Genomic DNA, 106,797 nt, shown 5'->3' on the forward strand with positions numbered 1-106,797 from the left:
AAAAAAAAAAAAATCAGTTAACTTTTTTTTTTTTTTCCAGCGGCCCTAATCCTCTTCCGTAGCTGGGAGACAGAACTGACAAACTGCATTTTCATTATACAAAAAAATCTACATAGCATCTACAAAGAAAATAAACTGAAACAAAGATTAATTTAAAAAGTTTGAATGATTATATTTTGAATTCAGTTCAAAGTAATAAAAGTCTTTAAGGCTCTTGTATTGGTAGAGTGCTTTAAAGTAGACAAATAGGAAGATATACAGACAAAGAAAACACTAAATCTGGGTTTAAATTTGGAAAACGTAAAGCCAAAAAGTTCATTCAATTCAGTTTATTTATATATATTTATAATTCACAACACATGTCATCTCAAGGCGCTTTCCAGTTCACCAGATCATCCAGTCAAATTGATTCAAAGTTTTCTATCGAAGGAAAACCTGTCAGGAATCCAGTTTGTGTGGGTTGTGCTTTTGTTTGTCTTCCCTCCACCACCAGGCGGCGCCTGGTTCTCGTTGGCCTCCTCACACACCTGCGGATTGTTACCTCATTACCGGAGGACTTTTAAGCTGCTGACTGCCTCTACCTCGAGGCCAGAGTATCAGAGGCCAGTTTTGAAGACTCTAGCCAAGCTGAGTTTTGCTGAGTCAAACTGAGTTTTAACCTTGCTTTTTTTGTCTTTGCCTCTCGGCAGGAAGTCATCCTGCAAACTGGATGTTTTGGACCTTCTCCCCCCTGGAAGGATTCTCTGAGCAACAAACTGAGCTGAGGATTCAAGCTAGTGGTTTGGATCTACTTTCCCCCCAAGGATTGTTTGGGCTTCTCTCTGAGCAGGGGATTCATCTCCACAAGAAACCCTTTTAAGTACTGCAGGAAAAATAAGTTGCAGTCAGCTCCTCCGTTCCTCAAGGAAACGCAACCTGGGTAAACCCTGTCCGACCTCCAACAAGCAAGTCATTTACTGAAACAACCCAAACCGACTGGATTCAACAAGAGACACCTTGTCCTGGAAAGTCCCGGTTCGATAGTGTTCATAGCAGCACTGGACTCCTCTCAACCTACTCTCAATAAAACCCGTTAAACTTTTCCCTGGTCTCTCTGTTTGGTCTTCTGCATGTGGGTCAGATCTTTAGATAAAATCATGACAAAACCAGTTGACTGCATCGACTAATTGACTCTTCAGCAATCACTCGCACTAAACATGCTTGTAGCAACAGTGGAGAGGAAAAACTCCCTTTCAAAAGGAAGAAACATCCAGCTGAACCATGATAGTTTCTTGTTTGCGGTGTTCAAACAGAGCAAGAAAAAAAAGACTGACACAAATCGTTAGATTGTCAAACAGAGGAAATAATCTATTCTGGTGCTGCATGCAGTCATTGTAATTAACAACCTTTCTTTTGGCAGCATGCATCTTTATTTCAGTTGCTTTTAATTCATATTCAGATTTTTTTGTGTGAATCTGTGGCAAAAATCATGTCTGATCAAAAATAAATACATAAAACAAAAAACTAAAGGTTTTCAAACTTAAATCTGTTTTTTTTTCGAGGCCCAACAATAAAAAGCTTTGACCAAGACTGAGGCAGGGGTTTCACTATCATCTGTGACTCATCATAGAGGAGAGGCATGGACCAATGTCCACTGAGGGGTGACTGAAAATAAATTGGTACCAAAAACATTTTTCAGTCAATCTAAGCTGAAAGCGATAAACCAACAGAAAATAAAAAAAACCTGCACAACATCCATATTTTCCAAATATATCTCTGAGAACAGACCAGATTTTCATGAGGCCCTCGCTGATAAGGACATATTTATACATTAGTGTTGCTTAAATTAATTCATGGTTCGACATTAAGTTGGTTCAGTGGGTTTAATAAACATTAAAGACTGTAGACAGAAAGTTTACTCCATAAAACCAAAAACTTGTTTGTAAAAGAGCAAAAATTCTGTACTAGTCATTTTTATTTGTAGTATATTCTGAATATTTTGTTGCTGTACTGTCGTTTTTAGTTTTTGATTAAATATACTAATTTTAAAATGTCAAAGCAGGATATTCCAGATGATGGTATTACTGCTGCCACCTTCTGGTTTAGAGGAGAAATGCAGATCCCAGATGTGGTGAATTACACCCATAGGGGAATGTGGTGGATGATCCTCCCACCACCACATCGTGTTAGTATTTTCTTTTCTTGCTTTATATTATATTACAATTTGTGTTTAAGTTGGTTATTTTAGACAGGTATTTTCTAATGGGTGCACACTTTAGTTAATGTCTGTCTGAATGTTTATTTACACTTGGTCTTTTGTTTGAGGTGCTGCTGATACAAACCAGCTGGAGAAGGAAATGTGGAGCGTACCATCATTGAAAGACTGACGGGGGAGACTTGTTTCAAGAAGTTTGAAATTAGTTTGTCACTTAAATACTCATTTATTGTTTCTGTTAAGTAAGTTAGTTTTGCTTTATTTGTTTCATAGAATGGTTAATTTTGTATTTATTGGTTCTTTTGTTATGTTGTGCCTCCCTCATTTTGTCGACTTGGGTTACTCCATCCCTTTTTAAGCAGCCTTTAGTTCTTTGTTTGGAGGTCAGTTTTCTGTTTGAGTTGGATCCTCAGTTGACCTCAGTTAAGTTGGGCCCAGATTCTGTATTTAAGTTATTTTGTATTGCTTTTGAGCCTTTGTTAACTCTTTTTACACAATTAAATGGAAGAACTTTTTCAAATTTTGAACACCTTTTGTCCTTATTTAAGTTTGGTCCCTCACAGTTGGTGTCAGAAGTGGGATCCAATCAGTTAAGGACATTGGTGTATTTTTTTTTCTTCCCCTTACCTCTATACATTTTTGAATTGACAACTTTTTGTTGTTTTTTTTCTCTCTGTCCACCTTCTCTGAGAGGAACAGTTGCCAGAAATGCCTGGAAGGGGAAGAGGAAGAACAAGAGGACCAAGTTCTGAGCCAGATGAAAAAGAGACTGCTGAGGAAAATTGAGCTGTTGGTGGAGTATGTGACATAGAAGAGGGGAGTGAACCAACATTAACCGACTTGGCTAATCTTCTCAGAGCCCATATTGGACAACAAAAAGCCAAGGAGGACTACTGGATCAGAGAAGCTGCAAAACAAGACCAGAAATTTGAGGAACTGCAAAACAGTTCAGCTTGCTTAAAAGGGAGACTCAACAACAGACCCCTCCCCCACTGTGGCCTACACAGCAACCAGACCCTGGAATAGCAGCTTCACAGCAACATGGTGTATCAGGTGAACTTCTCTATGCACATTCTCAGGTTTCTAAGACACCTAAATTACAAAAACTTAGTGAAGATGATGACATTGAACATTTTCTCATCACTTTTGAAAGAATGGCTTCTGCCTGCCAATGGCCAAGAACTGACTGGGCCTTTCACTTAATACCTCTGCTAACAGGCAAAGCTAGAAGTGCTTTTTGTACATATGGATGTTGATTCATCAATGAATTATGACCAAGTCAAACTAGCTATTTTACAGAAGTATGATATCAACAGTGAAACCTACAGGCAAAGATTCCGTTCTCTTCAGGTGGAGCCTGAAGAAACCCCAAAAGAGCTCTATACAAGGTTAAAAGAGCTGTATGGAAAATGGGTGCAACCTAAGGGTAAAACAGTTGAACAAATCAATGAAATTATGATTCTTGAGCAGTATTTGAGAATGTTGTCACCAGAATTACAGGTGTGGATAAAAGAGCATAACCCGAAGACTGCAAAGGAGGCGGCTGAACTTGCTGATGTTTTTGTGGCTGCAAGGAGGAAGAACTCATCTTGGGCTTTACAAAGCTGGAAAAAGGATGACCACAGGCAGCCTTTAGCCCAACAGGTTTCAGCTGTGGGTAAGCTCCCTGTAAAAAGATTTGACTCAAAGTTTCAGAGGAAAAAGCCTGTCTGTTACTTATGTGGACAGGAGGGTCACACCAAACCAATGTGCCCTCAAAATGCTGTTAAACTGTCCCAGATGTGTTTTGTGCCCAGGGAAGAGACTCTAAAGCCTGGAGCAATGCAGCCATTTATGGAGACCTTTGTGGAACTCAACGGTCAGGTACTGAAGGCTCTGATTGATACAGGGAGCACACAGACCTTGGTCCAGCAAAGGTATGTTTCACCCCAATCTGTTTGCACCAGTGAAACAGTCCCAATTCATTGTGTCCATGGCGATGAAAGGAAGTATCCAACAGCAGATGTCTATGTGACTGTAAAAGGACAAACTTACCTTCTTAATGTTGGAGTAGCAGAAAACTTGCCATTTCCAATTATCCTTGGTAGGGACCTACCAGTGCTTATTGACCTGATACATTACCCTCAGTGTAATGTTGTTCTAACTCGGGCTCAAGCAAAGCAGTCTGAGGAAATGGTTTCTGACCTTAGTACATTGCCATTTTACAATGTGGAATTTTCAACAGAGAAAATCAAGGTCAGGAAGTCCAAAGCCTTGCGGAGGAGAGAAAAGTTTCAAGGGACGGTGGTAGTTCCCTCTGAATTGCCGCAGCCTGAGGTACTCCAAGATTTTAAAATTACTGGTAATATATTGGAGCTGCAGCACCAGGATCCAGATCTTGTTAAGTATTTTAAAGAGGCCAAAGTCAACAAAAATGGCTTTTGTATTCAAAATGATATTCTCTACAGAGGAAATGGGCCAAATAAACAGCTTGTGGTTCCAAAAACAGTTAGAGAAACTGTCCTGAAGTTGGGCCATTCTATTCCCTGGGCTGGCCACCTGGGGAAACATAAGACCTTAGCCCGCATAAAGTGCTGTTTTTATTGGCCTGGCCTACGTAAAGATGTTGTGCAGTTTTGTAGGAGCTGTCCAGAATGTCAAATTACATCAAACAGACTCCCCAACAAAGCTCCTCTCCAGCCTCTTCCAATCCTCAGTACACCATTTCAACGCCTGGGCATGGACATAGTGGGACCAGTGGAAAAGAGTAAAACAGGGAATCGATTTATGCTGGTGATTTTGGATTATGCAACTAAATATCCAGAAGTTTTTCCCCTGAAAGTTGTCAAAGCAAAGAATGTTGCATTCTGTTTGGTGCAATTCTTTGCCAGAGTAGTATTTCCTCAGGAAATACTTACTGACCAGGGCACAAATTTTATGTCGAAACTGCTTAAAGATGTGTATCAGTTGCTGGGAATTAAGGGATTGAGAACAACACCTTATCATCCCCAAACTGATGGACTTACTGAAAGGTTCAATCAAACCCTTAAACAAATGCTGAGGAAATTTGTCAATGAAACTGGCTCTGACTGGGACCAGTGGCTTCCATATATTCTGTTTGCATACAGAGAAGTCCCACAGGCCTCTACTGGGTTCTCTCCATTCGAGTTGGTTTATGGCCATGAAGTGAGGGGACCCGTGGCTGTTCTAAAAGAACTATGGGAGGGGAAGCAATTTAACAAAAATCCTCTAAATGTTGTATCTTATGTACTCCAGATGAGGGAGAAGCTGGAGAAGATGACGACGTTGGCCCATGAGCACATGAAGAAATCTCAGCATAAACAAAAGGCCTGGTATGACTCTGCCGCCCGGGAGAGGGGGTTCCAGCCTGGCCAAAAAGTGCTTGTTATGCTACCTTCAGAGGATAGCAAGCTGCTAGCCAAGTGGCAAGGGCCTTATGAGGTAACAGAGAAACTGGGACCAACAACCTACAAAGTCTCTGTTCCGGGTCAAAGCCGTTCTACTCGGATTCTTCATGTGAACCTCCTTAAAGAGTGGGTGTCCAGGGACCAAGAGAAATCTGCCTCTTTCTACATACGGAGTACAGAAGATGAGGAAACTGAGGAGCAATATTTCCCTGTTTCTTCACCCTCTCAGCCTAGTTTGGATCATCTGTCAGAGGAACAACAGTTGGAGGTCAGAGATGCCTGTTCATTTAATGTGTTTCAGAAAAATCCAGGTTATACTGATGTGATAATGCATGACATTGTTTTAAAGAAAAATGCAGCTCCAAAACGAATGAGCTATCGCATTCCTGAGAGTATTCTGGAACCACTCAAAAGTGAAATTGAGGTAATGCTGTCTCTAGGGATTATTGAGACATCACAGAGCGAGTGGTGTAACCCAATCGTCCTTGTTCCTAAAAAGGATGGCACAATTAGGTTTTGCATTGACTTTCGCTACCTCAATTCAGTCTCCAAGTTTGATGCCTATCCTACTCCTCGTATCGATGATTTGATTGAGAAACTTGGCAAAGCAAAATACCTCACCACCATTGACCTTTCCAAAGGATATTGGCAAGTACCACTCTCCCCTAGGTCCAAAGAGCTGACTGCTTTCAGAACAGCATGGGGTCTTTACCACTTTAAAGTGATGCCATTTGGACTTCATGGGGCTCCTGCCACATTCCAGCGTCTAATGGATAAGGTACTTAATGACCTTTCACATTTTGCTTCTTCATATCTGGATGACATCATTGTTTACAGCAAATGCTGGGATGAACACCTTCAACATCTAAAATTAGTTTTTGAGTGTCTCCAGAAAGCAGGTCTGACGGTGAATCCAGCAAAGTGTGCCATCGCCAACAGTGAAACAGAGTACCTGGGATTTGTCATTGGAGGAGGACTGGTGAAGCCACAAGTTAAAAAAATTGAAGCCATTCTGTCCTGTCCCATTCCACAGACAAGGAAACAACTTAAATCCTTTTTAGGTATGTGTGGTTGGTACCACAAATTTATTCCCAATTACTCTGCCAGAGCTGCTCTTCTCACAGATATGACCAGTCTTCGGGGCCCGAATGTACTATTATGGTCTGAAGAGGCTAAGGCAGCATTCAGAGATATTCAGCAGGCGCTGAGCAAAGATCCTGTGCTCCATTGTCCCGATTTTCAGCAAGAGTTTGTTTTAAAAACCGATGCCTCAGATAAAGGTCTTGGTGCTGTACTGCTCCAGGGACCACCAAATGATCGCCATCCAATTGCCTTCATCAGCCGAAAATTGTTTCCCAGAGAAACGCGGTATTCAACTATAGAGAAGGAATGCCTGGCTATAAAGTGGGCACTGGACTCACTTCGCTATTATCTTCTGGGAAGACATTTTGTTCTGGAAACTGACCACAAAGCTTTAAAATGGCTGAAGAAGATGAAGGACACAAATAGCCGAATAACTCGGTGGTACCTTGCCATGCAGCCCTACAAGTTTGAGGTGCATCACATCCCTGGCAGACAGAACATTACTGCTGACTACTTGTCCCGCTGTGCCAGCGAGCCTTCAGAGGAGGGGGAGTGTGTGGTGGATGATCCTCCCACCACCACATCGTGTTAGTATTTTCTTTTCTTGCTTTATATTATATTACAATTTGTGTTTAAGTTGGTTATTTTAGACAGGTATTTTCTAATGGGTGCACACTTTAGTTAATGTCTGTCTGAATGTTTATTTACACTTGGTCTTTTGTTTGAGGTGCTGCTGATACAAACCAGCTGGAGAAGGAAATGTGGAGCGTACCATCATTGAAAGACTGACGGGGGAGACTTGTTTCAAGAAGTTTTAAATTAGTTTGTCACTTAAATACTCATTTATTGTTTCTGTTAAGTAAGTTAGTTTTGCTTTATTTGTTTCATAGAATGGTTAATTTTGTATTTATTGGTTCTTTTGTTATGTTGTGCCTCCCTCATTTTGTCGACTTGGGTTACTCCATCCCTTTTTAAGCAGCCTTTAGTTCTTTGTTTGGAGGTCAGTTTTCTGTTTGAGTTGGATCCTCAGTTGACCTCAGTTAAGTTGGGCCCAGATTCTGTATTTAAGTTATTTTGTATTGCTTTTGAGCCTTTAACTCTTTTTACACAATTAAATGGAAGAACTTTTTCAAATTTTGAACACCTTTTGTCCTTATTTAAGTTTGGTCCCTCACAGGGAAGAACAAATCACCTGGTAGGGGGGCACGGTGGTGGGGGTGTAATGATTGGCCATGGTCCTCCTCTTCAGCTCTGCCTCTGACTGCTATCTACTAACTAATGTCACAGGATTCATAATAAAATCTAAAAAAGTCTGTGATAAAATGCTTGTAGCGCCACCTAGATTCACAATATCTGATGGGTCACACAAAACCTAGTGCTACCGACAGGGGCGGATTTAGGAAATTTGGGGCTCTAGGCAAAGACAGGCAGGGGGCCCTCTGAATTTAAGACGACAACACATCAAACAGACCCATTCTACAGATAGAGAAATGTTAATAGAATAGACATCCATTATCTGTTCTAGGTTGTGTCCCTCTCTTCTTGTCCCTTTTCTTCTTGTTTTCCTCTCTATGTTTTGTACTCAGCTGACTTTTCATGCTGTCTCTAAAGGAATGAAAGATTTTTTCCAAGCACTAAGCTCACTTAGCTGATTGCTCCTTCCTGTGTTTCCAAAAAGGCCAAAGTAAATAACCCAGTCCTTCTTTTCACTGTAGACAAGCCATGATCTGCTTATCTGTTCTCCATTTTTCATTTGGATGAAATAATAGCTGCATGAATCATGACAGCAGACAAGATAGAGGAAAGCAGGAGGCGGGGTTACCAATCTACTTGCTCTGGAGAGCAGAGTTCGCTGCTTTTTGATGTTGTCTCCAAAGTCTCCAGTAGCAGAAAAAAGTCTCTAGATTTGGCGCTAGGTGTTTTTTTTTTTTTTAAATCAGAGTGCTAGAGGGGTCTGAAAAGTCTGGGACAAACTTAATATTATAAGCGCTCTGATGGCATTTTAGTGAAAGGATTTTGATCAAAAACATGATTTGTACAAATAAGGAATAGTTGTATTAACCATACATGTAAACAGATTTTTGTGGCAACTGCTTAGTATTGAAGAAAAACAATCCAGCAATGAGACTCTGAAAAACTTAATTTAAAAAAGCGTTAGAAATTGTGGAGTTTGTGTTTGATTTTCTGTATCTATCTTTTTTTTCTTTTTAACTGATTTTATAGTTTTTCAATTTCCTAGGTAATACTAAATCACCCTCCGGCCACAAATAAGAACACTGAAGCTATCCTTCCCTCCATCCCTGAAGCCCGGAGGTGAAAATGTGCTGTAAGTGATTGAGGCGCTGACCTTGGTGCTGAAGTTCGGCGGTTTGACCCTGGATTAAATAAAGAAGGAGGAGTTAGATGATGCATTTAGATTTAGTCTGATTATTCCTATCCGAGTCCATGAATAGCTGCTGGTCTCTGTGTTTGTAGATATATGCATAATAGAGCACTGAAAGGCAGCAGCGACTTGAAGAGAAGAAACTAAAAGTTTTGTCTGATTTTTTTTTTTCCCTATAAGGAGCTGTGACGTGTTTGGTTTTGATATGAATCCCACTCTGGCTGCTGCAGTGGGACTCTTGGAAACCCGTCTCACCGCACGTCACTGGGCTGACATCAGCACGCGGCTTAAATACCCGCAACCTCGCGCTTAAGACAGTAAACAGAGAGCCTGCGCTGTGATGAGGGCATGATGAGAGCTGAAGTGTTCAGGCGGACCTGTCATGCATGCAGGCATGGATTAGTTTGAGCCACAATCTTTGTTTTTCTGGAGCAACTTTTTTTCTGAACTTTACAAAAAGTTTCCTTTTGTTTTTGTTTTATTTATTTTTTTAAGAATGATCAACGAGACCGCTGCGTTTGGAGATCTGGACCCAAATGTTTCTGAACCGCTGCTGTCTCACCTTCTTCCCAGCCATAACCGGACAACCTTCCCCGCGCTGCGACTGGAGTCCAAGTCTCTGGTCACTTCAGCCACGATGTTCGCCGTGGGAGTCCTGGGGAACCTCGTCGCCATCGTGGTGCTGTGCGTCTCCAAGAAGGAGCAGAAGGAAACCACCTTCTACACGCTGGTGTGCGGGATGGCCATCACTGACCTGCTGGGGACGTGCTTCACCAGCCCGGTGGTCATCGCCACCTACGTGGCCAGCAGGTGGCCCGGAGGAGCGCTGCTTTGCCACTTCTTCTCCTTCTCTATGCTGTTCTTCGGCGCGGCGGGCATGTCCATCCTCTGCGCCATGGCGGTGGAGCGATACCTGGCCATCAACCATGCGTATTTCTACTCCATGCACATAGACCGGACCATGGCGCGCTTTGCGCTCCTGGTCATCTACCTGGCTAACATAGTGCTGTGCATCATGCCGAGCTTTGGCTTCGGTCAGCACGTCCGGCACTTCCCCGGCACTTGGTGTTTCCTGGACTGGAGGTCGGTGGATCCAGTTGGAGCTTGTTACTCCTTCCTGTACGGAGGCGTCATGTTGCTGCTGATTGCCGTCACCGTCCTCTGCAACCTGGCGGTGTGCAGGGTCCTGGTGGGGATGAACCAGAGGACCGGGATCGTGCGGACGGAGCTGTGTGAGCACAGCGGCTCGCGGCGTTGCTTCCCGCGGCTGCCGTCCGTCACCTCCGCCGCGGAGATCCAGATGTTCTGGCTGCTGGTCTTCATGACCATCGTGTTCCTGGTCTGCTCTATTCCTCTAGTGGTACGTTTGCACGTTTCTATGGGGCGCTGCTTATAAAGTTAAGCAGTTAAAAATTAGGAGCAATATTTATGGTTATTTACCACGTTTTTAAAAGAAAAATATAAGTGGATATTTTCTTTACTATGTCATTCATTCATTTATCAAAATCTTTCTTGGTTAAATAAATATTTAGTTTGCAAATTAAATATTTAGTTTTTTTTATATATAGCTCCAAACTAAATGTTTATTTAACAAAGTAAGATTTTTATAAATGAATGAATGACTGAAAAAAAAATAATGCAACAGTTTTTGGCATTTACTTAATCATATTTAGTTACTTTAACACAATTGTTTTATGTTAGCAGGGTCGAAGATGAAAAAAATTGTGTTAAAGTAGCTAATAAATATTTTTAAGTAAATGCCAAACACGGTTGAATTATTTTTTTCAGTGTGAAAAAAAATAAACCCCTTATTTTTCTCTAGAATCTAAAAGATAAATCTTAAAGCTAAACATCTTCAATCCCAAATCCATGGGTGGTTCTAGAAAGGGGCCCACAGGGGCCAGTCCCCGGGAGAAAAGCTCCTGGCTCCTGTTACGGACCCTGAACTGACGGTAAAAATTAAAATATATTGAAGTCAATTTTATTTTCCCTTAACTACCGTAGGTGGTTAAGACAATTTGCAGACTGAATAAGATAACTTACATTTAAAATAAGAAAAATAAACAATGTTTTTGCTATAAAATATCAAATTATCTTATGTTATGAGTAGAACTCATTTCATTGGCAGATTAACTTGTTTTCTGTCCAAATTAAGGGCAAATACATTTTTGTTAAGACATTTTGTGTTTAGATCAGTTTTTGCTTTTACGATAATATGCGCTAACAAAAAATACTGTTGCCGGTTTGTTTCTTGGACCAATTCAAAAATGTTACAATTTACTTTTTAACGTATTCAGAATTTACAGTCAGCTTCAAGCTTCAGCCATATTGATCAGGGGTCTGCAGCCTCGGCTTTGTTCCTCGCTTAATAGACTAAACAAATCACACTTGTCATTATTTTATTTGTTTCCCCCACCCTGGTCAGTTTGGTCTAATTGATCCAAATCTGAAATCCATATCTTACACCTAAGTATCTTAAATATTAATGTAGAAATTAAATATGTTAATAAACCAAGCCCCTTTCATGGATAAACTTGTGGCCACGCCCCCAGAGTGTAAGAAAACCAGTCATATATAACCCATCACCTCTTCTCATTGGTTCCTATATGCCAGGGGCGTGGCTTCCAGTTGAGTGGTTAAAGGAACGTGGCTTATTAGCATAAATTACATTTTTGTCTATACGTGTGAGATTTCATAGATAGATAGATAGATAGATAGATAACATTTAATTTAGCCTAAATGTTACGGAAAAATAAACCCCCAACCCCCACCCCATTACAGGGGAACAGAAGACCTTGCCTATTCAGCCAGGCCAACAATTCCCTCTAATGCCTACCCTTTCAGAGACATTGCAGGCTAATAAAGAACCCAAACGACCCCCATTTCAAAGGGGGGGGACCCGCAAACAAAACATTGTTCTACTTACAGCAGCCATGAGCACAGAGACTTTTATTCTTGCAGAGATGGTTGGACTCTTTTACTGGCTTGTTTTTTTTTACTGGCTGAATCTGATCAAACACAAAAACATAAAGAAAAAATCATGTTGATATCTTAATTTAACTCTGAAACGGATGTGAACAGTTTTACTTTGTGGCTTTGAAAAGCGTCATCATAATTATGGAGTCAACTTTGCTTCGATATTGTAACGCCGGTGAGTGTTACAAATAATCAGGCTTAGTTGACTGATTTCAACAGTGTTTATTTATTCTTCAACCACTCCGCTAGGGGTGCAGCACAACACTTCAGTAAACCCAACAGCCTTATCACTCAGGGTGAAACTCACATGCCCTCAACACACACCCCCAAAACAGCATGAACTGAGGCAAATATGAACAATAAACAACATGAGCAACATTCAAACAAAATAACAAAGAAATAAACAAGCAAACAACCCAAAACAGTGCCCCATAATGCACCTCTTCGTCCAGCCGCTACATAGCCCCCTCCTAAGGGGTCAGACGTCCCCGGCGACCCCATCAGTCATAACAAAATCATTGAAACGAACAGGAAGTCGGCGCAACCGCGCCGGCCGCCCACTGTCCTCTGCGACGGTCTGGTGCTGTGTTGGCTCCTCAGAAACAGGATCAGTGTCTCTCTGAACAGTCGGTGGGGCAAGGGGGTGGTACGGTGCCAGCCGGTCACGATGCAGTACCACCGCTCGCCGGCGTCCAGGCAGACGCACCCGGTACACCACATCAGACAGCCCACCCACCACCTCTGCAGGTCCCTGCCAGTGGCTGCTCAGCTTGGGACAAACACCCTTCTTTCGAATAGGGCAATACACCCACACTCTGTCTCCATGCTTAAACACCTGTCCCGTGCAGCGTGTGTCGTAGGCCCTCTTTTGTTTTACACCGGCGCCAGCCTGCGCCTGTCGAGTGAACTCGTGGACCTCCTGAAGGCGGTCCCTCAGCCGGCGGTAGTAGTCCATCTCTGGTCCACCTACAATCTCGGGTTCTGGTGGGGCCCCAAACACCAAATCTACTGGTGTACGGAGCTCTCGCCCAAACATGAGGGCAGCAGGTGTGCACTGACTGGACTCCTGAACTGCAGTGCGGTAGGACCAAAGGACCAAGGGTAGGTGACGGTCCCAGTCTCGTTGGTGAGTGCTTGTTAGAATTGCCAGTTGCGTGGCCAGGGTACGGTTAAACCGCTCTACCAGTCCATCACTCTGAGGATGCAGTGGCGTCGTCCTAGTTTTGTGCACCCCCAGCCGCCGGCACACTTCACCAAACACCTGTGACTCGAAGTTTCGACCCTGGTCACTGTGGAGCTCTGCAGGAACTCCAAATCGGGTGAACATCTGTTCCACCAGCTTCTCCGCAGTGGTTGCTGCGCTTTGGTCCGGCACCGCGTACGCCTCAGGCCACTTTGTGAAATAATCCATGGCCACGAGGATGTAGCGATTACCGGACTCAGTCACTGGAAACGGCCCGAGGATGTCCACTCCCACCCGTTCCATTGGGGCTCCCACCAGGTACTGCTGCAGCGGTGCTCGGGAGCGTTGGGTTGGACCCTTCCGGGCGGTACAATTGTCACAGCAGTGGACGTATAACTCCACATCGGTGCGACAACCAGGCCAATAGAACCGCGCCCTGAGCCGGCGAAGGGTCTTCGTAATCCCGTAATGGCCCGAGGCTGCCGAACCGTGACTCAGTTGGAGGACTTGAGAGCGGAGCGCTTGGGGAATCAGCAGCTGAAGGATGTTGGATCCTCGGTCTGGAGCCTGCCACCGCCTGTACAGCAGACCGTCATGAAGCTCAATGTTGTTCCGTTGGGAGTAGTACGATTTCAGCTCTGGGCTGTGAGCTGACACTTCTGGCCACTCCGGTTGTCTGCTCGCTACCAACCAGCTTTTTACATAAGCCAGCGTCCTGTCGGCCTCTTGAAGCTGCTGTAGATCCATCGGGGACTGCGACTCCAGGCCCTCCACAGCAGAAGCAGCCGCCACAGCTGGCAGTTGGTCTCGTTCCTCCTGGCGGTCACAGTAGCTGCACGTCTTGCAGGGTCGTCGGGAGAGCGCATCAGCGTTGCCATGGTGATGCCCAGCTCGGTGTTGGAGGTCAAAGTCATAACTCTGTAAAGTCTCCAACCACCGCGCCACCTGGCCCTCCGGCTGCTTGAAACTTAACAGCCAGGTAAGGGAAGCATGGTCTGTGCGCAGGGTAAAGCGGCTGCCTTGGAGATATGGGCGGAAGTGTTGCACAGCCAAAACAACAGCCAGCAACTCCCTTCGTGTGACACAATAGTTTCGCTCAGCACGGCTGAGGGCACGGCTGAAGTAGGCTACCGCGCACTCCCCATCCTCTCCTCGCTGCGCCAGCACTGCACCTACCCCAGTGTTGCTGGCATCGGTGTCCACAATAAAGGGTCGGTGTGGATCCGGATAGGCCAGGACTGGAGCTTCGGTCAGGGCCGTTCGGAGTTGATCAAATGCAGCAGAGCAACTCTCGTCCCAGCAAAACTTGTGGCCCTTATCTGTCAAGCGGTGGAGCGGGCTAGCAATGGTTGCAAAGCCCCTGATGAAACGCCGATAATATGAGGCCAGCCCCAGGAAACTCCGCAGCTCACTTACGTTACTGGGAGTTGGCCAGTCCTTGACAGCAGCCACCTTGGCTGGGTTGGTGGCCACTCCTTTGGCGCTGACCACATGCCCCAGGAACTCGGTTTCTCTAGCCATGAGACGGCATTTGGCCGGGTTCAGCCTCAGTCCGGCTTGGCGGATGGCACCAAACACCTCCTTGAGGTTGGCTAGGGCCCTTTTAAACCCATCTGCATGCACCAGCAGGTCATCCAAATAAACGATGCAGCGGCTCCGGGGAACATCAGCTAGGACTCTCTCCATTAAACGCTCAAATGTGGCTGGGGCATTACAAAGTCCAAATGGCATCACCCGAAACTGCCAAAGCCCTTGGCCAATGGTGAAGGCAGTCTTGGGCTTTGCGTCGGGGGCCAGTTCCACCTGCCAATAGCCGCTCCGCAGATCGAGAGAGCTGAACCACTGAGATCCCGTAATCCAGTCTAAAGCATCATCAATACGGGGGAGGGGATAAGAGTCCTTCTTAGTAACACTGTTCAGGCGTCGATAGTCCACACAAAAGCGCCACTCTCCGCTTTTCTTCTTGACCAACACGGCTGGCGCTGCCCATGGACTGTCAGACGGCTCGATAACTCCTGCGGCGGCCATCTGGTTAATCATGTCCATTGCTGCTTGCCTTTTGGCAAAAGCCAGCCGGTGGGGGCGGAGGCGGATGGGTGGAGCTGAGCCAGTGTCGATCTGGTGCTGGACTAGTCCGGTCTGCGTACAGTCCTCATTTTTGGCTGCAAAAATGTCTTTAAAGTCACTAAGGAGGGCTATTAACTCACCCTGTTGCTCAGCGTTCAGACCGGTACAGCTGCGTTGTAACAGGTCCTGCACCGCTGTCTCAGTCTCTGTTGAACTGCTTTGGTTGGAGATGGACGGGCCCTCTGGTTCAGCATGATGTTCTGGGGCAGTGTGGCTGGTGGTATAGGTCCGCCCAAGCTCCTCCTGTCGCTCCCTCCCGCGCTGCAACATCAAGGTCTCGCCTCCTAGTGTAACTGTCGCCCGTGACGCGTCGATGCAGGCTTCCCAGCGTTGCATAAGGTCCAGGCCGATGATGCACGGTTCCTTAATGTCGGCAAGCCAGAACTCATGGACCACCTCCTGATTACCAGCCCGGACCCTCAGCAGCTTCTTGGCCATTAGTCCTGCCTTTTCTCCAGTCACAGTCATCAGCTGTGTGGTTGTGGGTGTCCACACAGTTGTCAATGTCCCCGTCGTGTCCGGAAGCGTTCCCGGCCGCACCAGAGAAATAGTAGCCCCTGTGTCCAGTAGTGCTAGACAGTGATTATGGTCAAGCTGGCAGTGCATATAAAGTCCCTTTGTACAGCCAAAACGTCCTACCAGCGTGCAGCGACCTTGGAGGGGTATTACAGGCTGGGATGACGGCCCCCTCCGCTGGCCATCCCATCGTCGTTTCCCTCCTGCCGGCGGGGCCGGGCTTTTGGTGTGGGGGCGGGGCAGTCACGTGCAAGGTGTCCCGGTTCTCCACACCTGTAGCAGCAGTCAGACAGTCAGAGCGACGTGGACGTCTCACCACAGGATGTTGTTGTGAGGCTGGATACTGGATTTGGCGTATCTCCTCCTGCTCCTCCCGGTTAACCACCTGAACGAGAGGTTGAGGTTCCACCCATGACGCCGAGAGGATGGTCTCTGCACGCTCTGCTTCCCTGAGTGCCTCCTCCAGGTATTGCGGCATTGCGAGGCGGACGTGCTGGCGGAGTTGCTCCGGGTTGAGCCCTTGCAGGAACGCGTGGAGTGCTAATTCTTCCTGCGCCCCCACAGGAAAACTCGGGTATCCTCGACGAGCAGCTGGATGTCAGCAGCGAAGGCCCCGAGGCTTTCTCCTTCCCGGCGGCGGCGGCTGACTAACTTTTCTCTTTCCGCTGTCTCAGCTGTACGCCGCCCGAATCGCCGCTCCAGCGCCGTGATGAGTGCGCACACATCATTTTCCTCCTCTGGCGCCAGGTCGAGTAGGACTTGTTGGGCTTCACCCTCCAGAGCGAGAGCCAGGTGTGTGGCGGTTTCCGGATCACTCCAGCCGTTGTGCGCCGCCGCAATTCGAACCTGCCTCAGGTAAAGCTCCAGCTGGTTCAGGTATAGCTCCAGCTGGTTCGTGCCATCATACTTGGGCAGCTTCACAGCGGTCTTCGTGGCAGTAGGCTGTGAATTGGACTTGGAGCTCTGTTCGCCACCATCTTCAGCCATTTTTGCTGTTTCACGATGAGGCATTCGCAGGCCGCTGGAACCATCTGGGCGACTCGGGGTTCTCCACTGCTCCGCTATCCACGCAGATCTGTGTTGCGCTGAGCTGCTGTGCTCCTCCGTGGATGTTGGCTGGATCCATCATCCCACTTCTGACACCAATGTAACGCCGGTGAGTGTTACAAATAATCAGGCTTAGTTGACTGATTTCAACAGTGTTTATTTATTCTTCAACCACTCCGCTAGGGGTGCAGCACAACACTTCAGTAAACCCAACAGCCTTATCACTCAGGGTGAAACTCACATGCCCTCAACACACACCCCCAAAACAGCATGAACTGAGGCAAATATGAACAATAAACAACATGAGCAACATTCAAACAAAATAACAAAGAAATAAACAAGCAAACAACCCAAAACAGTGCCCCATAATGCACCTCTTCGTCCAGCCGCTACAATATTATTGCAAACACAGAACCCATTTTGTTAATGGAAATTTGAAAAAAAAGAAAAGAAATCTAGGAAATAAAGTTAAAAACATCTACATCAAAATATTGTTTTGCTTTTTTCTCATATTTTGTTATTTCTTTACAAAAAAGTAAAAAAAAAAAAAACAGGTATGGGGCATTGCAGGCTAACAAAGAAGCCAAATGACCCCCATTCCAAAGGGGGGGACCCGTTCGTCTGTTTTTATTTGCATGTTTTATAAACCAAAACCAGGCTTTGTTGGGCTGCTGGATAAAACCTGGAACTAAACGCTATTTCTGCCATTTTGAATTGAAAAAGCTTCCTGGATGGAAGAGAAACGTCTTCAAACTCGGAAACAAAGTCCAGTGGATTGTTTTTTAACTTGTAATCCTAAATACCTGGATTTTTGTTGTTGGTAAATTTGTACATTTGCACACCATTCCTTCATTAATTTCATGTTTATGAATTTAATCCAAGTCTATGATGGGTTTTCTTTACCCTGCAGGTGCGAATCTTTGTGAACCAGCTCTATGACCCCTCCTACGTGTCTGCTGGGGGAAGACCCGACTACCGCAGCGACATGTTGGCCATCCGCTTCGCCTCATTCAACCCCATCCTGGACCCCTGGGTCTACATTTTATGCAGGAAGAACCTGCTGCTGAAAGGCTGTGGAAGGCTAAAGAACGCGATCACCAGGGTCAAGGACGGCCGTGGGGAGGAGAAGAGCTGGGTGGGGGGTCAAACCTCCCCTCCCTCCATACACAGCAACGACACCAGTTATGCGTCATTACGCACAGCCAGCTTCAGGAACGGCACAGGACACCAGATGTCCACCAAGAACACCTCTTTCACAGACTTCGCGATCCGGCAGGCGTGGGAGTACGATACGGCGCGTGTCAACTTCCACCCGTTCAGCGTGGAATCCACCGCGTTCGGCGGCGAGGAAGACGCGGCGACGCGCTCTGGACGGGAAGCCGTGGAGGAAGCTTCTCCTGGGCGTGGAGGCGTGGTGATCATCCGGAGAGGAGACATCGTTACCTGCACCTTCAGCACCCCGAGCTCCAGTCAGTCAGCTAAATGCTTCTGATGCACTCAGGTCGGGTTCCTGGACCCACGCGGGGAGATTTAACAGGACCGGGTTCCTGGACCCACGCAGGGACCATACCAATAGGCCTACACGTTCTTGAGGGTTTTCTAAATTTCCTCTCATTCTTCCCACAAATCTGTTTTTTTTTCTGTCAGACATCTTCTCTGAACAATCGCCTCCTTTCTTCCACCTGTGAAGCACTGAGTCAAACAAGTCTCAGTGAAGCCCTTCATAAATTTCCTTCTGTACTGACACAGCAGCAGTGGCGGTTCTAGATGGGGGCCAACAGGGGCGCTGTAGACTTGGTCCTGGCTCCTATTTTGGCCTCCATACTGAAGACTAAAGGAATTTTTCACATGCCAGACTTTTAACGGGATGCTTGAATCAGTTTCATTTTTTCACATTTACACCTAACAATGATTTGAAAATGAAGGTGTTGAACTTTTAGCTTCAGCCTAACTGACGTTAAATTATACGGCAAAGTATTAGGGCCAGGCTAGAGATTATTTTCATTTTTATTTCAAGAGTAAAGTCAAAAAATTATGAGAATAAAGTGATAAAATTACAAAAATAAAGTCCCAACATTTTGAAAATAAAGTCATAATATTACCAGAATAAAGTCGTAATATTATGAGTATAAAGTATTAATATTAAGAGAATAAAATCCTAATATTACGAGAATAAAGTTGTAATATTATGAGAATAAAGTCGTAATATTATGAGATTAAAGTCGTAATATTACCAGAATAAAGTCGTAATATTACCAGAATAAAGTCGTAATATTACCAGAATAAATTCGTAATATTACGAGATTAAAGTCGTAATATTACGAGAATAAAGTCGTAATATTACGAGAATAAAGTCGTAATATTACCAGAATAAAGTCGTAATATTACCAGAATAAAGTCGTAATATTACGAAAATAAAGTCGTAATATTACGAGAATAAAGTCGTAATATTACCAGAATAAAGTCGTAATATTACGAGAATAAAGTCGTAATATTACAAGAATAAAGTCGTAATATTATGAGTATAAAGTATTAATATTAAGAGAATAAAATCCTAATATTACGAGAATAAAGTTGTAATATTACGAGAATAAAGTCGTAATATTATGAGAATAAAGTCGTAATATTACCAGAATAAAGTCGTAATATTACCAGAATAAAGTCGTAATATTACGAGAATAAAGTCGTAATATTACGAGAATAAAGTTGTAATATTATGAGTATAAAGTATTAATATTAAGAGAATAAAATCCTAATATTACGAGAATAAAGTTGTAATATTATGAGAATAAAGTCGTAATATTATTAGATTAAAGTCGTAATATTACCAGAATAAAGTCGTAATATTACCAGAATAAATTCGTAATATTACGAGATTAAAGTCGTAATATTACGAGAATAAAGTCGTAATATTACCAGAATAAAGTCGTAATATTACCAGAATAAAGTCGTAATATTATGAGAATAAAGTCGTAATATTATGACAATAAAATCATAATATTATGAGAATAAAGTCATAATATTATTAGAATAAAATCGTAATATTACGAGAATAAAGTTGTAACATTATGAGAATAAAGTCGCAATGAGAATAGTCATAAAATTATGAGAATAAAGTTGTATTTTATGACAACTCTTCCAAGAATCCCTTTCTTCCCTAAAATGAGGAATGTGGAGCATCATGTGAAGTTCTACTTTAGCATCGGTTTGACAAATCAGGAAATCTTTTAGCAGCAGCATCAAACTGGGCAGGATGTCAAAGTGGACTCTGGTTGCTGATTGGTGGAGCTGGTTGGCCATCATCTGGTGGGCGGAGCTCCAAGCTTTCTTTCTGAAACGGGTTGTGGTATGATGACTTCCTTCTCGCAATATTATGACTTTATTCACAAAATAAAAAATAACAAATCTCTAGCCTGGCCCTAATACTCCGTCATGAAATTGTAAACAGAACTTAATAAGTATATATTTAATTATAAATCTTTAGTAAGGGAATTTTTCAACAAAATGATCAACAAAAACAAAATATGGGAGAAGTTCTTGGCTTAATGAGCCACAGAGCCCAAGAGTCACTACTGGATCTGGAGGTTGCAAACATCTGATCAAAACTGTGATTTGATGTCAATATGGCTGAAACTAAAAGTGAAACTTATTCATTTGAAATGTTTGTTAACGTAAAATATTAAAGATGAAAAAGAAAAAAAACTGGTCCAAGCGGGCCTACGCTCATCACCACTGAAGTAGTAAGCCTTCCGTCCAGGAGCCAGGATCAGTTCTACATGGGCTCTGGCCCCCTGCTGGACCCCTTCTAGAACCGCCCATGATGTTCAGCACCTTAATTTTTCCTTACACCTTCCTTCATCATGGGGACTTCTGCGCACACAAACCAGTGAAGGCATCAGTGTTTACATTTAAGCCCCGGTAGAACAGAGAAGGCTGCTGAATTTTAAAAATAAAATGATAATTGATCATTCAGAAACAGAGCAGTAAGGCTTTCTGCTCAAGACAACAACAACAATTTTATTTGCATATTCAATCCATGGGGTGGGCGCCCCCTGCTGGCTGCTCAGTGAAAGCACTGCTGAGGCTGTTGATTCATTACATTCAGACTTATCTGAACTAATCTGGTTTGATAAACACTACCGTTCAAAAGTTTGGGGTCACATTGAAATGTCCTTATTTTTCAAGGAAAAGCTCTGTACTTTTCAATGAAGATAACTTTAAACTAGTCTTAACTTTAAAGAAATACACTCTATACATTGCTAATTGGGTAAATGACTATTCTAGCTGCAAATCTCTGGTTTTTGGTGCAATATCTACATAGGTGTATAGAGGCCCGTTTCCAGCAACTATCACTCCAGTGTTCTAATGGTACAATATGTTTGCTCATTTGCTCAGAAGGCTAATTGATGATTAGAAAACCCTTGTGCAATCATGTTCACACATCTGAAAACAGTTTAGCTCGTTACAGAAGCTACAAAACTGACCTTCCTTTGAGCAGATTGAGTTTCTGGAGCATCACATTTGTGGGGCCAATTAAACGCTCAAAATGGCCAGAAAAAGAGAACTTTGATCTGAAACTCGACAGTCTATTCCTGTTCTTAGAAATGAAGGCTATTCCATGCGAGAAATTGCTAAGAAATTGAAGATTCTAGAATAGTCATTTACCACATCAGCAATGTATAGAGTGTATTTCTTTAAAATTAAGACTAGTTTAAAGTTATCTTCATTGAAAAGTACAGCGCTTTTCCTTCAAAAATAAGGACATTTCAATGTGACCCCAAACTTTTGAACGGTAGTGTAAAACTAACGAGGATTAGTTAAAACTATTGAAAATAACATCGTTACGATGCCTTTGATTTCTAACTACCTTTGATTACAGAAAATCAGATTTAGCTGTAGAGGCTTGGGCCGGCTGCTCTTTCAGAGAATGAGTTGAGTGGATGGGTTGTTGGTTCTGGGGAGAAAGGAGGCAGAATCCTGGTGAATGTGAAACCAGAACTACTTTTGCTGAGAAGCCTTAAGAAACCCAGGAAACTATGGACCCTGGGAAGTTCTGGCCTGCTCACTTCTTTGCTTTCCTGCAGGGAGAAAAAGAAAAACAAGCAGGCTGCAGATGTCAGCCTCATCAGATGGAAAAGTGTTATAATAAACAAAGCTGGTTCTAAAACTTAAACTCTGAACCCCCATCTTTTTTATAGCCAATCATTGCAATTTTTATTTTTGTTTTTATATGGAGTGAATTTTGTTCCATCATTGTTAAAAGCAAAGAACAGATTTTGTAAATACAACTTTTTTCTCTCAAATGTTATGTTCACCATTTTTTTCTGTTTTTCAGGTTCAGTTTTACAAATTTTATTTTTTTTAAACTGCATATTACAGATCACATTATTTTCACTTCAAATTAGGTACAAATGTGCACCTTTGATTAATAAAAATGCTGCTGCAAACGAGAGAGTATGTGAACAGAATTAAATAATCAAAACAATGCGAAATGAGAAAAGAAATGTGAAAAAAATGCATTTGGAAAAAAAAATTATGAGAAAATGCAATTTGAAAAATTTAAAAAAATATATGAAAAACTAAAGAAAAAATATTTTCTAAGTAAAATTTCTGAATTGCTTTTTTTCTCAGTAATCTTTGTATAAAACGTGTTCTTTGCAACAAAACAGAACAGAATTCACACATTATTTCCATTTCATACACAAACAGTAATTGGAATAAAGTGATGTGCAGTGATTTGAGGAAAGTCTTTTAACAAAACCCAAAGCCATCATTAAAGTTTCCATAGGGAGAAGGAAATTAAATATAAAGAATATAAAGTTTGTTAAATCTAACACAAACATGTAAGCAACCAATCAGCTGCAAAACAAACCCAACATGTGCAACAATCACTCATTCGTTTCTACAGAAGGGAACTAAAAGGGCTCTCTGCTGACATCTAGCGGACAAATTAAAGAATTCAATATTAAAGAAATTATTACAAACAGATCACTTTGATGTCTCCTTCACCTCAGAGGAAAACCTAGTTTGGTTAGAGACCAGCTTCCAACCACCAGTGGCTCTTACTAGACTCTACAGCAACTCTTCATCACAACTAATCTTTTTACAATATAGAGTTCTACTAACAAAAGCAGGTTTTAGCATTTTAGCTAAAAGCAGATCATTTCCCCAAATAAAAAGACAAAAAAAATATATCAGAAGTATACTTTCCTGGTGTTTTAAAAAGTGGAAAAGTATTTTTTAAACATAGTTTTCCATAAATTTGAGCAACACATTTATTTATTCTATTTCCTTCATTTTAAATCTATAATTTGAATTTAAACAGTGGCTCTTTAAAATTGACAAAATCTCTTGTTATTGAATATAACTTAGTTTTTATTGTTGTAGTTTTTCTTTTAGAAGCGACGTAACGTTTGTTGTTCTAAACGTCTTTTATACACTGGAAAAAATCTAAATCTAGATAAGTCATATTTTCTTAAAATAAGTGCATTTGTTCTTGGATTGAGGAGGTAAAAGAGACTTTTTGCCAATGAAACAAGACAATTTACACTTAAAATAAGAAAACACAATTGCATTGTCTTATTTCAAGTGCATATTATCTAGTTATATTATTTTAAGAGTAAAAACACTAATTCCCTTGGCAAACCATATTTACCTGCTCAAATTAAGGGTAAATACACTTAATTTAGTAATTTTTTTACTTACTTCTACATCGTTTTTCCAGTGTAGGCTGGACTAAAGAAAGAAATGCTATTTCACTTTATTTTTCAGATGTTAGGCGTGCAAATCATTACATTCTGCAATTTCTATTGTTTTCTCAACTATGTTTATCAAGAACAGCTTTCTGGTTTCTTGCGTAAGGAAACCACTAACAATGGCAGCAAGTTTAATAATAAAACTTTTTTATAAACTATTAAACCATAAGACTTTTAATTAAACTAATGATCCAGAGTTTATCAATTGTTTTTAGAGTATATTACACTGCAACAGCTAATCTAAAAATAAGGTGAATAAAGGTGAGTGAGGAAAGGTTTCCCCTATGTCTTCCAGCAGTCTAAGGCTACAGCAGCATAATTATAGATAACATAAGATAACCTGAAGAACTCTAACAATAATAAGTCCATCTGTGTCACTCCACAGGTTAAAATGGCTTAAACTGCAAAAATCTCTTAAAATCTGTGTATTGTTCTATACTTGAAGATAAATGAGATGATCTGGCAATAGAATCAGTGTTTTGCGTCTTCAGAATGGTAATGGAGATGCTTTAGAAATTAGGCAATGGGGATCAGACAATGCAAATCATCCTATTCCATTAGAAAATTGTCTTACCAGCTCAGATCACAAGAAAATAAACCTACCATAAGAAAAAAAAGACCTAAATATCTAAATTTTTTTATTGTATGGCTGCAAAATGAAGCCAGACCAACCTGCTGGTCCAGTATTAGCGGGGTTTGTTGTGCACACAGTGTGGGATCACTGCATTAAAGACATACGTTTAACATTTTTATTTAAAATAGAAACACAATAAGACCAGCATGTTATCCTTAAGAGAAGCTCAGAATGTGCTCCCACATCGAAGATTACAGACCATTTTATTTTTTATTATCGATTTTTTGTTGTTGTTGCAAATTTCCGTTTTCCAGAAATTACTTATTTATGTCTTCTGCAGTTTGTTTGTTCAGCCAAATCCCAGCAAAGCATCTAATCCAAAAAATTGGGACGAATAAATGAATCGGGTTTAAAAACACTGTGCAGACAGCATGCCCTGCTCTCCATTATGCAAAAACATGCAGCCTTTAGCCACTAAATATAAGTCTAACAAACAGCTTACTGTCATGATGCCGGCTCATTCACCTCTTTTTTAGCCTAAAACATGGATTTTGAGTGAAATGCACCACTAGAATGAGAACAAAATATCCAGAATATCAGATTGTAGCCTCCAGGACAAAAGAACAGAAAAAAGTTTTGCTTTAGAGTGTGAAGTTTTTAGCTGTGCATAACCCAAACTGCTGGGTTTTAAAGCCACTGCCTCCTTTACTGCCAAACAGACACATGATTAGAAAACCTTTGACTATTTCTTCCAAACACTGGAACAGAGAAAGGATACTATTCTACCCCATGGGTGCAAGCTGTGTGCAATCCTCAGAGATTGAAGCTCAAAGTGAAAACCTCCAAGGTTTATGTTGATCCATCATGTGCTGCTGCTGTATTCTGTAGTCTCACCTTCTGCCTAACTGCGCAATGTGCACCAAACTACTGTGAACATCTGCTACGCATTCATAGTGCACATTTTCACTCTTAACATTTATTGTCAGATGGTTAGAGTATTTTGTTAGATCCCTGTTGTGCAAAAAAAGAAAAAAGAGATATTAACAATGAAACACGGTTAGACTTTTGGTTGGGCTGATTATAAAGCTGGGGCAGCAACCAGCTGTCACTGCAAAAAATTTAATAAAATTTATCTTAACAATGTATTTTTCCATTTTTCCCCAATTTGAGCAGGTGTGAATATGAAGGAATTAGACAATTTAAGTTTCAAACACGAAAAAAAAAATATCCCCATTAATATTTTGCAGGTGCAAATCTAATTGTCTTTTTCTAAAGTTAAAATGTTAGATCAGTTGGCGGATCTTCTAATTTACCTGCTAAAATCAAGGTCAAATAAACTTTTTATGTTTTTTTTCCCTTCTTCATAAATCAATGAGTTGTATTTTTTTTTTTAGTGTTTCAGCTTCGACCACTAGATGGTGCTGCAACCTCGAAAAAGGATGTTTCGATGATGGTTAAAATGGAATAAACCTGTAACAGGCACAGCAGCAATGAGAGTCCTCTCTTCACTGCAAAGATTTCTTGAATTTTAACTGATTTTGAACAGTAAAGTATTTATAAAATAAAAATAAATCCATCTGTCAATTAAATTAGTTTTCATGCCCTTGAAATAATTTAATATGAACTTCAAATTAAATTAAGACATAAAAATCTGGGTGACTCTTAACTTTCTGCTCCTGAATTCAAACAAACAGAAGTTATATAAGGAGCTGTTTTTCTTTTTATTTACAACGTAAATCGACATATCATCAATTAGTAAAAAGCCGTATTTTCCTGCTTATGGAGTTAATTTTGATCCATTATTTTTGAAAGCAAAGATCATATTCTAAAATCAATGGAAATTTTAAAAAACGCAATCAAGAAATAAAAATTAAAAAGACAAAATATGGCAACGGTTTTGAGAGAAACTTTACTGTTTTCTTAGTTTTTGCTGTTCTGCAACTTTAACCACTAGATGGCGCTATAACCCCCCAAAAAAGGAGGTTCCAGACATGATTAATATAGAGCGAACCGACCACAGACATCTGAGCAATAAAATGATGAAAAAATATTTTAATTTTATTCAACTTTATTCCCTAGGAGGATAATGCCATACAAAAATATAGAACATTTCATAATAATAATAATAATATAATAATAATAATAATAACAAGGATGATAATGGATAACAGTGAGTGTCATTAAACTGAATTACAGAACCCCTTGCAATGCATTAAAAAAGTTTGAGGTTTTGTTACATTAAAATAATTAATTTTAAGCTAAATTAAACTAACTTTGTGTTTTTAAAGCCAGAGCAGGGAGTCAAAGTGTGACCTGGCAGTAGGCATGGGACAGTTTCATGGTATCAAGGTTCTAAAGAGCTAAATGTTTAGAAACAGGTGCCATAATCATTTTTATGAGATGCCATGAATCGGTTATTGAACAGATCATTTTGCAGACATAAAGCATGATACATCTTTCTGAAGTGTTTCCTTTTGTTGGGACTAACAACAGAAAACATCTGGATACTCAGCAGTTCTAAAACATCCACACCCCTTTTCTTTGGAAGCGGTAGATTCTGGCCTGAATGGGCACCAGTGCACCTCTGGGTGGTTAAAGCTCCACACATTTAAACCTGAAATTAGTTTTAGTGTGTTTTAATTGGATTTTATTAGACAAAAACAACAATGATTTAACGTTGGAGTCAGAAGAAGGCAGGAAAAACAAAATAAATTGTGGATTTGGTGAACAATATGCTGGTGAAGGTTCTCAGTCATTCAGGTCAGAATCATTCCAAAAAAATTAAAAAACAATCCACTGGACTTTGTTTCCAAGTCTGAAGACGTTTCTCTTCCCATCCAGGAAGTTTTCTCAAATTAAAATGTCAGAAATATCGTTGAGTTCCAGGTTTTATAGAGTAGATCATGCAAATTGAACCGGACGAACGGGTCCGTAAAGAGGAACAGAAAACCTCGCTTTTCAGCCGGGCCAAGAATTCCCTATAAGGACCCCCCTTTTTAAAGACATAGACCAGTATTGGGTGTTGCAGGCTAATAAAGAAGCCAAAAAAAAACCCATTCCAAGCTGTTCCTCAGGTTCAATTTGCATGTTTTCGAAGCCAAAAAACGGATTTTGTTTTTGGTCCGCTCTATAAAACCTGGAACTCAACGCCATTTCTGACATTTTGAATTGAAAAAGCTTCCTGGATGAGAAGAGAAACGTCTTCAAACTTGGAAACAAAGTCCAATGGATTTTTTTTTTTTTTTTACTTTTTTTGGAATTTGGTGAACAGCACCAAAACTCAAAACTAATGCTTACATAAATATCAGCGTATATCAGTCATTTCTGTCAATAAAAAAAAACTGTTTCTTCTAAAAGTGTTGACTGCTGGTCAGCTGGCTGAAAGAAGGCTTCTTAACGACAGCTGTTAAAAAAAAATAAAAAATCCTGAAGTCACGATGTTGATCCTAAAAAAGCATGACCCTGCTTTGCTGTTAAGGAAACCTTGATTTTTATCTATGGCTGACATTTAGACATTTAACCGATCCCAATGATTTCGGCATTAGTTTAATCGATACGCGATATCTTTTATGTTAAAAATAACATAAAAGTAAAAAAAAATGTAAACATTTTTTTAAATTTAAACAAGAGAAGGCTTTTATTCGGGAATTTAGCAAAATATTAATACTAGTTAGCGGATGGAGGGAGAGGCAATACTTGTGCCTTATGTTATTTCAAGTCATGGCTGCCGAACGCGCTAGTGAATAAATGTGTACATTTATTTGCTAATGCTGATAAAATTAATTTAGGAAACTGCAAAAAACGCTAAAATTGGCCAAAAATACCGAGATATAGAATGTTTATCTCTACTGACAATCTACAGGATAAACCTTATATCGGTATCTGCAGATACATGCACGCATTTGCCGATTGTTAATAAATGTTTATTTTTTTCGTACTTACCTTGTTAATAACATTAATTACCAATGTATTATTTAAAATGTAAATACATGAAGAAAAATCAATATGAGCCTCAAAAAGAAAAAAAAAAGTTATCTGGGGTAAATATCAGGGATCGGTTAGACTAATGCCAAATAAATTTATATTACCATCTCTTCATCGCTTTCTTCATAATGACATTAGTTAATCTACCAGTCATGTTTTTGGACTGTTTTGAAGCCAGAGTACCCAGAGAGAGCCAACACATTCACAGGGAGAACATATAAACTCTGTGCAGAAGATCCAACTTCAAACACATGTATTAATCTATAAGGGCCAATATTCTGCATATTAAGCACTTAGAAAACCCTAAAATATTCAGGTTTGTTCGAGATTATTTAGCAATAATGAATAATAATCATAAATAATGTTGTTTTATTTAAGCAGTAGATAATTGTTGCTCTTCTGTTTGAAATGAAGGGAAATAGATAGTGTTGCACCGATACAGATACCAGTACCGGACAGGACCCCAATCCAGCACTAAAATGTTGGTCGTTTATCGGCAAGTAAAATGTTTATCGGCAAGTAACAACCAATAGGACACCGATACCATTTTGAGAGCCAAAAGTTTATTGAACTATTGTCGCCCATTCCAGGTAGGCAATAAAAAGTTCTACTGGATTCACTTTTAGTCTTTTTCCTGCTTCACAAAGGTAGGCAGCAGCTTAACAGAGCCATGATGGTGATTATTTTACATCCAAGTAGGATGCAGTTCTTCATACATGAACAGATACCAATTTCAAACGGATGGTATCGGCCGATAATGCACAGCCAGGTATCGGGTATCGGGGCCAAAAAATGGCCTCTGTGCAACACTATAGATAGATAAAAATATTTGATTTAAAGCAACACTATGTAACTTTCAGCCACTAGGGGTGCTACTGTTGTATGATTCAGGTTTAGCGCCGCTAAAGGCCAGTGGCAGCACTGCACTTCTCCATCAGAGAACATAAAATGAGCAGCTAAGGATGCTACCTGTTTTGCTTGCTAACACCACTGCTAGCTTAGGTAGCTCTGGTGTTCGAGGGGAACTGCCTTAAAGCAGCGCTCTGGGTCACATGCAGTGATGGGAGTAACGGCGTTGAAAGTAACGGCGTTACTAACGCCGCTACCTTTTTTAGTAACGAGTAATCAAAATGATTACTCTTACTGTAACTATAACGCAGTTACAATTGCCGACACCCCGTTACTGCACGTTACTCAGGTCGCACAATTAACCTTTTTTCATGATAGGACTCGTGCGCGCGTCATGAGAGAGGAGAGGATGGAGAGTCAGGAGGACTCCAGCAGCAAAACAGCGCTTTCCAGATGGAAATACTGGTGTTACGTCAAGCTGCGTTTCCCCATCAGATACGGTTTCCCCTGCATCTCCGCGCAGCGCGGCGGCACGATTCACCGCGCAAGTGACAGGAAACGCGCATGCTCGCTAAAGGCGCGTAACAGCCGCCCTGTGCTCGTGCCACAGGGGAACTACGGAGAGCGTGAACGATCATTAGCCTATATGGAGAAAGGGAGAAAGATGGATGGATGGATGGATGGATGGATGGATGGATGGATGGATGGATGGATGGATGGATGGATGGATGGATGTATATAGCTACATGTTGCAGTATCTATAATAACCCAAACACAGGATTTCAGAATTAGACATCCCCAGTTATTAATGTCATACACTCGCAAAAGTAACGCAATAGTTACTTTTACTAGTAACTAGTTACTTTTATTGTAGAGTAACTCAGTTACTAACTTAATTACTTTTTGGGAGAAGTAACTAGTAACTATAACTAATTACTTTTTCAAAGTAACGTACCCAACACTGGTCACATGACCCATTCAGAGACTGATTTGAGCATTTTAAGCTTATTTGAAGAGTCTGTGAGAGGAGCACAGCCATTAGCAAAAACTAATATGTTGAAGTTTATTTTGTTAAGTTTACTTGAGAAAAAAAAAAAAAAAAGCATGTAAATCCCTTTATTGTTCCACAATGGGGAAATTCACTTTCTGCATTTTGACCCATCCCCTTGGGGAGCAGGGGGCTGCCATTGTGCGGCGCCCGGGAAGCAGTGTGGGGTTAAGGGTTTTGCTCAGGGACCCAGAGTGGCATAGCCTGGTGAGACCATCCTGATCTCACGAGATTTCAAGGTTTCACTCGCAGATCAGTCTGGAGACTCTCCGTTAAAGAAAATCTGGAGCCGTTCACCAAACGAACGTCCAATCAGCGTTGGCTTTGAGGCGGGTTGAGGTGTGACGCAACAAGAAGCGCGACAGTTCAGTCTAAAGAACATGGCGGCTTCAGCCGATGAAACTAGCGTTAGCGTGGCTATCGAGCAAGTTTTATCGGAATTACAGAGTATTTCTTCACTGAAAGAAGAGCAAAACACTTCTCTGGAGGCTTTTCTCAGACGAAAAGATGTTTTTGCTCTTCTCCCGACTGGTTTCGGCAAGAGTAGCCTGGCTTGTGGTTGTGTTTTCATCGTCTGTCTGTTAGTACGTCATATGCTTGTTGATCTGATTGGTTTATTTGGCCCGTCTATCACCAACATAGGCCAATCAGCTAACCAGTATTTTCGCCCCTTCCCAAAATTACTTCTACGGAAGGTTTCCAGATGGATATGCGGAGCAAATCCATCTGGCGGAGTCAGGTTAAGAGTGGCAGTCAGTGGGGATCAAACCGGGTACTTGCAACCTTCTCAGAGCCACTGCTCTAACCACTAGGCCAACACTCCCCACATATAGCAAGAATACTTTAGACCAGGGGTCTGCCACCGGCGGATCCGGACCCGCATGTGGCTCTTTGGACCCTCTACCATGGCTAAACATGATATAAGAAACTAAATAATGTACTATAGTGAGGGATTGCTGAAGAGTCAATGAGTCGATGCAATCAGCTGGTTTTCCTTAGAAAATTTAAAATAAATTTGACTGAATGATCTGTTTGAACTGTAAAGTGCCTTGAGATGACATGTGCTGTGAATTGGAGCAAGAGAAATAAACTGAATTGAATTAAAAAAAGTAATTTTTCAGTACACACTCTTATTTTTAGCGTAAAACAAAAATTTTTCTGCTAAAGTACTAAAAATTGACCTGTAAAAATCATGGAATATGTCTCAAATTAATCTAAAAGTTGGATCAAAAGTTACAGAGTGTTGCTTTCAATGTTTGTGTCAATACTATAAAAGTTTATTATTGTTTCTTTGTGTCACCATGCTGTCAGCGTCGTCTACCGGCCCATGCCTACAAACCAGAATCACAACCAAGGGGCTGTTCTTAGGTAAACATCGAGATAATAGCCAGAGGATAATTTACAGATTGATGGTTTGGGTTAATCTGCACAAAAAAGACAATACCTACAGATAAACTAGCTGTTTGTTTAGTTTAGTTTTTAATTTGAGAGGAATCCAACAAAAGCAGCTGTGGAAGTGAAATGTGAAATCTTGGCAATAAATAAATATATTTGTATCTACATTATACCGTTTATAAAAAACAGCTCTCATATGAAGCCATAATAAATAAATAATTTATCAGTAATAAATATATGTTACTCTTACACAGTAATACAGGAAGATGCATGGCATCCATTAGGCTGAGTTCACCTGAACGTATAGAGGAAGATACGGGGTGAGGTCCCTGTTTGTGTGAATGGGGGGGAGGGGACAGAAAAGACTGTTGGGAATCTTTGGCTTCACTGTTTGCAGTGAGTGTCCTATCTGTGTGTTTAGTTAAAGTTACAGTATAAACACACCGTCTCTCCTTTAACTAGGCTTTTTTTTTTATCTCTTCAGCTTCAGCCGTCAGGTCTCTCCCACAGAAAACCAAAACATGTTTAGATAGGAGTTGTTTTGTCGGAGGAGTTCCAGGGCCCCCGGAGGGCCCTAAATCCTGCGTCGGACACAAAGGTGAGACAAGATTTAAGCTCCTTAATGTCCAGCTGCACCCAGAGAAAGGCCTCTATAACTTCCTATGCTCGGTGAGGGACGCAGCTTCCCTCTGGTCGTAGTTTAAATCCACAGAACGCCGAGCGTCGCTGCAGCTCGTTTGGGCCGCGCGTTTCAGCCGATGCACATGCAACTGGCAGCCGAGAGCGACTGGATGGTCCTCCACGTCGTGGTGGTGTCCATGAAGGAAACCGGCTCGTACCGGTCGGGCCGGCAGCACGGGTTCCTGCTGACCTTACGGGCAGTGCGGCGAGGCAGCGAGCCGTTTTCTAGCAGTGCGTTCAGCGCCAGGTCGTAGTTTGTTCTCGAGCTCTGGCAGGAGCCCACGCAGAACTTAAAAAGGACAATTTCGTCGGAGTCGAATCCAAGTCCAAGGTCCCGGACCTTCATCTCTTTCTTCTCCACCCGGCAGTCCCTGCTGCTCTGTTTCGGTTGTTTGCTTCTTCCTTTCCCTCTTCTATCTGCTTTTCCGGTCTCTTCACCTTCCTCCTCTTCTTTCTTCTTTCGTTTCTTTTTCTTCTTCTGTGATCCCTTGGGCTGAGGCTCCGTGGGGTCAGAGGAGCGTGGGGAGCGCCCTGCCCAGCGGACGATGGGATGATCATCCATCTCCTCCATAACGAAGGGCTCTGAAACAAAACCAGACAAAAGACGTAGTGGAATGAATACTAGAAAAACGGAGGCTATTACCCCATTTACACTACCCTTGAAAAACCATGCCGAAACCGGTCCGAGCTCAGTAACTGAGATAACTTATCGTGTGTAAATGGAAAGCAAACTGAACTGAACCGAGCTAGACACAACCGGACCGAGCTAACTGCAGACCAGTTCCAGAGGTGGGCTCGGCTCGGTTTTTCCCTGGTTCGGTTCTCTGATAACAAGAACGCATCAGCAGAACGCGTCATTTCCATCTGGCTGCACATCGCGATTCACACTCCATTCCAGTAGTTGGCGGTAATGCCCCTCCGGAAGTTGCTTGCCAACCAACACAAAACAGAAGAAGAACAATTATAAACAACAATGAAGTCAATCCATGAAAGGTTGCTGTCCTCGAATGACCCTCCGCAAACACCAAAGTACAGCAATAATAATCAAGCATAACTTTCTGAATGTGACGGGCGCCGCCATTTTGATTTGCTTGATTCCCTCTTTCGTCTTCTTCTTGTGTTTTATGGCGGTTGGCAAACAACTTTTGGTGCATTACCGCCACCAACTGCTTGATTTCCTCCTTCAATACTGGCAGTAATACCGCAGATCGTCACTAGGAGGAGAGGAGTGGAGGAATCGAGATATCTCGCTATCAATGCCCCTCTGGAAGTAGCTTGCCAACCAACACAAAAGTTGGCAAGCAACTTCCGGAGGGGCATTGCCGCCAACTGCTGGAATGGAGTGTGAATCGGGATGTTCTGCTAGACGGAGATGACGCGTTCTGCTCATGGTTGATGACTAAATCGTATACTTCAATCCTGTAGCATCAAACATGTTTGAAATTCAGTTGGCCGTCGTGAGGTCGCATCAGAGCGTCGGGCCGCACAGTGTGAGAACAAACATCGTGAGGTTGTGAACTTTTAAACCCCCAGGTTTCATAGTACAGTTTGAGCTGTAGCTGAGTAGAACGATTGAAAATATCGCAGCCTAGACTTTTCCACCTAGATTCACAAGGTTTATTTTCGGTCTATTCTGATTGGATCACTCTCCTAGTTTAGCTGTAGGGTCCAGTCTCTGTGGGTTTGCAGCCAAACTCTTCATTTCCACATAGTTTAATTAAAGATTTCCTAATTAGATGCCTTCTAAAGAAATATGTTTGCATGTTACGACTTTATTCTCGTAATTGTTACGTCTTTATTCTCGAAATAGAGAAAAAAAAAAATTCTAGCCTGGCCCTAATCCTCCGTCGTTGATTTATATACTTTTTCTTTTTTGCAGGGAGTTGGCAACCCTAATTAGAAGTTAAAACGATTTTGAAGGTTAACATTTTCAGACAGATAAGATCATTGCATTCTGATGCAGCTGAGCTTTAGTACCATATAGAGCATGCCATGTAGGGTAGGTGTCGCTGTCCTCCTCCTGCTCCTTATCCTCCACCACCTCTGGCAGCGTCACTGGGAACTCTCTCTCCTCCTGCGCCTCCAGGAGGCCTGCAGCATGCTTTAAGTCTGAGGCAGCGGCAGCAGCAGTGGGGGCTCTCATGTGAGCTCCTTCCACAAGAGGCAGCAAAGAGATGAGCACCCAGAGCAGCACCTAAAGACAGAAAACAAGAGCTGGAATCCATTTCTAACACTTTACACAACGCATATTCTTAACTTTGACATGCAGGGTGGGTAAATACAATTATTGTAAAGTATAACATTGGCAGCTCTCCTGTTTTTTTGGTTTATTTATCATTCAACATAAATTATTTGTCGCTTATCTGCCAGCAGAGAAAATAACTCAAGTGTATAAATTGTGTTTGTTTTTTGTTTTGGTTGATTTTTGGCAAAAGATCCATAGTGAGGTTTCTGTTTCTCATTTCATGAGAGCTAAAAATCTTTTGTGTTTGACTTTTTAAAATGAAAATAGATTGAGTTAAGCTGTGGTTTTAGTGAGAAGTGACCACAAGCATAAAACTCCATGTTTGTGAGAGAATAAGACATGAACGCAGCCACAGAGTCTAACTTGGTACATTTAGATTTTCTTTTTTCCCCAGACGGAACATTTATTTTTCCGTGTTTGTGTTTAAATATATCAGCAGATGCAACAGATCCACATGTACAAAAATAAACTTAGATATCAGCAGTGGTTCCTGATGTTGACCTTTGGAAAGGAAAAACTAATGGGAATGTGAAAGAGGACGAAGGAATCATCAAGCAGTTCATAGTAGGCTGAACTACGGTCCTAAAGTTTATATACTTTACTGCGTACAACAATTTGACTTTTTCACGTTAAAAACTTTTGTTGTTGTTGGGCTTGTGTTAAAACCTGCAGGAAATCTAAAGTGTAAAAGTGGGGTGCTTTTTTTCATTTAAACTGGAGAATCCCACGAGGACACACATTTTGGTCCTATTCCTTCATTTATGTCATTCGTATACGCATGCTAACATTAGCTCGCTGACATTAGCTCTATTCCACCAAACAATACTGCTTGTGTTGCTGCTTTTGAAACTTTTAACCTATTCTGTAACAGACCAGGAAACAAATGTGTTAGGTTAAAAAATTTAGGTTCGTAAAAGAGGAACTGAGTCCACACAGTAAAGTGATTTTTACCGCTTCTGCAGAAGGAGAGAGTTACACCCAACTCTCTAACTCTCTAACGGACTTCCTCTGCAGAGCCTTTTTATTAGCAGTTCATAACACATGGGGTGAGTTACAAAACAGAGTGTTCTTCTGATAAGGAAATTGATCAAGTCACAGGACAGAATGCTCTTCTGATTGAATCACAGAACAGAGTGCTCTTCAGATAACTGTGATTTAGCCTTGCACAAACATCAGTAAGTTTGCAGTTAACAAGTGAAGCATCTCATTTCCTCAATGTTTTATATGCACACACATTAACTTTATAATTATAATTGAATAAACCTTACAAAATGGTCAACCAACCATGGCTAAATGCTAATGTTGGTAAAGCTACATCCACATCAGGGGTCTGCAACCTGCGGCCCTGGAGCCGCATGTGGCTCTTTGGACTAGAGACCTGCACGGGTTGAGTTTTACCAACCCGCACCCACCCGAACCCGTTAGGATGACTACTGAACCCGACCCGTTGATATTTAACCCGCAACCCGACCCGTTAACACATCAAGTAATAGGCTATAGGACGCTGCGCTGCAGAACATTAACACTGCAGCAGACGTGTATGCACTGACTGTGGCCTTTTTGGAGGGAAGCCCACACTGCCGGCAGGGCTTTAAGCTACAACAAGGGTGACCCCATTGCCTGATTAATAGAACATTTCTGATGTCCATAACAACACACACACATAAAAGAAAAAATCACCAACTACCCGCCCGCACTAAAAAAATATCCGCCCGACCCCCGACCCGTTTATTTTTATTTATGTATTTTTCACCCACAAAAGAGCATTTTAGCGGGTGACCTGTCGGGGACCCGCGGGTACCCGACCCGTTGCAGGACTCTACTTTGGACCCTCTATAATGGCTAAACATGATATAAAGAACTAAATAACGTACTTTAAGAACAAATACCAGTCTTTTGTGGGTTTTATAAAAAATACTGGACTGCACCAGAAATATGTTTTTAGAGCTATTTTTCCTTTAATTATCTCGGAAAATATGTTTTATAATTATCTTTTTTTTTATTTTTTTTTTTACATCAAATAATACCCTACAGAAAAAAAATCCATCCATATTTTGCAACTCTTAAGGAGTTTTAATTAGCTGGACTCATCAGCATGCACACAATCAATAATCATTTTTCTTCAGTTCTGTAAGAAGGTTCTAATGATCTCTATTTGATGTTTTGTCTTGTAATAATTTGTAGTTTAATCCAACAATCAGTGCTGTAAAGTGAGAGCTGGAGAGCTGAGTAAATTTTGTTATATATTATTATTGATGCAAACAGAAATTTAAGAAACAACACATTTTGTAAATTGAGATAAAATATATAAATCCAGTGCAAAAAATGTTTTCAATCTATATCTTACATTTTTTGTTTTCACATTTAACTTGCATATTTTATATTTTCAAATGAATTTTTTTTTCACATTTTTTTTTTCAGCCTTAATGTTATCGAACTAGATATATTTTTCCGGATCACATTGATGTGAAGAGGGAAGATGCATTTCTACTGGTTTGCTGTTGGCAACAACATTATATTGGGAGTGTTGGCCTAGCAGTTAGAGCAGTGCGCTTCTGCTCTCAGAGGGTTGCAGGTACTCGGTTTGATCCCCACAGACTGCCACTCTGGGCCCCTGAGCAAGACCCCTAACCCCACACTGCTCTCCAGGAGCCACACAATGGCAGCCCACTGCTCCCCAAGGGGATCGGTTACAAGCAGAGATAAATTTTGTTGCTTTGTACTTGTGACAGAGTACTGACAATAAAGTTGAATTCTATTCTATTCTTCTATAATATATTGGTGAATGTGTGCGTCCAGAGCGAGGGTTTATAATGGACTTGGAATTAAGAATATATGATTTGTGAATCAAAGTTTGAAAAAAGTTCTGTTTATCTCCAGCGGCCTTTGTGCGAAAGTCGGGGTAAACCATGGACAGGTCACCAGTCATGCTTTTTTATGCCTAAGGACAATTTAGAGAGGCCATTGAACCTAACAGTCATGTTCTTGGACAGTGGAAGGAAGCCGGAGTACCCAGAAAGAACACGCCCATGGACAGGGAGACAACAGTGCTACAAACTGTGCAGAAAAATCTGAGAAAAGTTATTCCTCAAACTGTTTTTTTTTATCAAAACAATTTTCAAAGTTTCATTTCTGGACTGTTTTTATTTAACTTTTCAATTTACAAAACACGTTCTTTGATTTTAGCAATAATGGAACTAATTTCCCTCCATACAGGACGCAGTACTGCTGGGATCTTACGGTGACTCGACTGAAGGAGGCTTTTTAATTATTAATTAATTGCTTTCCACACTAATGGAACCGGCTGCTGTTTATAGAGTCCAGATAAGACCTGAAACACTGAAAGCCTCTGTTCTTTGTTTAAAAAGATTCATTCTTTTTAATTCCATCTCAGAAAATAAAAGCCAAGCGCCGCCATTAAAAGGGTATCATTTAAACTCCCTGGGTTTCTCCTTCCTGGGTGATTGCTGATCATGTAAATCTTCACTTTTTCTTTTTTTTTTCTCACGTCTATTGAAGAGTGAGGAAACATGAACTGCATTAAAGATAGCAGACAGAACAACATGGAAACAAAGGAGAGGAAGTTTCCAACAAACCTTAGCCTTTGCTGACATGACAGAAGAAATGTGTCTATCCTTTCTCCAAACCCTCCATCTGGTCCCACCTGGAGAAACAGAAAGAAAGGCAGAGAGGAATTTAAGATCAGGAACAAGGCTTCACCTTCTCAGCTTTCCTTATCCCTTCAATAGACTAACATAAACTTAAGGCACAGCATGCGGGTAGCGTGATGCGTATACATTCACAATTGTCCATATACTGTATTAAAACAAAAGAGACCGCCCGGAGGGGCCCCCGAACGAATCGGCATGTCACATAAATCACGTCCTCAACGCATGAGGAAAGTGTTTTTGTTGCTGCCTTTAAAAAAGGCAAAAAAAAAAGAAAGATCTGTGTTTGCTGCCAACAGCTGTGGCCAGTGTTGGCTTGTCGGCTCATACATCCATGCAAACAGCCCGGGGGAGCAACAAAAGGCTGCATCTGTGATACACTTGTCAAAGACATTCTTCAGGCTATTTCTGTGGCTGAGGTACAAGCAGGGGAAACTAGGCATGGCGAGGGCACTCCGTGGAGGTCCTGGACAAAAAAAACAACAAGAAACCACAGACAGGCAGGGCAGCTGATAAGAAACGCCACTGATGCAGATGTTTATATATGGTACGTGCGGCGGCGAGGATCCCGCCGTCACATGAGGTCATCCTCTTTGGCTTTTATATAAACCGACATGATTCATAGAAGCTTTTTAAATTTTCAGATCTTATTTTTAGATGAATGTTCACAATTAAATGCAGTCAACGTCAGCTGATCACAAAGTATTTTCCTGGTTCATGGTCTTTTGATTTATTTTGTAGGTTAGTATTATTCTGAGCATTCAATTCAGTTTATTTCTATAGCGCCAATTCACATCACACGTCATCTCAAGGCACTTTCCAGTTCACCAGATCATCCAGTCAACTTTTCTATGTAAGGAAAACCAGCTGATTGCATCGACTCATTGACTCTTCAGCAATCCCTCACGCTAAGCATGCTTGTAGCGACAGTGGAGAGGAAAAACTCCCTTTTAACAGGAAGAAACCTCCAGCAGAACCAGGCTCAGTGTGAGCGGCCATCTGCTGAGGCCCACTGGGGTTCAAGGAGACAGAAGCAGAGATATAGAAAGTAAATAATAGTTTTCTATTTAGATTTTTCTATTGTATGGCTTTTCTTTTTTAACTTTAAGTATTTTGTGTTTTGGTTTTGCCTGCAGTCTTTAATTAGCTTTGCTATTTGGGTCTTACCATACCCTGTCCTCTTTGCAGTTAGCGGTTTGTCATATTAATTCAGTTTGTTGAATAGTTTCTATCTCCTTTGTTTTTAGACGGTTTTGTCTCCATTTTCTCTATTCATTATTTCTATTAGGGCTGCAACTAACAATTATTTTGCAAATCGCTTAATCTGTAGATTATTTTTCTGATTAATCGATTAATAATTGGATAGACTTTTTACTAAATTAAACCAGGTGAAACTAAAACTTTTCCACTGAGGAGTTCTGGACATCGGCAGACGAAAACGATTTTTTTTTATCTTAAATGCAAAATTTTTACATATTTTATTTTATTTTTCACAATAATGGCATAATTACTGCTCTAAGTTAGACGTTCTGTCAGCTAAAGACATGTATTAAAGTCTTTAAATTCAAGTTTATGATTAATCGATTAGTAAATTAGTTGAAAAATATTTCAATAATCAATTAATCACAATTAAACCAATTGATTTTTTCAGCCCTAATTTCTATGGAGTGAATTTGTTCCATTATTCTCGCAGAGAACATGTTTTTTTTTTTAGATTGAGAAAAACTTTCCTGTCTTCTCTGATGTGTTTCTTTTTTCTGGTTTTATTCTTCAGATTAATTTTTTTTTAAATTGCAGCTCACAGATCGCATTCACCAATAAAAATGTTGCAAACGTCCAGCAGACCAATAGAAACACGTCTTTACTAATCATTAGAGAGGAAAGCCCGCCCCCAGAGGGGAAGAGAAGGGGATCTATAAAACGCAATCTGAAAGATCGAAATCAGAACAACTGATCCTGACAATTAGATGCATTTCGGATATTTTGAGAATAGGTTTATTTTCTCTGTTGATTCATTGCAGCAAATGAGCTTTATTAAAACAAACAACTTCCTGGTTGAGTTTAAGCAACGAGTGAAATGTTAAATAAGGTTTACTGATAGAAAAGAATAGACGTTTATGTAAATGATAAATGGCCTGTACTTATATAGCGCTTTTTTAAGTCAGGGGACTTGACCAAAGCACTTTACACTACATTCAGTCTTTCATCCACACACACACACACAATCACACACTCGCAAGCTCCATTATAGCCACTGCTTCCCTGGGGCTCACTGACAGAAGCGAGGCTACCGTACGCTGGCGCCACCATCAGTAGAGAATGCAGATGAAGTGTCTTGCCCAAGGACACAACGACACTGAAAACCGGAGCTCGAACCGATAACTCCCCGAATGCAGAACAAACTCCTACACCCGACGCCACTGTTGCCCGGACAGGAGATATGACAAAAATTAAAGATGGTCGCTTTGTGCGTGCATACACCCCAGTAAAAAACAATAAAAAGTTTCAAGACTTTTAACAGAAGCACCATTTGTGGCACTATTCATACACAGAGGAATCTTTCAGAGGGGGTGGGGTGTGGGGGGTGTCAAATAAAAAAAAAGCAGTATAGATTTTTTTTTCCTTTTTTAATAAAGCTTATAGTTAGAGTGCCGCTGCTATAGGCTTAGAGTGCTGGAGGACATAGGGACCCCTTTTCATCATTCTGCTAGATTCTATCTCTATTCTCCCACTCTGCAGAATTTGTTAGCTTAATCTCTAACGCTATGCTCTGCTTTCATATTAGCTTTATCTAGTCTGTCCGTGTTTGGCTGTGACTCCATCCTGGAGAGAAATATCAATGCCTTATATTATAGATGTTGGAGCTTGGCCTGTTTTTCAGTGTAGTCCCGTTTCTCTGACTGTGACTAACTGGATGTGCTCTCTTCATCCTCTGACATGGGAGCTGGCTCGGAGCTCGTCTGCCTGGCTGTGTGTTTCCTGGACGGGGCCGCCTGTGGAGCTGGTTGACAGTTGCCTTTTGTATCTATGCTTCTTTTTCTATGTCTGCGTCTGTCTCCTTGAACCCCAGTGGGCCTCAGCAGATGGCCGCTCACACTGAGCCTGGTTCTGCTGGAGGTTTCTTCCTGTTCAAAGGGAGATTTTCCTCTCCACTGTCGCTACAAGCATGCTTAGTGTGCGGGATTGTCGTTGAGTCAATGAGTCGACGCAATCAACTGGTTTTCCTTACATAGAAAACTTTGAATTGTGTCTGTAAAGTGCCTTGAAATGACATTTGTTGTTAATTGGTACTATATAAATAAACCAAATTGAATTGAATTAATTGAAACAACAACATGTTTTGCTTGTTTACTTTCCTGTCGATGGATCTTGAACTAATTTCAACACACTTTGCAGCCACACCTCAGTGAACACTGTTGCCTGTTTGGCCAACAAAAACTTTCTGGCTCAGTCAGAAGTTCGACAAGGAACAAAGTCAGAGAACTCTCACAGCCAAAAAACACTTTTTCATGACTTAGACATTAGCTAAAATAAGAACAGCTACAGAATGGCTGCTAAAAAAGCCACTCAGTCGAGCAGAAATGATTGAACTCTTCCTAAAGTTACCGCTGATCAGAGAAAATGGGTGGCGTAGTCAGAACAGGGGCTTCCTGATGATGGTGAGCAGAATCTGTTAAGATATAAAATATCCTAATGAACTGATGATAGAGCCCCTTTAAAGACGATATCTATCCACAAATTACTGACTAATGCATCTTTGGTCAAATATGTTCCAGAGATGAGGAGAAACATTTCATTCAGTGACAGTAAACATCCTGCAAAGCAGTAACCATCTTGAAACCATGTTGTCCTCCATGGACTTTAAATGCAGCAGTTTGCAAACTCTTATTTTTCTTTAATCCATTCAAAGTATTGTATTTTGGCGGGAGGGGTCGCCGGTATGTTTTAAGGTTGTTAGGTTGCTACAACAGCAGCCAAACAGTTCAGAGTAGAAGTAGTAAAACAGCACAGAGCGTCACACAGGTTTCCAGCTTTGCTGAGACTGACGATAATTTGAAAGTCTTGCGGAGCCAACATCAGCAAACGTGTGCGGCGTTTGTTAATGAAGCGTTTCCACGTGCAAACAGAGCTCGCAATGAATCAGTAGCTGGCTGCCCCTTCCAACGGTGAGTCATTTGGGTCGCCAACGATAAACGCTGAGAATGACAAGAAACAGGTGGGGAACTGGAGCGCAGCTGTGGATCTGAATTTCAGATGTGACATTTCACCTTTAATCTAAACGTATTTCTATAATCTATAAATAATCTGCAACTGGCCCATTAGAACTTTAGCCAACTCTTACTTACAGTAAGTATGCTTTTCTTTGCTCCATATATTTATAGATTGCAGAATAATTTACTAGTAGTAGAGTCACAGAAAATCACCACACTAGTTCTGTGTAAATGAATCTATAATAGAAATGAAAACGTAAGTGATGAAATCATAGCGGTGTGCTGTTCACGCTGGGAAATATTTCAGAGTCACCTACAAAATACCTGTAAAAAAAAATGTAAAAACCATCTGCTCATGTTAAAGGAAAAGTCCGGTTATATACAGAATTCAAACTTCTGAATAGGGATGCAGGATATAATCGGCCCCCTATCGGTATCGGCCTTAAAACTGAATATCGGACATCGGCCACCCCACCGATATTTAACCCGATATTTGATCAGCTTCTGAGTTTCTAAAGTGTAAAAAAAATATACTACTATTTGTTCCTCAAAAACTTCTTTTTTACAGACTTAAAAACTTCTAAAGACGAGGGAAAAATATTGATCCATTAAAATATCCCAATATCTTCATATGCTGATATATTGCCATTTAAAAACACCATATCAATCTCTTTTACTAATGAAATATTGATATATGTCATCGTTATGCTACGAAATCCCCAAAAAATTCAAAAAATGTTGCCATATTTTTATATGTTGATATATTGACGCGGTATCGATCTATTTTACTAACAAAATCTCACAAGAATTTGCAAAATATCACGAGAGTTTGTAACAGAACGATGAAATTTCACGAGATTTTGAAAGTAAAATAGATCGATACCGCGTTTTTAAAAATCTATTTGATATCAGCATATGAAAATATATTTGAGTATATTATTTTTCAAAGTGTCAGAAATGGATAACAAAACTGCTATTTTCAATGACTACTTATTTTTGTCCAGCTTTAACATCGGTATCGATATCGGTTATCGGCTACATGAGTTTTAAAATATCGGCATATCGGATATCGGCCAAAATCCCAATATCGTGCATCTCTAATCCTGAAAGTAATTTAAATATGAAATGATTACATACTGTTCAATAAATGATGTGTTTTTAATTAAGAGTAATTTGCTCTGAATTAAAAACCAGGCAAAGATGTTTCAGATAAACTGGAACAGCTGGGCATCCATACACCCCTCTGCTATTGGCTGCTAGACTTCCTCCCGAACAGACCTCAGTCAGTCCGGGTCAGACAGAACGCCTCTGATGTCATCAGTCTAAGCCCCTCCCCTCAGGGCTGCGTCCTGAGCCCCCTGCCGCTCACCCTGATGACACATGACTGCGTCCCCAGGTTCACCACCAATCACATGGTGAAGTTTGCAGACGACACCACGGTGGTGGGCCTCATCAGAGACGACAACGACCTGGACTACAGAGAGGAGGTGGAGCAGCAGGTGGTGCAGAGATAACAGCCTGATCCTGAAGGTGGAGAAGACCAAGGAGATGATGGTGGACTTCAGGAAGAACCGGCCTAACCACGCTCCACTGCTCATCAACAGCTCAGCTGTAGAGGTGGTCAATCATCACAGACACCCTCACCTGGACTGGAAACACCACCTCACTGGTCCAAAGGGCCCAGAAGCGCTTGGACTTCCTGCCCCCCCATCCTCCCCACCTTCTCCAGAAGCACCATAGAGAGCGTTCTGAGCAGCTGTCTCACTGTGTGGTGTGGAGGCTGCAGCGCCTCAGACTGGAAGAAGGTGAGAACAGCAGAGAGGATCATGGGGGCTCCTCTTCCCTCCATTAAAGACATTTCATCCCAGCGCTGCGTGTCCCGAGCCGTGACATCATCAATGACCCCTCACCCCCCCACCATGGACTGTTCTCCCTGCTGCCCTCTGGGAAGAGGCTTCACAGCATTCAATGCAGGACCAGCAGGTTCAGAAACAGCTTCTTCCCCACCGCCATAAAACTGTTTAAACGCTGATTTCATGATCTGGCCAGTTTGCTCCTCCTTAATTAGTCATTCCTTTCACCTGTCGTTTTCCCTCCCTGCCTCATTATAATTTATTCCTCTCACCTGTTTCCTCTGGTTTAAATTCAGTTCAGCCTGAGCATTCAGTGCCAGATCATTTCTTGTCTTTCTGTCAGTCTGTCGTTTCAGTTTTAGTTCATGGTTCATGTCCTGGATCCTAGCTGCCAGTGGAAAGAGGGTTTTTGTCTTTGTCTCGTCTCCTGATCGTCCACTGTTCCTCCCCCGCAGAGTCCTCTGGGTTTTTGGCTCTATATGCGGGGAGGTTCAGTTTTTATCTCAGTAAGCCTGGCTCCAGGGAGGAGACCAGTTTAAAGTCCTGCTTCAAGTTCCGGTTCGTACGTCCTGTCTCGGCTACCCTCTTCCACTGAGCCTGCCTGTCTGCACCTGATCCTGTCTGCTCCTGTGCTCTGTGTTCTATTAAAATCTCTGTATAATGGGTCTGGGGCCTCCTGATTATGTGTGCACTCTTTTAGCAGGAGTCTGACTTAAAGGCCTCCCTATATGAATCTCTGTGACCCCCACAGCCTCACACTCACACACCTTTAGTAGTTTGCACTATTTATCTGTTACACCTGTCTCACACTTCTCCCCTAAATATGGCGACACCGTGAAATTCCTGAAATTCTGTTAAACGGTTTTCGTGGAGCGCCTCTGAACTAAAAGCGGGCTCCAGCTGGTCGCTCTTTTAAAAACTGTCTGTCGATGCCTCTGCTCAGGATCACCGTGTGCTTCAGTAAGATATGGCTGATTTTAGACCAAAAACAGGCTCAGGTGTTTATACATACGCCAAACGGAGCACATAAAACAAAAACCATGAAAAAAGAAAAAGAATCACTTTCTCTCTGCTATTTTTAAGCTAACCTGCTTAAGCTAATCACATCCATTCAGCTTCAAACATCTCCGCTGTTTAATTCTGGCAGGAACATTTTAGCAGAAAACACTCCAGCCTTCATCTTTGAAACCACATCTATCATCTCTGGAAGGCTTTGTTTAACCTTGGCGCTGAACTACAGCAGCGCTGCATGCTGGCTGGGAGACAGAGCGGTGTGAACCGTTCATGAATTTGTAGATCCCGGCGATATCTTTGCACCGTGTTTATTTAAAGAGTCAGAATTAATCCCAGCGGTTGTGTCTTTGCAGCGGGATGGAAGACTGGCAACAAGTTATGGATCACAGCTCTTGATAAGACCTGCTGATGCGTTTATGCAGCCCTACATGTCCCAGCTGTGGTGATCTAGTCCAGATGAGGTAGAGCTGCACACATGGAGGGTCGGTGTATGGAGCTAAATTGGGGCCATTAAGTTTGATCCAAAACTTTCTTTTTTTTTTTATAAAAATTTACGGGCATGCTCTGATGGCTCAGTGGTTAGCGATCCAGAGCCATGTACAGAGGCCTTAGTCCTCGACGCGGCCGACCCGGGTTTGAATCTGACCTCTGGTCCTTTGCCGCATGTCTCCCCCCCCTCATACCCCCTTTCCTGTCAGCCGACTGTTGAAAAAATGAGCCACTAGAGGCATAAAAGCTGGAGAAAAAATTATAATTCTAAGCTGAAAGATTATTCTGAAACTATTAAAAAATGTAAAGTATTTTTAAATTGGAAACAAAACATTTCATAACTGCAAAGGGTTTATAAACTAAAGAAAAATTAAGCTAAAACTGAAAAGAAATTGTTTACAAACTCTTTAGAGATTTGACTTGTTTTTTTTTCCTGTTTTAAATGGTGGCCCCTCCATGTGCCTAGATAGCAATGATGTTTTAAAGACAATTATAGTTCCCACCTACGACGGAATATTAGGGCCAAGCTAAAGATTTTTGTTTCTTCTATTTCGAGAATAAAGTCGTAAAATTATGAGAATAAAGTCACAATGAGAATATTCATAAAATTACGAGAATAAGGTTGTAAAATTATGAGAAGAAAGTCATAAAGTTGTAAAATTATGAGAATAAAGTCGTAAAATTATGAGAATAAAGTCATAAAGTTGTAAAATTATGAGAATAAAGTCATAAAATTATGAGAATAAAGTTGTAAAATTATGAGAATAAAGTCATAAAGTTGTAAAATTATGAGAATAAAGTCGTAAAATTATGAGAATAAAGTCATAAAGTTGTAAAATTATGAGAATAAAGTCGTAAAATGATGAGAATAAAGTCGTAAAATTATGAGAATAAAGTCATAAAGTTGTAAAATGATGAGAATAAAGTCGTAAAATTATGAGAATAAAGTCACAATGAGAATATTCATAAAATTATGGGAATAAGGTTGTAAAATTATGAGAATAAAGTCATAAAGTTGTAAAATTATAAGAATAAAGTCATAAAAGTATGAGAATAAAGTCGTAAAATTATGATAATAAAGTCTTAAAGTTTTAAAATTATGAGAATAAAGTCACAATGAGAATATTCATAAAATTATGAGAATAAAGTCATAAAGTTGTAAAATTATAAGAATAAAGTCGTAAAAGTATGAGAATAAAGTCGTAAAATTATGAGAATAAAGTCATAAAGTTGTAAAATTATGAAAATAAAGTTGTAAAATTATGAGAATAAAGTCGTAAAATTATGAGAATAAAGTCATAAAGTTGTAAAATTATGAGAATAAAGTCGTAAAATTATGAGAATAAAGTTGTAAAATTATGAGAATAAAGTTGTAAAATTATGAGAATAAAGTCACAATGAGAATATTCATAAAATTACGAGAATAAGGTTGTAAAATTATGAGAAGAAAGTCATAAAGTTGTAAAATTATGAGAATAAAGTCGTAAAATTATGAGAATAAAGTCATAAAGTTGTAAAATTATGAGAATAAAGTCATAAAATTATGAGAATAAAGTTGTAAAATTATGAGAATAAAGTCGTAAAATTATGAGAATAAAGTCATAAAGTTGTAAAATTATGAGAATAAAGTCGTAAAATGATGAGAATAAAGTCGTAAAATTATGAGAATAAAGTCATAAAGTTGTAAAATGATGAGAATAAAGTCGTAAAATTATGAGAATAAAGTCACAATGAGAATATTCATAAAATTATGGGAATAAGGTTGTAAAATTATGAGAAGAAAGTCACAATGACAATATTCATAAAATTACGAGAATAAGGTTGTAAAATTATGAGAAGAAAGTCATAAAGTTGTAAAATTATGAGAATAAAGTCGTAAAATTATGAGAATAAAGTCATAAAGTTGTAAAATTATGAGAATAAAGTCATAAAATTATGAGAATAAAGTTGTAAAATTATGAGAATAAAGTCATAAAGTTGTAAAATTATGAGAATAAAGTCGTAAAATTATGAGAATAAAGTCATAAAGTTGTAAAATTATGAGAATAAAGTCGTAAAATTATGAGAATAAAGTCATAAAGTTGTAAAATGATGAGAATAAAGTCGTAAAATTATGAGAATAAAGTCACAATGAGAATATTCATAAAATTATGGGAATAAGGTTGTAAAATTATGAGAATAAAGTCATAAAGTTGTAAAATTATAAGAATAAAGTCGTAAAAGTATGAGAATAAAGTCGTAAAATTATGATAATAAAGTCTTAAAGTTTTAAAATTATGAGAATAAAGTCACAATGAGAATATTCATAAAATTATGAGAATAAAGTCATAAAGTTGTAAAATTATAAGAATAAAGTCGTAAAAGTATGAGAATAAAGTCGTAAAATTATGATAATAAAGTCATAAAGTTGTAAAATTATGAAAATAAAGTTGTAAAATTATGAGAATAAAGTCGTAAAATTATGAGAATAAAGTCATAAAGTTGTAAAATTATGAGAATAAAGTTGTAAAATTATGAGAATAAAGTCATAAAGTTGTAAAATTATGAGAATAAAGTCGTAAAATTATGAGAATAAAGTCATAAAGTTGTAAAATTACGGAAATAAAGTCGTAATATTAAGAGAATAAAGTCCTAAAATTACGAGAAACAAGTTGTATTTTATGACAACTCTTCCGAGAAGCCCTTTCTTCCCTAAAATGAGGAATGTGGAGCATCATGTGAAGTTATACTTTGGCATCAGTTTGACAAATCAGGAAATCTTTTAGCAGCAGCATCAAACTGGGCAGGATGTCAAAGACGTTTTTGACATTTCTGTTTAGTTTTAAGTCTTATATTGTTCACTTTCAAAAATACTTTTTATTTTTAAATCTGTTTTCTTTTTAATAATCACCTTTCAGTTGCAAATCTTTTTTCTTCTTAGTTTTTCAAGGAATATATTCTAATGATTATTATCGATTTTCAAGTTGCTAGCGCAGCCGTACAGGTGTGGCCCTAACCTTTTCGTATGGAGCAAAAATCGTATCATTAATTTCATTTTATTTTTTTTACAACTATATTTTTTCACTTTCAAATCTTTTTTTCTTCAGTTTTAAAAAGGACTTTCCCCAGTTCCAAATATTTATTATTTCTCAGTGTTTTCGAACCAACATAACGGCCCAAATTTAGCTCCATATAGTGACTATATAAAAGAAAAATGTAGCCCTCCAAACTGCACACCATCATGGCGACCTTACTCCAGACTTTGCTGACTCAGTGGCTCCGGTCCCACTTTGCCTCTGAGCTGATTTAAAACCGAGCAGCAGAGTGAGGTCGTACTGACGGCTACAGGTCCTCACAGAGTCTCAGGAGACGCGCCGTTCAGAATCCCTAATGCCACAGCTGGGAGTGTTTAGCTCCTTTTAGATCAATGAGCTGAGAGTCCACACCGGCCCCGTCTGCTGGTTCTTTTCACCCCAGCACTCCGGAGCTGTTTACAGCCCCACGCCTGCAGCCTTTTCAGGATGAAGCAGGAGGGGGATGGAGACGGAGACCATGGAGTGTGTCACTTCTTTAGCTGCTGAAGAGCTGATGGTGTTTATGCATGTCTCTAGGTGTGATTAGAGAAGCTAAGCATGTGTTTTCTACATGTTTAGCTGATTAAAGCCTTTGGTTTATCCATCAGGCTGCATGTCCGCTGCAGGGGGAGCAGAGTTCCTGTCAGCTCCCATTTAAGCTGTTGCTCCACTGCTTTCCAGTTGTTCTTCACAGTTACTTTAGTGGATAAACTCTTCCTGAAAGCAGAGAGCGCTAGGCTAACTAGACTGAACTACTACACATTGCACGGCCTGCATACAAATTTCAGATAAATTCACAAACAACAGAAATCACACAAAACTTTACATCTGGAAGTTAAAAATAAATAAATAAATAAAAAGTGATGAAATTGTTTTCTGAAGTCTCTGAGGGGAACAATGGAGCTGGATATCTTTTATTTTTTTAGGTTCCGGGTTGCAAAAAAAACTAAAACACAAAGAAAAGATTGAATATTGATCAAGAGTGAAGGAAACTAGTTGACATTTGATTAGCAGTTTCCAACTCTGTGCTTCTTTATTTTATTGCTGAATAAAGACTCTTTGCTTTAGTCAATAACGTCTGATTGCAAACTTGAAATATGTCTCTCCAAACTCGGGATTATCCTACACCAAATGTTATTGCCTTCCTGGAAACACAGTTTTTATGAGGAGAAATTTGTTCCAATATTATTGAAAACAAAGAACATTGCTTTAAAAAAAAGAAAAAAAAAGTTTAAAGATGTATTTAAAAAAGGAACTTAAAAAAACTTCTCATTAAAAAAAATATTTGTATAGTTTTGCTGTTTCCGATTTAATTTTATGAATTTAATTTTAGTAATTATTTTTTCAGGCTTTTTTCAGATTTATTTTCAGTCTATTTTTTTTTCACATTTTCTTTGTTTTTTTTATGAACTGCATTATTTCTATATCCAATTCTAAATAATGTTGCTAATAATGTCCAAGCAGAGCAGACTCCGCATGCAGACCACCCCTAATTGTAGAGGGTTAAGTCTTTAAAACAGGATCTGAAAAGAATGTGTCTTCTGTAACTGTCGTCCCACCCCCCCACCCCCGCATAAAAACATACAATCTGAAAATATTATTTGAAAACTAATATTTACAAAATAACATCCTAGGAACCACATCTAAAGAAATTCTCTGTAAAAATACTGTTTTAATTTTGAAAACACAGATTTTCAAGTTTGTTTCTCTTAAACAAATTCTTTGCATTTAAAGATATTGGAACAAATTTATCTCTATAGTTTGATTTCTATTTGAGGCCCCATTTCAAAAAGGATTTCGAAACTTTTTTCAACGATCTTATTTCTTGTCATTCTTTTCTTGTCAGTCACATATTGGTATACAACAGACAAAAATACATTTAGAAGCCAACAATAACAGATGATGCTTTTCTTCTTCATTTTGAACAGTGAACGCACCATCTTATAAAAAGCGAGTTCTACTGGCTGTAAGGATGTAATTGTTAAAGGAAAAGTCCGGTCAGCAAGGAATAATCAATAGATCATTATTTACACCTAAAACATTCGCAGTGATTTAATGAATTTAGCGTTAATCAGTAAAAAAAATAAAAATAATAATTTTCATTACGATCACTGAGTCTGGGAGCGGCCATTTTTGCCCAAATATAGTAGCCCCTCCTTCCTGCCATCTTCCAGCAGTGACGTCGCGGTGCGGTAAGCCTAGCGCCATTCTCCCCGCTTTACAAGCTAAATCAATGGGAACTACTAGACACATCTGCAATCAACAACAATTATTGAAGATTTCCAGAGGACTTCACCATTGAAATTCACCAGTGCAGTTAAAGTCGTAGGGAAACAGCCAGTTCAACGGTTGCATTTCCGAATTCTCCCGAGTGGTGCCCGACTTTACGCGAGTGAATAGAGTGAATGTGATTGGTCGTTTATCAAGGGGGCGGGATTGTTGTGGCAGAAGGTTCGCAGGCATGTTTGGTTGTGGCCGGTTTGTCGGAAGCATCTAGCTAGCCAGTTAGCATCTTAGTGCTAGCAGGTTCCCAATGGGAAATTCCATTGGGACCAAGTGGCACTAAATTGGTGATTTAGAAACGACGCTGTAAAGGAACGCTATGGACAGCGGAAACATGCAAGAGGAGGAGAGTTTAGTGTCGGAGGTCGTGGATGAGTCTCCTCCGTCATCCATTTTTTTATTTAGAGGAGGAAAGCGGTTACGAAGATGTTGTGGAAGAGGACGCCAGGGCGGCAGAAGCTTGGTTTGGTGTAGAAGGCTTCCAGCCGTACATGTTTGAGCCCTTGCCTCGCAACGCTGCCAGTTCTGTTAGCTCTACGCCTGCCGAAGACACAGACGTCCATCCCCGTGAACACTGGGACGCAACTCAATGGGAAAGAAAGGATTCTGATTTCAACCGTTGCGTATATTAGCTGCGACATATGAATCAAGATGCTATGACCGAAAACATTTGATTGACAGATGACCGTTGATGTTAATACCGAATTCAGGTGTTCCGGCTGACATGGACGGGTTGGTCGTTGGATCGCCAACTTGAAGAGGGAGGATTTGCCATCGAACTTCTGGCCAGAGAAAAAACCCGTAATATGTAGCCAACATTTGGAAAAAGAATGTTTTCAAGATGACTTGGATAATAGCACGTTGTGACAAACACCAGATACAGCACTGGGACTTGATCAACAGCCGATACCGCACCGTGACGTCACTAACCAGTAGGTGGCAGTAGTGTTCTTTGACAAACATGGATGCCTCCAGTAAAGCACATTCATTGAGTTATTACATTGAACAGTATATAATAATTTCATATTTAAAGAATTGAATAAAGAGTCTGAATATGACCGGACCTTTTCCTTTAAAGCCGTTAGTGGAAACAGAAGGTCAGCAGCTGTGTGAAGATTCTAGAAAGGAAACCATATCTCATATGAAGGTAAATCTGCTGTTCATGCAGTCGGCTACATGGGGAGTTCAATGTCAGTTGATAACAGGACGCTGGACGTGTTACAGAAAAGCTCTAATTCATGCTGTGGAAGAGTCCAGCTCTCTGTCATGAAACACGGCTCCATAGATAAAGGAGTAAATCTTTGGAGTCATAACAGTTCAAGCAACGCCTGCTAAGGCTACGGGGAAAGCATAGAGACCTACCATTAGTGATACTAACTGTATGAGCATTAAATGAATGCAGCATTTTATGTTGGTTTTATTATCATTAAGAAGAAAACAATGATTCTGTTGCTGTTTATGGTTCTTAGAAATAATGTTATGTAAAATTTGTCTCACTGTAGGTCGAAACCCTACAAAACCAGTGAAAGATTAAATACTAAACTCATTAACTTGCCATTTCAGTCATAAATTTATGGAGTGAATTTTGTTCCGTTATTGTTGCAAGCAAGTCTGAGTGGGGACTGATTCTCAACCCTGGACTTTTTCACTGCTGCCAAAACTAAAATGAATGACTGATTAACAGGCTTCTGCTGCAGAGATAATTCAATCATTTGAACAAGGAGAGCTTGGAGCAGAGAGACGATTAATACATGAAGGACGGACAGTTCAGGAGCACCGGGGAGCCTCATGCACAAAAGCTTTCAGCATTAAAGCTGTTGGTAGGAAGAAATCTGTATACCTGAAAAAAGCTAAATTGTATAAATGAGTGGAAAGCTCCTATCCTGTGTGTAAATAACCATGGCAACGGCATACATTACGGAAAAAAAGTGGTTGTGAAATAAAGGTTCTGTTATTTGGAGGTAAGGGAAATTCATCCATCCATTTTCTGTCACGCTTATCCCAAGCAGGGCCACAAGGGGTGCTGGTGTCCACCCTGGACAGGTCTCCAGTCCATCACAGGGCAACGCAAAGACAAACAGGACAAACACACACTCACACCTAAGGAGAATTTAGAGAAGCCAATTAACCTAACAGTCATATTTTTGGACCGTGGGAGGAAGCCGGAGTACCTGGAGAGAACCCACGCATGCTCACGGAGAACATGCAAACTTCTGCTGCTGCTTTTCAGAGAAGCTGAGCTGGCAGGGAGTCAGACACAGCGCTGCAGATGCAGAGCGCTATGATCACTCCTCTGAAACAGTTTATTATTATGAATCTGTTAGTTCAATCTCTAACGTTCTGCTCTCTCTGCTTTTTCTCATAGTAGCTTCATCTGGTCTGTTCCTGTTTGGCTGTGACTCCATCCTGGAGAGAAATATCAGCTGTGCTGCTGCCATCAACACCTTTGTTTCTAGATGTTGGAGCTTGGCCTGTTTTCCAGTGTAGTCCTGTTTCTCTGACTGTGACCAACTGGATGTGCTCTCTTCATCCTCTGACATGGGAGCTGGCTCGGAGCTCGTCTGCCTGGCTGTGTGTTTCCTGGACGGGGCCGCCTGTGGAGCTGGTTGACAGTTGCCTTTTGTATCTATGCTTCTTTTTCTATGTCTGCTTCTGTCTCCTTGAACCCCAGTGGGCCTCAGCAGATGGCCGCTCACACTGAGCCTGGTTCTGCTGGAGGTTTCTTCCTGTTCAAAGGGAGTTTTTCCTCTCCACTGTCGCTACAAGCATGCTTAGTGTGAGGGATTGCTGAAGAGTCAATGAGTCGATGCAATCAGCTGGTTTTCCTTAGATAGAAAACTTTGAATCAATCTGACTGGATGATCTGGTGAACTGGAAAGTGACCTGAGATGACATGAATTGGCGCTATATAAATAAACTGAATTGAATTGAATTTATTAACGCCTAAATTAACTTAAAATGTAAAAACCTGGCAGAATATGTTAGAATTTAAATATCCTGCTTCCTGCAGTTTGGATTAGGTACGTGAAAAATGACTTCCAGCCGCCTTGAAGATTAGCAGAAAACCGGGAAGAGGCGAGCGGGCCTGAGGCAGCTGCTGCTGGGGATTCCCAGTGACAGCGCAGCGCCGGTATGTGGGGGTCTGAGCGGCTCCCACAAAGAAATATTCTTTGAAGGCAGGATGGTAATCTGGATGAACTGACCATGTTTTCAGGAGGACTTTCTCACTTAAACATAGATTCAAACTACTTTTTACCCGCTGATCACAGCTAATATAGCTGCCATTGTTCCAGGCAAAGAAAGGATAGGGTAGCTCCGCCCACCGCGCATCAGACCCACTTTTTTAGCTCGCAGCTAGAGCAGCAGAGTTGCTTCAGCAACGCGTCAGAACTAAACTTGTACAAGCATCAAAAATGACTGCGTTCGGTCTGAACGTAGCATTAGCATCCTTCCAAAGTTTCATTTCTGGGGTGCATTTTTTACATTTACAAAAGGTTTTCTTTACTTGCAGCAATATTAGAACAAAATTCACTCCATATATTATTAACGATATAAAGAAAATTTGTTTTCTGATCATCCTGCTAGAGATAATAAAAGGCACATCTTTGCCTTGGATCACCCTAAAAGCTGTTTGTACTAGGGATGCACGATATTGGGATTTTGGCAGATATCCGATATGCCGATATTTTAAAACTCATGTAGCCGATAACCGATATCGATACCGATGTTAAAGCTGGACAAAAATAAGTAGTCATTGAAAATAGCAGTTTTGTTATCCATTTCTGACACTTTGAAAAATAATATACTCAAATATATTTTCATATGCTGATATCAAATAGATTTTTAAAAACGCAGTATCGATCTATTTTACTTTCAAAATCTCGTTAAATTTCATCGTTCTGTTACAAACTCTCGTGATATTTTGCAAATTCTTGTGAGATTTTGTTAGTAAAATAGATCGATACCGCGTCAATATATCAACATATAAAAATATGGCAACATTTCGTGAATTTTCGGGGGATTTCGTAGCATAACGATGATATATAGCAATATTTCATTAGTAAAAGAGATTGATATGGTGTTTTTAAATGGCAATATATCAGCATATTGTTGGGATCCTGAGGCTTTGCCCACCAGAGGGCGCTGAGGATCCTCTTCTGTATTATGTTTTCTGTTAGGGACTGGGGTTGCTGTTGGGATCTGGAGATCTACCCTCTGTCTCCAGCAGAGAGCGCTGTGGGTCTCCTGGGCTGCAGCACACCTGAAGCTCATCAGCCCATCAGGAGACCTTCCTACATAAGCAGCAGTCAGACCTTCCTTCGACGCCGCAGTGTTGACCAAGTTTGGTTAGCAAACCCTAGCCTCTGTTTATCTAGTAGATTTCAGTAGACTCTTGAGAGAAACTGAATTCTAACCTGCCTCTATCTTCTCTACTCACAGAAAGCCTGACCAAGGTCTGAAGCTCTGGATGAGCTTTACCTGGAAACCTGCCTGCCTGCCCAAGGAAGCCAAACCTGAAGGTCTTAGTCTGGATTCCTCCTTCAGCTCTCAGGGAAGAGCTAGGAACCAAACCCACGGCTAAGACTCACAAGCCAGAAGCTAGACGCTACTGCTGCTGAGCTCTCTGCAACTCCCACAATCTCTGGACCCAACCGGTTCCCCATTCCAAGGATCTGTCTAAACCTCTTCAAGGTACTTTCAGAATTCAACTCATTCGTCAAGCCATCTAACTGCCTGGCTAACCAAACTCTCATATCCTCTGATATTAGTGAAACCAGTCCCGGACCTGCACCAGAACCTGTTCTCATTTATTCTGTGTGTTTTCCATAATAAACCCTGTTAAACTTTTACTTTGCTTCCAGTGGTGTTTCTGCATGTGGGTTAAATCCATAGACCTTTCATGACACATATGAAGATATTGGGATATTTCAATGTATCAATATTTTTTCCCTCGTTTTTAGAAGTTTTTAAGTCTGTAAAAAAGAAGTTTTTGAGGAAGAAGAAGAAGTATTTTTTTTTTTTTTTAGACTTTAGAAACTCAGAAGCTGATCAAATATCGGGTTAAATATCGGTGGGGTGGCCGATGTCCGATATTCAGTTTTAAGGCCGATACCGATAGGAGGCCGATTATATCGTGCATCCCTACTTTGTAGATAAAAAAAAAGGAAATACTTCTGTGTGTTTTTGATCTGCATGCAGTTACCCCCTAAGAGCTGATCTGTGCCCACAGAGCTTCAATAAACATCTCACCTTGTTGCAGAGAAAGCAAGCTCTCTGCTCTAATACGCGGTAATGACCTCCCATTAGGGACGTGCCATGCTCTGCTGTATGTATGTAAAACGCTCTGACCTCCAGCTTTGACCTGTCACTACTGCGGTGCCTGATTGCAGGATCCAGGAGAAGAAAAGGAGAAAAAAAAAAAACAAGACAGCAGTAAATCACAGCCGACTCAATAAAAGACACCTGCGGTGTAAGTGGAGACGCAGGAGAGGGAGGACCGAACACCCGGAGAGCTGCCTGATCGCTTACAGACACCGGGGAACCTGGGGAGGTCCCACGGAGTGAAATGGAGGAGATCTGCTGGCGCGCACAAAGAAACGTACAAACTGGTTTTGTAGCTTCGCTTTAATCTGGAGTATGACGCTCTGCTGACAGGGTTTGAAGTACTTTCCATAAATATGGTATGCATGAAGCTTCAGGCTATTACATCACCTGCTACATTTTTACTCTGATGTAGTGAATGAGTTTAAGAACTGGCCTGCAGGGAAAAAAGGAGCGTTAATGGATAATAAACACTATAAACTCTCCCTTCAGAGGAATCCTTTCCTTCCTTCTGGTTCTTCTGTTTCTTATTTTCATAAATCAGATTTAAAACCTATTAAACTTTTATTGTGTTTTTGACTCGTTATGGGTGCTTCCTTCCAACTTAAACTTACACAAATCTCTCTGGTTTAATAATCCAGGGCAGCCACAACGTGAGCGATAGAGAGGAGGAGATAATTAAAAAAATATGATAAGCAAGAGGAGACTTTAAAAACATGAGTTACTGTCTGGGGGAATGAGAAATGAGTCGAGGAAAGAATGGGGAGATAAGAGCCGGAAAATGGGGAAGAAGGTGATTGGGGAAAATGCGTGCAGAAAAGAGAGCAAAGACTGAAGCTGATCGCTCTATAATCCCATAATCCCTGCCAGGGAGGAGGGATATAATTGCTCGTTAGTGCCAGTTTCCACACGGAGGCCTGTCACTGCAGGAAAACCGCAGAGTGCGGACTAAATGAGAAACAGATAGCAGGTCCCATGTCTCGGTTCAGAAAGGTTAGGCGCTCCTCGCACGTTTGTGTGCACGGAGACACACACTCTTTGTCTTGTTTTCTGGATCTAAAACAAGACGTGCTTCCTGATTTTTCTGTTCATTCCTGCAGACAGTTTCAGGGCAGAAAACACTCCGGCCCACACAGAAGTGGAGGAGGCCCCGGGGGTAATCAGAGGTGTGGACGTTACAGAGCCTGGAGGAGGAGGATGGCGAGGAGAGGCGACCTCTCCGCCCTCCACGTTTCTCCCACCAGGTGGTTTAATTAACCGACTGACAACGTGTGTGAGCCAAGGTGTTGTAGAGCGTTTCAGGCCAGGAGCGGACGGAGCGGAGAGGCAGGGAGTTTGAATATCTGTCAGGAGCAGGGTGGCTGTGAATAACTCGAGCTGTGCTGGATTGGGTTTAGATCCAACAGGCTGATTAACATAATATCTACGGAAAGAGATGTGTTCATACATACGCCATGAAAGTTAAAGTTTGCATTGACCAAATGCTGCAAACACTGAAACCTAAGTAAGCCATTTTTTCTTGAAATGGGCGTATTCTCCATTGATTTGAGCAGATAAGTAAGACTGACTGCCAACATGATGAGATTATTCACATTAAAAATAAAAAAAAATGTCTGTTATCTTATTTCAAGCGCATAATATCTAATTATTTTATTCTAAGGCTAAAAATGCTCATTCCATTGCCAGATCAGCTGGACTTAATATGATTAATATTATTGATGAAATACCAAGTAAACCCAGGGTCATAACCATCGCTATGGTTATGACCCTGATTGCATCCACCTATTGATTTGAATGCAATCCCTTACACTAAGCATGCTTGTAGCGACAGTGGAGAGGAAAAACTCCCTTTGAACAGGAAGAAACCTCCATTAGAACCAGGCTCAGTGTGAGCGGCCATCTGCTGAGGCTGACTGGGGTTCAAGGAGACAGAAGCAGACATAGAAAAAGAAGCATAGATGCAAAAGGCAACTGTCAACCAGCTCCACAGGCGGCCCCGTCCAGGAAACACACAGCCAGGCAGACGAGCTCCGAGCCAGCTCCCATGTCAGAGGATATGTAAAACAGGAGCAGCTTCCATGATAAGATAATTAGTTTTTTTACAATAATTAGAGACAGTAGACAGTAGGGATGGAACGGTTTATGAAAACCGTCTGAACCGCAGAGATGGCAAAAGTACTCACTTTCCGTACTTGAGTAAAAGTACAGATACTTGTGTTAAAAAATACTCTGGTAAAAGTGGAAGTACTGATTAAACTTCTTCACTCAAGTAAAAGTAACAAAGTACATTTTTGCAAATTTACTTAAAGTATAAAAGTAAAAGTAGAAACCACTTTTTTCATGCCGTTGCCTACATTTTAAATGGATGTCTGCCAATAGGACTAGATCTCCGTTGTGTTCATTTTCAATCATCTCGTCGTCCATGCTACTATGCTAACGCCACCGCCACCAAGCTGCAATGATTTGCCGCCAATGAATACCGCCGAATCTGTCGATTCATCTTGTAGCGGTGCGTCAAATGCAACGTAGATTCCCATCCAATTAGATTGAATTTGGTATTGATGACGTGAAAAATAATAACGGTAACTCCATTGAAATGATTCAAAACTAAAGTAACGAGCCAATTTTTTAAAATGTAAGGAGTAGAAAGTACAGATATTTATGTAAAAATGTAAGGAGTAGAAAGTACAGATATTTGTGTAAAAATGTAAGGAGTAGAAAGTACAGATATTTGTGTAATAATGTAAGGAGTAGAAGTAAAAAGTCGCCATAAAAATAAGTAGTAAAGTAAAGTAAAAATATCAGAAAAATCTACTTGAGTACAGGAACGAAGTATTTGTACTTCGTTACTTCCCATCTCTGCCGAACCGTTCGGTTCGACTGTCTCGGTTCGGTTCGCGTGTTTTGCGTTCGGTTCATGCGCTGCTCCTTTCTCTCATAGGCGAAGCGTTTACACTCCAGAGCAGAAGGTGGCGGTACTGCGACCAAAGCCAACCACCAGTAGTAAACAAGAAGAAGAAGAAGCGAAGCAGCGTAGCCGGGTGTAGCAGAAAAAAATCAGTTGTTGTGGAGAATTGTGTGGGTATGGCGAGTGGGAAAGAACAGGAGTTGGAAGACGCGCCAGCAGCACTTTATAGGTCTGCTGTATGGGACCACTTTGCATTTAGAGTGACCTACGATGACGGCGGAAAGAAAGTGGTGGATAAAAGTGCAACAGTGTGAAAGCATTGTGCAACACGTTTAGTACACGTAATAGATTTTCCTAACAATCAACATATACCGAACCGAACCGAAAACCGTGACCACGAAACCGTGAACCGAACCGAACCGTGTTGTATTTACACATCTTATATTGTTTTGTTGTTCGAATAAACTGAACTGAACTGAAGTAAAATTTGCCGTTCAAAGGCTCTAACAATGTCTTCCTCCGCTGAGTCGCATCCATTACGGTCCGTTTACACCGAACATGAAAGGTATGAAAATTTCGCCAGGTTTGTCTGCTTTAGCTCGCCTTGATATTGACCTGGGCAGTTAAGGTCCGACGGGAGAGAACCCCCCCCCCATGCTGTAGCTTTACGTTCACAACACGCTTTGGCCAGTGATAAAGGTAGGAAATGACAAGTCTCCCTCTTTTGTGTTTTTGGTGGTAGGCAAACAGCTTAAGGTGCATTACCGCCACCCACTGCCCAGGTCATTGGGCCAAAGTTAAACTGCTCGTGCAATGAATTAGCATTAGTGTTTCTATAGTTACACTGCAAAAAATCTAAATCTACATAAGTCATTTTTTCTTAAAATAAGTGCATTTGTTCTTGAATTGAGGAGGTAAAAGAGACAATCTGCCAATGAAACAAGGCAAGTTACACTTAAAATAAGAAAACAAAATTGCATCGTCTTATTTCAAGTGCATATTATCTAAATATCTGATTTTAAGAGTAAAATTGCTCATTCCGTTGGCAAACTATCTCATTTACCTTCTCAAATTAAGGTAAATACACTTAATTTAAGACATTTTTAACTAATTTTTAAATCGTTTTTGCAGTGACATAGGCTGCTGGAGGACATACACTGGAAAAATTATCTCGAAATAAGTAAAAATGTCTTAAATTAAGTGTATTTACCCTTAATTTGAGCAGGTAAATGAGATATTTTGCCAATGGAATGAGTATTTTTACTCTTAAAAATTAGATAATATGCACTTGAAATAAGACAATGCAATTGTGTTTTCTTATTTTAAGTAGGGATGCACGATATTGGGATTTTGGCCGATATCCGATATGCCGATATTTTAAAACTCATGTAGCCGATAACCGATATCGATACCGATGTTAAAGCTGGACAAAAATAAGTAGTCATTGAAAATAGCAGTTTTGTTATCCATTTCTGACACTTTGAAAAATAATATACTCAAATATATTTTCATATGCTGATATCAAATCGATTTTTAAAAACGCGGTATCGATCTATTTTACTTTCAAAATCTCGTGAAATTTCATCGTTCTGTTACAAACTCTCGTGATATTTTGCAAATTCTTGTGAGATTTTGTTAGTAAAATAGATCGATACCGCGTCAATATATCAACATATAAAAATATGGCAACATTTGGTGAATTTTCGGGGGATTTCGTAGCATAACGATGACATATAGCAATATTTCATTAGTAAAAGAGATTGATATGGTGTTTTTAAATGGCAATATATCAGCATATGAAGATATTGGGATATTTTAATGTATCAATATTTTTCTGTAAAAAAAGTCTGTAAAAAAACTTATTTTTTACAGACTTAAAAACTTCTAGAGGAAGAAGAATAAGTAGTATTTATTTTTATTTTTTTTAGACTTTAGAAACTCAGAAGCTGATCAAATATCGGGTTAAATATCGGTGGGGTGGCCGATGTCCGATATTCAGTTTTAAGGCCGATACCGATAGGGGGCCGATTATATCGTGCATCCCTAATTTTAAGTGTAAATTGTCTTGTTCCATTGGCAAAATGGCTCTTTTACCTCCTCAATCCAAGAACAAATGCATTTATTTTAGGAAGAAATTACTTATCTAGTGTCAGTACTACTTTTCCTCACTCTGCTTCATTCTAATTGATTTTAGATCAGTTTTTGGGGTGTGCAGAATATCTACAGTTCTCATTGATTTAAATAGTGGTCAGTATCCGGGTTCAGTAGCTTTAGTAGCAAATAAAATAAATGAAAAACAGAATCACATCCATTCTGAGGGAAGCTAATGTAACTTTGCATATGGTTTACATCTACTCCACCTCATATGTTTGGAGCCTGCTAGCATATAAGACAACTAAACTAAAATATGAACCAATATATTTTCATTAAGAACCTGTTTCGCTTTACATTTTTCAACATGATAATCTGTTCCTCATAAGGAAGATCTTTTAGAGGGAAACTTATTGGGTGGCTGTGAGTAGATGTTACTTCCGACCCTGACCCTGCAGCTTTCTCTCTGAACAAAGGAGCGGAGCTCTAAAGAAACGTGTCTAATGGTTCTTTAGAGGATATAAATGAAGCACTTTTAGTGGAGAACAATGCGTTTGATTTGTAACAGGCCTGGATTGCTGCCCTTACACGTTTGGGTTAGGGCTGCCAAAAGAAAAGTTACTGCAGGTCGACAAGGTCCTGAGATCAGTGGGTCACGTAGAGAATGCGATTAAAACAAAAATGATTGGGCTGCGACCAGCTGTGAGCCGCATCTAATGGCTTAACTAAAGAAGAAAGATGAGTGGAAATAATGCCACTATCCAGACCACCAAACACCTGTAGTGACAGAGAAGTGAGGCAGAAAGATGAAGCCTCACCTCTGCGTGCAAAGCAGAAAATCTCTGCTGGACTCTGCAGACATTTTTCAGCTGGATAACCTCCAAAAACCTCAGCAAGGCTGCTTATAGTTAGAGGGTTATAGAACTCCTTTAATAATAATTGTAATGCCGTTTTTATTGCCCACACGCCTGAGATGTGCCGATTTGTTTTTAATATACTCAAATCAGTTGCTTCTTGCTTTTACATGTTTTTGGTCTCCCACATACCTCTGTAATCGCTTCTTGTTTGGTAAATTTTTCACATTTCTGTTAATGTTATGAGTCGACACACAAGCGAGTCATCCTCAGGGCTCCTCTCTCACCGCCAGCCAATCTCTCCAATCTGTCAGCGAAGCGTAGCTGAACTGGTTAAGACTTCCTCACCTACTGATCGGTGAGGAAAACCAGATCAAACAGAGCAACCCTTCTAAGGTCCACTTAACCACAATACTAATGTGTCTGATTGGAATGGCTGCAAAAAGCATACTTCTAAGTCATTTTTTTTCTTAAAATAAGTGCACTTGTTCTTATATTGGGGAGGTAAAAGAGACATTTTGCCAATGTAACAAGACACGTTACCCTTAAAAATAAGAAAAAATAATAGCATTGTCTTATTTTAATTGTAAATTATCTAATTATCTTATTTCAAGAGTAAAAAAAGTCATTAATTTTTACAAACTATTTCATTTACCTATTCAAATTAAGGGTAAATACACCTAATTTAGGAAATTTTTACTTATTTCTTGATCGTTTTTCCAATGCAAGCCTTAAAAAATTAGATCTTGCCAAACAGTTAATTGCACTTACACTGCAAAAAATCTAAATCTTGATAAGTAATCTTTTCTTAAAATAAGTGCATTTGTACTTGAATTGAGGAGACAAAAGATACATCTTGCCAATGGAACAAGACAATTTAGATTTAAAATAGGAAAACACAAATGCATTGTCTTATTTAAAGTAAATATTATCTAATTATCTTATTTTAAGAGTAAAAATACTGATTCCATTGGCAAACTATCTCATTTACCTGCTCAAATTAAGGGTAAATATACTTAATTTAAGAAATTCTCACTTATTTCTAGATTGTTTTTCCAGTGTAGAAAGACTTTGTTTTGAGAATGTGTATCATATTAAGAAGTCTGGAAGATTATTTCACTTATTTTAAGTAAAATCTTCTCAAAAGAAGATTAACGATATAACAGAATATGCTCTCGCTTATAATATCAATCTTAAGACAAGAACAAAAATGCTTTTTGGCTGTGAATGAAGCCAGGGAGAGGATATATTTCTATATTTCTAAAAATATCCATACTAATGGCAGATAGAGAATTATCAATGCTGAAAATAAAATGTAAATAACTTAAATATTGAACAGGATATTCTGCTGTTGAGGCAGAAAACCTTAATTGATTGTAAGTAACTTGATGAGTGATGAGATAAAAACTATTCGCAACCCGAGAGCAGCTTTTCCCCACATGCTATCAAAGTCTTTTTTTCTTTTTCTTTTTTTTTTTGCCTTACATTCCAGATGAAAGATCTACTTTAATGCATCTTCTTTTTCACTTTGTATTTAGTTCTGGTTAAGAACATGCTTTTACTATTTTAATTTCAACATCATTTCAGCAGCTGTTTTTACGGCAAACATCTTGTTTTATCTGACAAATAACAGATACTGCTCTTAGTAAAAGTAAATTATCATTTATTTTCCCATCCATCCATTTTCTGACATGTTATCCCTACTGGGGTCTCGAGGGGTATGATTTCCAGGGGGGGTTTACCATTAGAAGATACGAGGCAGTTGCCTAGGGCCCCAGGTTCCTGGGGACCCCATAATAAGACAATTCCTTATTTATGCACATTAAATATGTTTTTGATTAAAATCCGTTCATTAAAACGCCATCAGAACGGTTATAAAAAGTGTGTCTCAGTGACTATTTAGCCACTTTTCAGACCCCTCTAGCACTTTGATTTCTAAAAAGCTCCTAGCACCAAATCTAGAGACTTTTTTCTGCTACTGGAGACTTTGGAGACAACATCTAAAAGCAGCGAACTCTGCTCTCCAGAGCGAGTAGATTGGTAACCCCGCCTCCTGCTCTCCTCTATCTTGTCTGCTGTCATGATTCATGCAGCTATTATTTCATCCAAATGAAAAATGGAGAACAGATAAGCAGATCATGGCTTGTCTACAGTGAAAAGAAGGACTGGGTTATTTACTTTGGCCTTTTTGGAAACACAGGAAGGAGCAATCAGCTAAGTGAGCTTAGTGCTTGGAAAAAATCTTTCATTCCTTTAGAGACAGCATGAAAAGTCAGCTGAGTACAAAACATAGAGAGGAAAACAAGAAGAAAAGGGACAAGAAGAGAGGGACACAACCTAGAACAGATAATGGATGTCTATTCTATTAACATTTCTATATCTGTAGAATGGATCTGTTTGATGTGTTGTCTTGTTAATTCAGAGGGCCCCCTGCCTGTCTTTGCCTAGGACCCCACATCTCCTAAATCCACCCCTGATCATTTGTTTTTGGCTGTGAAAACATTATGACCATTTATTATATTACCTAGAGTGCATAACTCTTATAATCGGATTATTTTAATTAGAAAATGTGCTTTTATGGTCAGCTAACAGCTTTTAAGAACTAGTAAAAGACAAAAACGGAGGATTTTTCTAAAAAGACAACTCAAAGGCAGGTTTCAGAGGTGGGTGACCTTCAGCATCCACAGCTAATGACCAACATAAAATAACTAAGGACAAAAATATCTGTTTGAAGCTGTTTTTACACAATTAAATCAGTAAACTACAACGATTAGAGCAGCATTTCCTATTTATGGATCTAAGTTATTTACTTCTAGCAAATACGTCATAAAACTGAAAACAACCTGCGAATATTGGCAAAGTTAAACTATTCTTAAATATCAACATCATCAAAATCCACAATAGGAAAGAAATCTCAGCCTTACATGCAAATGATATTTCGTGAAAAAGATCGTAAAAATCTGAAAAAATAAAGAGATATTGTAAAATGATGGGAAATATAACCGGACACCTCTGATTGGCTGTTGGCTTAAAATCAATCCCTGTGTAGTCCAAATAAAAGCTTCTGCAACAAATGAACTGTCATAGGCATATTAGTTAAGAGAAAAATAGATTAAATCTGAACTTGATGACTTTCAGGATATTTCTTTGGGTCCTCCATGTTTTATCTTCCCCTTCTTGTCCAGTTCTTGACCTAATCATTCCCAGAATTAGCCTCGTGAGACCATCCTGATCTCGCGAGCTTTCAAGGTTTCACTCGCAGATCAGTCTGGAGACTCTCCGTTAAAGAAAATTTGGAGCCGTTCACCAAACAAACGTCCAATCAGCGTTGGCTTTGAGGCGGGTTGAGGTGTGACGCAACGAGAAGCGCGACAGTTCAGTCTAAGGCCCCGTCCACACGAAGACGAACCCTGGCGTAAACGCACAAATTCTTCACCAAACCAGCCTCTCATCCATACAAAGCCGGCGTTTCGGGGGTCTGTAAACGATCTTTTTTTTTATTCAGCCTTCAGAGTGGGAAGATTTTGAAACGCCGCTTTCGTGTTTCCATCTTTAAGCTCTAACCGCATTATTTTCTTACACGCATGCGTCATAGCGTCGCCTCTAAACACGCATGCGCGACACAGTATCACAACAACAATGGCGCCGTACTGTGTTGAATGGTTGCTGCTCATGCTACTCACCCTGCTGTCGGGCTTACAACAGAATCTTCTTCTTCTGGAATATCTCCAGGAAGAACAGAGCAATATCGACCACATAGTTCAGCAACTGAATTTGACTGAACCACGAAAATGGACCCGCAGGGCCATTTTCCGGTTTTCCGGTTTGGTTGTTGTATAAATATTACTGCGCATGCCCAACATTTCGTTGCCTGTTTTTGCCTATTTTTGCTTTGGCACCACAGCGCCACTTACAGGCCTGGCATACATTTTGCAGGGTTTTCATGCATTCGTGTGGTCCATCACATTTATTTTACGTCTCCGTCTTTACGACAAACGTTTTGGAAAATATTAGCGTTTCGTGTCGTTTTGACTTCGTGTGGACGGGGCCTAAAGAACATGGCGGCTTCAGCCGATGAAACTAGCGTTAGCGTGGCTATCGAGCAAGTTTTATCGGAATTACAGAGTATTTCTTCACTGAAAGAAGAGCAAAACACTGATCTGGAGGCTTTTCTCAGAGGAAAAGATGTTTTTGCTCTTCTCCCGACTGGTTTCGGCAAGAGTTTGATCTATCAATTGGCTCCTCTTCGTCGTCGCTCTGTTAGTACGTCATATGCTTCGTTGATCTGATTGGTTTATCTGGCCCGTCTATCACCAACATAGGCCAATCAGCTAACCAGTATTTTCGACCCTTCCCAAAATTACTTCAACGGAAGGTTTCCAGATGGATATGCGGAGCAAATCCATCTGGCGGAGTCAGGTTATCCCAGAATTACCTTCAATTCAAAAAGTTACATAAAAATGCAACAATAATTTTTTTAATAGGTGTATCTACCTTTGATTTAAGGGGGCAAGTAAGACAATTTCTCAATGGAAGGAGATAAAATAAAACCCCATTCATTATCTCTGTCTTTTTTGCAGGGAAAACTATTTATTCCATTCATTCATTCCAATAACTTTAAGAAATGTGTACTTATTCTTAGATCCGTTTTGCATTGTATGGCATTTTGAATCCCTGAAGAAGACACCTTGTCTAATTTTAAAACTTTCCTTTTTGATAAAGATTATGATTAAAAGTGGCTGACATTATTCTGAACTATCTCTATAGTTAAGCTGCTATAGGCTAACGCAGCTGGAGGACGCTTTTCCTCTCCCATCTCAAATTCTTTCCGCTTTTTCTCATCTTAATATCTTAATCCAGTCTGGTTCTGTTTGGTTGTGACACTATTCTGGATCAAAACAGGCACTGCGCTGTGAACTGGATAAAATCGATTTAACCCTTTCATGCATGAATTACGATAGTATATGTTATGATTTTTTTACCAAGTGTTTTTATTACTCTTTATGAATGAAAAAAACATTTTCATAAATTTTTTTTAAAAATATACTTTCTTTAGGGAGTTGGTAACATGTCCACTTGGGTGGACAATGCGCATTTGTGCAACTGATATAACCTTGTTTTGTTTTGTTTTAAAGAAAACTATTGTTACTTGATGGCCCCATATTTTTTTTACCTGCAAGGATCGCCTAGAATAGAAGGAATGAGCAGATATTCCTCTCCCTCACAACCCATGTGCTCCTCTGTCAGCCATTTTGTTTTTTTTTTAGGAAAAAAAAGTCACTTGCAAAGGCTGAGGAGTAGGTGGCAGTTTGACAAGTGGCAGGATGATACATTAGCGTCCACTGTAGTAACATATGTGCAAATGTGACATTAAAACATGTTCATTTAAGAGAAAACAACCATTTAATAACTGTCCACTGTAGTGACCACTATGCATGAAAGGGTTAATTGCTGTTAAAAAAATTATTAAGTCATCCAGGTCATAGTCATTCCAAAAAAGTAAAAAAAAAAAAAAATCCACTGGACTTTGTTTCCAAGTCTGAAGATGTTTCTCTTCCCATCCAGGAAGCTTTTTCAATTCAAAATGTCAGAAATAGTGTTGAGTTCAGAGCTTTATAGAGAAGCCCAAACAAAGCCTTGTTTTGGCTTAGAAAACATGCAAATTGAACCAAAAGGACTTAGGAATGTGGAGTCGTTGAGTTTTTTACTGGTCATACTGGTCTATAGGGATGGGTGATATGGACTAAAAAATGTATCATGATAATTTCTCTTATTTATCATTGTAACGATAAGCGACAATAAAAACTACCAGCAAAATATTTTGTATTATAAATCTGTCACTAAATTCTGTCTTGAAAGCCCTACAAAATACTAGAAACCACTAAACTATATCAATTAAGTTCAAGTACTGCACCTGTACTGCAAAACTATAGTGATACCAATCAAATAAGGCTGAAATATGAGAGACCAAATTCCGATAAATGATGCAAACAGCAAAACTAACTTGGCTTATTAAAAAAACCAAAGTGGTGCAACTGCAAACACAACCTGATAAATAGTCATCTCATGATAAAAACGATAAATTCAAATTGTTATTGTGGGGAATTGCTTTGACGATATATCGCACACGATAAAATATCGCCCATCCGTACTGGTCTATGCCTCTGAAAGGGGGGAATCGTTATGGGGAATTGGTGGCCTGGCTGACCAGGCTAGTTGTCTTGGTCTCCAGCATGAGGATTATGGTTTAACAATGATGAAAGTGACAGAAACAGTACGGAGATAAATTAAAGGCCTACCCTGGATTTTCTGACCTAAACAGTTGACACATATGAGTTATTTTAAATGTTTCCTCAGGCCAATATACAGAATCCGACACTATCAATGCTCCAGGCGGCGTGATCTGATCGGCTTTCCCCCGCTGTGATCTCCAGAGAGCAGCAACGTTTCTAATGTCCGAGCTGAACCTGGACACCTAACGCAGTCCACAATCAAATAACACAGGATGCTGGCCGGCTGACTATTGGTTGACTTTTGCGTCAGTGCTGTGTCGCTTGTGGCCACTATGGGTGCTAGATGTGAAAGTTTCAGGTCTAGCTCCACTAAGCCAAAAGTTACACAGTGTCCCTTTAAGAAAGAGCCAAATAAATCAATTAGGGATAAAAATTAGGGATGCACGATATAATCGGCCCCCTATCGGTATCGGCCTTAAAACTGAATATCGGACATCGGCCACCCCACCGATATTTAACCCGATATTTGATCAGCTTCCTAGTTTCAAAAGTCTTAAAAAAAAAAAAATACTACTTCTTCTTCTTCCTCAAAAACTTCTTTTTTACAGACTTAAAAACTTCTAAAGACGAGGGAAAAAATATTGATACATTAAAATATCCCAATATCTTCATATGCTGATATATTGCCATTTAAAAACACCATATCAATCTCTTTTACTAATGAAATATTGCTATATGTCATCGTTATGCTACGAAATCCCCCGAAAATTCACGAAATGTTGCCATATTTTTATATGTTGATATATTGACGCGGTATCGATCTATTTTACTAACAAAATCTCACAAGAATTTGCAAAATATCACGAGAGTTTGTAACAGAACGATGAAATTTCACGAGATTTTGAAAGTAAAATAGATCGATACCGCGTTTTTAAAAATCTATTTGATATCAGCATATGAAAATATATTTGAGTATATTATTTTTCAAAGTGTCAGAAATGGAGAACAAAACTGCTATTTTAAAGGACTACTTATTTTTGTCCAGCTTTAACATCAGTATCGGTATCGGTTATCGGCTACATGAGTTTTAAAATATCGGCATATCGGATATCGGCCAAAATCCCAATATCGTGCATCCCTAATAAAAATATCTTATAACAAGGGGCATTATAATTCCCATTGTGTGAAATATAATTCAATAAAAACTTAACATAAACTGCTTCCTATCATTTTTCTTTTTCGTAAAATTTATTATATTACCAAATGGAGTTCAAATGGAGTTCAAACTCCATTTCACCAAATTTGTGATCTGAACAACAAACTTCAAGTTACATACCAAAGTATAACGATTAGATTTGCCCTAGAATGATTACATGATACCTTTATCTGATTTGCAGAAACTCAAATTTAATGGTGAGACATTAATAAGTTGTTTTTCTCAGAAACTGAAAACTAAAATTATAAAGCTGCACAAACAAAAGCAGAGAAAAATTCCATTTCTCGAATTTCAATCAATTTAAAAAGATCATTCGAAAAATGTTTTATAAACTCTAGGTTCTAGAATAGGAATTCGAGTCTAAAAACTAGGAAATTTATTGTCACAATATTCTATTTTTCTATACTTATCCACACTATAGACTAAAAACTATATTTAAGGTTTTTCCAGAGTTTTCCTACTCTTGTTTAGCCTCTTCATGGATAAAACTGCTCAAACAATGCATGAATGTTAGTAACAACATTTTTATTTGTCGGTATTGGGCTTGAAGTACTCTTGACCAATAGAAATAATGTTGGTAACGACCATAATACAGAGGAAAACCCGCCCCTTAGAGGTAAATCCTGAGCTATCTCTATAGTTCTGCTGCTATAGGCTTAGACTGCTGGAGGACATAGGGACCCCTTTTTCATCATTCTGCTTCATTCTATCTCTATTCTCCCACTCTGCAGAATCTATTAGTTCAATCTCTAACGTTCTGCTCTCTCTGCTTTTTCTCATAGTAGCTTCATCTGGTCTGTTCCTGTTTGGCTGTGACTCCATCCTGGAGAGAAATATCAGCTGTGCTTCTGCCATCAACACCTTTGTTTCTAGATGTTGGAGCTTGGCCTGTTTTCCCAGTGTAGCCCCGTTTCTCTGACTGTGACTAACTGGATGTGCTCTCTTCATCCTCTGACATGGGAGCTGGCTTGGAGCTCGTCTGCCTGGCTGTGTGTTTCCTGGACGGGGCCGCCTGTGGAGCTGGTTGACAACTGCCTTTTGTATCTATGCTTCTTTTTCTATGTCTGCTTCTGTCTCCTTGAACCCCAGTCGGCCTCAGCAGATGGCCGCTCACACTGAGCCTGGTTCTGCTGGAGGTTTCTTCCTGTTCAAAGGGAGTTTTTCCTCTCCACTGTCGCTACCAGCATGCTTAGTGTGAGGGATTGCTGAAGAGTCAATGAGTTGATGCAATCAGCTGGTAGATAGAAAACTTTAAATCAATTTGACTGGATGACCTGATGAACTATAAAGTGCCTTGAGGTGACATGTGTTGTGAATTGGAGCTATAGAAATAAACTCAATATGAAAAAAGTTTTATTAAATATTTAAAATACAATATGAGAGAACAGCAATGTAACTCATAAAACTATTTTTTTGGATTGGGAATTATTTTTCACATTTCTATTAAGAAAATGTATAATTTGCATGCCATAATGATGCAATAAAAATTAACTCCATTAATAAGAAAGAGGAATAAAAAGCAAGTTCTAGAGTATGTCCTTCTGTCTCAAGACTCCATTTGAAGATTCAGGCTTAGAAGAGTTTGATTTTCCACGTCAGCTTTACTGTGGAGGGTCGCTGGAAAGTTAAGAGCAAGTTCAGCGAGCACTAATTGCCAACCCAGAAATCCAGAGTCCAGCCGACTTACAAACGGTCTTGTGACCCATTCAGGTAAATTAAACGGGACATCATCCTCCACCTGGCAGAGTCCATTTTCCCATGAATGCCTCCTGATGCGACACATCTGCGTCCTCACCGTCTCGCTTCTCTGCACTTTGCTTCTCGCTCGGGCTGTTTCCCAGTGTCCATGACCCTAATAACCCAAATTCCTGCCTGATTAAGTTGGTTTTAGAGGAAGCCACACAGAGAGCGCTTGGGTGAGCCTCACCTTAAATGGGAACACATTTTAGCTATGTTGGACCAATGATCAGAGGGTAAGATTTCACTTTCCGGTGTCTGGAAGAGAGGAGCACCGGGGGGGCAGAGGGGGATAAAGGGAGGGCAGAAAAAAAAAAGAAAAAATCAACCACAAAACCACAATATTCTCTGCCAAAAAAACATGTTGTAAAAGTCATGGCCAGTGAAACCAGCCCAGTAAACCCACTCACAAACTGAAATCCCCTTTCACCCCCCCCCCTCCTAACCCTGTCAACCTTTTCTTGCTCCCGCCTCGTGTTATTACATCTCCAAATTAATCCCATACCGAAGCCGAGACCGCGCTCAGAAAAGTGGGCATAAGTCAGACGCTCACACATCCAGACCTTTACGAACGCGTCTCGCCGAACGTTTCCGCGTCGCCCGCCCCAGACAGGCTTGGTTTAATGACCTGAGCCCCAATAGATCAAAGCAGGCCTCGAACATTATGATTAATGAACGTGACCTGCTAATTTCAGAAGAATAGGGCTCGTTGTATCAAAAGAAACCAAAAAAGTGGTACCCGGCCAGTTAACATTCTTCTGTATTTTCAAGAAAAAAAGAGGCTGATTTTATGATAAGCTACATGTTTAAGCTACATGTTTCATCAGCGACTCAAAAAAGTACTAACTACTGCTTTGTTCTTAACAATTTAAGCAGTTTGAAGTAAAAAGAAAAGCTCAAGAACAACAACTCAAGATTACAGACAGGTTTTGCTCTCATAATTTAAACAAGACTGTCCACTGCTGCAAAAGAAGGAGCAGAAAACGAAGGTACCATGGGAAGCATTTGTCTAAAGGAATACATCTAACAAATTGGAATTCCTTTTTGTCAGATCATGCCTCCTACAATTTGCCCTACAGGAATCACTGTGGTTGCCTGTGTACTCTAAGCACTTCCAGATTGAAGTTGCCCTGTGGCACTTCAGGTTGCATAATCAATCTCTCCCGCTGCACCCTCTACCATTAATGGTGGGGCAAAAAACAACCAGAGTAACGTTACACACCAAAGCTGAGACACCGCTGAGGACAGGGCTTTCAAACACGCACACACATCCATCTTTAATGACAGATTTACGTTAATCTAAAAACAAAATGTTGGCTAGCTTCAACTGGTGAATGTTATTTGGCGTTATTATAGCTGTGGAACAAACAAACACATTTAAATCACCAGATTGAACCGAGTTTTGTGGTTTTACAGTTTGCCTCTGAGCCATAGCTATATTTTTTACCTTTTGGTTTTATTTGGTTTATTTCTTATGTTAAGCTAATGTGTAAAAAAGCGAGTTTTATTTTAACCCTTTCATTTGGATAAAGAAAAAACAACCAATGAAAGATTAATAAATGAGCACTGACTTACTAGTGTTATATGCAAACATTTTATGTTAGCAGGTATTAGTGATAATAGCCTACCTAGCCCATAAAGTCGCAACGAGAATAGTCACAAAATTGCAAAAATAAAGTTGTAAAATTACGAGAATAAAGTTGTGACATTACTAGAATAGATTCGTAAAATTACCAGAATAAAATCCTAAAATTACGAAAATTAAGTCTTGATATTACCAGAATAAAATCCTAAAATTACGAAAATTAAGTCTTGATATTACCAGAATAAAGTCCTAAAATTACGAGAATTAAGTCGTGACATTACCAGAATAAAGTCCTAAAATTACGAAAATTAAGTCGTGACATTACCAGAATAAAATCCTAAAATTACGAAAATTAAGTCTTGATATTACCAGAATAAAGTCCTAAAATTACGAGAATTAAGTCGTGACATTACCAGAATAAAGTCCTAAAATTACGAGAATTAAGTTTTGATATTACCAGAATAAAGTCCTAAAATTACGAGAATTAAGTCGTGACATTACCAGAATAAAGTCCTAAAATTACGAAAATTAAGTCTTGATATTACCAGAATAAAGTCCTAAAATTACGAGAATAAAGTTGTGACATTACTAGAATAAATTCGTAAAATTACCAGAATAAAATCCTAAAATTACGAAAATTAAGTCTTGATATTACCAGAATAAAGTCCTAAAATTACGAGAATTAAGTCGTGACATTACCAGAATAAAGTCCTAAAATTACGAGAATTAAGTCTTGATATTACCAGAATAAAGCTCTAAAATTACGAGAATTAAGTCGTGATATTACCAGAATAAAGTCTTAAAATTACGAGAATTAAGTCGTGACATTACCAGAATAAAGTCCTAAAATTACGAGAACCAAGTTGTATTTTATGACAACTCCTACAAGAAGCTCTTTCTTCCCTAAAATGAGGAATGTGGAGCATCATGTGAAGTTATACTTTCGCATCGGTTTGACAATTATGGAAATCTTTTAGCAGCAGCATCAAACTGGGCAGGATGTCAAAGTGGACTCTGGTTGCTGATTGGTGGAGCTGGTCGGCCGTCATCTGCTGGGCAGAACTCCAAGCTTTCTTTCTGAAACTGTTTGTTGTTTGATGACTTCCTTCTCGTAATATTACAACTTTTTTCTCTAAATGTTACGACTTCATTTTCAAAATAAAGAGCAAAAAAACATCTCTAATCTGGCCCTAATACTCCGTTGTCATATGTAAATTAAGCCAATTAAGTAGGGATGCATGATATTGGGATTTTGGCCGATATCCAATATGCCGATATTTTAAAACTCATGTAGCCGATAACCGATATCGATACCGATGTTAAAGCTGGACAAAAATAAGTAGTCATTGAAAATAGCAGTTTTGTTATCCATTTCTGACACTTTGAAAAATAATATACTCAAATATATTTTCATATGCTGATATCAAATTGATTTTTAAAAATGCGGTATGGATCTATTTTACTTTTAAAATCTCGTGAAATTTCATCGTTCTTTTACAAACTCGTGATATTTTGCAAATTCTTGTGAGATTTTGTTTGTAAAATAGATCGATACCGCGTCAATATATCAACATATAAAGATATGGCAAAATTTCGTGAATTTTCGGGGGATTTCGTAGCATAACGATGACATATAGCAATATTTCATTAGTAAAAGAGATTGATATGGTGTTTTTAAATGGCAATATATCACCATATGAAGATATTGGGATATTTTTATGTATCAATATTTTTTCCCTCGTCTTTAGAAGTTTTTAAGTCTGTAAAAAAGAAGTTTTTGAGGAAGAAGAAGAAGTAGTATTTTTTTTATTTTTTTAGACTTTAGAAAGTCAGAAGCTGATCAAATATCGGGTTAGATATCGGTGGGGTGGCCGATGTCCGATATTCAGTTTTAAAGCCGATACAGGCCGATACCGATAGGGGGCCGATTATATCGTGCATCCCTACAATTAAGGAAATATTTTTTACAATTATTCAGATGGCTATGTTTCCAATTAAAAATAGGTTATATGGATTAAACTTTTAATCACCTTATTTTGTGTTATTAACTGTGACAATGATGAAATGGACAATAAAAGCATACATTTTCAATCACTGCAAAAACTTCTGCTGAAAAGGCACAAAGGCAATAATTACTCCTACAGGAAACTTTACTTCATAGAGTCGCTCATAATCTATTCCTCAAGCGCATTTTTAACGCGTTACGTGCGGAAAGAGATTATCAAATATTACACACGAGTGCTTGTTCCTTTTCTGCGAACGTTGATTTCCATGTGCCTGCAGCCTCCCTCCTGCGCATTTTCGCGGAGTGTTTGCCACATTAAGTGCCGTTGTAGGTTCCAAATCTGCTCAGGGCCCCGCCCCTTTTTATGACGTCAACATATGGCAACTCCACTCGCACAAACTGTATTGCACCCGTTTCTTAAGGATCAAATCTCTTTTGGAGTCTCAACATATTATTACCTATATTTGCTAATATTTTACATTTCTTCTGTGATCTAAGGTACCTGAAAGTAGAAAACAATTATTGTCAAGGCTGATTTATACTCAGTAACCAGGTGCGTGTGTCGCGGTTAACGCAGATATGCCGCCGCCTCTTCCACAGACACTCTGCTGCACCTCTACGAATTGTAGGTGACCGCAGACAGGAAGCCTCTGATTGGTCAAATCTACATCCACTCTACTCTATGCGCATTTCCTGTTTGGTACCTTACTCGCTTGTTTTGTTTGTACGATCGCCATTGTTGAAAAGGACTTGTGAATATGGACCCGCTAGAAGAGCGAGGTGCACGAGAACGCTGGGACCCTTTTCCCACCTGGATCCCCGCTATTTTTGGCCCTCATGTCCCTCTGTTGTCACACAAACTTGCCACCACTTCCTCACCGCCTCGGCCGTATCTAGACCCACAGCTAGTTCCTGATTGGCCCTCTGGTGTTGTGCCGCGAAATAACATAGCACAGACCAAGCTTCAATATTCGGCATAAATCAAAAAATATCTGCATCATAACTGTGACAATCTAGCTGCGACGCAACCCTGCAGGAGTTTAACCAGCCCTTCAGTGTTTTTTTTTTTTTCAGGTATTTGCAATAAATTAGATGGAAGATGACCTTGACCAACATCTAGGTCTAACCACGAATTAATAATTCCTAACATTCCCTTAAGATACAGGAGGCTTCTTGATCTCATAACAATCTGTGCATCTTGATGTTCCCATAGTAATTGCTTAAAATTTTTATTTAGTTACACAAAAAAACTTAATGTACACAAACTTTGCATAATTTGCATTTTAACTCTTAATTGCTTTGACGTACTAATAATCAACTATGACCTTTTTTTATTGTAATTCAATAGTTTGTGTGGTATTTGGTGGTTAAACTGTGTGGTTTTGAATGCAGTATATGTTTACACTAAATGCACATTTAAACCACGGCTACAGAGTTTCTGTTAATGAGGTCAATGCATTGCATCAGGCTTGTAACCACGTCTGTTGCACAGTAGGAAGCTAATTAACAAAAAAAAAAAACACAAAATTGGAGCACAATATGATCTTGGCTCCAAATAGAATGCCATAAAAGTGCAAGCATAGAGGAGAATAGACACATATGGTGATTGGGGAAAAACTCATGAGCCCCTATGTAGCCCCTGGGAATCACCAAAGGTGAAATGAGAGAAAAAAATATAACAAATTAGCTTTTTTTGTTGTTTTCCTTTTCTTTTCTTTTTTTACAATTGGCACTGTCAGCAATGGATGCTAGAAGCCAACACATAGCAACCTTCAGCCACACATGCTGCGCTAATATGCTCAGCTATGATACCCTTAAACGATCCATGTTTAGTTTACACAATAACAATGTGTGTTGTTTAAGACATAAAAACAACACACAAAAATACTGTAAGCTGTTTAGTATTTATAAATAAAAATAAAATATTGTAACACAAACCACATTGTTAATGCTAGAATGCAGTGTAGGTGACAAACGTATGCTAAGTCCTGTAGCGCTAGCTCCATCCAGCTAAAACAGCAATGAGCAGCAATGAACATTAAACATTTTTAGTTTGAAACTCTTAAAATTTATGAGAATGTAGAAAAATCCCAAGAGGTAATGAGGATGAAGGAAAGGGAAGAGTTGGCTGAATAAACTGGTGTTTCTTTGGCTGCTGCTAGGAGATGCTAACCCAGAGCTAAGCTAAGAAGAGCTCCAGCTTCTAATTGATAGCGGTTAGCATTGGGATAAAAGCATTTTCTGAGATATATTATAACAATGAGTTACAACAACTGAAGATGTTACTTTAAAGAGTCACTATATTCAAATTTTAATCTGATTTCATATTGCTAATGGTAGCTCCAGCTAACATTGTAAACAGTAAAGCGCAATCCGATCACATTTGTTTGTTTCAACAGATATCAGATATATAACAGCTCATAAAAACTTTGAGGCAGCAACACAGTGTGGTATTGTCAACATTTACACCAGTCAGGTGCAATATGTTAAAAAAAAGTACTTTTAATGTTAGCCTTCCTGTGATAACTGTGAGCTAACTGGGTCACTAACCCGGTATGCATTGCACAGGTGAAAAAATGGCATCCTCCGTAGGTGAAAGTACATATAACAATATAAATATAATTTTTGAGGTAATCATGACTTTTTATGTATCACAACGGGCAATATATCAGTTATTAAGAAAAATACAGCATATTTAGCCCTACATGTTCAACTTGTTTGTGGATCCTTTTAATGATTCGGTGTTTTCTGGTTGTTTACACGTTACAGACATTTCATTAAGTCATTTCTTTTCATCTTCTACATACTTTTATAGGCACTAGCTATTAGGTAATGAAACCTTCATAGAAACCCTAAATTTGTTTTTTAAAAACTTTAAACTGACAAGTACGAAAAAAAAAACAATAGTGAAAGGCCACCCACCAGGTATTCTAATCAGGGGGGGTCTTTGGCTCTTAAGATCATACTGTAATTAAAATCAGAAAAACAGAGAATTCAGTTTGCTTACATATGCTTTCATGTTTTCATTCATGTCTGGTATAATTCAAGCCATGAATGATCAGTCAGTTTATTTAGAGCATCTCATGCCAAACACTCTCCATATCTCAATTCAATTCAGTTTATTTCTATAGCGCCAATTCACATCATGTCATCTCAAGGATCTTTCCAGTTCACCAGATCATCCAGTCAAGTTGGTTCAAAGTTTTTTTATCTGAAAACCAGTTGATTGCATCAACTCATTGACTCTTCAGCAATCCCTCACACTAAGCATGCTTGTAGCGACAGTGGAGAGGAAAAACACCCCCATTTAACAGGAGAAAACCTCCAGCAGTATCTAACATAGATATTACAGCCTATTAGATGTGTTTTTTCTCCACAGCATAAAAATATTATAACATTGTTCTACGGACAAAAACACAATGACATACTTTTTTATGAAAACAAAGAAGGCGATCCAAGTGCAGCAAGATATAAAATATTGATTATTACTCTTATAACAAGCCGTTATACACTGATGACTTCGTTTTGAAAAAGTAGAATTAAGCCGTATGTGAAATAAACAGCTGCTAAAATTCCTCAAAGCCTTCCAGGCTAAGAGCTGCGGTTTCTGTAAAACCAGCGTTGAGTGACGCACTTTAGTTATCCACATCATTTTCCTCCCGAGTTCAAATATTTCCAAACATCTGAATTTGCCGTTATTGTGAGTGATGGCGGGGGATTTTTCAGCCAGCTGAAAGGCAGGGCAACAGTAGGGGAAATGGCAGCAAAGTCCTTCTCTGTGCTTTATGAATTTTACAAACCAAACTTTAAAACCTTGGCATGTCTGGACACATGGCTAAAATCTAAATATCTCTATTTAAGATTTGTTTTTTGGGTGGGGGGCTTATTCCTTGAGTGAAATGCTTCTTTAAGTAGGGCTTGGACCATTATTCCCTCTAAGCTAATTGCCAATTGCTCTCGCATTCTACGTGCAAAAGAAAATCTATGCAGCGCATAAAATAAAAGCAACATAAATAACCAATAACATTCTTTTTCTGTATCATTTTGAATCCGTGTGTCATTCGTTTTTCAACTTAAAATCAATAATGAAAATACAAGAAACGAAATAGATAGACCAGCATGTTTTTTATCGTGAAAGAAGATTTAGTTCATTGCTTCATATCCAGAAATCAAGTCCAGAGAGCTGCTAAAGTGGCATATTTGGAAAACCATCGGAAAAGTGAAAAGTACGTGAAAAATAGATATAAATTACGTAAGATTCCTTCATTTTCTAGAGACACTCATTAAGCTTTTTTATTTCTGGATATTAATCATGATATGTTTATTTTGTTTCATTTATGCTAGTAGAAACGTTAAAAATTTTCATTTTACAGACAAAGAGTTACATGAATTTATCAAAAAGGTTCGGCACACATTTCATTGAGCAAAATGGGAATGTTTTAATGTGAACAAAAAGTAATGTCTGAACGGTAACGTCTCATTTCTTCCAGAGCAGGACCATTACATATAGCAAATCTTACGTACAGAAAGTTATTTCAAGTGAGCCAAATCACTTAAATTAAACTGAAACTAATGCATAAATGGAGGCAACTTGCTATGATCCCGGGTTTATAACAGGTTTAATGTTGGTGTGTGGAGACAGCGTGCACACTGGTGTTGCTCACAGTGGTTCTCAGTGAACCCGGTGAGCTGTGTTGCCAACTTAGCGCTTTAGTCGCTATATTTAGCCACTTTTCAGACCCCTCTAGCACTTTGATTTCTAAAAAGCTCCTAGCACCAAATCTAGAGACTTTTTTCTGCTACTGAAGACTTTGGAGACAACATCTAAAAGCAGCGAACTCTGCTCTCCAGAGCGAGTAGATTGGTAACCCCGCCTCCTGCTCTCCTCTATCTTGTCTGCTGTCATGATTCATGCAGCTATTATTTCATCCAAATGAAAAATGGAGAACAGATAAGCAGATCATGGCTTGTCTACAGTGAAAAGAAGGACTGAGTTATTTACTTTGGCCTTTTTGGAAACACAGGAAGGAGCAATCAGCTAAGTGAGCTTAGTGCTTGGAAGAAATCTTTCATTCCTTTAGAGACAGCATGAAAAGTCAGCTGAGTACAAAACATAGAGAGGAAAACAAGTAGAAAAGGGACAAGAAGAGAGGGACACAACCTAGAACAGATAATGGATGTCTATTCTATTAACATTTCTATATCTGTAGAATGGGGCTGTTTTATGTGTTGTCTTCTCCATTCAGAGGACCCCCTGCCTGTTTTTGCCTAGGGCCCTAAATTTCCCTAAATCCGCCCCTGGCCCATACGTATTGAAATTTAAGAGGGAACAATTGTTGGGTAGTGATGAATCTCAAAAGGGTTTTCAAAATTATTGGGACATGACTTCTTCTATATACGTTGGGGTAAGTTGTGGCGCTCCGATTTATCGGCCAGCCAATCGACCGGCTACAATTTTCATAAATCTTCAGAAGAATAGTGATCGGCCAATACTTGGTGGTTGAAACCGATTTCAACCACTGATCTTACCTACCTCTACAAAACTGTCCACGCAATAAATGTTTCATTCATATTTAAGACATATTCTCTGTCTTATTTAAAACTCATTACTACTGTTTCACATGTTCCTTCAATTTTTATCAAGAAAATGTTGGTATAAGTCAGACTGTCAGGCTTTCAAAGATCGGTTATCAGCGATCAGCCAGAAAAGTGCAATCAGTGCATCCTTAGCAAAGGGAAAGTCCCATGAAATAAATGAATATAAATGAATTAAATAGCTGTGGCATCTATTTGTTCCTGCATCTCATACAAGATTAATAACATAATTATATAAGAAATATATGTGTGTGTATGTATATGTGTTTACAAGTGTAAATGTATATGCATGTTTATGTAAAAAATTGTTTTTCTAAAAAAAATAATAATTTATATAAAATATTATATATTTTATATCATATATATAACATAATTATATCATTAAATTATAAAAGGCAGCATGAAACAATTTAACATAACATGAAATACTTAAAAATACATTTAAATGATAAATGAAATAATCAAATGTCATTTTAAAATTTTTTTAGTTATTATATGTACTTTGGGGGGGGGTCATTCTGTTGTATTTTTATTTTTGGGGTCACCAGTTGAAAAGTTTTATACAGAAGAGGATTAGGGCCACTGGGAAAAAAAAAAAGTTAACTGATTTTTAAATTTTATTTCAGTTTAGGACGGGAAAAAAGTCAGAATTCTGACTTTAATCTCAGAATTCTGACTTTAATCTCAGAATTCCGACTTTTTTCTCAGAATTCTGACTTTAATCTCAGAATTCCGACTTTTTTCTCAGAATTCTGACTTTTTTTATTGTCAGAATTTAGTCAGAATTTTTAGATTAAAGTCAGAATTCTGAGAAAAAAGTCGGAATTCTGAGATTAAAGTCAGAATTCTGAGAAAAAAACTCAGACTTCTGACTTTTTTCTCATACTAAACTGAAATAAAATTTAAAAATGTGTTAACTTTTTTTTTCCCACTGGCCCTAATCCTCTCCCCTAGTTTTAGAACTCCTGCTTTAAGAGAATAAAATAAAAGCATCAAGCTAAATGCCAGAAAATACCAGTTTTACAGCCACTAATCACTTTTATAAGGAAGCCTTTGGGATAGAAGCTTATCTCCACCGTCTAACCAGCATTCTACGACTCTGATCAGCAGCTGAGCAACAAAGAGTTAAAACCCTTAACAGCAAATAACAGCGCCGCTAATTCTACCGAAGCCACATGCCTGTTAAAACAAACCAGACCACACATCAGCAGGAGGGTGGTAAGAAGAACACGCCAGTCTGCTGTACCTGACCCTCAGCGGGGCCGCCGACCTCCTGACCTCTGACTAAAAGGAAGTAAAGGCCACTTGCGGCGTGACGGGGCGGTGCGAGATGCCCCGAGCCAAGAGCAAACCCTCCTGTTTAACATGAGAACCCGCTTGAAGGCTCAAGGAAAACAACATTGTTTCATTACAGGTTCTGCATGCATTTCACAGGCGTTCGGTAAGCGGTGTGTGACATACCTCTGGGGATGCTAAAGCTTCTCTACACACAAACACCACCCTGCAAAAGTATCCCATTGCAATAAAAATGTCTTTCTATGTCCTAATGAAATTAGACGGCTGACTTGCATAAAGCAAAACATAATAATGAAGGTTTGAACATTTCACCAAAGCTGCAGCTCAAATAAAAATACAGAGCTCTGTGTCCCCTTACAACCCTAACTCAGATATAAACTCCAGAGCTTCCTTTCTGATTGGAGAAAAGTGATAGAATAAGCAGAGATAGAGAAAAAGTGGACCCTATGTCCTCCAGCAGACAAAGCCTATAGCAGCATAACTATAGAGAGGATAATCTGAGCTACTCTAAGCTATAAGCGTCACGATAAAGGAAAGTTTTAAGCTTTTTTTTTTAAGTACACAGGTTGCCCTCCTCATGGACTTAAAATAACTTAAACTGTAAAAACTTATCAAAATATAGGTTAGTTTTTGCAAATAAATGTTTGCATTTTTTGCAGGTGAATAATATGATCTGCCAAAGGAATGAGCATCCTAGTACTGAGAATACGATATGATATTGCTTGATTTCAGATTATAGATGTTTGTCTTTCCTTTTTTAAAGGTAAATCATCTTTTTCCATTGACAAGTTATCGTCATTCCTTGTTTAAATCAAGAGAAAATACACTTATTTAAATAAAAAATGACTTACAGAACTGAGGCATTATTTCTGCCCTGGCAAATTCTGAGATCGTCGTTTTTCTTTCAGGTTAGTATAAACAATTTACCAATAGAATAAGATGATTTATATTAAAAATAAAAAAAATAAACAATTATATAATCTAATTTCAAGTGCCTATTATCTACTCACCTTATTTTAAGGGAAAAATAGTATTTATATACCTAAATTATGCCAAATACAGTTTTCTTAAGATATTTGTACTTATTTAGATCAGTTTTTGTAGTGTTGGGTCAAATTTCACACAGGGGTCCTCTATTAACTGATAAATAACTGCTAAAGTTAGTTAATTTGATTTGTTTCATAGAGTCACATAGTATTAGGCCCCGTCCACACGAAGTCAAAACGAACACGAAACGCTGATATTTTCCAAAACGTTTGTCGTAAAGACGGAGACGTAAAATAAATGTGATCGTCCACACGAATGCATGAAAACGCTGCAAAATGTATGCCAGGCCTGTAAGTGGCGCTGTGGTGCCAAAGCAAAAATAGGCGACGAAATGTTGGGCATGCGCACTAATATTTATACATGGTTGCCCTGCGGGTCCATTTTCGTGGTTCAGTCAAATTCAGGTGCTGAACTATGTCTTCGATATTGCTCTGTTCTTCCTGGAGATATTCCAGAAGAAGAAGATTCTGTTGTAAGCCCGACAGCAGGGTGAGTAGCATTAGCAGCAACGGCGCCATTGTTGTTGTGATACTGGTCGCGCATGCGTGTTTAGAGGCGACGCTATGACGCATGCGTGTGAAAAAAATATGCGGTTAGAGCGTAAAGATGGAGACGCGAAAACGGCGTTTCGAAATCTTCCCACTCTGAAGGCTGAATAAAAAAAAGATCGTTTACAGACCCCCGAAACGCCGGCTTCGTGTGGATGAGAGGCTGGTTTGGTGATTAATTTGTGCGTTTAGGCCAGGGTTTGGCTTCGTGTGGACGGGGCCTGAGAGTCACTTTTAATTTGTCTTTAAAAATGTTTCCCTTTACTTCACACCTAAACCTTCATTTTGTTAAAATGAGGAAGTTATGTCCCCTAAAGAAAAGGCTGTTGCGCCACAGGGGGCTTCCTCACGGTTCTTTTCCTGGGAGCAAGTTATTTACTACTCTTAACTCAAACTGGGTAAAACCCTATAAAAAAGGACTAAAACAGGATTAAAAAGGTAACAGAGTTTATTCCAGATCAGGTCATTACAGGACAGAGAAAATGCTTGGAGCTTGCACAGCTGTGGGCTCAAAAATCACGTCCGCGAGCGTCCGGCAAAGATTGAGCCCCGAACAAGGTCATCTCCTGCTTCTTATAGCTCATGAGTCTATGTGTTGCATCAGGTGGATGCTTAGCTGTCCGTATCAGAAACTGACATGACATCAATGCCCAAGGATTACAGATAGCTCTCCTCTATCAGACCGGCTCCAAGATGTGCCCATATCCTGTGTACTCTTAAAGACACGAAGGCTGTCCTGATTAGATGACCTCCGTACACACAGTGACATCCACAATGTGAAGGAAGGCCATCTACTCTCTCTAATCTGGCTAACAAAGTAACAATGCACATGATGTATAAAGCATAAACCTAACAATTTAAACACATTAAATGATGCGTTTGCGAAGCGGATTAGATGGAAAACGCATCTGAAACCCACTCGGCCTCACAGCAAAGGCCACAAGCTTTCAGATCCCAAACCCTTTCAGTGACTTGGTGAACATCTATGACTCAACGAGTCAGCAAGTCACTGAGTCACGGAACAAGAATGAAAGTTCACCTCCAAGTAGTGACTCAGTGAGACATCATCTGATTCCCCTTTCATCTGCAAGCAGTTCATTCTACCACTTTCTGGACATTAAGTACCCCAAGCTGAGTGAGGGGGGCTGGGGGGGGATAATGACAGTGTGATCCAAACATCCTGAGGCAGCATCCCTGCCCTCTTAAAGGAATAGTACACCCAAAACATGATTAGCCTTCATTTTCTACTCACCCCCATGCTGAACAAAACTCTGGAGTACTTTTTTGATATCTCAAATGCATCTGGAGATCTGGGAGGCTTCTTGCTGTCTGCTGACATTCAAATAATGGAGGTCTATGGCGCCCGAGACAGAAAGGTCCACAAAAGTCCACAAAAACTTGTCAATATTCCTCCATACTGCTCGTCCAATGTAATCCAAGTGTCCTGAGTGGGTAGCATCCAGAATTTACTCGAAACGAAGTCATTTAGAATGTTTTTAGAGCCTAAACAGTAGTGTATAGGATTTCCTAATAGCGCCCCCATGCGCGCTCACGATTCTACGGAAGCCGGCAGACCAAACCAGCGCATTCAGCTCGGCAAAGAACTCATGCTCTTCCTCAACACTGAAGACCTCAGACATTTTTCTTTCGTTGTTTCTTTCTTTGCACAGGTAAACAGCACATTTCTTCTTCTACGCTTGCATTATCGGCAGACCAGACGCTGAATGCGCACTTTCTTCCGGTTTGGTCTGCCGGCTTCCGTAGAATCGTGAGCGTGCATGGGGGCGCTATTAGGAAATCCTATACACTACTGTTTATGCTCTAAAAACATTCTAAATGACTTCGTTTCGAGTAAATTCTGGATGCTACCCACTCAGGACACTTGGATTACATTGGACGAGCAGTATGGAGGAATATTGACACGTTTTTGTGGACTTTTATGGACCTTTCTGTCTCGGGCGCCATGGACCTCCATTATTTGAATGTCAGCAGACAGCAAGAAGCCTCCCAGATCTCCAGATGCATTTGAGATATCAAAAAAGTACTCCAGAGTGTTGTTCAGCATGGAGGTGAGTAGAAAATGAAGGCTAATCATGTTTTGGGTGTACTATTCCTTTAACACGCCTAATCTGCTGCTGATCCTGTGTGTGTGGATTAGCAACACTTTGATTCTTGGATTTGCAACTTACCACAGACAGGAAGCCCTTTAGCTTTACTTTCTCTTTCTTACAAACAATTTGATTTATATTTCTCCACATTAAAGCCCCACACCCACAGCTTAAAACTCCTTACTATAACTCCTGCATCTGACTGCAGGTCATAGTGATCCTGAGTCACCAGCAGCTGGCAGGTGCGTCCAGGGAGAAAAAAGCCACTGAAGTGAAAGGAAGTCAAACATCAAAACAATCGGGTCAGTGGTTGTTTTTTTTCAGGATCTCCATTCAGCATTGCGCACACAAACCGCCACATCACAGCCAGCTACATGCTGCGGTCCCCCGGACCTTACAGAGGAGCCGATCGGCGCTTACCAGCTGTCCCGTGGGAAATCCGCTCCCGGTGCGCATCGGAAGGAGCAGGAAACCCGCCGCCGACGCCTGCGGCTCTCCGTGCGCTACGACGCGTCATGTTTTCACGGCGTGGCGTCACGGCTCGCTACTGTCCGCGGCGAAATGTCTCATCTGAGGCAGAAGCAGGCTGCAAGGAGCCATCGAAAAAAGATCCGAGGCGCCGCCTCCCTGCGCCTTTCAGCGCGTCCAGAATGCGCTTTTCCCCTCTTTGGTGTTTCAGCACCCTTAGATAAAAAAAGAAAAAAGAAAAAGATTGGTTGGTAAACAATCAGTCCTCAAGTTTAAAAGCTCAACTTAGAGCAGATCCTCATATCACTATTGGGAATCTGGAATATTTCCTTTCTTCTAGTGAAAAAAAAACGTGTTTCAGGAGGAAAGATGGGAATTTGTGGAGGATCATCCAGGCGGAGGAAAATAAACTGCAGCTTTCCAGAGTTTGTTTTGCTGTGGCGTAAACAATCCAACAGAGAGAGAGGTGGATGTGGAGGTGGGAGGACAGACAGTCAAACAGTCAGAAGAGGAAAAAATGTTTACCCCCAATCTACTTGTGTCGCTCCGGTGACTCACGTCAAACCATCGCTGGATGAACAGGAGCCAGTTTTTCAGGCGAGGCTCCCTCTTTCTTTACCTCCACTAACCTGTTCAGTCTTGCCTCTAATGGAGTCTAATGAGTAAATAACAACACGGCGCGGATGGAGCTCCAAGCAGGACGGAGTTCTGGTCGGTTTCTGAAAGTCCAGGGAGAGGAAGAGAGAGAGGGAGGCGCGCGCGTCCGCGGAGCTGCGCCGGAACCAGAGAAGTCCGGAGTTTCTCCACCTTTTTTACGCATCAGGTGGAATTTAAAGGAATGCAGAAAAAAAAGCCTCCCAGTGTCACAAGTTTACGCAGCTCTGTTTCTGAACCTCCATGAATGCGCGTTGACTTGTTTCTTTCTTATAGGACATAAAAATCTAAGAAAATACGTGATAAAGAAAAAAAAAAAAGAGTAAACTTTGTTATCTGCTCCACAGAAGGACCCGCTGCCTGTTTCCTCGGCAGAGACAGGAATGGATGCGATGCGTAAAAACCTGCGCGCCTCGGCTCACAGAGAACTTATGAAACCGGAGCGCTGTGGCGGCCTCACCAAGTGCTCTCAACTTTCCTCCCCATCCACATGTCTCAGATGTCTTTTTGTTCCTGCTGCGGGAGGGGGGGGGGGGGGTCACACGGACCAGTCACGGAGCTTCTCTGTTGCAGGAATCTGCCAACAGACATCTGTCCTTCACTGTTTATCCTCTCGGACGTGGATAAATGTGCAGCAGGCTTCCACTTAAAGGAGCGCGCGCGCACGCACGCACACGCACAGGACATGAAACTGACCCTGGACACGTTCCACGGATCCAAGGCGTGTGCGCGAGCATGCAGTGGATGAGCTGAGACTTCAACACCAAAACGTGGTGGACTGCTGAAACATTTGGGATTTCTTGGTTGATTGTTTTCTCAGCTGCTCTGATTAGACTCCTGGAAGAGACTGAAGACCTTAAAAGGAGGATTCGGCGCGTCAAACACATTCAGCACCTTTTTATTCTGATAACACCCTGAATAAAACCTGGTGCAGCAAACTGCCTTACAGAGAAGATCTAATAAACCAAGGAAGATAGCAGGCAGGTAGAGGGTTAAAGCAGATAAGGTCATCATTTCAGGAAAGAAGCTCAATCAGCTCCCATGTCAAAAGGCGAATTTATGAAATCTGGGGGCCTAGGCAAAGACAGGCAGGGCCCCCTCTGAATTGAGAAGACATAAAAGAGACCGATTCTACAGATATAGAAATGTTAATAGAATAGACATCCATTATCTGTTCTAGGTTGTGTCCCTCTCTTCTTGTCCCTTTTCTTCTTGTTTTCCTCTCTATGTTTTGTACTCAGCTGACTTTTCATGCTGTCTCTAAAGGAATGAAAGATTTTTTCCAAGCACTAAGCTCACTTAGCTGATTGCTCCTTCCTGTGTTTCCAAAAAGGCCAAAGTAAATAACCCAGTCCTTCTTTTCACTGTAGACAAGCCATGATCTGCTTATCTGTTCTCCATTTTTCATTTGGATGAAATAATAGCTGCATGAATCATGACAGCAGACAAGATAGAGGAGAGCAGGAGGCGGGGTTACCAATCTACTCGCTCTGGAGAGCAGAGTTCGCTGCTTTTAGATGTTGTCTCCAAAGTCTCCAGTAGCAGAAAAAAGTCTCTAGATTTGGCGCTAGGAGCTTTTTAGAAATCAAAGTGCTAGAGGGGTCTGAAAAGTTACTAAATATAGCGATTAAAGCGCTAAGTTGGCAACACTGCTCTTTGCATCGTTCGTTTTCAAATGGTTTGCTTGGGACCTTAGGCAACTACCTAGTAGCCTACTGCCCGATGGTAAATCCCCCCCTGGTCTGGGCGTACACACAAGCTCACCGAGTTCACTGAGAACCACTGTGAGCAACACCAGTGTGCACGCTGTCTCCACACACCAACATTAAACCTGTTATAAACCCGGGATCATAGCAAGTTGCATCCATTTATCCGTTAGTTTAAGTTTAATTGAAGTGATTTGGCTAACTTGAAATAACTTTTTTTGAAATCAAAGTGCTAGAGGCGTCTGAAAAGTCGCTAAACATAGCGACTAAAGCGCTAAGTTGGCAACACTGTTCATTGGTTTTAAGGAATAGTTATATTAACTATACATGTAAAAAGAGTTCAATGGGGCCCCCAGGAACTTGGGGTCTAAAGGCAATAAAACATCTGAAAGTGTATTTTGGGTCATCAAAAACTTTATATATCCATTTTTTCCTCAGAATAGAAATAGAAAAGACAGAAATTGAACTTTATTGATCTCACAATGGAGAATTTGACCCCTTTGGGAGCAGTAGGCTGCCATTCTGCGGCGCCCGGGGAGCAGTGTGGGGTTAAGGGTCTTGCTCAGGGACCCATATTGGAGAATGTGGGGATTGCACCAGGTACTAGCAACCTTCTCAGAGCACTGCTCCAACCATTAGGCCATCACTCCCCAATTTCACCATTGCTGTCTGAGTTTGACCAATCATCTTTGACTTGCAATGAATAAAGGGAAAATCCAAAAAAGGAATATTAAAAACATTCCACTGGACTTTGTTTCCAAGTTCGAAGACGTTTGGCTTCCCATCCAGGAAGCTTTTTCAATTCAAAATGTCAGAAATAGCGTTGAGTTTGAGATTTTACACAGAATATTTTATACAGGATATTTATACTGTATTAAATCTCAAACTCAGCGTTAGGTACGTTAGGTAGGGGGTCTAGTCAAAGTCCACATATGAACTCAACCATTTTCAGAAAGCTTATAGCTTCTTATAAAAACAATTTTTACATCCACAAAATGTCTTGAGTTGTTCAAGATAAAAATATTTATTTTACCCAAAAAGTAGATATCCTGATGGGTCCAAAATACATAAATATTTCTTCCTTATTCTGCACTAATAGGAGCAGACAGCAGCTCAGGTGTTCCCAGTAGCTTCATGATAGCGCTGAGAAATGGCTTCTTCTCCGTGTTACGTTTCAATTCAGTTTATTAATATAGCGCCTATTCCCAACACGTCATCTCAAGGCACCTCAGATTTCTTAGATTCAGTCGTCAAACAGTCGAAGAAAACAAAAAAGAAGCATAAAACTCTGCAGCTTCTGAGCGTCGGTGCCGATTAAATCAAAAATGGATAACAAGGCTTTTCTTCTGAATTTTTAAGATAAATGTTTGCGACCTGGTAACCAGCTGGCAGACTTTACAGAACCAGAGCAGGTGAGTGCGCCACCTACTGGCAGGGAGGAGGGAAAGTCGTAGCCGTCGCCTTTAAAGGAAAAGCCCGGTCAAATTCAGAATTCAAACTTCTGAAAGTCCTTTAATGTGAAATGATTCCATCCTGGTCAATAAATGATCAGTGTTTTTAATTCAGAGTAATTTTCATGTGAATGTGCTTTACTGGAGGCATCCATGTTTGTCAAAGAACACTACTGCCACCTACTGGTTAGTGACGTCACGGTGCGGTATCGGCTGTTGATCAAGTCCCAGTGCTGCATCTGGTGTTTGTCACAACGCGCTATTATCCAAGTCATCTTGAAAACATTCTTCTTCCAAATGTTGGCTACATATTACGGGTTTTTTCTCTGGCCAGAAGTTCGATGGCAAATCCTCCCTCTTCAAGTTGGCGATCCAACGACCAACCCGTCCGTGGAGGATCAGGAATCAGAAAGGTGGAATAACTCTTTCCCCGATGTATTCCAGCATCCAGCTGCCATGCACGTGGGCATTGTCAGTTTCACTATAGCTCTGGTGAATTTCAATGGTGAAGTCCTCTGGAAATCTTCAATAATTGTTGTTGATTGCAGATGTGTCTAGTAGTTCCCATTGATTTAACTTGTAAAGCGGGGAGAATGGTAACCTGACTCCGCCAGATGGATTTGCTCCGCATATCCATCTGGAAACCTTCCGTTGAAGTAATTTTGGGAAGGGGAGAAAATACTGGTTAGCTGATTGGCCTAAGTTGGTGATAGACGGGCCAAATAAACCAATCAGATCAACGAAGCATATGACGTTCTAACAGAGCGACGACGAAAACACAACCACAAGCCAGGCTACTCTTGCCGAAACCAGTGGGGAGAAGAGCAAAAACATCTTTTCCTCTGAGAAAAGCCTCCAGAGCAGTGTTTTGCTCTTCTTTCAGTGAAGAAATACTCTGTAATTCCGATAAAACTTGCTCGATAGCCAGGCTAACGCTAGTTTCATCGGCTGAAGCCGCCATGTTCTTTAGACTGAACTGTGGCGCTTCTTGTTGCGTCACACCTCAACCCGCCTCAAAGCCAACGCTGATTGGACGTTCGTTTGGTGAACGGCTCCAAATTTTCTTCAACGGAGAGTCTGCAGACTGATTTGCGAGTGAAACCTTGAAAGCTCGCGAGATCAGGATGGTCTCACGAGGCTAGGAGAATGGCGCTAGGCTTACCGTACCGTGACGTCACTGCTGGAAGATGGCAGGAGGGAGGGGTTACTATATTTGGGCAAAAATGGCCGCTCCCAGACTCGGTGATCACTACAAAATTTGCAATTTTTATTTTTTTACTGATTAACGCTAAATTCATTAAATCACTGCAAACCTATTAGTTTTAGGTATAAATAATGATCCATTAATTATTCCTGCTGACCGGACTTTTCCTTTAAATGACACGCTGCTCAAACAATCCAACCATCTGTTTATCTTAGATGCAGTAAAAGTCTATGATCTTAATTTAAATTTGCTACACTAAGCAAGAGCAGATTATGTTAGATTATTAATCTTTTAAGAAGAATTTAGTCAGAAATAACTGCATTAATCTGCCAGAGCAGGAAAACAGTGACAGTTTTCACTGCAAAAACAATCTAGAAATAAGTAAAAATATCCTAAATTAAATGTATTCACTCTTATTTTAAGTAGGTAAATGAGATAGTTTGCCAATTGAATGAGTATTTTTACTCTTAAAATAAGATAATTAGATAATATGCACTTGAAATAAGACAATGCAATTGTGTTTTCTTATTTTAAGTGTAAATTGTTCCATTAGCAGAATGTCTCTTTTACCTCCTCAATTCAAGAACAAATGCACTTATTTTAAGAAAAAAATGACTTATCTAGATTTAGATTTTTTGCAGTGTTTGCATTATATAATTTTCCTTCCTTTAAATTTCAGGAATCTGTAAAATTCATTAAAAATATTAGTTGAATCAAGAAAGAAATGTTTTGGAGAATTATTTATTTTAATTTCTGTTCTTCATGCAGGGCTGAATCTATACCTGCCGTCCAGCCTGAAGGATGGACAAAGGGAGCGGGCCGGTGACAGGTGGGGTGGGGGGACACTCTGTACGCAACACGAACCGATCGCCTTTACGGTTCGTCCCGAGCGCTCCCGCCTCTCGGCTCCATCCACCCACCCACCCACACGGACCACATGCTAGGGCCTTTAAGCTGAGGCACTCCCTGCTGGGCAAACACTGAGGCCCGCCGAGCACAAAGGCTGGGTAAACAGCTCCTCGGTCGCCTTCTTCTGGCCCACTCTCAGCACTGAGGTAGAAACAAATGCAGGGAGGTTCCCTGCTCTCTTCCACAGGACTAATAATAGTAGCAAACAACAAAGCAACAATGCACACAGCTGAGGTGGCTGACAGGCAGGAATGTACCCTCAGATAATAAGGATGAGTGCAACAACAGCCTGTGCAGATTGTAAAATTCTAGAAACCGCATGAATGACAAAAAGCTATAAAACACTGAAGACAAACTGATGCAACTGTTGAAAAACGCTTAAACATAATTTCTTCCATTAAGGAAATAAAATGGTTGCAAACAGCTCAGAGAGCAGATGGCAGGAATTCAGCCGAGGGAAGCACCAGCGGGCTGGTGAGAAGTCTGCCTACGTCACCGACGCTCACAGCCATGCTGATTAACTTGTTCGGCGCTCTTGAGAGGGATTTGCAGTGTGACATTGTTTGTACACCCACGGTTAACCCCATGTGAGTGAAAAAAAACACACAGATCTTGAATGAGGCACGGTGGACACGGCCACACAACCGGGATTAAAACAGGCCACATTCTATGGCAGGCGGCGGCAATGTAACGACTGTGGAGGAATTTTTCATTTCCTTTCTCTAATATGAAACTGGACCTGAGAACAGTTAGCGCTGGAACAGGACTGTTGGACTTTCTGTTCCACCTCTTGGGATCTGCTTAGTGGTTTCCTTTGGATACAGGCTCCAGGTTTTGTCCTGTGGGGCACCGGGCCCATCTAAAGCCTGGTTTATGCCCCTTCTGCAGACACTCTGGTGCACCTCAACAAAACTGTAGGTGACCCTAGACAGTGCCGCAGATAGAGTCACAGGGAGGAGAGAAAGGCAGCCTCTGATTGGTCATTTCGATTAAATTCGGGAAGTTCCACAATCTCCAGCAGTCAGCCGGAATGTTTCCCCACATGGCTGGTGTGGGTAATGGCAGAAACTCTGGCTGTAGTGCCGTCCACAACACCTGGCACACGTCGGACACTATCCCAGACACCGTGCAGGATGCTGGTTTGTAGCTCTGTGCGACGGTCTGTTGGTTTGCATCCGAAGCCAAAACACCACGCCACGGCCAGTCTTTGGTGTTGGATGAGGGATTGTAGACTGTTCATGGATGTCCCTGTTGCGTTGTGGCGTGGAATAACATAGAGCAGACCGCTTCAACGCTTCAATATTGGGCATAAATTAAAAATATCTGTGTCATACATGTGACAAGCTAACTGTCACACACTGCTGTGGGAGGATAACCAGCCCTTAAGCGGGGATCATCCACTAGCCGCTCCCCATTCTGGTCTTCCAGAGTGGATCTGGTCCAGTAGACCTGAGAGGTCTGGCTGTTGATCCACTGACAATAATCTGTAATGTATCTAGGAGTTAAGCCATTCAGTGATTTCTAGACTAGTCTAGAAAGTCTATCTATGAGATACAAGAAGCCAGTGGGAGGATAGTAGAACTGATCTGATCCCAACTTCCTCAGTTCTAGTGAGGACGCTGGCAGTAGCATTCTAGACCAGCTGTAGTTAACAGTTCTACTAAAGAATTAGGAATTTTATCAAGACATTATTTCTTTAATCCTAGAGGTGTTTTTTAGTCCATCACTGCACCCAGATTTAGACACTGGTGGCGGGTTTCAAGCTGGATTAGCTGAAGCTGGGCGCTAACTTTTAAGAGCTCTTTCTTTGGTCCAGTGAATTCAGTTATATTCATCATAGCAACAAGTCAGCATAATTTCAAGGGCATTATGCTGCCGAGTGTTCTGCATAAGTTAAGCGTCATTGGACATAAGTTTTGGGCTCGTTATGAATATGCTATGTATACGCCCAAAACTGCAAAAATACATAGAAAGTTCAGCGTGTGCCAGCGTTTTAGGAGATTCTGTGACGTCTGGCATACGCTGGATAAAATAGCAAGGTGTTACAGGGCCCTCAGCTATAGAAAAATTTGTCAAATCCGTGCCTTGATTTCTTTTACCTATTTACCCAGAACTGAATGGGTTCATAGTCACCTGGTCACATCATAAGGTGCACCTGAGTGTCATCAGCATATAAGGGTGACTTATTATAATCCGATTTAGTGGGAGCATGTAGATATTAAATAGCAGGGGCCCCAAGATGCACCCCTGGGGAACGCCACTTGAGATTTTTGTGGTCTCTGATGTGAAGTTACCTACTGACACAAAAAAGTCCCCATTCTTCAAGAAGGATTTGAAGGGTGACCCATGTTTTCTTAGCCTTGTGAGACCCTCCTGATCTCGCGAGCTTTCAAGGTTTCACTCGCAGATCAGTCTGGAGACTCTCCGTTAAAGAAAATTTGGAGCCGTTCACCAAACGAATGTCCAATCAGCGTTGGCTTTTATTTTGATGTTTTGTTGTTTTTTTTTTAACCCAGAGGCCACAATGAAAATAAGCTTAAATGAAACAAAATTTAAGAGTCTATTTTTAAAATGTAAGGAGTAGAAAGTAGAGATAATTGCTAAAAAAAAATGTAGAGTATCAGGAAAAAGTTGTCTTAAAATAATTACTCCAGTAAAGTATAGATAGCCAAAATTTCTACCTAAGTAAGGTAACAATTTCGACTTTGTTACTTGATACGGAAACAGTTTTTATTTTTCCTAAAGCATGGTGGGTCTGCTGTAGCCTCGTGGGACCATCCTGATCTCGCTAGCTGTCAAGGTTTCACTCGCAGATCAGTCTGGAGACTCTCCGTTAAAGAAAATTTGAAGCCGTTCACCAAACGAATGTCCAATCAGCGTTGGCTTTGAGGCGGGTTGAGGTGTGACGCAATGAGAAGAGCGACAGTTCAGTCTAAAGAACATGGCGGCTTTAGCCGATGAAACTAGCGTTAGCGTGGCTATCGAGCAAGTTTTATCGGAATTACAGAGCATTTCTTCACTGAAAGAAGAGCAAAACACTGCTCTGGAGGCTTTTCTCAGAGGAAAAGATGTTTTTGCTCTTCTCCCGACTGGTTTCGGCAAGAGTAGCCTGGCTTGTGGTTGTGTTTACGTCGTCGCTCTGTTAGTACGTCATATGCTTCGTTGATCTGATTGGTTTATTTGGCCCGTCTATCACCAACATAGGCCAATCAGCTAACCAGTATTTTCACCCCTTCCCAAAATTACTTCAACGGAAGGTTTCCAGATGGATATGTGGAGCAAATCCATCTGGCGGAGTCAGGTAAATGTTTTCTAGGTTCTCTCATAGAATGATAAATGGTGTTAAATGCTGCCCTTAGATCCAGCAACGCCAGCACTGTCATTGCCAGTCATGAAACACCTTCAAAGTTCAGTCACTGTACTATACTGATCACTGCAGCCTGAATGGAAAGGCATTGAAGCAGCTGGTCATTGTTAGCAAGCCGTTTAGCTGCTGAAACAGCTTTTTCAATAGTCTAACTGATGAGGGGCAGGTTTGAGGTGGGCCTGTAGTTCTGCAGCAGCAGCTCATCAGTTTCTTCACAGATCATTTCCTGTCCTCCTTCCTACAAGAAGATGACTTACTTTCTTTTTTTGTTTCACATTCAAAGCCACCCTAAGCCAATTCTTTGGGTCCAAAAGTATGTTGCATCAGGCTCAATAACATGTTTCCTCATTAGCTCAGAAGGACAAGAAGAGGCGATTTAAGCATCGTCGGAGCATTTTCACACTGCGCCCCTGTAGACATGCTTCAGATTTGCACCAGTATACAGCTCCATACCAGCTGGTATTAGGATTTCAAGACACTTTGAAATGTGATCATCTTATCTTACAACTGGATCAATGACCTTGTAATGAAGGAGAAAACAGTTAAGCAAACAAATAGGTTTATGGTAAACCAGGTGAATAAAATTAAAGCTTTTGAGTAAAACTAGTTTTTTAAAAGTTTACTGACAAAGTTGCATCTGGTAACAGACATTCAGTAATTTACATATCAAGTCATCAATCAAATTTGTAAACAGGTTGTTAGAAATTAAATCTTTGCTGCCATTTGCTTCTGTAAACTTGGCTAGACAGTATTTTGCCAAATGTTAAACCATTTTCTTTTACACACATAAACTTCAAACATCTTATTCCCGGGAATTTTTATCTTCTGGAAGCACGTTGGTGAGGTCAGAAACTGATGTTGGATGAGACGGCTCAACTCAAAGCCTCTTCTCATTCCTTATTGGGTTGTTCCATCAGAAGGTAAGGAACTTCAAACCAATCCTGCTCATTTAGGAATCTTTATGGACAATATCTGCTATAGAATAGTAATAAAAGGTCAACATATCTTTGTTAAAGCGCTCAGAGTTCATCTACCTGAACTATGAGGCCAAACCAGTCTTCTACACTGCAAAGACTATCTAAAAATGAGTCAAAATGTGTTAGATATATTTTATTTATACTCCGTTTGTGTTTCATGGGTTGTGTTCTAATTAACTATTAGGATGTATAATGTGTGATTCATCTTTTATTAACTCTTGCTTAAGATCATTCCAGATAAATGTCAGGCAACGGACGGGTTGTGAAGGAGGCCTGAACATCCTCTATCACATGTTTCTTCTAAACATGTGTTCTTGGAACAATTCAATTGTAAAACAACCACATGCTTTGTTTTAACATATGTGCTGAGGTTTAAATTAAGATCCTTTTGTTTCCCTTTCCCTTAGTTAAACCTCAGCTGGTGTAATAGGGACATCCCCTTTTCTTTAATAAATAGCGAGGAGAAAGCTGAAGGCTGCAGAGTGGGTTGGAGATTTGTAAACTCCGCAGTCTCTTCCTACTCTCCTTGCGAGTAACTAAATTAATTGTCTCTGTGCCTTCTTTCTTTCCCTGTATGTATGTATGATGTTTTAGGTGCTTAGACCTGACAAAATGTCTTAAATTAAGTGTGTGTAGGGCAGGTAAATAAGATCTGTCAATGGAATGAGCATTTTTTACTCTTAAAATATAAATAAAATAGGATAATTAGATATTATGCACTTGATATAAGAGACTGCAGTTGTTTTTTTTAATTTTTTTAATAAATTGACTTATTCCATTGTCAAAGTGTATCCCTTAACTGCTCAGTTCAAGAAAAAAGCTCTTTTTTAAAGAAGAATAAACTTACTTAGGTTTCAATGTTTTGCAGTGTAATATCAGCTCCACATCATACGTTTCCCTCCACCCAACAGAGTTCTATCAGAAAAGTGTCCCAGACTTCTTTAATGGATTTCCAGATAGAGATGCATGATTTGCCCACCAATAAAACACGGGTTTACTGTAAGGGGGGCCCAAATGAAAAGTCATGTCTAGCTTTCTTAAGCTGTTAAGCCCAGAAGGTCTCAGAAGCTATTTCTATGGCGGTAAACTGGTGCAAAGATCCTGCAAACACACAAATGATGCTAGCACACAAAACAGATGCTGCAATCAGACTGTAGACATTACTATGAAGCAATGCCAAGGATTCGACAGTCAAAAAAACAAAGATGCGTGTTTAGAGGACATCTGGAAAAAAAAAAAGAAATTATATTTCCTTTGAATCTTTTGGTTTGTGTTAATCTCTCCAAAGTTTTAGAAAGCAGCAAAACGATGGTGAACATCTGCTGGTGAAGATTCTCAGTCATCCAGGTCATCGTCATTCCATAAAAGTTAAAAAAATCAATCTACTGGACTTTGTTTCCAAGTTTGAAGACGTTTCACTTTCCATCCAGGAAGCTTTTTCAATTCAATTGTCGATTTATTTTTAATGTCTGTAAGTACTGTATAAAAATAAGACTCACATATAAACACACAAAACAATGAAAAAAAGTTTAAGAAAAACAACAACAAACCACTGGCTTCAAACTTGCAAAACAAAGTCCAGTGGGTTTTTTTTTTTTACTTATTTGGAATGACGATGATCTGGATGACTGAGAATCTTCACCAGCAGATGTTCACCATCGTTTTGCTGCTTTTGTCTGGGATCAGAGAAGTTCTCCATCAATAAGTTACTGGGATCTATTCCCATTGGTACGAAAATATTTTTGTTATTTTAAATGCTTATATTCTGTTACAATCTTGGTAAAATTGCTGCTCTAAGTGTGTCAATCTGTCAACTAAAAGCCTGTTTTAGAGTCTCTACACTCCAGTTAACGATTAATCGATTAATAAATAAGTTAACGATTATTTCAATAACAGATTAATAGTTTCAGGTCTTCTACTTCTTTCTTCAGGAAGATCCTTTCTGAGGTTTGTTTGTTTTCTTTACACCGTGGGTCACAGTTTAACCACAGTTCAATATACATCTACCTCTTTCTAGAACGTATCAAGGAAAAGAAAACGTCTGAAATAAAACCTGCATGGGTCACTGCAGTAATATTTTATCCCCCCTTCCCCCTGTGCTTGAACAAGAAATGTTAAAACAAACATTCCTAGAAACATGTTAACGACAGTTATATTCTTATGCCAACTTTGAAACTAGTTCATCCGGATTCGGTAAAGTACATATCCAGACTAGAGTGATAAAAATTTATTGGGTAGGTGTGTATGCGTGTGTGTGTACCTGTCTAGCCATCAGAGTGAGGACTATTTTTCTAATTTCATCTTTGTATTGAGGAACACTTGTTGCAAAGTGAGGACATTTTGCTGGTCCTCACAATGGTTGGGTTTAGGGCTAAAGGGCATGGCACGACCCGATCCGTCCCAGAAGCACGATCCGTCCTGCCCAGATATACATCCGGGTTCCCGTAATAATGTCATTATTTTACTAAAATTACTTATTTCTATCTATGCTAATACACATCTTTAGAAAAAATATTTTATGATTTTTGTGAGACGATTCTGATGGTTTTTACGTTTCCTTGTCAAACTGCTTCTCTGACGTCACAGTGTATTCTCATTATCAGTGCGTATGAAATCGTACGAAAAATTATGCACAGTAATTTCGTACGTTTTTGACGTTTTTTTCGTCGTATTTCGTCATATTTTTACGTCTTGCCTCGAGACAAGATATCCTTGCGCATCTTACGCAACATTCAATAACATAGAATTTAACATACAATTAACCCTAACCCTGACCCTAACATACAAAACAGCAAGCAACGTAGTGAGAGACATCGAGAAGTAATTATTGCACAGTTTTTCCCAGTTTTACGTCCGTCCACAGATCGGCATTTTTCGTCTGTCTGGCTTCGCATGCGCACTGATCTGTTTTTTCAAGGAAAAACGTCAAAAACGTACGAAATACTGTGCATAACTTTTTGCAGGATTTCATACGAACTGATAATGAGAATATGTTGGACGTCATCATGGGACATTCTCAGAGCAGTCCGGCTAAATATGATTAAACCATGTTTATCTGCATTGTAGTTGTTTCTTTCTTTAGATTACGCACTATATAACATAAAAAAATATTTTATTGTGTTTTTACAGCACTAGTGGCTCGTTTTTATGGACAGTAGACTGAGAGGAAAGGGGAAATGAGACATGCTGGAATTCGGCCCGATTCGAACTCTGGTCTGGACTAAGTCCTCCGTAGATGCGTCGTGCACGCCAACCACTGCGCCACCGAAGCAGGCCCTACCATAACATCAAAACGAAACCAAAACAAAATTCAAAAAGACTATATTTATGTGTAAATCCAGAGCCGAAAAAGTTAGCCCCCGGAAGTAGCATCAATCCAATTTCCTGTGAAGATCGGGAACAGAGTGATAAAACAGAAAGGATTTTAGTGCATTTATTTTCTCAGGAAATACATTATTAACCTTTAACACTTTATGTTTTAGTACTATTTTTGGGGAGGGAAAAAAAGTCATTTAGGTCTTTTCAAGAAAATAAAATCGAGGGCGACCCAGATTTATATCTGGATGCACAAATGAGCTGATGGCGCATTTGCAGAATGGATCGTGCTTCAGGGATGGATTGGGTAGTGACAGGGCTGTGTATCTTTACTACAGCACTGTGTCGCAGATATTTTTGACATATGCCTGATTTTGAAGCATTGTCCTCGCTATGTTACGCCACACCACAACACCAGAGGGACATTCAGGAACTAGCTAGGATTGAGAGTGTCCGTGTGTCAGTTTGACGCACTTGTTCACCGCCTACAACCCCTCATCCAACGCCGGACGACACAATGTTCACACGGTTCGACTGTCTCGGTTCGGTTCGCGTGTGTTTTGTTCGGTTCATGCGCTGCTCCTTTTTCTCATAGGGGAAGCGATTACACTCCAGAGCAGAAGGTGGCGGTACTGCGACCAAAGCCAACCACCTGTAGTAAACAAGAAGAAGAAGAAGCGAAGCAGCGTAGCCAGGTGTAGCAGAAAAAAATCAGTTGTTGTGGAGAATTGTGTGGGTATGGCGAGTGGGAAAGAACAGGAGTTGGAAGACGCGCCAGCAGCACTTTATAGGTCTGCTGTATGGGACCACTTTGCATTTAGAGTGACCTACGATGACGGCGGAAAGAAAGCTGGGGATAAAAGTGCAACAGTGTGCAAGCATCGTGCAACACGTTTTGTTTATGCTAACAGCAACACGACCAACATGTCAGGCTAACAATCAACATATACCGAACCGAAAACCGTGACCACGAAACCGTGAACCGAACCGAACCGTTAATTTTGTGAACCGTTCCACCCCCAGTCCTAGGCAATGTGGACGGCGCTACAGCCAGAGTTTCTGCCATTAGATACCAAACCGGAAATATGCATAGTGTAGAGCGGATGTAGAACTGATCAATCATAGGCCTCCTCTCTGCGGTCACCTACAGTTTTGGAGAGGAGCAGCAGAGTGTCTGCGGAAGCATATCTGTGTTAACTGCGACACACAGACAGACGACCTGGTTTCTGAGTATAAATCAGCCTTTAGGGTGAGGTATGAATTGGTAATGGTTAGCTTTAGGGCATAGAAAGGGTTGAAAATGATTGAAAATCGATGGAAGTCAATGGCAGTTTACACATGGTCCTCACTACATATAGCAGAACAAGTAAGGGTGTGTGTGTGTGTGGCAGGATCAGGACAGGCCTGGAGGCGTGTCACATGTAAAGAAGGTAAGCCGATCAACTCAGCTGTTGCAGAAACAGGTAAACAGAGTAAAAACTAAATAATACGAAGGCTCTGATTATTGGGGCTGTTTTCTTTTCCCTCTCCAACTCTTTTTACAAGGAGTTTCAATTTCAGGCCCTGGAGGTCGCGGCCTCTCGGTTCCAGCCCTTCAGAGAGGAGGTGGGGCGGGGGAACCTGTCGCACAGAATCCCCGGCTCGCCGGCTGAAGAGGCGCAGGCGTGCTCATACGCCCATCGACCAGACCGATGGAAACCTCCGCCTCCAGCACAGCTGCCTCGGGGAGATCCCAGGTGGCAAATATTCTCCTGCAGTGCGGCAGCGAGCATTCGATCCCACCCAAACCGAGGTCGGCAAATCTGTCAAGTCAGTGCAGCCAGGACCTCGGCGGCGGTGAGGCGTGACTTTGTTGGGGCTGAATGTTTCTGGCACCCCATTAACGGCAGGATGGGTTGGTCCAGAGGCGCTTAAAGGGTCCTCTGTGTCCGATCCTCTGGGCTAAAAGTCGCCTGCAGCTGTGCGCCGTGCTTTCTCTGAGCAGACCGGTTCCTTATGGTGCTGCGTGGAAATCGAAGGGAAGCTTCAGGGCTGCAAAACGATGTTCCCTTTATGTTTACTGTGAGGAAAACAGTCTCAGATGTCCTTCTGGCTTCCAGTAAAACAAGATGCACCTCAAAGAAAGAAAACAAACAACAAAACAGGTTTCAAAGGAAGGAGGAGGAATGTTTGAAGGGAAGGGAACCCCAGTTCGACCAGGGCTTTGGAAGGAGACACCATGGAGGTCCGGTCAGTGCGGAGCTGAGGAATAGTTCCTCGCAGCGTTGCAGGTTGGTTCTGGAGCAAAGCAGCAAAGGAAATCCCGCTCTGAGCAACTCCAACCCATCACTCCATCTTTACGGAGCTTCCTGCAGTTTGTCACCCCTGAAACACACTGACAGACAGTTTATACGCCAAACATGATTCACAACATGATTCTGTCCAGTCACAGGCGCCGCTAAAGATGTTACGGCCTCCAGGAGATGCAGCCTCCATGGAAAAACAGACGAATAACAGAAAGGAGCCAGAACTCACAGGAGAGGATCAAAGCGGGCACAGAAAGCTGAAATTTTCCACTTTTATTCACAACCACAACCTTCTTCGTGGCTTATTTTCTGTTGATAGATGTAAAGAATGAAATGATTGTTAAATGGAAGGAGAGAAATAAAATGAAGCGAGGAACCAGAGAATGTGGAGGAATGGGCCCGTTTGGCAGATATGGAGGGAAACCATCACTATGAATCACTGAAAACTCATTGTTCTGACATGGGGAAACACGGCAGAGGCCTCTCATCCTATGGGACGGACTGCGAAGTTGGACAGAGCTGATGGACAAACAGCTGGAAAGGAGGTTTTATCTAAAGACCATGAGAACAAAACCACCAAAGGAGCAGCTTAACGCCCCGCAAAGACCCAAAGCTCTGAACTAAACTCACACGAGGATCAAACCATTAAGTTTGAAGTTCGCCGCAGTTCTTCCAGCAGTCCACACTTTCTCTGCTCTCTTTTTCTCATCGTCTTCTGCTTCTTTCTCACAGGTTGCCTGCTGTGATTGTCGGCCAGAGGAGACTGAGTTGTTCCTCCGAGTAAAAATGAATAAAATTAGTCAAAGAGTCTCTGCATTCACAGCATCAGGAGTAGAACTCTGTCCCTAAGAACATCAGAGACCTTACATTCACTCTTTTCAAAAAGCCACCTTTCATTTGCCCAGAAAACATTTTTACTTGCCCAGTATAATGTTTGATAAATATAGTTCCTAATATTCATTTTCTGTACATATATCAATGAAACATGTTTGTTTTTTAAGTTTCCAGGTTCCTGGTGTGTATCTGCATGCGTCAGATAATGAACTCCAGCCTACATTACCGTGTTAACATGCTTTTCAATCCTTCCTGCACATTCTTTTCAAACTACACTTTAAACTAAACTTTAAAATATAAATTTTAATGTTAAAAATCAAAAAAAAACTTGACAGGTTAAAAACTTAAGATAAATCACAAGACAGAAGTCAATGTCACAGATGAATAACTTTTATTTTAGAGTCACGGTATGTTTATACAAGATAATACTATTAATATAATGTGACTTTTCTAGAGAATCATTATACATAGTTATTTTATTCAGGGTTTCCACAGTCTGACATCATTTCAGAATTCCCTGACTTTTAACTGACTCAGGATTAGTTTTCCCTGACAAAATAAATGCAGCAACAAGACAATAATAATAACATAACAGGTCACCAATCTAACATGTTTAGCTCTATAACATTTAAATGCACCTCTCCAATGTCTGAGAGAAAAAATTAATGAAAATTTTTTAATGTATGACCTGCATCACTGTACAGAAGGCTGCCATATGATAGCGCTTTCTAGCTTGTTTGTTGTTTTGGTAACTGCATCAAAATTAAACGCTAGGTGGACAAAAATCACGCCACTTTTTCAAATCACGCGAGAATGTGTACAAAACAACAAAACTGGAGCCGGCAACGCTTCTGGGTCGTTTTCATCGAATGTCGGGGATTTTAAAGCTACGGTGTGTAATTTTCAGCGACATCTGGCGGTCAGACTGCAGACCGCAGCAACATGAACATCTCCCCCCCCCCAACAGTACGGCGAGCGTTACGAGACAAAATGTCTTCCACGACGTCCGCATCACCTACCTTCTCAAGTGATGAGGTTTGTTTACATAGATAATTTTAATACTGCCATCTATTGTTCAGTACCGTCTCAGTTCATCTCTCTCAACTTGCCGTAGTTACTTTGGAGCGTAATGGGAGATCTCGCAATCGCTAGTTTGTTGGCTCTGCGCTGCCGTAGCGCAAAGATGTCTGCCTCCATGGCTGCGAGACCCGCTCCTATGTAATTATAAATAACAAATTCTAAGGCAACGTTAAGGTTAAGAGGCTGAGCTCGTAGATGATGATAAATAACATAGTTATGTATAATATATTACATTTCTGTATATTCATTTGTTACATTCTGTATTTACATGACTGTATATCCCTGTAATTATTACACACTGTAGCTTTAAAGTACTTTTGAGTGATAAATAAATTTTTTTTGCGATCATTGCCCGGCGGGCGAATGCAATGAAATTTGTACTCTCCCGACAATAAAAACTTCTTGCCCCGGGCGATCGGGTGATGGTTAACATCGAGCCCTGTATATATATATATATATATATATATATATATATATATATATATATATATATATATATATATATATATATATATAATTATTTGTATTTGAAAGTTTTCTTCTATTTTATTAACTTAAAATCTGTAGTCCAGCGAACATTTATTCTGTATTTTTAAACCACACTGCAAAAAATCTAAATCTAGATAACTCCTTTTTTCTTAAAATAAGGGCATTTGTTCTTGAATTGAGGAGGTAAAAGAGACATTCTGCTAATGGATCAAGACAATTTACACTTAAAATAAGAAAACACAATTGCATTTCTTATTTCAAGTGCATATTATCTAATTATCTTATTTTAAGAGTAACATTACTCATTCCATTGGCAAACTATCTCATTTACCTACTCAAATTAAGGGTGAATATACTTAACCTCTTACACCCTCAGGGGGTATAAATACATTTCTGCCTGACAAAAACACACAAAAGTAAATCACTTATAGCCTCACAGCTATTAGATTTAAGAAGAAACTTTTAGTACCTCTGTAAAGGTAAGATGTCATAGAATGGTTTTCTGGTGTCAGCACCATTGTAGCTTTGACCCTGCCTGAAATATTAGGGACAAAATACAAAATATTTTGCATTTTTTGAACCTCGCCAAAATTTTCTTTGAAATAAACATTGCAAAACGCTACCAAAATATTATTTATAGCATAAAAAAGTAGTACAGACTTTCAAATCTAAATGTTGTGTAAAAATATACCAAATTTGGACTCAATCAGATGAATCATATTTATTTTAGAATGGTATTAGTGAGAAATTTCTTAGGCGGAGAGGCCATTTTGGCACATTTATCCAAAAATGTCACCAAACTGTGCCAAATGTGTTTTTTACATCAATACTGGGGGTTTGTTAAAATTACGAGGTCACGTAGCAGCTGGACCCACCGGTGGGTCCGTAGGGTTCTAGGGGTTAATTTAAGAAATTAAATTACTTATTTCTAGATCGTTTTTGCAGTGCAGTTTTTAAGAGTTATAGCTGTTTTTATATGTTTTATATTTCATTGTAAAATTCTTACTGTCGTGTTTTTTTTTTTTTTTAGGAAGACAATTTTAAGCTCAGTCCAGGGACAACAAATGAAAAATAGCCTTTTAGTTAATTGTGGTGAATTTGCAGGAATGCTTATTAACGTACACTGACCCTGTCAAAGAAATTATAATTACATTAAAAGTAGCAGCAGCAGCAACCCAGACTGACAGCTCATTGGTTAATTTGGATCACGTGCAGCCTGGAGCCGGACGCTCTGGAGAGGTTTACCGTATTAACAGGGGAAGAGGCGCAAGTGAAGTTAGACACTGTCGTTTGACAACATGCGGTAATTTATAAATGTTTTAAAAAAGGTTGGGTCTGGATTAGCCAGCAGGTGGATCCGGATCCGGACCACGTTCTGCTAATCCGTGACCTCTGCTCTATAGCCTAGAATTCAATGCTTTTTCTGATTTTTTTAAATTGAAAGATCTTCCTGGATGGGAAGTGAAATGTCTTCAAACTTGGAAACAGAGTCCAGTGGTTTGTTTTTTAACTTTTTTGGATTTGGATTGTGTATAAGAACTTTAGTGAAGAAGAAGGCGGCGTCAAACAGAAGCATCGATCCGAAGTTAAACTGCTCATGTGTGAGAACATCATGTTATTTGACGGTTCTTTTCTGAACACCACTGAACTTTTCAGGTGCAGTGGCGCCACCAACTGGTTAGGAGTTCAAAGTGGCAGCTTTGATTTCTGAAATCTAAAAAATCGAACAGATGGAAAATTTGATGAAAACGATGCAAAACGTTTAAAACCTAACAAACCATGTCTCTTACACTCAGGGGCGCAGCTAGATGGGGAGCCAGAGGTGGCCATGGCCACCCTTAGCCAATCAGCCACCCCAGTGGCCACCACTACCATTTTTTCTCCTCCAATACAGACGGTGGCATCAGTAATACATTCAAGGTAAATGTTCAAACTTATTACACATTGTAATTTTTCATATATTAGCAGTTACTTAAACTAAAATGCTGTGGTTAATTATTAATCAACAACATACTAACATTACTTTGATATATACAGAATTCATGCTTTTTTCAGAACTAGATTTTGAGTTTTATGGGGTGAAGAGAAAATTATGTTTCTCTGCAAGTCATCTGGGAGTCTTCAGTGAAATCATAGCTAAATAAATATTTTAATAATAACTTAAAATTCCATTTAATGTAGATATTAGTACATGTAAATATTAGTTTTATGGAGAACAATTTTCAATAAAAGTAGGTAAGTAATGACGATGAAAAAGATGTTCGCCCCAGAAATTTAGTCCACTGTATCTTTTATTTAGGCAGCATAGATTATTAAAGTCGTAGGGAAATAATATTCAAATGTCAAATAATTCTGGCTTAAACATGTATATAAATGTACTCTTTATCAGACCATATTGTCCCAAAATTTTGAAAATGTCTATCTTTAAAAAAAAATCCTGTCTTAAAATCTGTGTTTTTTCCGTTATCTTCTGCAGGCCAGTTAGTTCTACGTCA

The 106,797-nt window shown here is 40.2% G+C and overlaps 3 protein-coding genes across 4 annotated transcripts; 2 read left to right on the forward strand and 1 right to left on the reverse strand.

Moving 5' to 3' along the window:
• The first annotated feature begins 3,435 nt into the window (after positions 1–3,435).
• LOC119773119 (zinc finger protein 449-like) lies at positions 3,436–4,522 on the forward strand. 2 transcript variants are annotated; one of them, XM_038269944.1, is made up of 2 exons: positions 3,436–3,851; positions 3,974–4,522. In XM_038269944.1, the coding sequence occupies exons 1-2, from the start codon at positions 3,440–3,442 to the stop codon at positions 4,075–4,077; spliced, it is 516 nt and encodes a 171-aa protein (XP_038125872.1). In that variant the 5' UTR covers positions 3,436–3,439; the 3' UTR covers positions 4,078–4,522. The 2 variants fall into 2 exon arrangements, with proteins under 2 accessions (XP_038125872.1, XP_038125873.1); XM_038269945.1 differs by having other exon boundaries at positions 3,991–4,522.
• Positions 4,523–9,403: 4,881 nt separating this feature from the next.
• Positions 9,404–18,473, forward strand: ptger4c (prostaglandin E receptor 4 (subtype EP4) c). Its single transcript, XM_038269942.1, has 2 exons — positions 9,404–10,427; positions 17,827–18,473. The coding sequence occupies exons 1-2, from the start codon at positions 9,564–9,566 to the stop codon at positions 18,406–18,408; spliced, it is 1,446 nt and encodes a 481-aa protein (XP_038125870.1). The 5' UTR covers positions 9,404–9,563; the 3' UTR covers positions 18,409–18,473.
• A 12,410-nt stretch (positions 18,474–30,883) lies between these two features.
• On the reverse strand, positions 30,884–87,276 carry LOC119773117. Its single transcript, XM_038269941.1, has 5 exons — positions 86,557–87,276; positions 85,984–86,246; positions 38,044–38,111; positions 34,180–34,396; positions 30,884–32,784 (listed from the first exon to the last, which is right to left on the reverse strand). The coding sequence occupies exons 2-5, from the start codon at positions 86,078–86,080 to the stop codon at positions 32,273–32,275; spliced, it is 894 nt and encodes a 297-aa protein (XP_038125869.1). The 5' UTR covers positions 86,081–86,246; positions 86,557–87,276; the 3' UTR covers positions 30,884–32,272.
• Positions 87,277–106,797: the final 19,521 nt, after the last annotated feature.

The sequence above is a fragment of the Cyprinodon tularosa genome, unplaced genomic scaffold, assembly GCF_016077235.1.
Source record: "Cyprinodon tularosa strain WSP-4 unplaced genomic scaffold, ASM1607723v1 ctg744, whole genome shotgun sequence".
Taxonomy (NCBI): Eukaryota; Metazoa; Chordata; class Actinopteri; order Cyprinodontiformes; family Cyprinodontidae; genus Cyprinodon; species Cyprinodon tularosa.

Excerpts from the sequence above, each read along its gene's own strand:
- ptger4c (XM_038269942.1), top strand. The coding sequence starts at position 9,564 with ATGATCAACGAGACCGCTGCGTTTGGAGATCTGGACCCAAATGTTTCT. Across the intron at positions 10,428-17,826 it reads TCTGCTCTATTCCTCTAGTG|GTGCGAATCTTTGTGAACCA; the intron begins GTACGTTTGCAC and ends TTTACCCTGCAG.
- LOC119773119 (XM_038269944.1), top strand. The coding sequence starts at position 3,440 with ATGGATGTTGATTCATCAATGAATTATGACCAAGTCAAACTAGCTATT. Across the intron at positions 3,852-3,973 it reads CCAACAGGTTTCAGCTGTGG|ATGTGTTTTGTGCCCAGGGA; the intron begins GTAAGCTCCCTG and ends AAACTGTCCCAG.
- LOC119773117 (XM_038269941.1), bottom strand. The coding sequence starts at position 86,080 with ATGACGCGTCGTAGCGCACGGAGAGCCGCAGGCGTCGGCGGCGGGTTT. Across the intron at positions 38,112-85,983 it reads GATTTCCCACGGGACAGCTG|GTGGGACCAGATGGAGGGTT; the intron begins GTAAGCGCCGAT and ends CTGTTTCTCCAG. Across the intron at positions 32,785-34,179 it reads TACATGGCATGCTCTATATG|AGCCCTTCGTTATGGAGGAG; the intron begins GTACTAAAGCTC and ends GTTTTGTTTCAG.